At 35.4% G+C, this 135,806-nt stretch overlaps 2 protein-coding genes and 2 long non-coding RNA genes across 17 annotated transcripts; 1 reads left to right on the top strand and 3 right to left on the bottom strand.

The window, feature by feature from the left end:
* Nucleotides 1-13,707: 13,707 nt before the first annotated feature.
* On the bottom strand, nt 13,708-16,335 carry LOC148938136 (uncharacterized). 3 transcript variants are annotated; one of them, XR_016139152.1, is made up of 4 exons: nt 14,835-16,335; nt 14,478-14,602; nt 14,144-14,219; nt 13,708-14,036 (listed from the first exon to the last, which is right to left on the bottom strand). It is a non-coding gene; the product is annotated as an uncharacterized LOC148938136 (long non-coding RNA). The 3 variants fall into 3 exon arrangements; XR_016139153.1 differs by lacking the exon at nt 14,835-16,335 and having other exon boundaries at nt 14,144-14,198; nt 14,478-14,748; XR_016139151.1 differs by lacking the exon at nt 14,835-16,335 and having other exon boundaries at nt 14,478-14,748.
* A 4,787-nt stretch (nt 16,336-21,122) lies between these two features.
* LOC148938137 (uncharacterized) lies at nt 21,123-27,993 on the bottom strand. 2 transcript variants are annotated; one of them, XR_016139696.1, is made up of 2 exons: nt 24,907-27,993; nt 21,123-21,631 (listed from the first exon to the last, which is right to left on the bottom strand). It is a non-coding gene; the product is annotated as an uncharacterized LOC148938137 (long non-coding RNA). The 2 variants fall into 2 exon arrangements; XR_016139697.1 differs by lacking the exon at nt 24,907-27,993 and adding an exon at nt 21,885-24,183.
* A 33,876-nt stretch (nt 27,994-61,869) lies between these two features.
* Ankle2 (ankyrin repeat and LEM domain-containing protein 2) lies at nt 61,870-115,331 on the top strand. Of its 5 annotated transcripts, none has more exons than XM_089085266.1 (11): nt 61,870-61,973; nt 62,132-62,468; nt 68,591-68,910; nt 76,709-77,020; nt 78,532-78,684; nt 78,791-79,005; nt 98,382-98,535; nt 98,608-98,779; nt 114,421-114,526; nt 114,619-114,747; nt 114,864-115,331. In XM_089085266.1, exons 2-11 carry the CDS (start codon nt 62,276-62,278, stop codon nt 114,910-114,912), a joined length of 1,803 nt encoding a protein of 600 aa, XP_088941392.1. In that variant the 5' UTR covers nt 61,870-61,973; nt 62,132-62,275; the 3' UTR covers nt 114,913-115,331. The 5 variants fall into 5 exon arrangements, with proteins under 5 accessions (XP_088941392.1, XP_088941393.1, XP_088941394.1 ...); XM_089085267.1 differs by having other exon boundaries at nt 61,872-61,973; nt 62,201-62,468; XM_089085268.1 differs by having other exon boundaries at nt 61,962-62,087; nt 62,201-62,468.
* Clc (clathrin light chain) lies at nt 115,264-120,540 on the bottom strand. 7 transcript variants are annotated; one of them, XM_089085272.1, is made up of 7 exons: nt 120,418-120,538; nt 119,733-119,886; nt 118,477-118,599; nt 118,239-118,319; nt 118,031-118,142; nt 116,486-116,497; nt 115,264-115,832 (listed from the first exon to the last, which is right to left on the bottom strand). In XM_089085272.1, exons 1-7 carry the CDS (start codon nt 120,421-120,423, stop codon nt 115,652-115,654), a joined length of 669 nt encoding a protein of 222 aa, XP_088941398.1. In that variant the 5' UTR covers nt 120,424-120,538; the 3' UTR covers nt 115,264-115,651. The 7 variants fall into 7 exon arrangements, with proteins under 7 accessions (XP_088941398.1, XP_088941401.1, XP_088941402.1 ...); XM_089085275.1 differs by lacking the exon at nt 120,418-120,538 and adding an exon at nt 120,254-120,401; XM_089085276.1 differs by lacking the exon at nt 120,418-120,538 and adding an exon at nt 120,218-120,330.
* Between the last annotated feature and the right edge of the window lie 15,266 nt (nt 120,541-135,806).

Raw genomic sequence — 135,806 nt, forward strand, 5'->3', positions numbered from 1 at the left:
AATTACTTCCGCGAGATAGGTATCAACGAGCTACCTGGCGCTATCGATCGGATAATTTAGAGTAATTGATCGTCACGCGCACTTTGTTTTGTGTCACGCATTTAGGCGCGATTTATTTATAGCAATTTCGAACATTAATTAAATTTATCAGTCTTATAGTTCATGTTGTAAGAAAGATAAAAAAAAGGAAGTAGGAGTAAATAGCATCCCCTAACGGATAGTGACTGGGGATCAAACCCGGGCTTTCGCAAGTTTGACACATTGCCACTCTACCAATGTAGAATTCCGTTGACCACCATTTCGATTCTGATATTTCTAATGTACGCATGATTGAAATAGTTAATAAAACGTGCGGATACAGATATTTGCGAAAAGGACTATATTTTATTATTACATACATAATTTATTATATAATTCATTCTCTTATTTACTGTCGCATATTAAAATTATTTCTGATAAATTTATTTCTCGAAATCGGCCGCTGTAATATAGGATCGATGTGAAGCGCGCACACACACACACACATACACGCACGCACGCACGCACGCACGCACGCACGCACGCACACATATGTATACTGGAAGAATATGCAATGTTAAAATCTACTAATCAACGCAAAATCTACTAATATTATATATATGTTTGTACTAGATATCGTAGACAATTAGTCAATAGCAATAATATAAATAATTCCATATCTTTTTATAGATATAGCGAACGTCGCGAAAAACGACTACTGCATTGACAATACATGTATACAATATATACAATATATATGTGTTTTCATTTATTTAGTAAAAAGATAAAAATTAATATAAGAGTAAACGAAATTAGTCATGTCGATAATATAGACTTTTTAAATTGTCGATTATTACCGACATTTCTTTAATTCCGTTTAGATGACATTAACAAAAGGCCGTCGAAGTTTGTCTTTCGCTTTAGGATCCTCTTAAATTACAAAAAAATAATATATTGAATTTATAGATAGACATGGTATGCCTTCATCATTCGTATGTCTCTGTTCTTAACAAGTTATAATATTTGTTTTTGACCTCTTTTATGTTTTTAATTATTTTATTCAAATTTAATAACCTTTTTATTATGTTTATCGTACTCACACATTGTCTGACTGTCTTTTGACTACACTTGTTAAAATTTATCAGCCTTTTAAAATTTATTTGACGATTTAACTTTTTGAACTTATACGTTATTACCATGTACGGCTTAATTCTAAATGTGACATTAATTGTTTGAATCTACTAAAATATCGTTGGTATAATTGTTACGTTCGGGGGACTTCACGAATTCTTCTCTTTTGGAAAAAAATAATGGTTGCTAATCGGAAATCAAAGCGCCTCAAACGATTTAGAAAGACCCTAAATAAATATACAAAAATTTTTCTCGCCATACGTCTCGCTATCAAAAAATAATTCTTTGCAAAAGACAGCTTTGTCGGCGCCGAAAGATTTATAACATACTGATAAAATTCAAAATATTAAAAATCAAATTCTTGACGGATGAGAAACGCGTCGGATCGTTCGAGGGTAACATCTCCCAAACCAGTGGGGAAACTAAGGAAACGCCAATCAAGAAGAAGCGAGCCGTTGGCGCGCACATCAATGAGTAATTGAGGGTGTAGAATGGCGGATGAAATTTTCACTAACAAATTCCGTCATTCGCTAGGAAATCCGATAAAGACAACTACAATTCACAGAACACCGCTCCCCTCCTTCCCCTATACTCGCGATTTTTCTAAACTATCATTCGACAAGCCAACGCGGAAATTCATTACGCCCTCAGATATTCCCATCCTTCCAGAATCCTTTAAACCGCGACTTGGAGCGGATCGCTCTCTCTTCTGTTCGCTCCACATCTTCGAGGACGCGACCATTCGAAGCTGTTACCGAAAAATTCCCAGTTAGAATCTGTGCGTGAACTTCAATTTTCATGTGATTCACGATTCAGCCAAGGCACCATAGCTCTCGTCCATCACCTGCGCCCCGCCACAGCAAAAGTAAGTCCATCTTTATCATTCTTTTCCGCGGTTAACTGGCTGTTTGGTTCGCGATTTTGACTTAATTGTTTCCTTAAATCACTTCAACATTCCAAATTGGCAAGCCGCCGATTGCCTCGGTGAAGCTGCCTCCCCCGATTCCTCAACATTCCAAACTGGCAAGCTGCCGATTGATTTGGTGAAGCTGCCCTCCCACGATTCCTCAATTCTTTTACTTCTCTCAACTCACTCACTCTCTCTCTAACTCTTATATTTATATAGTGAACCAAACGAAATGAAGCCATCCCGAACAAACGAAGCAAGCATTGCGACACCGTCAGGAAAAGCAAAACAAACGGATTCGTCGCGAAACCGAACACGCCGAGGAATTCGCGGAGCAGTTAATCGAGATAGAACCGAGACTCGCTAACATCTCTTTGCAAGATACGCCACCGCCCTCCGCCCCGCGGCTGAATTCAATGCACTCCAGAGAACTTCGACCTGGAGAAGTTCTATCATCTCGTCTGTCAATTTCCTCGCTCTCTCACTCATCCATTACCGGGAACCTTTTACATAAAAAGAAAATTTAAGCCCGACAATCAGTTTTGGGAGCAAATCTCAAAACATCAACTTCACGATTTTATCCCGATGTACATTTCCCGCGATCCTCTTCCCTATCTCATCCCTGTGAAAGCTTTCACCCTACTCCTCCCCCACACCTTCAACCCGATCCCGTCGACATGATCGCAATAACCAACCTTTTTGTCCCAATTAGAGCAATTGGGAATTTAGAGACCGGATTTTCAATTATATAAAGTTTTGTGTATGAAAATTTTGTGAACAATAATTTTCCATATTCAAATGTAGAGAGCGGATTTTCAATTATATAAAGTTTTGTGTATGAAAGTTTTGTAAACAATGATTTTCTATATTCAAATGTAGAGAGCGGATTTTCAATTATATAAAGTTTTGCGTATGAAAGTTTTGTAAACAATGATTTTCCATATTCAAATGTAGAGAGCGGATTTTCAATTATATAAAGTTTTGTGTATGAAAGTTTTGTGAACAATAATTTTCCATATTCAAATGTAGAGAGCGGATTTTCAATTATATACAGTTTTGTGTATGAAAGTTTTGTAAACAATGATTTTCTATATTCAAATGTAGAGAGCGGATTTTCAATTATATAAAGTTTTGCGTATGAAAGTTTTGTAAACAATGATTTTCCATATTCAAATGTAGAGAGCGGATTTTCAATTATATAAAGTTTTGTGTATGAAAGTTTTGTGAACAATAATTTTCCATATTCAAATGTAGAGAGCGGATTTTCAATTATATACAGTTTTGTGTATGAAAGTTTTGTAAACAATGATTTTCCATATTCAAATGTAGAGAGCGGATTTTTAATTATATAAAGTTTTGTGTATGAAAGTTTTGTAAACAATAATTTTCCATATTTAAATGTAGAGAGCGGATTTTCAATTATATAAAGTTTTGTGTATGAAAGTTTTGTAAACAATGATTGTCCATGTTCAAATGTAGAGAGCAGATTTTTATTTATATAAAGTTTGTGTATGAAAGTTTTGTAAACAATAATTTTCCATATTCAAATGTACACTCTAACATTTGTGTTACTTCGTACGAGCGTAGAGTTAAGATGTTGTATTTCCTTTTTTTATTATTAAATCGTAGTTAACCCGAATTGCGTTTCTATTTATTTACTTAAAGAAAAATCTTTATCCCGAACCATTCACGGCTCCCTGAAGATCGTACGAAGTCCATTCTTGGTTAAAGAGATTCGGTTCTCTGACCTAAAACGGACCACCGCGCTAGCGCAAATAAGGGGTTATAGCGTCACCAACGTTGACTCAGTTCCTGTGCTTTTAAGGCGCATTCGACTCGCGGATCGATCCCCACGACGTCGATCCGGGAAAGCAAAGACAGTTCTGTGCGTCCACTCTAGTTCCCCCTCCTGATCAAAAAATATTATTTCTCCTCTCGAACTTCGGACGTAACAAAATCAATTATATTGTGTGTTATCTCATTAGAGACAAGATTAAAATGTTTCCCTCACATGACATGGCAACAATTTATCTTGCCACATAATTTATCATGCCACATTACAGTTATTTATCTTTTCACTGAAGATAGCTCAATATTGGAACCGAAACATTTGAAGGATTGATTTTTAATAAAGAAAAATTATAAATCCAATTACACACTGCTTACCGCACGTTTCTCATTGCCCTTTGATCAAATTTGAGTTATCGACAAACTCATATCACTAATAATGACAATGACGACGTTTCTTAAAAGTAAATTTCTAAGTATCGGACTTTGGATCGTAATATCTCTGCTCGTATGACGAAGAGGAAACCTAAAAACACTTCCGTTATATAACTTGAACCTAAGCTATCGAATGCGCCTATTCAGAAATTTATTGGTTCAGTCGTTACTAAGATTCGATAATGTTGATGATTCGCAACTCGTCGGCTCGCATAAAGAGACACGGTCGGTCTCGTGCTCGTGAAGCGCTGGCGTCCACACTTGGCGACCAGCCACGACGTGTCTCTCGCAAATATTGCATCAAAAATCAAGATTGTTACATGTATAGATTTTGCATGTATAATAAAGGATTGTAAAACTATTAATTGGATAGCGTATTTTGATCAACAATACTATCCTTATGGAGGATCTTAAATTTCAAAACTAGCACAACTTGCAAACTGTTGTCATCGCACCGCGAGATCAATTAGTGAATGGAAAAAGATATTGTGCTAGTAGTGAACAGTGAGAGCGTTAAGCTACATTTCGTAGATTCGTTTAAGTTTCTCAATACTAGTCTAGAGAAATTAGCTTCGTATCTATATCGGGAAAAATTGAGGATCGCGCGATTCGAATTCTCCGATCTCGTCGCGGAGGATTTCGAGTTGCTCACGCGCAAGGGTGTATTTCCATATCGACAATGTTGATAAATTATTAGAGACCGAGTTACCGCCGATGGAAGCCTTTCACAGTTTTTAACTGGTAAAACTGTAAGCGCTAGCGATTACGAGCACGCGCGAAGAGTATGGGAGCGTTTTCGCGTGAGCTCTCGGCAAGTACAGCGATCTATACTTGAAAATGGATGTGCTTCTCTTGACCGATGTTTTTGAAAATTTTCGGGTAGAGTTACGGATTGGATCCAGCACATTTCGCGTTACCGAAATACATGTGGGATGCTATGTTGAAATACACTAACATTCAATTCGATCTGCTTACCGATATCGATATTGTTACCGCGTAGAGCGCGGTATACGCGGCAATTTGAGTCAATGCTCGAATAGATCGTATTGATTGTTAGCTCGCACGAGCTAACAACCAATACGAATCGTCATACGACTCATCTCGACTGTCATCGTATCTCATGTACTACGACGTGAACAATCTCTACGACTGGGCCATGTGCGAGCCTTTACCGTATTTTGCCGAATTTCGGTGGGTCGAGGACGTCGAGAGTCTCGACATTATGTCCGTGCCACTTGACCCCGATATCGATTATATTCTAGAGGTCAATTTCGAGTATTCGCGATATGTTCACGGCCATGCAAATCTTCCGTTCTGTCCGACGCGCGAGAAATCGTCGAGAAAGCGAAACGAAAAGCTACTCGCCACGCTCTACGACAAGTTGCGTTACATGATGTACTATTGCAATCTTCAGCAGTGCGTGCGACAGTTTACGCGCGAAAGTCTATCGCGCGTTGCAGTTCGCGCAGTTTCCTTGGCTGCGCGCGTACATCAAGCTCAATATGGAACGGAGAACTCGTGCGAGCAACGAGTTCGAAAGGAATCTGCTGATGAACAACGCGGTTTTCGGCAAGACTATGGAGAATGTGTGATCACATAGACGTGAGACTTGTGACGGTTGGGGCGGAAGATACGGCGCGGAGACGCTGATTGCGAACTTCCACAACAGGAGCGTCTTCGACGAGAATCTCATGGCTGTCGAGTTGCACAAACTCGAAGTTAAGTTTAACAAACTGAGCTACGTCGGTATGTGCATTCTAGAGATATCCAAGACGCATTTGTACGAATTTCATTACGATTATATGATCCCGCTTTATCGCTCGAAATGCAAAATCATGTGCACGGATACCGATAGCTTGATATATTTTTTTGGAATGCCAGAACGTTTACGAAAATATGAAACGGGATATCGCGAGAATCGACACTAGCGATTATTCCGACAACAACGCGTACGATATACCACGCGCGAACAAGAAGGTTCTCGATTTGATGAAGGACGAGAACAAGCGATCATGATAGAATTCATAGGGCTCAAGGCGAAGATGTACGCTCTGAGAATTCTGGGAAAAAGCGATACGAAGAGAATAAAGGGCGTCAAGAGGAGTATTGTCGCGAAAACGATAATATTCGAGGATTTTGCGCGTTGCTTGAACGAATCGTCGCAGCAATCAAGATGTCAGGCGTGCGTACGCTCGATACTACATGAGGTTTACACGAGGTGTCCGAACTAAAGCTAGCCTTGAGTCCTTATCGACGACAAGCGATACGTAATACTCGACTCCACCGATACATTACTGTGAGATCATTATAAGATATCGTTATCAGATACCAATGTAGAACAAGTAATCGTTTCACGTAAGATATCTTTGTATTCTTTATTCATTACAATACAGCCGTTTTATGTATCCACGAATTATATGTATAGTCCATTCCTAACCATTTGACGAAAACTCTATCGTCCTTCCTACGTAGTATTTTCTCTGCGAGATAGATATCAGGATTGGAAACTCGCAGTAACTCGTGTTCGTAGAATCCTCCAGCCACTGGCTCTTCGCATATAGTCTTTCAGCAGATACGTCACGGAACTCATGCGTTGCACCTTCGTGATTCGTAAAATCTCTCGTCCAGTTAGATATATATCCCTTTTCGAAAATCGTTTTGAACTTGCTGACGTACTGGATCGTTTATTTTGAACCCTCGCGGGGGCTTCTTCAAGTGATTGTATACCGTGGAGAGGAGTCTCTTGGCAATGACGGAAGTTACGTCTGTCGGTCGCATTCTGATCATTCGATGCACGCGGTTGTTATACTCCGAGATTAAACGCGGTAGAGCGTCGAGCCATCTGTACGATCCGTTGAACATGAAGAGTTTCCACATGTCATTCTTGAGCGTGCGATTAAATCGCTCTTTCGCCGAGTACGTCGAATAGTGACATAAATCGTACCTGTCCGTAGTCGCTTTTACGGAGGTGTTGTAGAACTCCTTGCCCTTATCCGTTTGTAGATTTCGCGGATGTCGAGCGTTGTCGTGAAATATCTTGGACAACGCCGCGGCTACCTCGCTTTCACTCTTGCTTTTCAGCGGCACCACTCACGCGTATCTGCTCAACACGTTGATAACCGTTATTACGTAGTTGTAACCTTTGTTTTGTCGCACGTACGGACGCATCTCGACGACATCGACCTGCCATAGATCAACCGCGCACAACGATGCGACGACGCGAGAAGTTTCTTCACGCGGGTACGTGAAGCTCCTCGACAAGTCTCCTCTTCTCGACACTCATCGTTGATTTAGGCGGAGTCTAGTTTTATTCGTGCTCGTCGCTTCCGCTCTTGTTCCTCGTTCCTTGTTCCAAACGTTAATCACGTGTTTCATGGTATTCGGGATATCCGTTTTTAGCGCGATTAGTAATTCGTCTATTGTTTCCCTAGTCACCATTTTATTCACGTTCAACGAGGCCAGCGTCTTGTCCAGCGTCTTTCTCGTTACCGCTTTGTTCGTCAGTTCTCTCGCGATTCTCGTCAAATCTATCATGCTACGCGTGAGATTCTCCCTGTCCGTCGAGATCCTTTCGCGGCTCATCGATGACGCGTCGAGCTCGTTTCACAGGGATTACTCTAGATTTCACAATGGAAATTCCTCTAGGTTCCACGTTCGTTTCTCTTGAGCGTCGTCGAGCGTCTCGACGATTCTTTGGATCTCGCTTAAGTCTCTATCTCGCAGTTCGTCCTGTTTCTCGAGCGCTCATTCCGTCGCGTCTCTCATCTCTTCTATTTATTTATCGAGATCGACGAATGAGGCCTCCCTCCTCTCCTCGATATGTCGCAACGCGTCGAGTTTTTTTCGCAGGGATTCTTCTAGATTTCGCATCCATTTCTCCTGCGCGTCGACGACCTTTTAGATCTCACTTAGATCTCTCTTTCGCAATTCGTCCCGCTTCTCGAGCGCTCATTCCATCGCGTCTCTCGTCTCCCCTATTCATTTGTCATGATCAACGAGCGAGGCCTCCCTCTTCTTTTCGAAGTGTCGCAGAACGTCCACTTCGGTTCTTACGTCGTAATACTGTAGGAAAATATTCCGAATTCGCTTGTTCATATCTTCCAGTTGTTTTCGTAGCTCGTTCGTTAGAACTTTCGATTCCTCGCTTCTTACACGAAGCGCGTCGTCGACGTAATAACCTTTGGTCGGCGCAACCAGATGTCGTATCTTGCGTCTGTTGACATCGTCCGGATTCAGGCAGAGCGCGTTGCGACGCACGTACGTAGAAACACGATTGTCGGATGATCGTCGACATCGCGCTGCTTCTCCAGAGACTTTCCGAATTTATTCATGGACATCAAACCTTCGCGAGTGATGAATCTACCACGCGCGATAATCTGTTCCTAATCTCGGCGATCTGCATATCGTACTTTAGAAATAATCTGACTACACGCGCCATAGATTCCTCCAATTCGACTTAGTCGTCCTCTCGTTCGTTTCCGACAGCAATGCTCGCCGAGAGTTCGTTCGCGTAGCTTCTCGTCTCGGAGATCCTCGAAACGCGCTATCCATGTAGCTCTTCTTCGCGGCGTCGTTATCAATTCTCGGTACGGCTAAACGCCGTATTCTGTTTCTCGCGTCGTAGTAATCATCGCTCAGACAGAACGCGTTGTTACGCACGTAACGACGTAGGAACTCGATCGACGGTCGCGAGCGTATCCTGTCGCCTCCGCCGAATGACTTCAATGATCTTCCGAACTTGTTCACTAACATAACGGGAATACCGGCCGCCGCGAGCGCACGCCGCGTTTTACTCGATCGCGTCGATTTCGCGAAGCTCCTCGATTATCAACAGAATCTCGTTATTGTGAGCGTTGTTGCCCGCTCGTCGAGAGGCGTCGAGCAATCGAAGACAGTCGACTAACTCGTTGGGATCGTCTCAGTGAACGTATTCTTTAGTCTCTCATCCGCATAGCGGATGGAATAGAGTCGATCCTTCTTTTTCTCGCCTTACCAGCGCCAATTTTGTCTCTATCAAGCAAAAGCGGCGCGATGATGTGCTTGTACTTGAAACTTTTGTTCCCTAGAACGGGCATAAGCGCGTTATGACCAGGGATGCCATTTCATGTACGATTGCAGCCACGCTGCAGCACGTAGAGGGGATAGACTGGCACACACCTAGACTAGCGCGAGCGCTCGTCCGTGTACGCTCCGCGCTTCGGCCAGCTTCGAGCGGTAGAGAAGGAGTACTGACAACTGTCTTCTTCTTTCTCGAGAAACGTTATACCGCTGATTTGAAGCTGGCGTCTCATGACATGACACGAATTAACCATGCGAGGCGCGATGCCATTGTCGATTATTTTTACACTTTTATACATTTATTTTATTAAGTTAATAACATTATTACAATATATTTTTTTCGTACATAAATAAAATTTAAAATTTGTAAATACAAAAATCCACTCTTTGCCAATATATATGCTTTTTATTTGAAAAAAGTAATTATTACATTAAAAAAAATTTATTGTCTTCTAAAGATCTTTAGATATAACTATTAAAAACTGAATAAATATATAAATAAATATATAAATATATAAATAAACAATATATTATATATATTTATATTATATATATATATATATATATATATATATATATATATATATACAAATAAATATATAAAATAAATATTAGATTTATTATTATATAAAAGGGAGTTGCTGAATATAAAAAGGCTATACAGCTTTTATGATAATAATAAATAGTAGATAATAATAAAACTAATAACTGATATGAATATATAAATCGCAAAAAGAAATTCAAATTATGTTAACACTCTTATCTTTTCATTATTGTTATTAGTTTTTAAATGTTTAATGCTTCTTTGATAAATTTTTATTACAAGAAGTATTAATTATTCGTTTTAGTAATAATTTATTAAAGAAACATTAAACATTTAACAACAAATAACAATAATGAAAAGATAAGAGTGCTGACATAATCCACTTAAATTTATTTTTGCGATTGATATATTCTTTTTCATATCAACTATTAGTTTTATTATTATTAATTATATTTATTAAATAAATTTAATAATATTAATATATTCTTTATAATTGTGAATATATATATATATATATATATATATATATATATTGTGAATATATATATATATATATATATATATTGTGTGTGTGTGTGTGTGTGTGTGTGTGTGTGTGTGTGTGTGTGTGTACGTATAATTATATTTTATATATATATATATAAAATATAATCACACACACACACACACACACACACACACACACGCACGCACGCACGCACGCACGCACGCACGTACACACGTACACACGTACACACACACACACACACACACACACACACATATATATACGAAGGGAGTCTGAAAAGTTTTGAGCCTTAACATGAAGATGACGTTACTCGTCAAAACCATTCTAGTATTACAATAGTATATGCTTTGAAAGACTTTTGTGAAAATTTCAGCCATTTTGGACGCTCAGTTGTTGTTTGACAATCGTTTGTGTCAGTCGATGTCAGTGTTTTTGTAAAAATGGAAAAAATTGGAATGCCGTGATTAAATTTTTACATTCGAAAGACAATACGCCTGCGCAAATTAAAATCGAGTTGGACGCTTTACGGGGGCTCTGTCCCATCATTTGCTACCGTAAAAAGATGGGCAGCTGAATTTAAACGTGGTCGTACCAGCTTGGCTGATGATGAGCGTTCGGGACGGCCAAAAACTGCGACCACCACTGATAACATCGAAAATGTTCACCAAATGGTACTGGACGACCATCGAATCAAGGTTAGAAAGATAGCAGAGGCTATGGGCATATCGAAAGAACGCGTTTGTCATATATTGACTGAAGAATTGGATATGCGCAAGCTATCCGCGCGTTGGATGCCGCGCTTGCTCACTTTGGACCAAAAACGAATTCGAATGAACATTTCCAAGGCCCTGTTGGAACAGTTCAAGCGAAACGAGTCAGATTTTTTGCGTCATAATGATTCATAACTGTAGATGAAACTTGGATCCACCACTACACTCCAGACACAAAAGAACAGTCAAAAGTGGACTGCAAAGGATGAACCTGCACCGAAAAAGGTGAAAACGGTTTCATCAGCTGGGAAGGTAATGGCGACTGTTTTTTGGGATAGTCACGGAATTGTGTGTATCGACTATCTTGAAAAAGGTAAAACAATAACGGGAGCGTATTACGTATCATTACTTGATAAGCTGAAGACAGAAATTGCAAAAAAAACGGCCGCATCAAGACAACGCATCTGCTCACACTTCGGCGGTCGCCATGGCCAAAATTCACAAACTGCACTTCGAATTGGTTGACCACCCACCGTATTCACCAGATCTGGCCCCCAGCGACTTTTTCCTGTTTCATAAGCTTAAAGTTTCACTTGGAGGACAGAGATTTTCATCGAACGAGGAGGTCATCGCATACGTAAACGCCTATTTTGCAAGACGCCAATTACTATTTGGAGGGGTTAAAGAGGTTAGAGTATCGATGGAAAAAATGTATCGACTTAAAAGGAGATTATGTTGAAAAATAAAACTATATTTGACCGAAAAAATACTTGTTTCTATGTTAGGCTCAAAACTTTTCAGACTACCCTCGTATATATTCACAATAAAAAAATATAAAATTAAATATTATATATTAAATATAATTAATTAGAGGAACTTGTTGTGTAAATTGATAATCCACGATAGGATGAACCTGTTTATAAATTTATACTACTGTGATCAAATATAAACGAGATTTTTAAATTTAAACTGCGCGGGTTCATCGATTCTGACAAATATTTTTTTGATTAAGTTGGTAGTACTGTCTTTGACATCTGTGTGAAATTTCATGTCATTCTCTTCATTTGTTTAATAGTGAACGCTCATTTTGTGAATATCCAAAAGTATTTTTTTCGATTTTTACGATGTATGATTCTGTTGGGCAAAGAAATTGTATTTTATTTTGTTTACGGAATGAAATTTCTGCTACTGAAACGTTCAGAATGTTGCAGAAGGCTTTTGGTGACCAGGCTCTATCAAGACCAAGAGTATTTGACTGGTATATAATAGTATAAAATGTTAAAAGATAGTCGAGAAAGCGTAGAAAACGAATCACATCAAAGACGACCAAAAACATTAACTGATGAACAACACGTGAAGTAAATCAAGGATTTGGTGCTCCAAAATCGTCGATTGACAATTAGAGAAACTTGCCGATATTGTAAACATTTCATTTGGATCAGTCCAGACCAAAAGGCCAGATTTATGGACAGACAACTCATGGTTTTTGCACCACGATAATGCGCCATCTCACACTGCACTGGTTCTTCGTGATCATTTCGCCAAAAACTCGACCCATATCGTTCCACAACCACCGTATTCGCCTGATTTAGCACCGTGTGACTTCTGGCTATTCAGTAAACTCAAAAGACCGCTCCGGGGACACCGTTTTGAATCGATTGAGGAGATACAAGCCGAAACGAAGAAGGTATTGAAGGCCATTCCAGAAGAAGAGTTTTCAGAGTGTTTCGAGGATTGGAAAAAGTGTTGACATAAGTGTATTGCATTGGGAGGGGATTATTTTGAAGGCGACGAATTTGATTTTGAAGAATAAATAAAGATTTTTCACTCTATAACAAAAATCTCGTTTATATTTGATCACAGTAGTATATTGTTGTTTTAAAATTATATTATTAGATTAATAATTAAAAAATTTTTGATATTAAATTTGAATCAAAATGTAAAAATTCAAATCAAAATGTAGTTTGGACAGGGTTTAAAATGAGTTACAGTTTAGTAGATTATTCGAATATTAATTTTTAATAATTAATTGAGGAAGAATTTAATTGTAAATTTAATATAATTTTATTAATTGATAATAGATTTATAATGTGTACAAATTCCGTCATTCTCATTAATACATGAATGAGAGAAGTCGTAACATAGTAAATATATTGGAAAATGTATTTAGATAAAATTTCATTTAAGGAATTTATTGGAATAATACTGTTAAATTTAAGAAAAACTTAGTTTTAATTCTAAATTTAAAAATTAATTATTTTGAGGATAATGTAATTTATTTATTGGTAAATAAAATTATATTTGTTTGGAAATTAGTTATAGTAATAAATGAAGAAATAATTTTTTGTAATTATAAAGTTAAGTAATGTAAATAAAAAAGTTTTAATGTAAGGAAGATAATTTTATTTATTTTACCTTTTGTATCAGGGATTAATAAATTATATTTTTATTATTTATAAAAATATTTTCGAATTTAGAAAAACTAGGAAGGATAAAATAGTTAATGTAAAATAATTATTATTAATAACTTTTTAGAGAAGAGATTTTAGTCAATTTTAAAGATATCTAGTTCTTTTTGAATAAATTTAATTTTTATTTGGTTGTATAAATATGGGACAATAAATTTTAATTGTGTTGTGGAATAAAATAAATTTTAATTAATTTATTTTATTAAGTTTTTACGATTTTAATGAACTGTTTAATAAACTGTAAATTATTTTAAATAATAAAATGTTTGTATTTTTATATTTTTTATTTAAAATAATAATATTTTTTTATAATTATATTTTTTTCTGTATTTTTTCTCCGGTCTCTTCCTTCTCCATTTTCTTCCGGGCCTCTTTCTCCTCTCCGGCCCCCCCTTCAACTATATCGCATAAACCCTCCTCGTTGCCCATTTTGCACGGGAGCGCCCACCATCATTTCATCTATAAAGCACTGAAAATAATTAAATGTCAAAATATTAATATGTTTACATATATATGTATTATACATGACATATATGTGTGTATTTATATATATATAATTATTTCAATAAATAATACCATTATCTTGCTGCTGCTGCTGCTGTTGCTGCTGCTGCTGTTGCGGTTGTTGTTTCTGCTGTTGCGGTTGTTGTTTCTGTATAAAAAAACTTTTGTTGAAAAATCTAAAAATTACAAATTAATCAGATACAGATCTGGAAATAATTTTATTGGACCATCAATATTATTATGTAAGACACTTAAATATAATAATGTTCACAAATTTCTGATCTAGCAACCGATTTGAATATAACAGATTTCACAGATAATCATTTTAAAGATCCAATAAAATTATTTACATATCAGTATCTGTCCAAATTTTTATATTTGTCAGCAAAAGCGTTCTTTCTCTTACCAGCAAGTTTACTTGCTCCCGCAGCTGTTGCAATTGCAGCTCATGCTGCTCTCTTAATTGCTGCATCTGCAGCTTATGCTGTTTCTGCTGCTGTTGCAGCATATCAGCAAACTTTTTCTTTTGCTCTGTAAAATACATAAACTATATAATAGTAACATTATTATACTACTGATTATACTACTGATATCAGATAATGATAAAATTTTAATACACGCGTACACACATACACGCGTACGCACGCACGCACGCACACACACGCACGCACGCACGCAGGCACACGCATATGATAATGAAGCATATTAAATTAGATTGAAAATGTGATTTATATTTCTTAAATAATAATAAATTGTAACTAACCTGTCATTTCACAAACGGCGTCGTCGAGTATGCTCGCTGTGTTGCCGAATAAGAAAGAAACAACGATCTCGATTTTCCATTGTTTATCTCATGATGCGCGACAATTTCATTTGTCTTTCAGTGACTTCGTGTACCGTCTTTCGATCACATCGTGTGTCGTGTTCTATACATCTTGACTTTTTAATATTGAAGAATATTTTCGAGATTAAAAGATCTAGCTTTCCATATACACATTTACACACACGCGCGCGCGCGCACACACACACACACACACACACACACACACACACACACATATTTTATATATATATATATATATATACATATACGTATACGGAGAGAGATGATTTAGGATCGTAAAATATTTTGACAAATAACAGAATCCTGATTTCTTTCCGTGACACACGCATACATATAATTTTCATATTATATTTCTATTTCTCTTTTTATCTTTTTTCGATTTTTTTGTCCTTTTATAATTGATATGAAAATGTGTGACGAATCAATCAAAAAATGTAAACAAAGCTTTATAAAAGCTTGGCTTACTGATAATAGATCAATCATGGATACGCGAAGTACCAAGTAATAATAGTCAGTATCATTATAGCATTTGCAATAAAAATTTTTCATGTAGTTCATTAATTTCTCGCCATGCAGATTCTGCATGTCATAAAAATAATCTTAAAAAAGGATCATCATTACCTAACAATGATGAAAAATAAAAAAAAATATCAACTAGTTTTTCAACAGAAATGGTTAAATATCGAAGAATTTAAATGTTGGTTACGAAAAGTACCTAACAATGCAAATTTATCTTTTTGTTCCATTTGCAATAAAATTATTATTGGTGGTTTAGCACAAATATATCGTCACGCAGAATCCAAAGGACATTTAGATAAATATAAAAGTTTCATTGAGATAAATAAATCAAATCAAAATTTGCAAACGGAAGATAATGAATCACTTTTGTCGTTTGATGAGCGTAAAAAGTTAGCAGAAATTAGATATGCCGCATTAATTGCCGATAAAAATATTTCTCATCAAACTGCAAAAGAGATTCTTCATTTTTTTCAACATATAGGAAAAGATCCTAATATATTAAAAAGCATGAGCATGGGTCGTACAAAATGTAAAAATATTATTACAAACGTTTTATGCCCAATTGAAACCGAACGTGTCGTTAACAAAATTCAGAACACAAAATTTTCACTATTTATTGACGAAACATCTGATATTTGTAATACTAAATGGATGGCTTTTATGTACGATACGTTGACCCGGAGACATTAGATGTTCGTTCACAATTAGTTAAATTAATTAATATTGATGCTAAAAATTCCAGCGCAGAAAAATTGTTTCAAGCATTTAAATGTGAAATATGGAAAATGAAAATACCATTTTTAAATATTATAGCCCTATCATGCGACAATGCATCTATCATGATAGGAAAATTTTCATCATTTAAAAAAAAGTTAGAAGAAGTATGTCCACATTTATTAACATTTACATATCCTTGCCATTCAGCCGCATTAATAGCGCATGCTGCATGTAATAAAATATCAGAATTTTGCGAAGAATTTTTACGAAAAACTTCTAATTTTATTAACAATAGCCCCAAACAATTATCTGTTTACAATGAATTTTCTGAGTGTTTCCAAGAAACAAATCACAAATTGTTAAAATTATGTGATACACGCTGGCTTTCTCATTACTTATATGTAGAAAGACTTCTGGAATCTTGGGAAACAATTAAATATTTTTTTATCGAAATGATTGTAAGTGAAAAAACACAACATGGAGAACATCTGTTGTCTATAATGGATAATATTGAAACAAAAACCTATTTTCTTTTTTTAAAATACGTTTTAAATTTCTTTAACGCATTCAATGCATTTTTTCAAGCATCAGAAACACGAATTCATTTATTGCAGCCAAAATCTTTACAATTTCTTTTTCAAATTTGCCGAAACTTTTTAAAAGATGAATATTTAAAACCTTTTTCTGTAAACACAGTTTTCTCTTTATCAGAGAATCACAAAATTCTTCATAAAATTAATTTAGGTACAGAATGCGAAGAATATTTTTACAAATTACTGATGCAAGGAACACGAAGACGCAGTTACAACTGTTCGAAAAAATTGCTTGATGTTTTATGTAACTGCTGCAGAAGAAATTCGTAAAAGATTACCGATAAATAATAAATTTTTATTAAAATTACAAGTTTTTAGATCTTTTGTAAGCTTATTCAATACTGATAGAGAAACTTCATTTAATGATGTTTCTTTTATAGCTAAAACTATAGGTAGTGTTGATGAAGATGCTTTAAAGAAAGAATGGATTGCCATTAGATTTTACAATGGAAGAGAAGTAAAATCTTTCCAAATTAAATTTTGATAATATGTGGAAGGAAATTTTACATCCAAAACATCCAAATAATATTACTAAGTATCCAAATTTAACAAATGTTCTGAATGCTGTTCGATCACTTCTAAATTCAAATGCCGACTCAAAGAGAATGTTTTTCTCTTTAAGTAATTTAAAAATAAAAAATCAAAATAGATTATCGTCGGCTTCCATTAATGCCACGTGCGTTTTAAAATCAGGATTAAGAGCGAGAGGAGAAACATGTTTAAACATGATGATTGAAGAAAAGTATTTGTCTCTTATGTCAACAGATAAATTATATGCTAATATTGCTAAAAAAAACGCAGTACTTTAAGGCTACATGCTGTGAATGACAATGAAATTGCTGGTTCCTCGTGGGCAGGTTAAAAATGTTAAATATTAGGTTATTAGAATCTTGTCCATAGCAGACATTACGCTTAAAGAGAATAAGCGTGTAAAAAATCTTGTTTGCGGAAGATATTATGAGAAAAAAAAGCGAATTTTTATCAGTAATATGTATGCGTATAGTCATACATAAACACACACACACACACACACACACACACACACACACACACACACACACACACACACACACACACACACACACACATACACAGGGAAATGTAAAAAATCAATTTTGCAATATTAAAAAATTAATTTTTAATATTACAATAATTAAATTATTTAAATTGTTTTTTATTAATAATTTAAATAAATAATTTTTTACACTTCCCTCCTGACGGAAGAGACCATCACCTTCCATCGAGCAACAATATATACGTTTTATATTTATAGAAAATAAATACAATAAAAGTAAAAGGAATACAATATACAAACGCTAAGTTTTTAATAATTATATCTAAATATCTTTATAAGACCACAATAAATTTTTTTTAATATAATTACTTTTTGCAAATAAAAAGCATATATATTGACAAAGAGTGGATTTTTGTATTTACAAATTTTAATTTTTATTTATGTATGAAAAAAATATATTGTAATAATGTTATTAACTTAATAAAATAAATGTATAAAAGTGTAAAAATAATCGACAATGGCATCGCGCCTTGCATGGTTAATTCGTGTCATGTCATGAGACGCCAGCTTCAAATCAGCGGTATAGCGTTTCTCGAGAAAGAAGAAAACAATTGTCGGTACTCTTTCTCTACCGCTCGAAGCTGGCCGAAGCATGGAGCGTATACGGACGAGCGCTCGCGCTAGTGTGTGTGCCAGCCTTTCCCCTCTATGTGCTGCAGCGTGGCTGCAATCGTACATGAAATGGCATCCCTGGTTATGACCACGCCGATGGGCATTCGTAGTCAACAGTATACTCTTGTACGTTTGCTTGTCGTTCTCCGCGTACACGACGTCGGGGAGTCTCTTGAAAATCAAGTCGTATAAGCCTGGAGTACCCGGATATCGCGCGTCGCCCACGATCACACTGTCGTCGACGACCATGTCGAATCGCTTGTCGCCGAGCATCGAGCCGCCCTCGTCGAAGTACATTCCGTAAATGTGGTCGATCTTGCTCTGTTTGGCCCCGCTTGAAACGCGCCCATATATTTGCAACCTTATGGTTCCCATTAACGGTTCCCATTTTCGAGATCGATTCCTTCAATTCACTTCTAGTCGCGGGACTATCCGTCGCGATCGAGGTCGATCTCGTCGCGTCTCTTCGTTGATCTCGACGGCGGTTTGTCATCGGTCTCGCGTTTCCTCTTAGCGCCGATGAATGTAATCGGGTCGATTCCCTCGGTCGACTCATCTCGCGCAGTATTCTCGGCAATTCGTTTCAACGGCTAAATGATCGGTTTGAGTCGCTTCTCCAACACATCTCCTCCTCTATCTCACCGGTCTTTAACGCTTTGTGCTTTTTACGTATAGAGTCCTGAGTCTTCGCGATCTCATGTGCCATCTTTTTTCGTCGAGCGACGTCCATACTCGCCGTAGCGTCGACGTCCATACTCGCCGCAATGTCGACGTTCATCCTCGTCGCACAGCTGATCGCTCTACACGACAGCAAAATCGTTAAATCTTCGTCTGTATTTACCGTTCCTTAACGCGATATCCTTATCGATGACTACGAAATCGTAATTACGTTTTCAACACGCGCGACACAAGGCACAAAAATCGGATATTCTGCCATGTAAATTGTATTGTCTACGAACAATACGAGATGGCCCGAGGGTCGTCGTTACGCGCCCGCCAAACACGTAAAATTATTGGGAAGGAAACGCAGATAGTCCGTCAGTAACAACGATAAGATTTTTCATTTATGCTAACCGACCGATAAGTGGCGTCGATACGTACATTCTGTCTTCTAACACTAACACCGCGTCGACGCGTCGCAACGCGCACAGATCCACGTTCATCGAGCCGTCTGTCGTGCGTCGCGATCGTGATCGTCGCTACGGTCGTCATCGTTGGTATCAATCTCGAGACTTCGTTCTTATTCTTTAAACCGTATAAATTCTGAATGGCGAGAAAATCTGCCTCACTCAAACACACGGGAAAAGTCTTAGAGGGAACGAAGACATACATTATCAAATTCTTCTGAGGACTGTGATATAATCCTAAAGCATGACCGATCTCGTGCGTCAACATATACAGTAGATGAACCGTATTGTTAGGATTAGAGGTCAGCTCGATGTGCCACTTCTCCGAGTTATCTACCTGCACCTCCGACACTTTGGACGATGATAAAAATGCGTGAGCTAGCACATTACCGGGTCCGTCCAGCAACGACGGACATATTCGGCTACCGCGATGTCGAGAATCTACGAACGTGTGAAAGCCCTCCTGAAACGATAGCACGATATCGGGATTCATCGAATCGCGCCCGAACATCAACGACGAATTTCCGTCCACATCTCGAACACGATCTCAGTGACTCGTAGACATCTCGAACGCTCTCGCTCGCCAGATGAAAGTTCTAAGTAAGGTGCGTCTTCGCCCATTTCCTCGGAAACTTGTCCAAGACGGAATTCGATATATCTCTGACGCCACATCGCGATTTACGATTTATCTGTTTCAATGTAGCGTCGTTAAAAACTCCATTACCAGGTATACGGTAATACTCCTGAAAAAGCGCGATCGCGTGTCTTAGAGCCAACATCGCGTTATCAAACGATATCGTTTGCACGTTGTCGCTGTCCAAGTATCCCTAGGTTTGCAAAAACCGAATCGCCTCCTCGTTGCTATCGGCGGCGGAGTCGCGAATCGTTGCGATAACGGCTATCGTGTATGCGACTACGGCGATCTCGCGCGCGGACGTCATCACGCGAAACGGAATTTGAATTGACACTGCGCGTTGCCGATCGAAAGATACGCGAGCCGCTCGATCAATGTCGCCATCGGTACGCGAGAGATCGCGAGAGATCCGGAATCTGACGCGAACCGCGATAAGAGAGAGACGCGCTACTACTGCTAATGTTTCATTGATCTCGCGTTTTTTTAAATATCTTATCATTTAAAAAATCTTATTTTTATTAATTTTCATTTTGATCGCGCTTCTATCTCTAACAACGACTTGTTGGAAGTTCAACTGTAACTTAAACGGTTCGATTTTTACCCCTCTCGCGTTATCGAAAAAAACAAAGAAGCGAAACTCTACGTGAAGTCTTATTTTTAGCTTTCGTTTGATCGCGCACTTCTATCTTTAACGACTCGCCGGAAATCCAACCGCAACAAAGATAGCTCGATTTCTTACTCTTCTCGCGCTTTATTCACATTATAAAAAGAAGAAACGCATCTGTCGCCACAACGAAACTCTACACATGCGAATCGAAAATTTCAACCGCGATTACGATAAGATTTTTTTAGTTTCTATTCTCTATTCTTTTTTACTAAGAAAAAACGATTTAAGGAAAAGGTTCTATTGCTCGTAAAAATCGACACAAATATTGTTTCACATTATTTATTCTCTTTACAATATAAACGTATAGACGTGAAAGATATAAAATATATAAGATATACGATATATTATAAATGTATACAATATAATATAAACTACAAAATATAAAATATAGAATATAAAATATAGAATATAAAATATATATTATAAAATATGTATTATAAAATATATATTATAAAATATGTATTATAAAATATGTATTATAAACGTGTAAATATACATGTGTAAATATATAAATGTAATTTTTCCCTTAATCCCAATGCTTCCGTTCCATATCCATATTCATATCCATATTGAAAAGGGATCTCAGATTGAATAGATCCCCATCTAACAAATCGATATCGTAGATATTGTTTCCATCCTTGTCCTCATATCAGATATCGCATAAGTGTTGACGAAGTCACCGTCTCTTCAGTTGAGTCCATCTCATATGTTAGATATGTATATATTCTTTAATATTTACGTCATCGCCCCACACGAAGCTACCCTGTGCTGACTGAAACAAAAAATATACATTACAAAAATATATTTTTGCTCCTCTTTTTATTAGAGTGTTAAATACATTAGCTTGTCCGATTCGTTCTCCGAGTTTACGTTATCTTGTCCGATTCGTTCTCCGAGTTTTCGGAATTGCTCGAGGAGAGTTACTTTGCTATTGCGTACGTTTATTGTACTCGTCGATTCGAAAAAAAATGAGGAAAAAATCTTTTTTGCACGTTGGTGTATCTATTTGACACTAATATACTCACAAAATTATCCTCTTCACCTCTTTACTCCAAAAATTCATATTTTATGCAACCGCGTAAGACTGATGGTACCGGCAGCAATTGGTGTTTTACGATCCATTATAAAGAAATGTAGTACATAAAATATTTGCATAATCGTGTACAAAATATTTGTTATTTATATAAAATATTTGTTATTTATATAAAATATTTATTGAGATATACTCACTCGTAACTTGTTTCACTTTAACGTTAGATAGAAGGTAGTCTGAAAAGCCTAACAAGTTTTAAGCTTAACAAGTATTTTTTCGGTCAAATATAGCTTTATTTATCAACATAATCTTCTTTTAAATCGATACACTTTTCCCATCGATACTCTAACCTCTTTAACCCCTCCAAATAGTAGTTGGCGTCTTGCTCCGCAAAAAATAGGCATTTACGTATGTGATGACCTCCTCATTCGATGAAAATCTCTGTCCTCCAAGCGAAACTTTAAGCTTAGGAAACAGGAAAATGTCGCTGGGAGCCAGATCTGGTGAATACAGTGGGTGATCAACCAATTCGAAGTGCAGTTCGTGAATTTGGGCCATGGCGACCGCCGAAGTGTGAGCAGATGCGTTGTCTTGATGGAACATCACTTTCTTCTTCTTCAAATGCGGCCGTTTTTTTGCAATTTCTGCCTTCAGCTTATCAAGTATGAGTAATGATACGTAATACGCTCCCGTTATTGTTTTACCTTTTTCAAGATAATCGATACACACAATTCCGTGACTATTCTAAAAAAACAGTCGCCCTTATTTTCCCAGCTGATGGAACTGTCTTCACCTTTTTCGGAGCAGGTTCACCCTTTGCAGTCCACTGTTTTTATTGTTCTTTTGTCTCTGGAGTGTAGTGGTAGATCCAAGTGGTAGATTTCATTTACAGTTATAAATCGACGCAAAAAATCTGACTCGTTTCGCTTGAACCGCTCCAACAGGGCCTTGGAAATGTTCATTCGAATTCGTTTTTGGTCCAAAGTGAGCAAGCGCGGCACCCAACGCACGGATAACTTGTGCATATCCAATTCTTCAGTCAATATATGACAAACGCGTTCTTTCGATATGCCCATAGCCTCTGCTATCTTTCTAATCTTGATTTGACAGTCGTCCAGTATCATTTGGAACATTTTCGATATTATCAGCAGTCGCAATTTTTGGCCGTCCCAAACGCTCATCATTAGTCAAGCTGGTACGACCACGTTTAAATTCAATTGCTCATCTTTTTACGGTGGCAAATGATGGGGCAGAGTCCTCGTAAACAGCGTCCAACTCGATTTTAATTTGCGCAGGCGTATTGCCTTTCAAATGTAAGAATTTAATCACAACACGATATTCAATTTTTTCCATTTTTACAAAAACACTGACATCGACTGACACAAACGATTGTCAAACAACAACTGAGCGTCCAAAATGGCTGAAATTTTCACAAAAGTCTTTCAAAGCATATACTATTGTAGTACTAGAATGGTTTTGACGAGTAACGTCATTTTCATATTAAGGCTCAAAACTTTTCAGACCCTCGTAAAACATAGTATTAATTTTTAAATCTCAAACAGGCGCCGTATGCCTATTCGCTACGATTATCCTAAAAACAATAAATATGAAGTTGTTAAAAAACTGTATTTTTAAATTCTAATTGTTTAAATAATTTAACACTTATTCCGTTTAGTGCATATTGTATGGTACACACTTTCACCTCCCCGTCGTTCATTGAGATAAAACGTCTAAAGAAGTTCATCGTGACACCACGTCTAAAGGAAAACTGACGAGTATATTTTTCTAACGCGTTAATCGACGGATACGCGTAAATGATAACGAACACTTATCTTGCGGATTGAGAAAAAAAAACGTGCGATCTCGAAAAAAAATTTTTTTTCCTCATTTTTTTCGAATCGACGAGTACAATAAGCGTACGCAATAGCAAGGTCACTCTCATCGAGCAATTCCGAAAACTCGGAGAACGAATCGGACAAGATAACATATTTAACACTCTAATAAAAAGAAGAGCAAAAATATATTATAGAAAAAAATTATATTATTTAAAATTATATTATTAAAAATTATATTATATAATTAGAAAAAAAGATATTAAGACGATAGAGTATACGACGAATCTTCTATCGTAATTGTGATCAAACTTTCGGCGAGCCGCGCGTAACGAGTAGCGTACTCGCACCTCGTTGCGGCGATAACGAACTGAACAAGAAAAACTTTCCGACGAAATACGAGATGCAAAAAGATGAGATCTCTCGTTGCGCGATAGCGAGATCATTCTCATCGATCCCGAAAGATAAGATTTCTCGTCGCGCGATTAAAAAACCAATGAACGACGATCTCGCTAAAGATCTCATACGCAATTAAGAGAATAAATAATAGAGAAAAGTAAAAGTAAAAAGTAAAAAGTAAAAGTAAAAAAGTAAAAGAATAAAAACGATAGAATAAAAGCGATAGAATAGAAAAAAATAAAGAATGAAATAAACTCCGATGACGATGATAAAATCTCCTATCGCCGTTGCGGTCGGACTTCCGGTAGCCGTGCATAGCAAACGCGGAAAAGACGCGTCGCGAAATCATCTAAATATTCTTTTTTTCCTCGTCACTCTTTACCTCTTTTCTCTTTTTATTCCTCCTATTATTAACGCTCCTAGAACGATTTTTTTCCTCGCGCGACTCTACCTCTCGCCTCTCATACGTTCCTGATAACATCCTCGGTATTGCTAATTGAAAACTTCCGGCAAATCGCTGACCCGCCTCTCGTTTCTAAGATATGTAAACGAACGAAGAAGGGAAAGGGAATATATAAAAAGGGAAGTGATATATATATATATATATATATATATATTTTATGGCGGTCAACTATGTGGTGGTTTAGTATCTGCAATGTGGTAGTCGGCAATATTGCGGTGGTCATTGCCAATACGGGTTGTTGTATATATATATATATATATATATATATATATATATATATATATATATATTTATATATATACAAAGTATCAGATTCTTACCTTTAGCTCATCCTACGTACTGCAAAAATCTCTTTCCATTACCGTAGGATCAAGCATATTCCCTTCAAATGTTCATCATTCTTTTTATCGCAGACGCTATTTTGTCGGATCCCAAGCGGTCCCGGAAACAAATTTTAATAGTCTCGTTAACTATTAGATCTGGAGAAACATTTCGTCTTAAGAAAAACGTGATTTATCTCATATATATAAAGAATTAGTTTCCTTCCTTCGAGCTAAGCTGTGTATCATACTATAAAATTCGCATTCCATTCTCGTCAGTATTTTCCCTTCAGACGCCTATCATCTTCGCAATCGTCGTTTTATCAGACCTCGAGCCCCCGGAACAAATTTTTAATGGTTTCGCTAGCTATTAGACTTCGAGAATCCTCTTGAGAAAAACCCGATTTATTTCTTATATACAAAGAACCAATTTCCTTTTTTCGTCCCATCCTGTCTACCATACCATAAAAATCGCATTTCATTCTCGTCAGAACAAGTATATTCTCCTCAGATGTCCACTATCTTCGCACACGCCATTTTGTCGGACCCCGAACGGCCCCACTTTCTCCCCCTTTCCCTACTTTTTCGTCTAGCATTTCGACAACCAATCACACGCCCGATAGTTTGGGACCATTCAATCACGCGCCGGGCAACTATGGGAGAATCCAATCAGAACGCCCCCACTAATTACCTAATTATCACTGGCTTCGCCCCTCAACCAATTAGAACGCTTCATTTTCATGTGGAGGTCTAATTTTGACAGCTGGAGGCCACGTCCCTAGCGTCAGTGGAAAAGTGGTGAGGATTTGTATTGACGCCTCATGCTACCCCACTTACTATTTGATTGTCGGAAAAGTCATGACGTATTTTTTCTATGTTTTTCAAAGGTCATTTATTTATATAAAAAACCAAGATCAATCAATGATATATTGTTCGTTTTGTTCGATAACCTTTTGCCATCTTTCAGTTTCATAATTCCTCGTTCATAGAAAGACTTGTCTTTATCGGCGAAAAACTAAACAAGGTGCTGATTTACAGCCTCATCTGAATTAAACATTATACCATGCAAGGAATTTTGAAGAGAGCGAAACAAGTGGAAATCTGACGGCGCAAAATCAGGCGAGTATGGTGAGTGTAGCAACATATCCCATCCAAACTCCAATAATTTTTAACGGGTGATCAAACTTGTGTGTGGTCTCGCGTTGTCGGAACACAACTCTTTTACGATTAACGAGCACTGGATGATGGATTCGTTGAATTCGTTCAAGCTATCCAATTGCCGACAGTACACATTCGAATTGATTGTTTAGTTCTTTGATAGGTGCTCGAAAAACACGACACCTTTAAAATCCCACCACACTGAGAGCACAACCTTTCTCTGATGAATGTTTGCTTTTGATGTCGTTTGAGGCGAATCATCACGTCGGGACCAAGACTGTTTGCGCACCACATTGTTGTAAACACTCCACTTCTCATCATTAGTTATCACCAGTCTTCAAAAAAGGATCGTTTTTCTCACGTTTAATGAGCATATTGCAGATGTTTATACGCGCCGTCAAATGAACTTCTTTGAGTTCATGAGGAACCCGAATATCAAGCTTGCTTACGTATCCCAGCTTCTTCAGGTGGTCGTGAACGCTTGAATGATAGATGTTCAATGTTTATGTAATTTCTCGTATCGTGTAACGTGGGTTTAACTGGCTCAATGCCTTTATTTTGTCGTCATTAATCTCAGTAGGTCTCCTTGATCGAGGAGCGTCGTTGAGGTCAAAATTACCAACACGGAATTTCGTGAACCATTGTATCATTGTATTGTTGACGTGTTATTCTAAATACGTTATTTGCGATAAATATTATCACATGCCTCGCCCAAATAAGAAGGGAGGATGTGCGTCACGACGGGGCCCGACCACGAATCAGTCGTGAAAACTCGTAATTATTTTTGCGAAAAAATACCACTTCAGCCAGGACTCGAACCTGGATCTCTTGCTTACCGGGCAGGCATCTTATCCTTTCGACTACCGAGGCATGTGATGATATTTATTGCAATAATGTGTTTAGAACAACAAGTCAACAATACAATGACATACACACATATATTACAATATACACATATATATATATATATATATATATATATATATATATGTATATTTTCTCGAATCCCCACGACCGGTACTCCAGAGAGATAATGGTCCTATTCTCTCGATGGATGCAGGTCGGACTGCAGCGGCGACACCCTCCAACGCCATTGGCAAATATACAAATAATCCTCCTGGAGCACGACAGGAGAGATTGCATCAAGCATGGCTCGAGTTCCCAAATAAGAAGGGAAGGTGTGCGTCACGACGGGGCCCGACCATGAACCAGTCATGAAAACTCGTAATTATTTTGCGAAAAAATACCACCTCAGCCAGGAATCGAACCTGGATCTCCTGCTTACCGGGCAGGCATCTTATCCCTTCGATTACCGAGGCATGTGATAATATTTATCGCAAATAACGTATTTAGAATAACACGTCAACAATACAATGATACACATATATATATATATATATATATATACATGTATTCTTTCGAATTCCCACGACCGATACTCCAGAGAGATGATGGTCCTATTCTCTCGATGGATGCAAGTCGGACTGCAGCGGCGACACCCTCCAACGCTATTGGCAAATATACAAATAATCCTCCTGAAGCACGACAGGAGAGATTACATCAAGCATGGCTCGAGCCCCCGAATAAGAAGGGAGGGTGTGCGTCGAAGGAATAAGATGCCTGCCCGATAAGCAGAAGATCCAGGTTCGATTCTTGGCTGAGGTGATATTTTTTCGCAAAATAATTACGAGTTTTCACGACTGGTTCGTGATCGGGCCCAACCGTGACGCACACCCTCCCTTCTTATTTGGGATTTATTATAATAACTGTTAATAATTTTATGTATAAAAATTGTAAATATAATGAAAATATATATAAAATTATTTTACAATATATCTTTCAAAATTCTCTTAAAAATTTAAAGTTTCCTATCTTTTGAGTAATTATTTACAAATTCTTGTTTATTATATACTTGTATTGTAGCGTATATTTTCGCTTGCAAGTAAAAAAAAGAGAGAAGAAGCAAGATGTAAAATTGATTATTTCATTTTCATATTTCATTAAGTAAATGCGACAAATTTGTCGAATTTATAACTAATTACTCAAAACGTAGCAAACTTTGAATTTTTAAGAGAATAATGGAAAATATATTATAAAATAATTTCATATATATTCTCATTATTACATTATTTAAAATTTTAAACATTAAATAAATAAAATTATAGAATAGTTTATTATAATGAATATTATATGTAAAGTATAATGATCATATATAACAATTGTCATTTTTGTTCACATTATCAATACGCTTATTATTTTCAGTATATGTCAACAATAGTGAACGGTAATCAAGGAACGTTTAGAGACATTTGATCATTGCGTCGAGCGCGAGAGAGTAGTACGATAGTATCTCTGTTCTCCTTGCGCAGCGCTTGGAGCGTGAGAGAGTAGAATAGTATTCCTATCCCTATTCTTTCTCTTCTACCATCCGAGGATAATCGAAATTGACACTATGCAACATACACGGATATAGGCTCATATCGGTTCAGTATATGCTGACACACACACACACACACACACACACACACACACACAGAGAGAGAAACATGAGCCCATGTTCGTGTACGCTGCATAGCCCAACGCTGCGTAAACATGATGGCCTGCCGGACTAGCCGAGTCAGGCATTAGCTTTGAGTAGAAGAGGAAAGGTAAAAAAAGGATGTCAAATATAATAAGATCCTATTTAAACCTAAGTGTTATTACAATCTTATTAAATTCAAATAATATCTAATATAATATCTAATATTCAATCCTATATGTATACATTCATTTTGTACTATTATCTCTTTAATTCTTTGTAATTAAATTTTCCATTCGATTCAAATATACATGTATTTGAAAATTCTTTACAGAAGGATATGCGGATTATGTATAATATATATTTTATATATATATATATATATATATATATATATATATATATTGAGATAGAATGATATATTATATCATTCAATATATATATATATATATATTGAGATAGAATGAAAGCTACTACCATTTATGTTAGATACATATCATTTGAGTTAAATTAGGTTAAACGCAATTTTATGATTATATCATTTTGAAAAAAATTAAAGCTACTATCATTGGATTTTAGAATAAAAAGACTTCAATGAGAATACGGATCATTGATTGATTTACATTTTTTAAAAGCAATTCTACATTTAACTTTCGAAGTAATGAGACTATAACTTGGCGCCACTTTTTTGATATCAAATCTTTTATATAGGTGATATATTAGATGTACAAAAAAGTTCTGAGCTTTAGATTTCATACAATCGAAATAACAATTTAAATTTTTATATCTTCCCGCTCTTTTGCGATTTTAAAGTGTTGACATTTGGCCTTCTAAAATGCCATACGGTTTGGCGTTTGATGCACATAATCTCAAAAATCAGTAGTGTTCACGATGGCAATAACAAAAGAGCATATTCGATTTTCCATCCACTTCGCGTTTCATCTGAAGAAAAATGCTGCTGAAGCCACTGCAATGATGTGCTGCATATGGAGAAAACGCTATAAGTCATATTACATGTAAGAGATGGTATCAAAAATTTCGCCAAGGAGATTTCAGTGTTGAAGATGAACCGCATGCTGGACGCTCTCAAAAGATTGAAATGGACGAATTGCAAGCACTGCTGGATATAAACTCTGCGCAAACTGAAAAGGAGCTTGCAGAACAGCTTGGCGTTACGCAGCAAACCATTTCCGTACGTTTACATACGATGGGAAAGGTTCAGAAGGAAGGCAGATGGATTCCGCATGAATTGTCCGAAGACAACAAAAATCGTCGGCGTGATACTGCACTCACTTTGCTTTCAAAGTTCCGAAAAAAAGATTTTCTGTACAAAATCATTACAGGCGATGAAAAATGGATTCTTTATGATAACCCTAAACGTAGAAAATCATGGGTTGATCTTGGTCAACCTTCGACATCGACGCCAAAGTCCAATATCCACGCCAAGAAGGTTTTGCTCTGTACCTGGTGGGGTTGGAAAAGTGTGTTGTATTACGAGTTGTTACAACCGGGTGAAACAATCACGGCAGACCGTTACCAACAACAATTGACCAATTTGAGCGATGCATTAGAAGAAAAGAGCGATGCATTAGAAGAAAAGAGCTATTTACTGGCCAAGGACGTCGTAAAGTGTTCTTGCTTCATGACAATGCTCAATCACATGTTGCGAAAGCAACTCAGGACCATATCTTTGCGTTAGGCTGGGAACTTCTCCCGCACGCGGCGTATAGCCCAGACATGGCGCCTTCCGATTACTACCTATTCCGGTCGCTGCAGCATCATTTGGCTGATACACATTTCGTGAGATTTGAAGAGATACGAAAATGCATTGATGACTTTATCGCTTCGAAGCCGATGAGCTTCTGTCGTCAAGGAATTCGCAAGCTATCCGAAATATGGCAAAAGGTCGTTGATGCAAACGGGGAATATTTCGCTGATTAATATTTTTTTGTTTGTTTTTGAATAAAGATTGAATTTTACAAAAAAAAGCTCAGAACTTTTTTGTACACCTAATACATATTAATCAAATTAAATGCAATTTTGATATTATTATTTTTTAAAAAGAATTAGAGCTATCACTTGGGTTTTAGAATAAGAAGATTTTAATAGAAATACAAAGATACGAATCATTGATTAATTTACATTTTTTAAAAGCAATTGTACATTTAACTTTCAAGGTAATAAGACTAACTAACTCGGCGCCACATTTTTTATATCAAATCTTTTATATAAATGATATACACATTAGGATTAAATATTAGATACTATTTGAATTTAATAAGATTGTGATATAACACTTAGGACCTTTAAATAGGATCTTATTGTACTTGACACTTTTTTTTTACCTTTTTGTAAAAAGGTAATTTTATAGTGATATCAGACATTTTATAGTATTGATCATCTTTCTATACTCGAAAAGCGCATCTTGATATTTTTATATTATAATGTAACATGAAATAATACTTTTACGTCTAGAAATAATACTTTATATAATTACATTATTGCAAATTTTAAATTTACAACATAACACTTATTTCAAAAATATTTATTTTGATTTTTGCTTTTTTATTTACTTATAACTTTTTATTATTATTGAATATAATCTTCCTTATTTTTTAATAATTTCGCGAATTTATCATTTTTTTAAATAATTTTTAATATTGGCTGCTTGAAATAGCTGTAAGACAGTCAATATTCGCAATGATAGTTATAATTTTACACGTAACTTTTTTTAAAACATATAATAAAAAAATTATTACGGGATAATTAAATAATTAATAATCATATTTAAATAATCAATTAAATAAATAAATAATCATTGAATAATCAATAATTAATCAGAACGAGAGGGAAAGAAAGAAAAGCGCGACGTATAGAGACACCGCGATCTCTCACTCGCACTAGCGTCGAGTGTATGAAACAACAATAAGACACCGAAATTCGGTATCACGTCCGATTATGCTTTGATCTCTTGATCGCGCATCTTACATTAAGGATGTAGCATCGAATTGCCCCACTATTTTTTCCCTCCGCTCCGCGATTTCCTTCGCGTTCCGCGGAGACACAACGTACGCGCTTCGTGTGTATGTGTAGCGGCTGCGCGCCGAGCGCACAGACACCATTCCCGCCGGTGCGTGTACATTGGACAGTGGCACCTCTATGACAGAAATTGCAATAAGTAGATGAGAAGCGGCCGACGACGATAATGACGTTTCTTAAAGTAAAAATTTCTAAATCGGACTTTGCGTAGCAATATCTCTGCTTGTGGAGCACGTAGCAGAAAAATAAAAATACTTTTATTATGCAAGTTGAACTCAAGCTATCAATCAAGCCTATTTAGAAGTTGATCGGTTTAGCCATTATTCAGATCCAATAATTTCGGATGTTCGCATCTCGTCGACTCGTGTAAAGTCACACGGTAGTGTTGACACCCGAGACACTACCGTGTCTTCTGATATACGATCTGTTTCTGTTTTCTCTCTCGAGTTTGTAGCAAAACTAGCAATATGATGTTGAATCTTAAGTTGCCAAATTGACGACGCACGAATTATTATGAATCTATTTTCTAAGCTTTTATATATTTCTGTAAAATTATTATGACATATATTTTGTACAAATATGTAAATATAAAAAAAATTCACTGTTGATTAATGTTTATTTTTTAATTTAAAAGGTGTCTCTTATATTAAAACAAACAATTTCTTTTAATAATATTTAGATATTAACTACAAAAATTATTAATAATTGTAGGTCTTTTATTTTTCTTTTTATAACAAATATTAACAGACTTTCTCAAACAATAGGTTAACAAAGAAATTATTAGTATTTTAATAACTAAATAATTCAGAATTAATATACAATGCTATTATAATAAATATTTTAGTCTTATTAACAATAAGAACAAAATAATATGAAATATATCGCAGAATTTGATCGCGCGGTTTTTTCGTTTCTTGTAAACCGTTTCTTCGAAAATCATAATTTTCAATTTTTTTTTTGATTCAACAAATGACAAAATACTTCAAAAAGTTTAATTTAATTAAAACTACATAACTAATAACAAATCATTAATATTCTAATATCAACTTGTAACGACACCCCCCCTCAATGTTAATAATAATATTAAGGCCCCGACCGATCAACCATCGGGGCATCGACACGGCGATCCTTACGCGATCCCACCGTCGTAAAAATCACGTCGAATACCGGACACAGCAAAAAGGAGATCACACGGTTTCGCGTGCGCGGTGCGTGGATAAACACCGGTTAGGCCACCGCCGCCGGTCCCGCTACCGACCGCGCCACCGAACATCTTCGCGAAATGATCGAGCGCGTTCGGTGAATTATTGCGAAGATTCCGGCAAGAGCATCCCCCGGACTACTCCCGACCGACGGCCGACTCGGGTATATTAAGCGACTCCGGTGAATGATCGAGACCTATCACCGGCGAGATAGTAAGACGTCCAGTACTGCTCTCGATACTTCCAGTCCTATCCAACACGAAGCGATCTAGGTTGCTCCCTATCGCGCCAGGAGCTTCTGGCCGATCGCTCCTTTCGTCCACAAGCGCACAAGCTTTTCACAGATTGAGGAGCTTCTCAATCTGGGCTCTGAAAGCAAGCCCTTGTACGCACCTCCCACCGCTGACGGTCAAGAAGCAGAGCTTCCTGCATTCCAAAGACCACAGCACAAACCTCTGACAGACCGTACGCCCGACGAAACAGCTGATCCGTCACAACAAGCGCGCCAAAGACTCCTCGCACAGGCGCCCGCACCGCGCCTAACGTGAACGCGCCGAATTCATGGAACCGACCGCGAGCCGAATCGATTGTACGATTCACGGAACCCGCGCCACTTTTCACAGAACCAAAGGCGAAATTCCAGAAAAGCTACTTGTAAATATTGTACATAACAAAAAACTCAGTCAGTAAAACTGTAAATAGACCTTGATATATAAGACAAAAAGGCTCGCGATATTTTATTTCTCGTTAACAATCCTGATCATCCGACCGACGTTATCCCGCGAAACACGACATACCCGAGTTAGAGACGTTTTAAACTTTTACAGATTCGATATTTTTTTAAAAAGGGATGCAATAATTTTATAAAATAAATACACGTAACATTTTAAATTACATTTTATTTGCTTTTATACTCCACGATAAAATATAAAACTATTGATTTTGAAAATTTTACCACATTAAAGAGTTGTTTAATTAAAACAATGATTTAACATTATTCTGATTATAAGTATCCCAAAAAAATCGCTGTACACATAGTTTTAAGAAAAATGTTTGACAAATATCATCACAGAGAAGCAAAATTAACATTGATGCTGTGACAAAATTATAAAACTATATAATTTTTTTGAAACTTTTTCACGTATTATATGTCGTATTTATTGTTTTTTAATTATAGCATGTAGAAGCAAACTTAACAAATATAGAAAAGAAAGATATAACTGATGAAATGCATCAATTAATCAAAGATAATTGATATCTTTTCAGTACTTTTTTTTATGTCTCATGTCACATTGCTCAGGATGTTTTAAATAATAATAATAATAATAATTGAGGAAGTGGATGCAAGAGGATACGCTCGAATTTCACGAGATAAGTATTGTTTACGGGACTAATTTTGGCATCGTTTAAATTTCAATTTTGATGATTGATACTTGTAAAGAATATCATAGCGCGTCTTTTTTGTATTAAAACAAATTTGTAATTTTTTTTGTTTTTAAATTATTAGCGGAAAATATAATTTGTAAGATGAAAAAGTTCAATACATTTTTGTGTTTAACTTGCTACATCTCACAATCAGTCAAATAGATTTCTTTTTTTGAATTTTTCACAATATAATCTTTAAAATATATCTTGAAATATAGGGCACATAAAAAATTCTAGAAATATTTCACAGCTGAATACTGAATTTTTCAAAATATTTCTCCAAAATCGTAGTTCTATTCTTTCGATCGCAAAAGTTATTGTATGAATTTTCGAATTGTCAACTTTTGTCTATATTACAAATTTATTTATTAGTTAAGTAAGTTTTTTAGAAAGTTTAGGTCTTTAAACATTAAGATTGTAAAGTAATGACAATTTATACATAATTGCTTTTAAGAAACAAAATGTACATTTTTCAACAAACAGGAAAGAAATGATCTATTCTTTTGTCTACGATTCAAAAAAGAAAAAAACAAATAAAGATACAGAAATTTATTTAATAAACAGAGTATCAGAGAAACAGCATTGCTGTCTTCATTTCGTAGCGAATGGTCCGGACTTTCGCGCGCTACGTAATCGCATCGATGTATAAACCATGATTACTTTACAATCTTATTATTTAAAGATCTAAAACTCTCCTCAAAATTTCTTTAATTAATAAACAAAATTGTAATGTAGATAAAAATTTATAATTCGAAAATTCGTACGATAACTTTTGCGATCGAAGGAATAAAATTACGAATTCGGAGAAATATTTTGAAAAATTCGGCTGTGAAATGTTTGAAGAACTTCTTATATACGCCCTATATTTTAAAATATATTTTGAAGATTATACTGTGAAAGTTTCAAAAAAAGAAATATTCATATTTGACTGAGATATGACGAGTTAAACACAAAAATGCATTAAATTTTTTTTATCTTACAAATTACTTTTTGTTAATAATTTCGAAAACAAAAAAGTTACAAATTTGGTTTAAATACAAAAAGACGCGCTACAAAATTCTCTACAAGTATCAATCCTCAAAATCAAAATTTGAGCAATGTCTAAACTTAGCCAATGGACAATGCTTATCCCTCGAAATCCATGTATCCTTTCATTATATCCAGCCTCTCAATTAAGCTACACATTGTGAGATCAACCTAGAATCCGGGTAATACACCTAACACTGTTTTCCGTCCGATGCATTTCATCAATTCTACCTTTTTCATATTCAATACATTAATGTAGTCCGAGTGTATGTTAATAACAACAGAGAGAGTAATAGTTAATTCCTTGGCAAGCAGGATCTTGATTGCTAAATTTCTAGATGAAATAAATTCAATTAATTATATTACCAACTACGTGCCACTATTTTTAGCAATCTTACAACGTGGTTCTATAATAATTCAATGATCAAATATTTTTTATATCGATTACAATCCCTTTTATTGTCCTCCAGGTTTCAAGTTCGATCCTTAGCTGAGGTAATATTTTTCCCATGGAGAGAATAATAAAAGGGATTTTAATCAATATAAAAAATATTTGATTATCGAATTATTATAGAACCGCTACGTTGTAAGACTGCTAAAAGTAGTGACACGTTGACAATATAATTAATTGAATTTATTTCATATTAAGAAATTTAACAAATCCTGCTTATCAAAGAATTAGCTACTATTCTTTCTGTTGTTATTTTTCATATTTGTTAGCTTCTACGTACTATAAGTAGAAAACAATAAATACAAAATATAGTGTGAAAAAGTATCAAAAATATTACATGGTTTTATAATTTTGTCATGGCATCAAAGGTAATTTTGCTTATCTGTGATTATATTTGTTGAACATTTTTCTTTAAATTTTTTTGCATAGCAACTTTTTTGCAAAACTGTGAATTATAGTTTAATTAAACGACTTTCTATTATGGCAAGATTTCCAAATCGATAATAATTTTATAAAATAATAAAAGTAAATGTAGCTTTCGAGATTATAAAATAATATATAAGACCAATGATTGTCAAAACTGTTGTATCGTGTAAAAATAAATTTTATATATTTAAATGTGTTGAAGAATTAAGGACAATTCTTTAGCATTGATCAAAATTAATACAGTCATCGACAACACGAATTTAGCAAGTATTATAATTAGAAATTAGAGAAGCGCGCTTGTTTTTGCCTTGCATAGATATTTTTTGCAACACATTTTATTTTATTTACTCCTTCTCGACATCCCTTCTATTTATAGTTTTGATGCGTTTCAGATGTGTTCTTTAAATATCGTAAAACCAATCGTTGTTGACGACGTTCGATCAAAGTTGTTCTATTGTTTATCGTTCTCCGTATCTCGTTTTATGAAGTTTGTAATTGAGACAGAATTTCTATGGAAAATTATTAATTGGTGCTGATGATATACTGAGATGCTCTTCGGAGCTGTGGCGGCTTGCTTAAAGCTGGTACGCTTTCTTGAGCTAGTATGCTCTTCGGAGTTAGTACGCTTTTCGAAGCTAGTTCGCTCTTCGAAGGTATAAATTAAATATTTCCTTTAAAACGGATCGCTTTTTCGTCGGTTTGTGTTCCGAAATAATATGTTAAATACGCGGATACGCTCTTCGGTTTGTTCGGGTTCAGGATGAAAAAGCGGCAAGACGAATAAGTTTCCTTAATACTACTATATTTATTTAGCCAGGAATGTTGGATGACAGATTGATATAATAACTCGTGATGATGACAATCGCAGCGCGTTTTACAATGATTTAATCAGCGGCGCAATTGTTGTCCAATGAAGGGGACGCGATTATGTACAGCGGAGATAAGTAATTACTGGCGGCGCGGATGCGGATATTTATAGCGATGTGAATATGTACAGCGGACACGGTTGAAAGTCGGAACGGCGCGGACGCGGATATTTACAGCGGCGCGGATCGCGGGTAGACACTCGGAGGCGAGGGTGGCGGCGGCGGTTCACAGCGGCGGGTGCCGGCGTATTCGGCCGCAGGGCGCAACAGCCAGAAACCTGGCGTAGCGAGTTCGCCGTTGCGTTTATTATTCGGAAGTCAGAGGAGATGCTTAGCCAGCGCCAGTAACTCCTGGCTGGGGCAGCGAACACGCTACCTCGAGCGTTCCTGGCAAGCGGATTCGGTGAATCGACTAGGAAACGGAGAACCGGCTCTGGCCAGTAACTCCTAGCTGGAGCGGCGTACTCGCAACCTCTGCTTGGCGAATTCTCTGTTCGGAGTCGGTTTCGCTAAGCGAGCCCGGATGATTCCGAGAATCTATGTTTTCTACCGTCGGATCGGGCGTTTTATACCCCGCGGATCGATAATTCGGTGAAATTCGGCGAATCTTCGGATCGATCCGCGGGTATTATTTTGCCGATCTAATTGACAATAATAAAATAACTTTGTTCGTTGCTTCTTGTCTTTTAAACGGCGCGTTCGGGTTTTTCCGAGCGCGTTCGGATATCTCCGTCGCGTCGCGCTAAGTGGCGCAGATTTCCCGCACGGTTCATAGGCCATGATAATTATTACGATAATTCGAAGCGTTTATCGGTGCTTTGCGTCTTTAAGCCGACAGGTCAGTCGGCTTTTTGTCCATAGGCTGACGGATCGAACGGAACGATGCGGCGGAGGTGCATCGTTACATCTTCAACAGCAATTAGAATAGAAGATATAATTTTTTTGTGTTATTTTCGTTAAATCACTTCAATATTTTTCTTCACGAACTTGTATAGCTGTTTTTTAACATCTTTTTCTCGACCAACATCACTTGAGAACGAATCCTGTCCTTTTCCATCACCTCATTTGGACTTGACCGCAAAAATTAGATATTTACTAAATTTTATCAATTTTTATCACTTATTTCACAACAAAATGCCCGTTGATTAACATTACTCAAATCATAATTATAATTGTTTTTGAATGTTTTGGTTCATTTTTTAATCATTTTCAACGAAGATATAAGTTAACGTATAAAAATATTACATTAAATTATTAGAAGCAGCTATAATAAATGATGTGTGGTCTCATAATTTTGTCATGAAGTGTATTAAAATAAAAAGTTAAAAAAATAAAAAGAATGTTTATTAATTATAATTAATTAAGGTATTATTATCCAGGGCCTATTAATTATACAATATTATATACATATAAAAATCAGTTTTCAACTAATTTTTATTCATTATTTTTAATAATAGTATTATTATATATTATATAAATTAATATAATGAACAAAGAACTAATCGGAGTCAGCACAGTCAGATCAGAGCACAAGTTAAGTTTAAATAAAATAAATCTTTATTTCCTTACAGAAATATATTATTTTATTTTATTTTCCTTTATTTTATTTCATTTTTATCCCTTTGTTAACTTTATTTTAATTATACGGAGTTCTTAAATTGTATTGTTTTTAAGTATTATTATGTTTCTTTCTTATTTAATATAATTTTGACATTTATAAATATAATATATAATTTATATAGTTATTTTTTTAACCTAAATCTATTTTTATTTTCGTGTAAAATATTATTACTTTATTAATTTTTATATTATTTACTGTTGCCGTGCAAATTCCCTAACACTAATAACATTTTGGGATAAGAAAATCAAAATGTATTCACTGTGAGTTTAATAATATTTTATCGATACGTTTCTCATTTTGTTTCTTACTCTGGCCGCAACTTTTCTAAGAGGGCATTAGCATACAGCGAATTTTTCCTGCCCCGCTAACTCCCGTAATTATCGGTCTTTAATAATATCTTATCGGTGATTATGCAGAAGTGTATGCTGCGACCCTAACTACGGTTGTTACCAAATTGGATTAATATTATAAATGTAATATATGCTCATGGTGTAAAGAAACAAGGTATGCTCTTGCGCATGAAAATAAGGATAAATTAATAAGGATAGTAGAACAAGTAGTCGACCATATTAATATATCAGCCAATCAGCATTTTTCTTGCGATATTCAAAATGTAGTATAAATAAGGAAAGGACAATTAATGAATTTATTTAATTGAGAACTACTATTGTGACTTTTATTATTAATAATTATTATTAATAAATTCTCTATTATCAAATCACATGTCATGTAGTCATCACATTTGTTTATTTTACTATTATTTTTCAATATGAAAGGCGATTTGTTCATAGACATATATAATAGACTTAGCATTAGCTCTATATATATATATATATATATATATCAATCCTTGGCAAAACGGTGCGAGAGGCAAAATATAGGGGAAGTTCTCTCTTTCTCTCTGCGCAAATAAAATGCGCGATGAGTCTATTGACAGATTATATGACAGTCGTGATGAACAGTTATATTGTTCTTTATAACTTTACTCTATTAAAACTTTCTTTCTCGTATTCAATAAACTTAAAAATATATTATTTCATTTTAAATACAAGTATTGCTACGGATATCAGATGATCCTCGAGTAGGCCATTTTTATTTGTCAATAATATGCGCGCAGTAAAGGACAGATATTCCCTGATATTTTGCCTCTCTCACTGTTCTGCCAAACCTACTGGTATAGAAGAGTATATGCGGGGTCTATATTATATATCTATGGATTTGTTCCAACGCTATATCTGCGCAGATCGAATCTAAATTGGGTCTATCTAATGAGTGACACCCCGTGACCACGTCCCGATTGACCACTAGCCACTCACAGTGCTTGAACAATGGAAAAATTCTAGACGCTGGCCCCTGTGAGTAGCTAGTGGTCAATCGGAACGTGGTCAAACGGATGTCACCCCTATCTAACGAGCACACTTTGGGATCGACATGTAATTTTTCCCCTAGGGCGGAAACGTGAAAAGTGAAAAGTTTCACGTGAACTTACGATCATGTACGATTTTGCGGGATCATATAACTCTCTCAAACGTGAAAATGTGAAATTTTTCACCATGTACCTTGGTGGCAGAAAAGTGGAAATCTAAGAAAATTAATATTCTTTAGAATTAGAGAAGATTAGAGAGTTAGGATTAAGTGTACGTAGTGAAAAGTTTCACATGATATGTCAAGGAGGTCAATCATGTAAGTAGTAATACTAGGCGGGTTCTAACCCAGAAGCGTTGAGGGGGGTGCGGGTGTGCGGGGGGAACTGTGCGCAACCGAGGAGCTCCGGGGAGGGGGGAGGGGGGGACGGCGCGTGTTGGGCGATCCAGTGCCATTGAATGTAAACAGCGTCGATGATTGATGCCTTCAGAGCACCGTGATAAATAATTACCAAAAGATAAATAACGAAGATGATATAAAAAATTGGACGCGTGGACATGACGTCAGAGGGGGGAGGGGGCCGCCGCCGCCGCCGCCGCCGCCGCGCCCGCCACCGCCGCCACCGCCGCCGAGTAAAAAATAAAAAAAGAAAAAAATTAAAAAAAGACTCACCAGGTTGAGGTAGAAAGTCACTTAAAAAAAAGTACAAAAGTCAGTACGAAAGTCACTTAAAAAGTACAAAAAAGAAATGTCCAAGAAAAAAATGTCGTAAAAAATACACACAAAAAAAATGTTTAACAAATCCAAGAAAAAAAAGCACTCGGTCACTGTAACAAAATACACACAAAATACACACAAAAAAGAAAAAATGTTAATAATCTATGAAATAATTTTACTCCCTCCGGATTATTCGCAGGAGGGAGACTTCATTCACATATCGCGAGATTAACCCGCGGGGGGGACTTCTAAATAATTATTCTCCTCCTCTTCCTCCTCTTCCTCCTCTTCCTCCTCTTCCTCCTCTTCCTCCTCTTCCTCCTCTTCCTCCTCTTCCTCCTCTTCCTCCTCTTCTTGTGCCAAAGCCAATGCACGAATATGTTCGTACAAGTGTATTAGCCATGGCAATTGCGTGGCACCAATGAGAGGGTTATTATCAATGTAATAAATACGTTGTTCCTCCACAAATACTACAAAGTTACCATGGTACTCTACTCCGTTGAATCTTGCGCGGAGAATGACGCGTGGTAATTCCATTGCGTTGCACTCAAAGTTCTTCACGCAAAAAGCAATTGTTTTTTTTCACGCACCAGTGCTTCTTTGCGCACAAAAATTATTATGGAGGCCACGTTTCAATGCCTCCACAAGACTCATTGCATGAAACTGAACACGGCGTGTCAAGAGAAGCGCCGATACTCCGGCTGCTATAAACAAATCGGGGAGACCTATGATGGCTTTTTTTCGTAGAAATCGACGTACGTGTCGCGGCGAGTCAAGAGAAGCACCGATACTCCGACTGCTATAAACAAATCGGGGAGACCTATGATGATGATGATGTTCCGATTTAAACAAAGAAATTGTCGATGATATATAATGGGTCATGGGGTGTGCAGGATCACAGTAGATGGAAGTCTAATGTGAGAGAGAGAGAAAAGCGTGCATACAAAAAAACGCAAAAGTATCGCGTAGTGTCTAACGAGAAGAAATGGCAAGTGAAAAGACATCACAGGAATTCGATTATTTGGCGTATATTAGAGATTTGTTAAAAATTACTTATCCAACTGAAGCAGTAAGTATATTTATTCACATGTATCTTTCTAATGTTTAAAAATATTATTAAACTCAATATTGTAAAAAATATTAAACTCAATATTTTTGTAATTTGACAGACATTATATCTCGATGGTATCTCAGTCGTGGAAACTGTGCAAGTACGGAATCTTATAAAACTTCAAATACGCCACCCGAATGGAGTACGTAACTTTTTCTCCTTTTTTTCTTTTTCTCTCTTTTGTCTTTTTTCCTTTATTTGATATGTAATGAATTGTGTGAAATTGAGATTTTTTTATTATTTTTTGCAGTACTTATGCATATATGATATCAAGATTAATGGCTTTATGAATATTAATCATCGGCGATGGATACGGTATCAGCGTCGTCAACACAAGGAGTATTTATACTTTCTATGGGAAGAAATTACTCGCGAGGACGTATTTGATCTGCAGAGACTCTTTGGTTTACGTCCATATGAAGAGGATGAAGAAGTGTGGTGAACAGTGTCTACAGGATATTCTCATTATTTTATAATAATTACATAATTGAATAATTACATAAGTAATAAAGATCCACAAATATATATATATACAATACAATACAATATATATACAATAAATATTATAGTATAAACAATAAATAAAAGTGTATGAGTTATTCTTTTGCATTAAATAAATATTAAAAAAATTTTTCACTTTTTTAAATCGTGATTCAATTTTTTCTTTGTCATGTCCATGCCCGACACCCTGACCTACATTCCTGCTCGACGCGCGCGAGTCATCCCGGCAAAATAAACTTCTCGGCGTTATATGATAAGAAGCGGTACGTCGATCGTTAGAATTATCAACGCATGGAAAAGAAATAAAAAACGTAATTCGTATATCATATTTATTTTATTCATGGTTATCTGACCACCAATTAAATAATTTGAATACATTTTGTAATGCGCAATTAGTATAGTGATATCCGCATCGCATAGTATTATCAGCGTCCAGATTGTTTGGAGAATCTGCGTTTTCGTAATCAGCATCCAGAGTCTCGATGTACACGCGCTCATCGTCCAGAAGCAAATTCCACAGCCATTGTCGTTTTTCGTGTCCCTTGACATATACGACAGCATCGCTGTCATCGTCGTCGTCGTCGTCGTCGTCGGCGTCGTCGTCTTCTTCCGTTCCATGCACAGCCTTTGTAATCAAACTCTTAGCTTTGCTGTATGGAATCGTTCCGTCGTCCCATCGTAGTCTATGGTGATGACGTATCACCCAACGTGCGCGAGACTTGTCGGCACTTGCGAGGAAATGCCATGGTATAGGGCTTGCGAAAATATAGTGAGAGAGAACGGTCCGTTTTCTGAGAGCGGCAAACTCCTTTACAACAAACTGTCCTCCAACGAGAAAACCTTGCAGGTCTACGAACGTTGGCACGACCATGACGAGCAATTTTTCGAGACTGCGGTCGATTTCGATGTATCGTAGATTTTATTGTCTCTCTCTCATGTGCCAGCGATGCTCTTAGGTGATCTTGCGTACAACATTGGTCAACGGATTGTAGTGAACCACGCGATCGTGTATAATGAGGCAGTACGCGGTGGTATTCATCGGTACGTTCTCCTTAGTCTCAAATTCCAATCTCACGTCCACGGTTGCGCTCTTGACCGATTCGTTTTGTCGAGAACAATCGATGATTACGAATGGACCGTGTAGAAAAGACGTGACGGTGAGACTCGGCTCGAGATACTCGTATCCGTAGTAACCCTTGCAGAAACGCGCGTACGTTTCATACAATACGGACCATCTGTTTTTGTCGAAATCAAGATGCATATCGTCGTACGGATAACATTCCGAGTTCAGATAGAGTTTCACGTTGGTTAAGTTGCAGTCGTCGAATCGGCTCGTGTCCTCAGCCATGACATTTTTGCGACCTGTTTGCAGAGCAAAGATGACGTATCGCGGTTTCTCGAGCTGAGTAGCGGTTTTGATGGCCCACGAATGCTTGGTTGTAGTACGCTGTAACAGCGGAAACTCGTATAGATCCCACGAACGAAAAGCCATGCAAGTATCGTCCGCTCTCCAAAGTGCGCAGCATCGATAGTTTTTTTATCTCGCTCAATAACACGTGCGGCATTCGCCATTGTATCTTGAATAAGTCGATCACGGGATCCAACGCCGAATTTCCCATCAGGCAATTGTTGTCGTTACGAGATCGTATCAAGATCAATTCGTGACGAGCGTTGATTATCACGCGTCTGTAATCCTCGCAAAATCCTAACAGTGCGTAGAGAAGTACGCAAAAGTTAAAATATCCATCCGCGCTGGTATGCGCATCCCAACCGGCATTCCTCAGAATCACGCTTCTGTCGGATGATGTCGTTACGTAACGTTTGAGCGTGCTGGTTACGCCCACGTTTCTGTTACGATCAATCTCCACACCATCAAGTATCGAATCTCATCGAACAGGAACGCGACAAAATTATTTCCCAGCACCACATCAGATCCCTCGACAACTCTGTTCTTCGTTAGTTTTCCCTCGATATATAGAAAGCTTTCGTACGGCAATGTGTACAGATCCTGTTGCTGTATAGGTATTCTTATCTCATCGCTGTACCCGAACGTCGTATTGGCAAACGGGTTGTACGCATGAGTCTCAATCTTGACGATGCGATCGTCGAAGATTGGCTCGTCTTCGATGTTTAGGATATCAGTCATTTCACAAGTTGCGCACCGCGAATCCTAAAGCTTGTAAAAATTTAACGTTCGACGCGTTAAGTTTCTTCCTCTTCTTGACGCAGCCGGATGAGCGAATATTGTCGATCGATGTTTTCTTTGTAAAAGATGCGTTATCTCTCTGCATATGCTTCGCTTCGTTCAACACGAGCATCTCAAAATGTCACGCTCGCGTTATCGCTGTCGCCGTCGTACGTGCAATCTGACGGTGATCTCTTCTCCTCTGAAATCGAGCAATCGTCCGTTCTGGTCAACAATGCGTATCGTTAGCTCCGTAATGCTCCGTACGGTGACTGGCAGATAAATGATCTGCATCGGCCTTTCCGATATCTTATATCCTGGCGGCACGCTCGGTGAAAATTCGTGTATCGTGTGCACACTTTTGTCGTTGCTGTATGCGCCCGCGGTCACGTTGCACTCTACACGGATAATGTTTACGTTCATTATGTCGATCGACACGTCCGATTCGTGCCACCTTCGCGGTTGCAGTATACGCCTCGAGAAACCCAGCAGCGATCCAATGTTACGAGGCTTGTTAAAGTTTATTCTGTAGGCGCATTTAATCTCACACCTCATCGTGTTGTAATTTGCGCGGAGCACTATCGGGTATTCTCCAATCTTGTCATCGCCGCGCGCGGTGTCACCAGCGTTACCCTCGGGCGCGTCGCGTCGCGGACGTTTCCGTAAAATCTCACGTTTCAAAAATTCATTTATGGCATGCAGTTCAGACGACCCCTCGGGAATCGTAATTTCTGCATCGTCTTTGCCAAAATAAAATGTATTGTTCGAAGCGTTTACATTCGGTATCGTGTAATAAGTCTCCAAAATTGTTAGACCAAGCTCGTAGTCATCGTCGCTCAAATCTATGGCTGGAGAGTAATTTGTCGCGAGAACGCTGCTCTTCCCACTCAGCGTAAGCGTCAGCGACATGATGGAAAAAGCGTTCGACGAATACTGAGACGCCGCGACATTTTGTCGGACTTTATAAATTCACGCGCGTCGACCGTTTTGGAGAAGAAACCACAAGCACAGCTGTCCGCAGACGCTCTGATCGTACGTCTGATAGGACGTTCGATGCGGCGTCTCAGTATTCGTCGAACGCTTTTTCCATCATGTCGCTGACGCTTACGCTGAGCGGGAAGAGCAGCGTTCTCGCGACAAATTACTCTCCAGCCATAGATTTGAGCGACGATGACTACGAGCTTGGTCTAACAATTTTGGAGACTATTACACGATACCGAATGTAAACGCTTCGAACAATACATTTTATTTTGGCACGATGCAGAAATTACGATTCCCGAGGGGTCGTCTGAACTGCATGCCATAAATGAATTTTTGAACGTGAGATTTTACGGAAACGTCCGCGACGCGACGCGCCCGAGGGTAACGCTGGTGACACCGCGCGCGGCGATGACGAGATTGGAGAATACCCGATAGTGCTCCGCGCAAATTACAACACGATGAGGTGTGAGATTAAATGCGCATACAGAATAAACTTTAACAAGCCTCGTAACATTGGATCGCTGCTGGGTTTCTCGAGGCGTATACTGCAACCGCGAAGGTGGCACGAATCGGACGTGTCGATCAACATAATGAACGTAAACATTATCCGTGTAGAGTGCAACGTGACCGCGGGCGCATACAGCAACGACAAAAGTGTGCACACGATACACGAATTTTTGTACTCTATCGTAGCATCGTCTCCGAAATATCGTATCAGTTCCTTGGGCGGTCGAAGATTACCAAAACTGTCAAAGTACACAACGCGATTGTTTCTCTTTACGTACGCTACCCAATGAGTACCGGGGCCCGTCGTGTCGTCCAGATTTACGATACCATTTTCATTTCGACGCGCGCCGCTAATCGGTAATGCGTCACGCATGAAAACACCTCTAAAGTACGGTACGCGCATACGCTTCGCCAGCTGGTCCAATTGTACATTGGTGGTTACACCCGTAGGTATTTTTATCGTCTCTTTGGCGTTTTTTTTTCTTTTTTTCTTTTTTTCGCTGTTACGCCTCGTCCGCCTTTGTACGGGGCGAGATACAGTCCTCGTCCGTACTTGTACGGAGCGAGATACAGTCCCTGTCCGCGCGTTTCCATCGCGCGACGTTGCAGTTCCTCGAGTGGACGTTGCGCGACTTTCCTGTCGTTTATCGCTTTCGCCACACTGGCCGCTCCGCCGATTAAGGACCCGAGAGCGCCCAAAATTGGCAAAATCGGTAACACACCACCTCGTTTCGCCGTTGGAAGTATTCGTTTCTTTTTTTGCCGGTTTTTTCCTCGCCTTCATACCCATGCCGATCTTGGTCTTGGCTTTCATCGCTGCCCAAACGGCTGCAGCTGCAGCTTTCTCGCTCAGAGCCGAATCTCTTGCGATGACGCGTCCTAAGGATTTATCGGCGAGTACCTTGTCCGCCGCGTGTCTGTCGGTGAGATCGTTGCTCTGAGAATACGCAATGTCGTGTTCACGGCACGCCGCGTCCAGTGGATTTATGCCCGTTTCACCTCTGGCTAATCGCTTCTTCAGCCGAGTACCCGGACCGTAAAACTGATAGCCGGGGATATGTAGTTCGAAAGGAAGCGCGTTTATCACTCGATTGAGCAGACCTCCAATGTAGCCTTCGTTTGACGCTGCTGCTGGCATAGGCCACAATCCTTTATCTTCGGTGCAGGACCGTCTATATGATCTCGATCCCTCGATTGATTATAATGCTCGACGCAGCGACGATAGGTTTGAACCTCCAAATCCGCCTTTATATACTCCGGAAGCTTGTCCCACACGTGATCGATATAATTACCGCACACGAGTAACAGTACGACCTTCGGTATATATTGCAACTGCTCAGCGCTCAAATCCCGAATATCGGAGGGATGCGACAGCGCGAAATACATTTTTGCTACTGAGCGATTCGTGGTTTCGCGCGCCTATAAATAGGCGTTCGATCGAAGCCTAGATAACGCAGTGCGAACATGAAATTTGTACGGCAGCCGCTGACGATACGCGTCGCGAACTGTGACGAGAGAGCGCGAATGATGGGAGACATCGCGACGGAGCGCAAGCACGGTGAAATGTTACCGAGTACTATACGCGCCATCATTTGCGGGCCGTCGAATTGTGGTAAAACCAACGTTCTCATAAGCTTGCTCGAGAGTCCGCACGGTGTACGTTTCGAGAACGTGTACGTATACTCGAAATCGCTGCAACAACCGAAATATCGATACTTGGAAAATTTACTAACATCGATAGAAGAAATCGGCTACTTTACGTTCTCCAACAACAGTGACGTCATTCCACCGAGCGAGGCACGTCCCAATTCGATCTTCGTCTTCGACGACGTTGCGTGCGATAAGCAAGATGCTGTGAGAGAATACTTTTCGATGGGTCGCCACTCGAACGTCGATTGCTTCTATCTCTGTCAGACGTACGCGAGGATACCTAAACATCTGATACGCGACAATGCGAACCTGCTGATTCTGTTCAAACAGGATGGTACCAACTTGAAACATGTTTACAACGATCACGTGAATACCGACATGTCATACGATGAATTCTGTGCGTTATGCCGCGATTGTTGGCAGCGCGAGTATGGATTTCTAGTGATAGATAAGGACAGTCCGCTTATCAATGGGCGATACAGAAAGGAATTTAATACGTTCGCGGTACCGTAACGTAGTTAATCGATGTCGATACATGGAGCAGGCAAAATGGATAACACCAAAGATCGCGAGAAAATAGCGAAACAGATTGCGAAAACGAGCGATTCGATTTGCAAAAAATATCGCGCTTTAAAAATTGGTAAAATAGCTGAAGATACAGCGTTGGAGAAACGCTTCAAGCCCATCGTCGAACCTCTAAAACAGATTGTTGAAAAAACCGAGGAATCTCAATCGATTGAAAGAGAAGTAAAGGATCTCGGTATTAAGAAAAAACAAAAACGTGAAGACAGCGATGACGACAACGATAACGATATTACTACTACTACTACTACTGACAAGGATTCATATTGGACGGATGTTGGATGGTTGAAATTAACGCCGCAGTCTAAAAAACAACGTACAACGAAAGAATTGAAAGCCGCGTCAGATTCACTCGTGTTCGAGTCTACACCGATACAACCATCGAAAGACCCACCGAAAGAACCACCGCTGTTCCTGCAAAAGGAAGATGTTTTCGAAACAAAAGACGCCAGTGAACCGTCATTCGAAACAACCATCAAACAGAGTCTGCAAACGCAACAAGGTCGAGAAGCGTTGCATAATCAGCTGGGACCATTAGGGCAGAAGTACGTAAGCCCTCTTCTCGATGATAATGGAAAAAACGATACATTTGATCGCGTATACGGTGTTTATTTCGATAAAAACAGTGGTGCGATGCTTGGTGACAAGAAATTTGACGTTGACAAAAATGACTCCATAATCATAGACAATGTGAGATACAATGGTACACCAGGATTGTACGAATTGATCTTCAAGAGACTTCCCGATGACGCGGTTTTTACCGAGGATGATAAACAAAAGTATAAAAGTATATTGTTAACAACAAATGCTCATAGACGTGGTCACAGCGCCCATAATCCCATCAAGGGCAATAGAGGATCCAAGTATATTAACATCATCGCTCCGCTCGTATCTACGTATGGAAGTAGCGAGCGTAAAAAGGGTGCAGGCGTGAGCAATATACCAGCCGCCATGAAGTTAAACGACAACAAGATCGATTACGTGCATTGGGACGATCCCAACGAACTGGTGGATCAACTCCGATTGCTCGACGCTTCGCACCGAGCTGGTAACAACGCTCACGACAACGAGATGCTGTCGATCATCGAGGAACTTCGCGAAGCCGGCATTATTATAAATTAATCGCGTATCGACGAAACGAGCCAGTCGATTAACGTCAGTGAGGAAAAAAACAATTTTAAATTGTATATCTTATCTTTACTATTAAACATCGTTGAAACATGCGATCCGATGGACGTGAAAAAAATGTTAGCTCCGAGAGGCGACGACTCGTTGAGGAATTGCACGCTCCGGCGAGGAGAAATTTTCCACGAAGACGTGTCATAATTCGGGGATACGACGATCTGTGGCAGGCTGACATCGTCGAGATGCGTCCGTACTCGAGTTTCAACAGAGGTCATCACTACATACTCACCGTCATCGATGCGTTGAGCAAGTACGCCTGGGCCGTACCGCTCAAGAGCAAGGTCGGAAGTGAGACGGCTAACGCTATCGCTAAGATAATTCGAGAGAGCGGAAGATGCCCGAGAAACTTGCAAACGGATATGGGAAAGGAATTTTACAATGCCGATGTGCAACAACTCTTGAAAAAACACAACGTTAATCATTATTCCACGTATACGGTGTTGAAGGCATCGATCGTCGAGCGATTCAATCGCACGCTTAAGAACATGTGGAAGATGTTTACGCTCAACGGCACTTACAGTGGGTCGACGCGCTACCGCGTCTCGTGTCAGATTACAACGCGCGCAAGCATCGCACTATCGGCATGCGACCCGTTGACGTAACTCCCGCGATCGCCAAAAGACTCTTGGATACGGTATACAGCGCGATAAAGATCGCAGGTCCAGCAAAATTCAAAGTAGGCGAATCGGTACGCGTGAGCAAGTACAAGACACTTTTCGAAAAAGGTTACACGCCAAATTGGACCACCGAGGTGTTTAAGATCGTTAAAGTGCAACGTACTAATCCCGTAACTTATCTGTTCGAGGATTATCGCGGAAAATCGGTCGCGGGCGCGTTCTACGAGCACGAATTGCATCGCGCGACTCATCCGGACGTGTATCTCGTGGAGAAAGTACTACGCAGGAAGGGAGACAAGGTTTACGTCAAGTGGCTGGGATTCGATAGATCGCATAACTCATGGATAAACAAAAGCAGTGTGATTTAATTCATTTTTTTCTTATTTTTATAATGTATTTAAAAAAATACATATACATTGTATACATGTATACAAAGAGTTTTTATTATTTTTTTTCTCCCATTACATTTTTTAAACTATACATGTATGTAACTTACGAGAACACATGTAAAACTACATGTATTATAAATAATATATGTATTAAGCCGAGTATAAATTAAATAAATCGAAGAGAGAATTAAAGCTAATTCCTCAGCAAGCAGGATCTTGGTTGCTATTATAAAGTATATATAAAATAAATTTGAACAACTAAATTTTATTGTAAAAACTACATATAAAAACTACAAAAAATACATATATCTATATTACATATAAAACAGTATCGTATAAAACAGTATTGTATAAAATTACAAGAAATTACATACGTTCATACATACATACATAGATATGATACATAGGTACGTACATACATACATACATACATACATACATACATACATACATACATACATACATACATACATACATACATACATACATACATACATACATACATACATACATACATACATACATACATACATACATACATACATACATACATACATACATACATACATACATACATACATACATACATACATACATACATACATACATACATACATACATACATACATACATACATACATACATACATACATACATACATACATACATACATACATACATACATACATACATACATACATACATACATACATACATACATACATACATACATACATACATACATACATACATACATACATACATACATACATACATACATACATACATACATACATACATACATACATACATACATACATACATACATACATACATACATACATACATACATACATACATACATACATACATACATACATACATACATACATACATACATACATACATACATACATACATACATACATACATACATACATACATACATACATACATACATACATACATACATACATACATACATACATACATACATACATACATACATACATACATACATACATACATACATACATACATACATACATACATACATACATACATACATACATACATACATACATACATACATACATACATACATACATACATACATACATACATACATACATACATACATACATACATACATACATACATACATACATACATACATACATACATACATACATACATACATACATACATACATACATACATACATACATACATACATACATACATACATACATACATACATACATACATACATACATACATACATACGTGCATATATGCATCATATAAACTATATAAAAAATATAAAAATATATGTACATTGTATAAACATGTATATATTACAATGTATATATTACAATGGAATCCGCCAATGTCCCCACGGTAACGTCTCCGTCGAATCCGGTACGATGTATCGTTTGTCGTCGTACGGACTCAGAACGATTTTCGACTCGGACACCGTGTATACTTGGTGTAGCTTGGATCTTATACACGACTGGCGACGAGTCATTTCGATCTCTTCGTTCAAGCACCGCGTATAATCGTCGAATGTTATTGTTCGCGTTACGACGTTATTCTTTACACCTTTCGCCTTTTTAATGTCTTTTCTGCCGTCCACCCTCACCGCGTACATCTTCGCTCTGAGTCCGACGAATTCCGTCATTATCGCACCGTTATTCTCATCCTTCATTAGACCGGGTACTTTTTTATTCGCGAGAGGCATCCCGTACGCGTTGTCCGTCGGATAATCGCTCGTATCGAATCTAGCGATATCGCGTTTCATCGCCTCGTACACATCATCGCACTCGATGTGGTATACGAGACTGTCCGTGTCGGTGTACATGATCTTACATTTCTCGCGATACAGCGGTGACATGTATTCGTGGTGAAATTCGTACAAGCAGATTTTCGATATGTCGAGTATACACATACCCACGTAAATCGGCTTGTTGAATTTTACCTCGAGTTTACGCAGTTCGACGGCGATTAAGTTTTCCGCAAAGACGCTGCGGCTGTGGAAATTTGGTTTCGCGATCATTGCCTCCGCGCCATACCGTCCGTCCCATTTGGTCAAAAGTTTAACGTCGACGTGATTGCGCACATTTTCCATTGTTTTACCGAATACCGCGTTGTTCATTAATTTGTACAAATTTTTCCTTGATACTGTAGACGTTGATTGAGATGTCGTTGAGATGTTCGAACTTCTTAATTTGGTTCAACGTCATCGGAAACGTAATGTCTTGCAAATTTAACACTGTCGTATAATGCGGGTACGACAATTCCCGATTTGTATGTTTTTTGGCCGGATGCAGAGCCGCGACCACCGACCACGCGAAACACGCATTGTCATTGGATCGTACATTGATCACCTCTCGCTTTAACATAATTTCCCGCGGTAATTCGATGTAACATCCCGCGTGCATTGGATTATATTTGTTCATGTTTATAGTCAAATTTAGAATTCGCGACAACGCCCATCCACTGTCGCGTTCTTGGAATTCTTCGAGCGACGCCAACGTAGGTTCGATGACGTGCTGCTCGTACCACTCGTCCACATTTGACACTCGAAAGAGTTCACTATTTTTAGTGTTTATACTTTTGTTTGCGCGTTTATCGCCCGTTACAAACTCGCCGTTAAATGCAGTGTTCACTTTCACACTATCGTGTCTGTGTATAATGTCTCGCACTCGCTCGAGCACTACACCACCAGCGTCTTCTAAAAATTGTCGCGGCTCGATATAGTCCACATTGATCACCGCACCAGTCAATATACGGCTTTCAAATGCCGTATCGATTTCTCGCCAAACGAGAGATCCATTGTCTCTACTGGTGCTCGCGTACTCACCAACGTGTATTTCCGCCATGTCCGGAGATTGATGGGAATAGAACAACCATATATGATTATCGCTTCTTGGAATTATCTCTGCTACTTTTTGCCGCGAGAGAGGTAGTAATATATTGTATGCGTGTCCTCTATAATGATAATATGTGCACGCTTCCAGAATTATTTCCGCTCTCTCAGAAGGAGCGGAGAAGCAGAGAGTCGAATTGTAGCGTCCCTTAACTCTTGGACGAGAAATCGGGAAATGGGGAGTTGAGGTATAGTGTCTCTTTATAAAATACACCGCCTCGTTCACTGGTAGATGAGAGATTGAATCCCATAACGGAGAACTTGTTAACTCTTCCAATGACCTTTCCATATTGTTTTTATATCACACTCTTCCACTTGCATATGCCTCGTTCACAATGTTGTCTTTTTTCAATTTGTGCAAATTGGGCACATGTTGCATGGCATTATCATACAGACGGACTGTTGGCAATTGGAGCAAAATCGGCTGTTTAGCGCATTGAGAGTATCTATCTCGTGCTTCCTAACGGCATACAATACTCCAATGTCAGTGTCCGCCAGACGAACCATGCATTCGGCACACAGAGTTAGTGCACCACCCGTTGAATAATAAAATTGTATTGAACAATACTTTTTATTATTATTCAACGCAAGGAGTTCCGAACGGGTGACAATTTTTTCTGCATAATCCGTAAGGTCATCACTTTGATCACTTACGTAATTGCTATCGTCAGACAATGCGTGCTCTTCGTCTTCAATATCAATATCAATATTGTCAATCTCTATTTCTTCTTCATTTTCAAACACTTCGTCCACTATATCCACAAAGTCTTCCTCATCCATATTAAACACATTTTCTATATTCAACACATTATCCATTTTTACCGTCACCTATTTTTTTCACACACATTAGACTTCCATCTACTGTGATCCTGCACACCCCATGACCCATTATATATCATCGACAATTTCTTTGTTTAAATCGGAACATCATCATCATAGGTCTCCCTAATTTGTTTATAGCAGCCGGAGTATCGGCGCTTCTCTTGACACGCCGCGACACGTACGCCGATTTCGGCGAAAAAAACCATCATAAGTCTCTTTGATTTGTTTATAGTAACCGGAGTATCGACGCTTCTCTTGACACGCCGCGACACGTCGATTTCTACGAAGAGCTATCTTTTCACGGGCTCTTCCTAGAAAACAAAATTTGAACGTCATCGCGCTTCTTTGCGAACATGTCGCTACATGTTTGATTGCAACAATGAAATTCTTAGAAAAAAGGGGGAGGGGAAAGGTGGGAGGATTAACGGTTTGCCATGTCAAAAAAATTTATGCGATCAGTCCTCCTCCATCGAACGATCTGCACGACAAAAACGGTACTCCGCTCCTCCATCATTCGAACAACACGCAATGTATTCCGTCAAAGGAAGCAGCGCACCGTACAATGGCGAAAAACAAAAGAAGGAATGTAACGCGTAAGTTTCACCTGCATTTTTTTTATTTTTTTCTCTTTTTTCCAATATTGTGCAATATTATATATTTAATTTCCACAGTATTTCGGTGGAGCGTCGCGCAGTGCGCTTACTGAGCAGACGTTACACTCTGACGGCTACGGGTTACAAATTTCTGGAAATTGGAATCAACGTTGGTCCACCGAGCTATGTGGAGATCGCTCTGGGAGATCATCGGGGACAGGAATTGATACTGTCTCTCGAAACGTGGAAGGGACTCTACGAGCAGCGATGGAATATCTATAAATTGCTGCTAAACGATTACAAAGACAATTTTATAAGCGTCGGACCGTTAACCGTCAGAATTTGTCTGATGAACGACGTTACACTCGTACGTCTTGAATCTTTGAACGTACGCGTAACGATGATCGAATCGACGTTACGTCGAATGTTTGCTCTGAACGAATGTATCGATGTGACGTTCGATCGACTCGTCAGATTCATCGATACGATCGATATCAAGTATACGCAATTCTCCAACATCGCGTCTGTTGTAACAGATCCCGAGGAAGTGCCGAACGCGATACGCGATTGCGATATCTTCGATAGACGTCAACTCGTCGATTGCGAGCTGTTAGCTTTAGTTTTTAGTGTATAAGAAAAACACATGTGAATAAAAAAATTTCACACTTAAAAATGTATTCAATTTGTTTAAAAATATAAACATATATAATATGCAAAAAACATGTATTTCTTTCATTTCTTTCTCCCCCACCATAAAATAATTAGAAAAATAACATTCTCCATAAGAGAGAGAGCCGCAACGGAAGAGATAATAGATATATACGAGAGAGAGAGATATTTATTTTTTACTCGGCGGCGGCGGCGGCGGCCCCCTCCCCCCTCTGACGTCATGTCCACGCGTCCAATTTTTTATATCATCTTCGTTATTTATCTTTTGGTAATTATTTATCACGGTGCTCTGAAGGCATCAATCGTCGACGCTGTTTACATTCAATGGCACTGAGTCGCCCAACACGCGCCGTCCCCCCCTCCCCCCTCCCCGGAGCTTCTCGGTTGCGCACAGTTCCCCCGCACACCCGCACCCCCCTCAACGCTTCTGGGTTAGAACCCGCCTAGTATACCTACTCATGTAACTTTATGTGAAATTTTTCACTTTTCATTTTTCACTTTTTACTTTTCATTTTTCACGTGACATTTCACGTGAAACTTGTACAGTGATTATGTATGTAGCTTGGATGCATGGAAAGTGAAATCATGAAACATAATTTCATAGGTTTTATAGCTAATGAAAATTATTTTATTGATACAGTATTATATACATCTTTTAATAACTAATTGTATATGTACTACATATACTTAATCCTAACGCAGTCCTAATCTTCTCTAATTCCGAAGCATATTTATCAATTCCCTAGATTTCCGCTTTTCCGTCACCAAGGTACATGGCGAAAAAGTTCATGTGAAAAATTTCACATTTTCACATGAGAGAGTTATATAATCCCACAAAATCGTACATGATCGTAAGTTCACATGAAACTTTTCACTTTTCACGTTTCCGCCCTAAAGGAAAAGTTACATGATCGACTTCAAGGTGTGAAAAATGAAAAGTAAAAAGTGAAAAATGAAAAGTGAAAAATTTACGTAAAGTTAGATGATTGACCCCCTGATCTCCTATAGACATAGTATACCTAGACTGAATGTTGAGTGTATAGTGATGTCTATGTAGAAAAGGATATATTTTATTTTGTACCTTCGCGTTCTCTCTCGTTCGCATGTGCGTATACATCTGTAAGTGGGGATCATAAGTAGAGGCGTATATTTTGTACGCACACGTGAACGAGAGAGAGAGAGAGAGAGAGAGAGAGAGAGAGAGAACGCGACACACAAAACAGAATATATCCTTTTTTACGTAGATATCTACCCCCACTCCTCGAATAAAGGCAAACGCTCTGTCTAGGTATATCTGTCTATAATCTCCTTATCACAGTATATACAGTAGCGCAATTCTCCCGATATTAGTGTGTACAAAATTGAACTGCACATACGAGCTGAGTAGATAATCAATCGCGTAACTAATTTTTTGTCACATTTCTCTCGGGTTTTTTTTATAGCATTCTCTGTCATTTAAATGCTCTATCATTTAAATGTTTAACAAACTGGCGAGAACAAATGTCTGACATATAGGAATGAAATCGTAAAGAGTTACTCTGTTTAGGCGTGTTAAAGAAAATAAATAGAAATGTTCAGTGTTAAGTGAATATTGAATATTGATTAATAATAGTTTAGTGTTCAGTGAATAATGATTAATGAGAGAAAATAAAGTGAACTAAGAACGAAGAGTTATCTCTTTGAAAAATAGTTAATTTGTATAAAGATTTATACAGATTTTTTATTATAAATTTAGAATATTGAAAATTTAAAAAAATGTTATTTCCTTTAAAATTTATTATTTGTTCTTATTCTAAAAATAAATAAACATTATATTTAACATAATTGTAATTGCATATATGTATAAGTATGTAACGGAGCGCATCCCTCCGCTCCATTCCTCCTCCGAATTTCCCCCGACCGACCATCCGTCGGGGACCGCCGAACACCAGGCGGAATGCGGCAGTGGCCGCAAAGAGGCAGTAATGCCTCCTTTTTAATCCAACAATACGCGAACTCCGAAGCGTCGGAGAATATCACGAAAACATGTATGTTTTCGTGGTATTTCCCCGCACCGCGCCAAGCGTCGCGCCAACAAGCGCGAACGCACTCCGCACCGCGCCACGCACCGTACCACTGAGCGTGAACGCGTCCCGCGCCGCACCGACGCCGCGCCACGCAACCGAGCGAGCGTCCCGCACCGCGCCACGACCGCGGCCACAAGCGTGTAATCACCCCCGCACCGCGCCGTTACCTTCCCGAATTCCTTCCCTACCAAAAAAACCAATCATCCCCCGATCCTTTTTTTCCGTTCCTGGGGAGAGGGATGCTAACCCCGAGATCGACCAATCCGACCGATCCGACCGAAAATACCGAGGTCGATCTCGGGTATAAAAAGGCATCTCTCTCCACAGGAACTCACTCCTCGTTTACTCCTGTTCCTAGCTCGTTTTCCGAGAGCCCGTCTCAAGGAAGCGAGCATCCGAAACCGGTAGCAAGCCTGAGATTTGTTGGGGCTCTCCCCAACGCGCCAAGTTCGCTTGGCCTGGCCGAAAGCCGTCTTCGTATCTCGTACGGCAAGCCGCGAGTTGCTGGGGTCTTTCCAGCGCGTCGAGTTCGCTCGACCCGACTCAGCCGTTCCCGAGATTTCACCACTGAGTATCGGGATTCTCTCCGATACCACCTCTCCGAGCGCCAGGGTACACCCTGGTCGGCCGAGTACACTCGGCACCGCCACTTTCTTCTCCACACACAGCTGGGGCCCTCCCCGGCTGGCCGAGTTCACTCGGCATTCACGCAAACAGACGAGGGGCACACCCCCCGAGCCTCAGCCGAGCCCTCTCGGCAGGGAACGGGCACACTCGTTTTCTGATCTAAACGATCCGACGACCTCGCGAAATATCCACTCTCGCGACAACACCCATGACACGCGTGCACGTTTAAATCCACGCCGATTTAAAGGCCCGCGACGAACACGTGCGACACCGCCGCCGCTGCGCGCGCCCCGCGTCACCAAACTGCGCGCCGCGATCAGTATCGCGCCGACCGCCCGAGCGATATTTTATTTTATATTCACGCGCTATCTGCGCGCCGATCGCCGTCTCGCCCGTCCACGGCCACGAATTAACGCGAAGATTCGGTGCATTCCATCGCACCACTATTAGTTAAATAAAGCATCATTATTTGTTATAATTATCGCCTAACAATTTAATAACAACTTTCTGTCTCCAACGTCCTCGCTTCCCCTCCTGGCAACCGACTGACCGCTCTCCGCGCGGGAAAGCGAGACCGTTTTAAGCATATTTAATATATAAGTATATTTAATACTTTTAAAATAATTTGTTCTTTCTCTATACAAAAATATTTTTTATTATTGTATACCTACATTTCTATTTATTCATTAAATTTTGTATTATTTTTAAATTTTATAAATATAATTGTATTTGTTAAATCTTATAAATTTAAAAAATATATATTTGCATTTATCTTTTTAAAGTAATAATATTATTTAAATACATATGTTTATTTTATATACTATTTTCTTAGGTTAAATATTTTTTTCATATTTTATGCAATTTTTTTACCAAAGTTAATAATAAATATAATATAGTTTTTTTTATTAATCAATATTTACATATTTTTACGTATATTTTTTAAATTATTTTCTTACTTTTATATTTCATATTTGATATTTATATTTTATATTGTCTATAGAATATTTTTCATTATTAGTTACGTATTTATCTTATTTTTCACACGTATTTATATTATTTTTATTTAATTTATATTTTGAATATGATGCTAGCATATAAATAATAAGTTAGAAAAAGAGAGGAAATGTATATACATTCAATATACTTAAAACGAAATAGATATATATTTATAATTTGGTGAAAGCGAAATAGAACATTTTAGTGCAATCTAATAGAGCACCGAAGAGCAGATCTATGATTGGTTACTTATTTAGTTCGCGCATATGCAGTTCAATTTCGTACACGCTACATCAAAGGTGCCGACAGGGAGTTGCGCTACTGTATGTACTGTGTCCTTACATCATGATTAAATTGTTCCAATATTCATTGCCATATTGAAAATATAGTTTATGTCACATATATTATAGATTTTCAGTGCTGGCAATGAATATCAGTACGCAGTCTATAGGCCTGTTCTTTTTGGCTGAACTGGTTATACTAGTTCACAGTTTATCTTTCTTTCTTACACTGGAAGAAGAAAGAGAAAATCTGAACTAATGTAGCCTATTCAATTAAAAAGAATAGATCCCCCCATAGCTGCATTTAGCAGAGAAAGCAACTTTGGAACTGTTGTAAAACTTTGATAATTGACTTTTGCTCTTAGTTCCTCATGGATCTAAACGTATAAACCAATCAAATTAAAGAATCTTACAACAGTTTTCGACTCCCATCATCTCTCTGGAGTATCGGTTGTGGGATCGAGAGAATACATGTATATATGTATATTGTAATTACGTATATGTGTATCATTGTATTGTGACGTGTTATTCTAAACACGTTATTTGTGATAAATATCATCATATGCCTCGGTAATCGAAGGGATAAGATGCCTGCCCGGCAGGAAATCCATTCGATTCCTGATTGAGGTGGTATTTTTTCGCAAAATAATTACGAGTTTTCACAACTGGTTCGTGGTCGGACCCCGCCGTGACGCACACCCTCCCTTCTTAGTTAGGTCTATATTCATAGGCTGCGTTCAGCAGAGAAAGCAGATCAGTGAGCGTTTAGTGATTCTTTATTATGATTGGTTTCTACACCTACATTCAACGAAGATCTAAAAACAAGGACCAATCATATTGAAAAATCACTGAGTGCTCACTGATCTGCTTTCTCGGCTGAACGCAGCCATAATCAATTTTTATATTTAAGATCACTTTAAGATAACTTCGGCTGAGTTCGGGGAGCGCGCTATTAGAACTATCGCATTAGAGACACTATAATCAGAGACCGACTACGAAAAAGCAATTTTTGATTGGTCCGCCATCTTTTGGCTATTTCCACTTATTTTCAAATACATTAATCTTTCAATTACATTAATCTTAAATTGTAATATTATAAAAACATAAGCGTTTTAAAGATAATAAAATATGTATGCCTTTTTTTATAAAACTTTATTTTATATAATTATATTACCAATTTATTAATATATTCTTTAATGTTTAATGTTAACAATTTTAAATTTATTTATTTATTTATTTTTTCGCTATTTATCTTTTTCAACACAAGAACAAAAATTAATATAATACTATTATACTACCATTACACTATAATATTTTTAATTTTTTGATACACAATTGTCAAAACGATCCTCTGTGAAATCAATACAATAACAGCTATTCACAAAGTTAGCGCAGCGAGAGAACCCATCGCGAAAAAACGTTAACAATAAATTTCGAAGAAATTTCAAGAGATGCAAGTATCGATATCATGCCTTTTTTAGAAAGGATTATTATACATATTTATTATTATTATAAACAAACTTTATTACAATATAAAATAAAATTTAAGTAAAAAAATGAACATTCACCCATTTTTTATATTGATTTATCATAATTAATTAATTTATGACTATATTTTGCAATTTTAGTGTCTCTATTATTTAATAATATATTATCATGCTTTCCTTTGTGCTTAATACACATGCACAATACACTTCTCAAATCAATGCACATGCAAAGTAAAAAATATCACTATTGATTAGAATGAGATGGTGTATATTTCTTTCACTCTAATCAAAATACGTTATTGATTGGAGTGAGATAGTATATTTCTTTCTTGTAAGATTTCGCCAAAACATGGCGGATCAAAGTCTCTGATTAGCGGATCAAAATCATGGCCAGTCTCTGATTGTAGTATCTCTATGGCTGCGTTCCGATATTCACTACCAGTATTAAAAATTTATAATAAACGTGATCTAAACTATATATCTTCAGTACTGGTAGTGAATATCGAAATGCAGCCTATATCGCATCATTCCTTAATTTACATATAATGAGCAATAAAGATGAAATGATATGATAGTGCTAATAGCGCGCTCCCTGAAGCAATCTTCAACCAATAGGATAGTTATATGAGCTTACTTAAGTGTCGGTTCACAATAGGTGATTTAAGCTTTAAGAAGTAAGAAATTGACTAATTATAATCGAATATGAAAAGAATACTCGACTATGATTAGTCAATTTCTTACGGCTTAAAGATTAAATACTTATTGTGGATCGACACTAAGGCGTGGTTGTAAAGCACCTACTTAAATGAATTATTTTCATTTCTTATGCTTAACAATCTTACGTCACAGTATACAGCACAGTTATACTGTGACGTAAGATTGTAAGCATAAGAAATAAAAATAATTCATTTAAGTAGGTTCTTATAAACATGCCTTATAATCTTATAGCCTTATGTTATATCATTGTAGACTAGACTTAAGAACTGACTGAATACCGGCCCTAAAGCTGTTTTCTTTGTTAAACGCAGCTTATGTTGATTTGTTGATTCTATCCGATTTCTGTTTTTATATAAATGTGTGTATATATATATATATATATATATATATATATATATATATATATACACACACACACACACACACACACACACACACATTTTCCATTGAAAAATTGAAAAATACTGCTCAGGTGAGAGGTTATTGCTGAGTGATATTCTTTTAATTTTTTCAAAGAAATTGTGTGGGTTCGTCCAAAGAAGAATTATCGCAATTTGTTTAATTCAACAATTCACAATTCACTAGTTGAGACATTTTGCCGTAACACATCCATCTGTAAACACGTGATTGATATAGAAAGTGATAGGTTATTGCAATATCATGATGCCAATATCTCGTGAATGCGCTATTAGTTCGTTAAGTGATAGTACTGAAGAAAACGAAACTCTGGTGAACGAAGGCGAAAACATGGGAACACAACTTGTATGTAATGCGCATTCTAACCTTTCGAATAAAACGGTTTATCACGCTGTGTACATACCGTTAGAACACAGGGATCTATCAGATGGACAAGGTAAACAATTAGGCTGCGTTCCGATTTACACTCACAGCGCTCGTGAGCACTATTTGTCTTGAGCACTATTGTTTAACATTTGTAGGTAAACAATAAGAATGAAATAATTCCATGAATCCTATAAATGTAAATCGGAACGCAAGCATTGAATCTTAAGCATTATTTTATTAATTTTAATTGGACGCTTGCCTAATAAAATATATAAAATATATAAAAATATATAAAAATATATAAAATATATAAAAATATATAAAATATATAAAAATATATAAAATATATTAAATAAATCTATTTAATAATATTAATTCTAAGAAAGAATTTATTTGCGGAATTAGGACTATCCATATGTTTCTTTTCTTCATTACTTGATAAACAGTAAATATTTTTTTCAATATAATTGAAATTGAATTGAATACAACATTGATGCTTTTTTTAAATAAGCACTATTTACAAGCACAACTTTGCTCTTAATTTTTTATAAAATTTGTTTTTAAATTGAATAATTATAATCTATTTTTAAAGAAGATTAGATAAGATTCGATTATAGAAGATTAGATTATAGAAATCGATTTAATATAAAACTCAAGAAAGATGAAATAATATAATTTTACACAAGAATATTTTGTGTGCTAAATTTGTGATGTTTGATATTTAACAGAATCGTCAGTTGTATTGGTTAATTCTAAGAAGATTCTAGGAAGATTCTAGTATCAATTAATCAAAAGTTTCAAATGATAATTTTAAGTTTCATTTTTAACTTAATAGACTGGTTTGCTTAAATTTTACTACTTATGTTTTTCTATATGTCACTAGTTTCATAGTCAATTTTTTCTTTTGTCTTGTTGCTTAAAGTCTACAATCAAATTTATGTTTCTTTGTATTCTTGCGTATTCTTACGTATCTTTGTATTCTCTTTCTTCTAACAAAGTGAATACTGACCAAAACAGTAGATCAATGTCTTTGATTATTAAGATCGATATCATTATGAATATGAAGATTCGAGAAAATTCTAGTAATGCGAGCATAAACTTTTGAGTTTGTAGCATTAATTACTTTTCTTTTATTTTGTTACACTTGTTTTTATTGTGTCGAATTATAAAAAATTATATAAATTGATTCCCAATCTTTTTAATTTATTATTAAATGTTTTTTGTACAATATTAATTTTCTTTTACACTGTTATATTGTTTTTTCATAAATTTGTATATTGTATAGATTTCTATTCCACGATTCAAATTTTAGAATTTAAGAGTCGTACAGTTCGAAAACTTTTGTACAGTATTTGTACAATTGCAAATGTATTTGTCATTTTGGTTCATGAAACTAAAACTTTGATTCATGAAGTGAAAACCATATATAATCCCTTTTTGATATATCTTAAATTCTGAAAGTATACAGCTTATGACATAGGAAACGTATTTTTTAAAAAACTGATAAAATATAATGAAATTATAATAATATAAATTAAATTATATTATAATTTCATCATATTTTATCAATTTTTAAAAAATACATTGTTTCCTGTTATTTTATCAGTTATTCTATCAGTTTTTTAATAAATTATGATATTAAAAGTAATATATAATTTACATTTTAATTATTTTTATATGTATCTTTCTCTATAATCTATTAATAACACATCTTTAAAATCTGTATAACATCTATATAACATTTCTTGTTTTTACATACAGAATGTTATTATTTAAATCTTTTTCAGTTCTTGCAATAAATTTTTTTGATACAAAGGAGGAAGTCTAAAAATAACTAATTTTGGCTGAACAGACATCTTTAAAATCTATGCATTTTGAAAGACTACACATTCATGAAAGAAAGCTTATTTACTCAAAAAAGCTTGAGAAATTTTCCAAAAACGATAAAATAAATTAAATGTTTTGCAAAAAAAATTTTGTGCATGCGTGCGTGCGTGTGTGCATAAATATGTATATGTAAGCGGGCGGGCGTGATTTTTACAATGGTATCGAAAATGAAACCAATCAGACTACTTATGCCCTCCTCAATACTTTTTTCTGGAACATTTTTCGATTTATTACTGAGATTTTTGAATGATTAAAACAACTCACTTTTATATGTGCCCATACAGGATTTGCCTTTAAAATGGCAAATCCTCTATGGGCACATATAAAAGTGAGTTGTTTTAATCGACGCATTGATTTTTTTAAAATCTAAGGAAATTTATATTGAAAAATGTTTTGTTAAAAGGTTTTATGATTTCGAAGATGATATAAGAGAGTAATAACGCGCGCGCGCATCCACCCACACACATACACACGCCCCTCCCCCACACACATTTATAAATTTTAATAGTATTCTGGTAGTGTATTTTTACAGTATTTGATGTGTTAACATGTATTAAATATAAACATCTTAATTTTAAAATTTATTAACTTTTATTGGAAGCAAAATATGTTGTTTTGCAAATCGTTCACATAGCTTATTTTTTTATTTTGTATTTTCCAAACTTTCTTAGTGAACGAGCTTTCTTTCATGAATGTATGATAATCAAAATGATAACTGCATAGATTTTAAAGGTTTCCGTTCATGGCCAAAATTGACGTTTTAAACTGTCTTTCTTACTTGTATATACTTTGTAAAAATTTGAAAATTATTATTTAAATCTTGTGTTAATATTGCAAAAAATGTTTAATAATTGGTAAAAATTAGTAAAATTAAACATTTCGAAGATCACTGGATACATAATCTTTTATTTGATTAGTAATAGTAGTAATTCTTTCTTTCAGTCGTTTCTTCTTGTCTGAGGGTCTTGATCCGTTTCCAGATGATTTGTTATTTCCCTCCACTGATTGCGATCCTCAGCTTTTCTCAGATTCGCCTGGAACCCCTTCATCGTGACTCTCTGCATCTGATCAGTCCAGCGTGTAGGCGAGCGACTCCTGGCTTTGCGGCCCTCTATATTTATCCGGACACTATTAGCCGCTCTAAGTTGTCCCCATCACGTCGTACAATGTCGTCCAAAAAACTGCAGTTTTCTTCAAACATTCTGTAGCTATTCTGATTTTTAATTCGCGGAGTATGGATTCATTTGTTCTGCGAGCCGTGAGATGCGGAATATGCGCCACCAGCATCACATCTTAAATGCGTCTATTTTTCTTCTTTTTGAGGATCTTATTATCCACGTCTCGGCTGTATAGTCGAAGATAGTAAACACAAGTGTGCGCACAAGTCTCACCTTTGTCTCCATAGAGATAATTCGGCTCTTCCATGTTCTGTTTAAACGAACCGCCGCACTTTTGGTCATAGCGATTTTTCTTTTAATTTCACCGTCATTAGTACCACCATTCCACCATAATGAGCGAATCCAAGTACACGAACTTCTCAACGTTCTCATGGTCATCCAGCACACTCGTCGAATGAAAATGATCGATTATCATGATTTTGGTTTTCTGCTTGTTAATATCGAGCCTATATTTCTTATCTTCCATTTCCACTTGGTGCAGCAATTGTATCGTTTTTTGCTCTGACGCCGCGATTAGTGTGATGTCATCTGCGTACCTTAGATTTGATATTTTCCTGTCCGCAATCATTATTCCTCTATCCTATCCATCCAGTGCTGCTCTCATTATATGTTCTCCATAGGTGTTAAACAGCCTAGGAGACAAAACGCATCTCTGGCGCACTCCTCTCTCGATTTTAAAGGTGGAGAAGTCTACTGACTCAATGCGTACCCTCGCGGAATTCTTATAGAGATTTTTAGGAGCATAAAATGTTTTGGAATTCCCATCTCGACCAGGACTTTCCAACAGCATCCACACAATCAAATGCCTTTTGATAGTCCAGGAAGCATATTACCATTAGGATTCCAAACTCTCGTCCCTCAATAAGTTTGCATACGTTAAGAATTTGCTTCTTTGTCTCTTTACCTTTGACAAAATCCGCTTGCTCCTGAGGAATCTATCGATCAAGGTAAGGTTGAATACGATGTTGGAGTATTCTTAATCGAATTTTGCTAGGGTGCGAAATTAGAGACCGTGTTGCTACATTTCGTGGTTGGATCTTCCTTATGAATTGGGATTACTATAGACGTCGCCCAATCCGCCGGCCACCTTCTAGCTTTCTATATATTGTTGCACAGTCATCACCTGGTTCCCTCATTTCCCAATCTCTGCTGCAATGCTATAACAGTGGTACTTTTTTTTCTCCCTCACAGCTTTAATTGCCTTCTCGATCTCTGACAGCATGATATCGAGTTCCAGCTCAGCATCCGCGAGATCTGCCCCTTCATCTTCACCTCATCTTGGTTCCTTTACAGTTATACATTGAGCAATAATTTTTCCATACCTCTAATATTTTCCCTAATCCGTTTCCACGTGACCGTCACTTTCTATCATTCTTCGGCTTAAATTCTCTTGACAGGAGCTTGATTTTATTGAAGAAATCTCTAGTTTGGTTTCGATGTTTATGACTTTCAATGTCCTGACAAATGTGCTATATCTGCTATATATTTTTTCTTGTCCTTGCGACATCGCTGAATCTCTCTGAACAATTGTTCATATAACCTTAGTTCACATTTACACAGTTCAGATTTAGGTTTGCTCGTTTTCCTTTGTTCAATTGTTTTCTATGTGTCCTTACTTATCCATGGCTTACGGATGGCCTGACTGACGACATTGAATAGCAGTGTTTATTATTGTGGATTTTATTTTTCCCCATGCTGTATCTATACTTTCTCTAGGATCGACAGTCTCTCCGGTCGGCATAGCAGTCCCTATGCTTTCCCTAAACTTCTCCAATTCTGTCTTGGTCATTCTGGATAATCTCAAGATACGCTTATGTATTCTTTTAAACCGGAGTCTAAAATCCATTGTCAGTAGTTAATAGTCGCTTCCGCAATCTGCCCCCGGATGTGTTTTGGCATTCAATACAGATGATTTCCATCTTATGCTCACTAAAAGGAAGTTGATCTGATTTCTGCAACGGTCCCTTGGTGACTTCCATGTATATAATCTCCGAGGATGCTGTCGAAAGTATGTTTATTATGGAGAACTTTTTTATTTATGGAGAGCTTTTGTTGTAGACAAAAATCTAAGTTTCTCTCCTCTTTTATTCCTCTCTCCAATACTGAAACTTTCAACAATCTGTCTTAGGAGATCTGAGTTTGCTGACTCAATTTTGGCATTAAATTTGGCACCCAGGATCACCACCATCTCTCGACCTAGTGTAGCGCGAAGCTCTTCTTCTAGTTTTCTGAAAAATACATTGATCTCTTCCTCCCCTTTTGCCGCCGTCGGCGCGTAAATCTGGATCAGATTTATCACATTTGAAACAGCTTGCAACTTGACCTGAATAATTCTATCACTTATAGTGTTAAATTCGCGTACAGAGTCCTGCAGCTTTTCCGAACAATTATCACCACACCGTTCTTTCGTTGTCATGACCAGAAAAATATAAATATGGTGTTATCTAATCTACTGATAAAGTATCCTTTACCCTTCCAGTGAGTCTCCACCATACCCCAATATCACGATATCTTTCCATTTCTCTCTCTATTATTCGCAATTTGCCAGGGTGCTATACTAATCCCTGTACGTTCCAAGTCGTGAATCTGCTTCGCCTCCAAAAAACTCGCCTCCTGACATCAGGCATTCCAATCGCCCATTTCGCATGTATAACCCGATTTCTCATTCCCACATGCCCGGTAGTCCATTTCACACCGCCCAATCCGGAACTGGGTTGGCGCTGATTGTCAGTCGGATCGCTTGACTGATCACATCTCTCATTTCCATCTCATTTTCGGTTAGATTTTTTGGAGAATTTAATGTAGTGGTTTTCCGTTGCCTTCTACACTGTTGTACAGAAGCCCTTAGTATTCCAGTGTTCCTTTGTTTTTGACGACAGATTCACGGTCTATACTGGGTAACTAGCTATCATCACCCAGTGCCAATTTTGGTTCATCCTGGGTATTTCATTTTTCCGGTACCACCTTTTAAGAAGCGTTTCCCGATCCCGGGGAGACGGTCAATGGGGGGTAACCCCAACACGAATAGTACTAACAACATATATCTCAAAAAATAAATTTAATTGTATATTAATTAACTTTTTTCGTTATTATTATACATTATACATTATGTGATTTTTTCTTGCAGAAATTCTTCATGTTTATCTAGAGATGCAGACTGCTTTAAAAGTAATTAACACATATAAGAAAGGCCGTTTAAAAAGTTTTAAAAATTATTCTGATGCTGTAGCGTATGCAAAGACTGGATATAAACAATGTTCTTGCAATCATTCCACAACAACTGCAATGATACAAGAACAATCAAATAATTTTAGGGCACCAAAAACACAAGAATTTATAGCTTTTAAAAGATTGATCGAGGATGGAGATTTAGAAGCTGTGAAGAATATTGTATGGGAAAATCCGAGATATTTAATCAGTAGTGCAGATACACCTGCTATTTTGCAGGTAAATATATAATACAATTATATTTCTCTAAATTTTACTCTAAGATGGCTTCCTGGCTGGAGTGATATTTTTTGTAATAAAATAATTTTGTAATAAAATAATTTTCAGTAGTCGGGGATTAATTGATTTCAAATTTGATTATCGATTTAATAGGGAAAGGATGAATTAACGATACGTAGTTTGCGATAAGCATTGTCTTGAAATTCAGAAAAATAAAAATAATTCGACACGAAGATCTAGTCTGCCGATGAAAGCCATCTATTGTCTAATTGTTTGAAACATATATCGGCTGTAATTATTATTGTTAAATTTTATTCTATTTTATATATAAAATATAATAATATATATTTGCCAAAAATATGTATTTTATTTGTATGCTAAATGTATGTAAATTAAATAATTGTTTTAACTATAATCAATATTTATATTTATTAATATTAATATTAATATTTATATCAAAATTCTAATATAAAACCATATATATATGCAGTTATGCATAAAAATATATATAAAGTATCTCACGAGTCATCTTTTGTAAAAAAGACGAGTGTTAAACACTCAAGAAAGGTATTCAAATGTTCTCAAATTTTAATAAACTTAATGTATAACTAACATAATATGAATTAAAACATATTGTAATATAAACAAAAATAAAAAATACTATCCAATTGAAGCAAATTGAAGCAAATTGAAGAGGTAAAATATTTCTTTAAAAAAAAAATCAGCTCTTTTTTCTGAGGAAATATCGTCGAAATGATAAGAGAAATGATATAAAAACAATATTTTAAATAGAATTTTATGGCCTCAAATATATTTTAACAGTATATTTGAATTTTTCAAAAATATTGAATTTTTTAAGATACTTCTAGCTTTAATTGTTGAAAATTTCGTAATTTTTATAAGATTATGAATTAATGAGAATTTAATATAAAATACAATCATGTTTCTACAAGATGCTTCCGAAATCATGCTAATTGAAAGAGATGATTTTTCATGTAAAAGTAAATCGAAAATATAGAATCAAATTTTTTCATATAGAGCTCTTTCCGAGAAAATCAAATTTAAATATTCGTTAGATGTGCATTTTACTGTGCTATAATTTGCTTGATTTACCCAATGTGATTTATCACTATTTCTATATCAGTCTGTACTTAATATAGTTTAAAATACAATAAATTTTAATAATATATTTATTTTATTAATGGAGAAATTATTGAATATGTTGTTCTTTATGTCACAAAAAATTTCTTGTTTGATAAAGACGCATGAACTAATGATAATGTATTTACAAATATAATTAGAAATATCAGTGAATAGTTAGATTAGGTGACCAAGCAGATGATGGCTAACTAAGCACGCGTACTTGACGAATATTCAAACTCAATTTTCTTGAAAACAGTCCGAAAAATTTTATTGTATATTTTTTATTTATTTTTTCATGAAAAGTCGCTTTCTTTCATTACGATTATTTCGAAAACACTAAATAATAAAACTACTTCAAAAAACACATATTTGAAAAATAAATTAGAAATATTGTAAATATATATCTGCATGTCATGCACTATGAAATAAATGTTACATTTTATATTCAGAATGAAGGCCAAAAATAACATTTTTATAACGTAATATAATAATACGTTCAAAATAAATATAAAAATGTTTAAACATTAAAATGTTATAAATTTTTTAAAATAAATTGTAAACAAAATAAAAGCTCACTTCAATTTTATTAAAAATTGTTTACTTTTACTATAAAATAAGTAATTATATAACAAGGAGAATATCAAAATTGTCCTCTCGAATTAGCCTGAGATATGTTGCGACATATTTTTACTAACATAACAAAACTATTCAATGTAATCCTTAAATATTCACGAGAAAATTTAGTTTAAAGTTTCTTATAATTTATATATTATGATTTCATCACATCTTCCGAGCTTAACGGTGTAAAACTGTTTATGTAAACATGTATAAAACTTGATTTATATGACGAGAACATTCTTCATTTTTATATCTTATTTCTTCAAATTTTTCTTTTAATTTGAACGTACAAATTATTGTAGTATAAAAAAATGTGAATATTTTTTTATATTTATATTTTTTATATTTTTTATTAAATATATTTTAAACGTCTAATAAAAATCTATACTTTTAAATGTTAATGAAATGTGTTCCCAAATTTCCATATTAAAAGAATTATGTATTTTTTATATAATTTATGAAAAAAGAATTGGACTTCTTCAATGTTTCAATTGTAGAGAAATATGTTTTACAATACTTGTAGAGAAATATTTAATAAATATATAGAAAAATGGAGCCCAACGACCATGACATATTTAGAGCACTACTCTGAATGACCTTGAGAAGATTTTTTTAGATGGCGGTCACTGTTCCTTGAAAAGTTATTGAGGATAAAGTGACTAATTTATTCATCAATAATTTATCAATCAAATCATAAACGAATGATACTGGTTAATTTCGCGTATTTTAAATGCTATAAAAATTTTGCGGAAAAATTTTTGCACGACATTTTATCTTTCACATTAAAAGAAGCATATACAAAAATTCGGAAAGGCGAAATTCATGACAGATTTATTTATTTAAATTATAAGATAATTTTATTAACCATAATTAATAAATTAATTAAATTATACGTTATAAAATATTTGTAACATTTTTTTCAATTTATAGGAATTTAGAGGGCAACGATATAACCGTGTGTATAGTTACAATGTATATTTTAAAGAAATGTTAGATTTAAATGTCAATCCATGTAAAAAAAGTATGTAAAGTTTAAATACCAAACTATTTTTTGTTTTAAAAACACAAATTCTCTGCTTTAAACCATAAATTTCCTGCTTTAAAATACAAATTCTTAGTTTTAAAAGTAATTGATAATCTATATGCGATTAGTGATGAATAGTCGATAGTGAATAGTCGCTAGTCGATAATCGATGGTCGATAATCGATAGTCGATATGCAATTAGTCGATAGTCGATAATTGACACACTTTAAAACATAAATTCTCTGTTTTAAAATACAAATCTCCTATTTTATATAAGAAAATGATTTTTGTTTTTAAAGCAGAGAATTTGTGTTTTTGTTCAAAGTACATATACGCGCAACACACGCAACAGGTTTCTTAAATGTATTGGTACATTTTTTAATATCATGGCTCGTTTCTATTTATCATATCGTGATTAATAATGCATTTATTTAATAATAATATTATAAAATAACTAATTGTATGTTACTGATGAATAAATTGTTCATTTTATCCTTTTTTTTTTTGTTAATTAAATAACTTTAACGAATAGTGATCGCCATTTAAAATCTTTTCAAGGTCACTCAGGATAGTGATAGCAACATATGTCAAGGTCATGAAACTCCGTTTTCTATATTTACCAAATAAGATTCCTATATTGAGCCACTCGGAAATGGCGTAAAACTGTAGATCGTATATATATATATATATATATTAATGACACGCACACCATGGATATATAGTGAGCTTCAATATAAAGTTAACACTTAAAATTTTCAACTTTTCTTTAAAATAATTTAAAAAGTATGAAAGAAAACAGGAAAACGATGCATAATATTGAAAGTTCAATCTATCTTTTATAAAAAAATATATATTTTTTTAATAATAAGTTAACAGTAATCAAACTTGTAACGTAAAAAACAAAAAAGTCCCTTTTTCTTGAGTCAATATAAGTTAACACCCTTGTTTTCATGTAAATAATTATAACTATTGCAACCATTTTTGATTATGTTGGCATCACAATTCAATAATATGATCTCGGGAAATCCCCGTTACATGTTGTTTCCTTATGAAAATAACAGAACGAGATATTATTTATGTAATTTTGAAATGGGTAAGCAAACGGTTGAAGAGCATCAAATAATAATCGAAATGCATAAAAATAAACAATCTTTAAGCGAAATTGCTAAAGTTGTAAAAAGAAGCTGTATGATACTATAAAAAAAAGTCATTGACAAATACAATAACCTTTTGATTGTTACGCAATATTGATCATAAATGATGACCAAAAAAATGAGAATGAGAATGATGTGAGACAGATTTGCAAAAAAGTAAAGCAAAATCCTTTTTCGAGTGCTATAAAAATAGTGGAAGATCTGAGTAATCTCAAAAGAAAAACGATTAATGCAAATACAATCCATAGAACACTGCAAGAATAGAGCAGGATTATTTGGAAAAGTTCCGAGAAAGAAGCCACTGATTTCTGAGATGAATAGAAAGAAACGGTTGCCAGTATGCCAAAAACCACTTGAAATATGATGAATCTTTCTGGAATGATATTCTCTTTACTGATGAGAGTAAATTTGAAATTTATAATGATATTATCAAGACAGAAAACCGCCGAAACTATGAAGAAGTAAAAATAGTGCTTTGAAAGAACAGAACTTGATCCATATTGTTAAACAGGGAGGGGGATCTATGATCTGGGAAGGTCTGGGAATGTATGGTTGCTTCCGGGGTTGGAAGTCTTGTGTTCATTGAGGATACAATGAAAAAGGATTACGTTGAAATATTGCGGAGAAACTTAGAGTTTAGCATTAAGAAATTGAATTTATCGAGAATGGATTTTTCAAAATGATAACGATCCGAAGCATACATTACGCATAGCAAAAAATGACTTCTTTACACTACGCTAAAACAAAACATCCTTCGCAATCCCCAGACCTTAATCTCATAGAAAATCTATGGGATTATCTGGATCGAAGAATAAGGAAAATAAAAATTGTGTCAAAAGAAAGTATTAAGAAAGCCCTTTTAGAAAAATGGAACCAAATTCCTGCAAATTATGCAGGTTGGTACCTGGCCTCCTTGTTGATCAAACCTATGAAAAATAGATTGATCGAAGTTATAAAAAACAAGGGAAGTTTAACAAAATATTAATTATACAAAAAAAAGGAGAAATAATTATTATTACTTATAGATATTAATTTTATATTGACTCAAGAAAAAAGAACTTTTTTATTCTTTGCGTTATAAGTTTGTTTATTATTAACTTATTAAAAAATATATATGTTTTTTATAAAAACAGGTTGAGCTTTTAATATTATGTGCCATTTTTTTGTTGCCTTTTATACTTTTTAAATTATTTCAAAGAAAAGTTGAAAATTTTAAGTGTTAATTTTATATTGACGCTCACTGTATATACGAATACCCGGAAAACGACGCAGCGACCAAAAAAATGATTATATATGCGTGGCTGGATGTATGTATGTGGGAGTGAGTGTGGCCGTGCGTGCATGCTGCGTGGATGTGCGTGCGTGCGTGCGTGCGTGCGTGCGTACGTGCGTGCGTGCGTGCGTACGTGCGTGCGTGCGTGCGTGCGTGCGTGCGTGCGTGCGTGCGTGCGTGCGTGCGTGCGTGCGTGCGTGCGTGCGTGCGTGCGTGCGTGCGTGCGTGCGTGCGTGCGTGCGTGCGTGCGTGCGTGCGTGCGTGCGTGCGTGCGTGCGTGCGTGCGTGCGTGCGTGCGTGCGTGCGTGCGTGCGTGCGTGCGTGCGTGCGTGCGTGCGTGCGTGCGTGCGTGCGTGCGTGCGTGCGTGCGTGCGTGCGTGCGTGCGTGCGTGCGTGCGTGCGTGCGTGCGTGCGTGCGTGCGTGCGTGCGGGCGGGCGGGCGGGCGTGCGTGCGGGCGGGCGGACGTGCGTGCGGGCGGGCGGGCGGGCGTGCGTGCGGACGTGCGAGCGTGCGGGCGGGCGCGCCATATACAAACTCAAAGATTTTGAAGAGTCTGAGGATGCATAATATAATGTACAAAGATATTTCTTGTAGAAGCAGACATAATTTTCGTCTTATTTTTAACTCAGGATATCTCTCACTCAGGAATATGTCGTAAAAAGTTCTCGCAAGTTGTGGGACACTTTGTATATGAAATATATTGTAACAAATATGAAAATCATATATATGTATACCCGTTTTATTAATTTCTTTTTATTAATTTTTTTTTATTCTTTTTGGTTTTTTAATTATTGAATGCATTTAATGATATGTATATGCGTGCATGCATGTGTGCATTTATATAAGGCTGATGGAAATCGTTTACTTATTCACAAAATGTTACATAATAATCTACATTTAAATTAAAATAAATTTACAAAAAATAAGAGTCAAACCCGCATGCAATATTTCTGTAGTATTTCTGTAATAATCATCAAGCATCTTTTAAACATTCAGTTCCATTGAGCTCGTAAGATGTTAGAAAATCATGATATATAAACTTAATACTCGGAACTTTATACTTTATTTTTTTAGAAATGCTTGAAGATTGCATTGAATGACTTTATTATTAATGGGTATATAGTACAACATATTTCAAGCTTAATAAAATTCAAAAGAACTATCTCTAATATTCTTGTAAAAAAATTTATTATCCTTATTGCAATAAGTAAAAGTTTTGTTAACAATAACTTTCGTATGTTCATTTCCAGAATATGATCTAATTTTTATTTTAAACATTAAAAAATTATTATGCATATGATATTACGTCATAATATATTCTTAATCTTAAAAAATGTTCAATGATTTTTTTATAAGTTATAATATTTATGATTTATAACTATTAAAAAATAATGACTAGAAAAAATGTTGTATGTATAAAGAGATTTGTTAAAAGATACACAGAGATGTGTAAAATTTCAAGATGATTTCCTTAATATTGTCATTCAATAATCTCCAGAAGATTTAACACTCTGATGTTTATTAAAAAGTTATTAACAAATCAAATTTTATATAAAGTAAGATTTTGATAATTATTTAGAGACTTTCCGTCCTTCGATCTGAATAATTTTGAGATATATTATCATAATCATCACCGTGACTACAATATTCTGAAGATTTCAGGTGGCAGTAATTATTTATTAACATAAGAAGGTTGCAAAATTTATATTAGTGTTATATATGTAACTTGCTAATATGCATATAGATATAATATAAGCGTGAGTTTACTCTTCCCTCTACTTCTCCACTTAAGAAAAACTTGCTCTAACCAATCCGATTTGATCTGTAAGCAGGGGAAGAACAATATAGATTTCTGCTTTGCATGAAGACTCAAAAAGATCTATAATTGTATTATTCTACATGAGTTCCGATCTTCTCCGATTTCTGCGTATATTATGTCTGTACACGTATTAACAAATATATTCTTCAGCACTAATATAAATTGTTATGTTTAAACTTCTTTTATTAACAACTTTTTAAATATTGAACAACAATTAAAGCTTTCCAGAGATTATTCAGGAGAGTGCTTTTGACAGCATAGTCAAGGTTATTGAAATTGATAAAGAAGTTTTACTAGAAATTTTTACGCAAATACTCAATTGCAAATATTGTTTGCTGATTTTGAATAATTTTTGAAACAAAAATCTACTGGCGTTTTAGATTTTTGTGGTCTAGTTTCTACATAACCACTTTTAAACAATAGCATATTTAAATAAATTTACAAATCTTGATGAAAAAAATTAAAAATGACTTAATATAATACGTAAATTAATATAATAAATAATCATAATTTTGAAATATTATTTCTCAAGTTCAGTTTTATATCAAAATCTAAAATGATAGTATATGAACAATTTTTAATAAAATCTCTATTAAACCTATATATTTGTTACAGCATATTTAATAATTGTGTATATGTATACGCGCCACATATACACACAATTAATTATTAATATTAAAATTTAATATTAGAACTACTGTATAATTATTTATACAGTAGACCTCACACATATTTTCTTATGGGAAACAACTATATTATATTTTAGATGGGCTATCGATACAACGCTTTACATATAGCAGCAAAAAATGATAAGCCGGAAATATGCGAATTCATATTGAATACCGTTGGAGACTCCAAATTTATGCAGTTGTATTATGGAGAAGATAAATGTAAAACTTATTTAAATTTTGCGCAAATGATGCAAAATTTTTATTTAAATACACCAGATAAAGGACTCAATGAGACACCGTTGCATTTTGCTGTTAAATTCGGTTTTAAGGACGTTGTTCGGGTTCTTGTCTCCTATTCTCAATGTATTAAAATCTCACCAAATAAGTATAATCTTCTGCCTGTAGATGTACGTTTTGAATTCTTTATTTAGTATTATTTTATAAGTTTACTATGAATGTTATCTAATTGTTTTTTTTTTTCGTTTTTTTTTTGTGTGATGTGCAAAGACAATATACTTTCAAAAAAGATCTTTTTTAAATAGAAATAATAGGAGAAGCAAAATGCAGTAAAAATGTCCTATTGTGTTAAAAATATATTCAGTTAAATAAATATTATAACAGAGTTTCAATATAATTGTTTTCTTTTACACGGATTTTATTTGGCCACAAAAGTGATTGATGCATTTTTTATATTAATATGTCTACAGTAATAATGTTGTTTGCAGCTATATTGGAAATTCACAATTTTTTCAAGATTTTTGTATGAATATATTTTTGTAGATATACGTACCTTGTTCTAAAATTTAATAGTAAAAAATTTATTTATTTATTTATGTTAATCGAAGAGATTATATAAATGAAATATGAATATAAATATTGAATTATATTTTATTTTATATTTATCTTTATTTATAAGATATACATTTTTGATATATATTCTACATATTATGTATTTTAATATTTTATGGGATATTTTTACTTTGTTTTCTCTTTCATATCACTTTCATTAAGAATATTGTTTTTTTTTTTTTTTTTTTTTTTTTTTTCCCAAAGATATTTTATGTAGAATGGTCCACTTAAATCGAATATCTTGAACATATTTCACTCAACATATTTCACTTTTTAATGATACGAAATGTTTCAGAACATGAAAGGGTTTCGAGAAGGCCATTGTTTTTTTTTCCTTTTTCTTCTTTTTTTCGAAATTAAACATACCAAAAAGATATGGTCACTTTCACTTATTTAAATGGAATTATATGAGTTTTTTACATAATATGATTCCTCTAATTATTTTACATATAGAAGTGTTAAGGTAGAATTATTGAAAAATTAATAATTTACAAGATATTATAAAATATCTCATAAAACATTCATTTTTTGATAAATCTATCTTAATATTTTTATATATAGAATAATGAGACAAATCAATTGATGTAAGGAATAGTTACTTAAAAAGTAGTTACTTAAAAAAAAAGATTATATGTAAGTACTTTTTTTAAGACAACTATATGATTTCTTTACATTTTATTTGCCTCATTATGCTAAGCATAAAAGTATTAGGTACCATTATTAAAAAATTAATAATTTACAAAATATTTTATGTTACATGTTGAAATATACCAGAATAAAATATAAAATATCTTGTAAAATATTAATGTTTTGATAATTCTATCTTAATACTTTTATACGCAGAATAATTACACAGAGAAATAATATTATATAAAAAAATCAGTCAAATTCCATTTTAAAAAGTTGAGATAACTTTCATATTTTTTTTGGGCCTCTCCACTTAAAAAAAAATAATATGATCAAAATATCCCCCTCGAAACCGTTTCACTTTCATCTGAAACATTTTTTCAAAAATAAAATATTCAAGATGTTTAATTTAACACCACCCTGCATATATTCTTAATTTTAGATAATATGCAGCAGAAAGTGCCAAGAAAATGAAACTCTGAAACATGAGATACGTATGTTGCTAGAAGATCAATTCTATGTACCTGTATTACGAGCAGAAGGTAATGCATGTCCAGCTATCATTGGGGAACCATTCTCACCAACTAGTCCACTTGTAAGTGTACTTTGTATAAACAAAATTGTTAAAAAAGCATAAATGATATATTTATATTTGAATGATCAATTTTATAAAAGGTGGAATATATTTGTATCATTTTTAGAATTTAAACAGAGATCCTATCAGTCCACGTATAGAAGTAAGAGCATTTGCTGGTCCAATGACTAAAACGCAGGCAGTAGAATTTCGAAAAAAATGGAAAACACCACCACGTATTACCCCTAAAAAAGGACAAAGCGATGTATTCAATATTATGAATAGTCCTGGTATAACTTTGAGATTACAAGATACAGAAAAAGGATTGGAATACGTTGGAAGGTACATATTTGTATGTGCATGCTGTTGCGTGCACGTATACACATATATGCATGCATATGTGCTTGGATATTCAAATCAGAGTTTATTTTACTTATATATATATATATATATATATATATATATATATATATATATATATTGTAAATGCAATGTATGTACACACACACACACACACACACACACACACACACACACACACACACACAAGTGTATAAAAATATATCGAGACGGCAAAATATCTCGAAAATTAAGCATTTTAGGAAAGTGTTTCAGTTAAAAGTTGTAGGATTTCGAAAGATCTATTTACTGGTGCTATCAGTTTTACTTTGGGTGACATCGCCAAGGTCAAGATAAAATTACCTTGAATTTTTTAAATAGGACTCCCTATTTTTTATTGCATATTTTTGTCGCTGATCTGAAGAGCTCTTCAAACCATTATAATAAATTATTTTTTTAGCGAGTATTTTCTGAGTTATAAGGATTGAATTTGATATGCAATTTGACATAAAATATCAAATATCTCATAAATTTCATTTTTTGGCAACTATATCTTAATACTTTTGCGCGCAGAATAATGAAATGAATCAATTGTAAAGAAAATACATGGTTGCTGTTAAAAAAAAATGGAGATTTGCAATATGCAACGTATCCTTTTTGAAAAACAATTATGTATTTTCTTTACATCAACTCAAGACCTTGCCCTGACTTTGGCGACGTCATCCGAGGTTAAACTCATAGCGCTAGTAAATAGATCTTTTGAAATCCTACAACTTTTATCTGAAACACTTTCTTAAAATGCTTAGTTTTTGAGATATTTCGCCGTCCCTTTTTACACACTCGTATACTACTGTGATGAAAAAGTATCAGAACTTGCTCATTTAAACCGCATTTCGAATGAAGATCGTTCTGGAAAATCTTCCACTTCAACAAATGGGCAATATCAAATCACATCAAGGATTTAATGCTTAGTGATCAACGATTGATAATTCGAGCTGATTCAGCAGTTCTTCATCTTCGACGCGTTCTCTGTCGTCTTTGAGCATTTTATACCATTCGAAAATCCTTATCCTTGATATGCACTCACCGAAACATATCCACTATTTCTGCACACAAATTTCGAAGACAAAATTTTATGTAAATTCTTTGCTCAATAAAATTTGACATGTTAAAAATCGCTGAAAATACTTTTTTTTCAGTCATAAAACAAACATTTATTTGTAGACTATGGAAAATAATGACGTGAAATTTTACGCAGAAGTTAGAAACAGTCCAACTAATCTAAAAAAAAATAATTTTTCGATATGTTTGATATTTGTTCGAAATGCACAGTTTAAATGAGCTGATTCTAATATTTTTTTATCACAATAGTACGCATACACATGTGTGCACGCGCGCACACCCTCCCCACACACTCGCGCGTGCATATGTATGTATGTATGTTAGATATTTTAAAGAGTTTAGAAATTATCATTATTATAATAATTGATACAATTAATTATTATATCAATACTTATTACTCAATAATAAATTTTCAAAGAATGAATATTTTCAAACTGTTTCTTATATCATAATCAGAAATGAATAATGCTAATTCAGAGCTGATATAAATTATTAACATGTATAAATATATATTAATAACAAAATTAACAGAAATTCTAAAGTAAACATTTTTTAAACCAAGATTTAGACCATCCTCAATACAATATTATAAATCAAATAGCATTAAATATTATAAAGTCTTGAAGTCTTAAAACTTGACACTTACATTATTAATTCACGCTACTTAAAAGATGCATCAATGTAATAGCCTTTCTTTTTTCAGTTTTATCAATATAAATTTTTCTAACATTGTTAAACTGTTAAGACTTGGATTAATCTTAGATGTTTTGAGAATCACATCTAAGATTAAATTTTTAAGAACTTATAAATTAAGTGGCCTTTGTCTCCATTTGATTTCTAATGAATGAAATAGTTTTCTAATTTAAATTTTCATCGTTGTAATTATAAACAATGCACTAATAATAATATAAATAAATTGTCAAATAAATTACTTAAAATTATTGGATGCATTTAAACATTAAAGATATATATTAACTATGAATTATATATATTATATATATATATATATATATATATATAAAACTGTGACTTATATCATCTTACAGTTCTTGTTAACAATTTATCTATAAAGATGTGTAATATATTTCTCTACTCAATATTTCTCTTAAACATATACAGCGAGTGCGTGCGTGCGTGCGTGCGTGCGTGCGTGCGTGCGTGCGTGCGTGCGTGCGTGCGTGCGTGCGTGCGTGCGTGCGTGCGTGCGTGCGTGCGTGCGTGCGTGCGTGCGTGCGTGCGTGCGTGCGTAAGATCTAGCGCAGTATAGTGTTACGTTCGATAACATTATTTACAATGGTAGACACTAAAGGCTCGCAGAAGCGGAGTGGCGATCGGTAATTATAAAGATAGAGAAAGAAATACCAAGTTCACAGAAGTAGCGATATTTACAGAGATAGCGAGAGATACAAAGCTTGCAGGAATGGAATAGCGATAATTATGGAGATAGCGAGAGATGCACAACTCGCAAGAACGGAGTAGCTTTAAATTATGGATTTTTTTTTTTATGGTTTTTATTTATGGTTGACTTTTTTTCAAAAAATAAGACATCAAGCCATTATTTCTTACAACTTTGTAATTTTTTAATATATTTAAAACCTTTGTAGTTAGACGCCTTTCAATTAAATCGGTATCTGGCAGAATCGGAAGGTCGAAAAATGATCGTTATACAGCGCAAGAGAGAGAGAGAGAGAGAGAGAGAGAGAGAGAGAGAGAGAGAGAGAGAGACTTACAAGCTAACCATGTACACTATATACAAGCCCCAAGCGAGGGTTATCGCGCGCGCGCGCTCAAGCACGTTACCAACACCGGGAGCTCCTGGCTTCGGAGAGATAGCACCTTTTTCCGCGGTAGCGTCAGGAAGTCGAGAAGACCAATGTCGGTAGCACTCTGGCTTCGGAGAGATAGCCCTTCTCCGTGGTCTCGTCAGGATAGAAAGGCTGGGAAGGAAGTCTCGGTCGAGACTCGGAAGCACACTGACGGGAACTGATCTGATGCCAACTCATCAGTTGAGCCCGCTTTTATACCGCTTCCTTACCTCTTATACTTCCCTTACCTCTACGAATCTCCGTGGTGGAAGTAGATCCCCATGATGAGGAATTATACGGGTAGTAGCGCTCAAGGGGTGCCGGGCGGATAGCCGGCCCTAAACTAGTGATGGCACTATCATGTGTCGTTACAAATTATATTTTCATCGTTATATTATTCATTCGTACCGATTTTTATATCTATATAAACATATATTTCGTAATGTGTGTGCTTCGAATTATAAATTATGCTAAGTAATCTTCTCGTGGAGTATTCTTCTCGTACAATTACTTGCAATCATAATTCATGAACTTATAAATGTTTCTAAATTATTATTAATATATCCCTTTTGATAAGCGCATATTTATCATTAATCTTATCGATCTGGCGGATCATTAGACCGATAAGTCAGGGTCACTGTAGGATCCAGCGAATCATTGGCGGGCAGAGTACAATATGTCTCGAATGAAAAATTGAGAAATGTATCTCCAATTACAATCTCTGCTTCTTATGTCATGATTCAGATTGACTGATTATTAATAAAAGGTCTCTATCGAGTTCAAGATTCCGCAGTCTTTGCAGTGATGTGTATGCAGAGTAAGAACGAGAGTAAGAAAGTGAAAAACGAAAGAATAAGCGAGATAGTATGTTTGCTCTTTTTCCGCACGTCCGATTGGTGGTCAACGATGTTGAGTTTCGCGGCGAATTTGACAGTTCGTGATAATTTATTTCGGAGTGTAAGTGATTCATGTTTATGTTGCAGGTAAGTTCTAATAAGAAGCAATATAAATAGTGTCATTTTATATTTTTTACATATCTCCAGTTATCAAAGCTACAAGTGTTCAGATACTATGATTGTGCAACTCTTGATATTATTATATTCTTTAAATTTTTAAATAGTTTTAAAAACATCACATACTAATATTTGTCTGTGCTAAGTATATATATATATATATATATATATATATATATATATATATCTTCATAACTTATAACTTATAATATCTATCTTTATAACTTTATAACTTTCCTATAAAGATATATTCACATATTTTTTACAATTTTCTTCAAATATTGTTATTATCTACATATATTGTAAATTATTCACTATCATATTGTAAATTATTAACTAAAGTTTTAAAATAAAAATAAATTCTATATTGCTTAAATTTAATATATTTGTTATTTATTCTTTAATCTTTAATATTTTATACGAATTACACATTTAAAGATATTAAATTCTCACAGATTTAAAATATAATGTATAAATATTTAGATTTAACACATTATAATGTTCATATCTTAACTAATACTAGATATTAATACTAGATATACAAATAAATTTTATTCAAATAACAATTTAGTTCAATTTAAAAACCTTTTATAATCCTTTATAAAATAAAACTTTATATTCTTTTAATTATTTTCTTATTTCTATTATATCATAAACTACTTTAAGCATACCTCTACTTTAAGCATACCTTTCTTACAACACTTGACATAAAATATTGTCGCATTCACGGCGGATTCACTCGCGAATCGCGTTATACGGGTAAGTCATGCACGAAATGACAACTCTCTTCTTAATAAAAACTGAGAACTTTATTAACGAAGCAATTACAACACCGCGGACATACATCCGTCCGCCTCAAGTCTCCGCGTAACAACAACTACGCTTGACAACCGCTTAATGACCGCGTCGGCAAGGAACGATCTTCAAATTAGTAATCGATGTGAGGGCAGCAGAACACCGCTCGGTCGTAATATTACTCCCCCTCCTCTTCGAAATTATCGTCCCGACAATTCCAGGGAACTCTCTCGCAGAAAAGTCAGTTTCTTCTTCCATGGTGAAGTTCTCAGGGAATCTGTCGGCTTCCTGCTCTGCCCCGAGCTGCTGCTGCGAGTTATCGAGCGCCGAACCAGTCCCAAACTTCACGGAAGTTTCATGCCGCTGCGAGGTCATTTTCCCTCTTCTTTTTTCTTTCCTGATCCTTCATCTTGTGCTTGTGTCTTGCATATTTCTCTCTTGAATCTTCGGACAAGGGGGAGAGATAGATAGTATGTTTTATCCGAAGGGGGAGGGGCAGAACATATTAATTCCACGTATACAGTTTTCAGTGCAAAACAAGGTTCCACTAATGGATTTACCATTTTCACAAAAGATGGGAGAGGGATTGAATTAGATCTTTCGGTAGTAGAGCCTCCCGTAAAGGAGGCAGAACATACTGATTTCACGCACTACACTTTTCAGTGGTGGAGATATAGAGGAAGTATCTTCATCTACGTATGTACTGTATCTAAATATACATTAGCAAATTATGCCTTCAGCACTAATATAAATTATTATATTGTTGAAACTTCTTTTGTTAATAATTTTTTAACAAAGGGCGAGCAACGGCTAAAACTTTTTGTAAGTCACTCAGGATCATGACCTTGTCAAAATCAAAGTTATCGAAGCTGACTCCCCTAAAGGAGAGTTTTCCCTCAACATGCATGCCTGCATTTTGTCATATATATTGCTAGTTTTTGATAATAATATTTTTCTTTGTCGATTATATTGTTACGACCGAGCGGTGTTCCGCTCGGCGCTGCCTTCACATCGATTACTAATTTGAAGATCGTTCCTTGCTGACGCGGTCGTCAAGCGATTGTCAAGCATGATGGTGTTATGCGAAGACTTAAGGCGGACGAACGTGTATCCGCGGTGTTGTAATTGTTTCGTTATTAATTAAAGTTCTCAAATTTTTATTAATTAGAGAGTTGTCATTTCGCGCGCGGCTTACTCATATATAAGGCGATTCGCAAGTGAATCCGCCGTGAACGCGTCATTTTTGGGGGCTCGTCCGAGATCGAACGATTCGATCGGACAAATCCTTAATATGGCGACCAGCGACGGCAGGGACCAACAGCATGATGAAGCGACGAGCGATTCTTGCAGGAAAGAGAAGCTGCGGATCGACTCTGAATGGAAAATTGTTCTTTCAGCGGAGGAACAGGTTAAATGGCGACTGGAGCGTTAAATGCCAGGCCAGTCATTAATTAATTAATTTCTTCTCATTTTTATAAAATAAATTCCGTTTTTTTTTTTAAATTCGCATTTGCGCGGTATTGTAAAAGAAAATGCTTTTACGTTGATTTTTTTTTTTAGCACGGTTTGATTTGTCGAACGGATATGTTTTTCAAGTTTGGCACCAATATCTCGATTTTAGACAGGAGGGAAATCAAATAAATAGAGGGTTAAATAATCTTCATTTTTTTTTGAGTGTCTGTTAGGTAGGACTCGTTTAGATGTGTAAATTCTGTTTCAGAAAGGTTCTAGATTGGATCGTAGTTTTCATCGGAGCCTGTGGGAATGATTGATTGTTCTTTCCGTCCGAAGAAGGAAAAATAATAAGTTTGTAGATATTTTAAAATGTTTTGAAAGAAGTAGATATTCGTTTTCGTTTTCATTTTTGTTTAAGTTTGCTGTTGAATTGGCGTCTATGGCGGGAGATCTTCTTTTCTGAAGTCCAAATATTTGGCTGAAGAATAATTTTAAAAAGTCTGCCTCGCCCTCGGTTTTTTTGAACCGATGATGATTTTTCCGAGGGACTTAGAGCGAATGCCGAGACGGGGACTTGGGGTGACTGTAAAGATGAGAGGTATCCCTACTATCAAAAGATCTAACTGGGAGCGGAACATATTGATTCCACGCATACACATTTCAGTGCAAAAACGAAGTTCTACATGGTTTCTACATTATCATTTTCAACACGAAAGATGGGAGAAGGATTGGATTAGATTAGATCTTTTGGTAGTAGAGCCCCCCCCCCCCGTAGGGAGGACGGAACATACTGATTTCACGCATACACTTTTCAACGTGTAGGCAATGTATTAAGTGTACAAAAAAGTTCTGAACTTTTTTTTGTAAAATTCAATCTTTATTCAAAAACAAACAAAAAAATATTAATCAGCGAAATATTCCCCATTTGCATCAACGACCTTTTTCCATCTTTCGGGTAGCTTGCGAATTCCTTGACGATAGAAGCTCACCGGCTTCGAAGCGATAAAGTCATCAATTTGAATTTTCGTATCTCTTCAAATCTTACGAAATGTGTATCAGCCAAATGATGCTGCAGCGACCAGAATAGATAGTAATCGGAAGGCGCCATGTCTGGGCTATACGCCGCGTGCGGGAGAAGTTCCCAGCCTAACGCAAAGATATGGTCCTGAGTCGCTTTCGCAACATGTAGTCGAGCATTGTCATGAAGCACGATCACTTTACGACGTCCTTGGCCAGTAAATGGCCTCTTTTCTTCTAATGCATCGCTCAAATTGGTCAATTGTTGTTGGTAGCGGTCTGCCGTGATTGTTTCACCCGGTTGTAACAACTCGTAATACAACACACCTTTCTAATCCCACTCAGATACAGAGCAAAACCTTCTTGGTGTGGATATTGGGCTTTGGCGTCGATGTCGAAAGTTGACCAGGGTCAACTTCAATTGTCCGAAGACAACAAAAATCGTCGGCGTGATACTGCACTCACTTTGCTTTCAAAATTCCGGAAAAAAGATTTTCTGCACAAAATCATTACAGGCGATGAAAAGTGGATTCTTTATGATAACCCTAAACATAGAAAATCATAGGTCCCCTATGATTTTCTATGTTTAGGGTTATCATAAAGAATCCACTTTTCATCGCCTGTAATGATTTTGTGCAGAAAATCTTTTTTCCGGAACTTTGAAAGCAAAGTGAGTGCAGTATCACGCCGACGATTTTTGTTGTCTTCGGACAATTCATGCGGAACCCATCTGCCTTCCTTCTGAACCTTTCCCATCGTATGTAAACGTACGGAAATGGTTTGCTGCGTAATGCCAAGCTGTTTTGCAAGCTCCTTTTCAGTTTGCGCAGAGTTTATATCCAGCAGTGCTTGCAATTCGTCCGTTTCAATCTTTTGAGGGCGTCCAGCACGCGGTTCATCTTCAAGACTGAAATCTCCTTGGCGAAATTTTTGATACCATCTTTTACATGTAGTATGACTTACAGCGTTCTCTCCATATGCAGCATAAATCATTGCAGTGGCTTCAGCAGCATTTTTCTTCAGATGAAACGCGAAGTGGATGGAAAATCGAATATGCTCTTTTGTTATTGCCATCGTGAACACTACTGATTTTTGAGGTTATGTGCATCAAACGCTAAACCGTATGGCATTTTAAAAGGCCAAATGTCAACGCTTTAAAACCGCAAAAGGGCGGGAAGATATATAAAATTTAAATTGTTATTTCGGTTATATGAAATCTAAAGCTCAGAACTTTTTTGTACATCTAATATATGTATAGAAGATTTTACCCGATATAGAATAGTAATATATATTGCTATATGTGTATGTTTACATTTATCGCATACTGAAGTTTACACTTCTGTTTTCATTTCTAAGATCAAATACATTCAGAATTCTCACCTGTTTCTAGTGTCATATCAATATATCATAATTGTGTCAGATATGGAATTTTTTGAGTGAGAAGAACGTCGCAATAAAATAAAATGTCCAAGGTGTCAAAATTTATTAGTTCTAATGAATAGTTCCGAAAATCATTTATTTCATTGCATAAAAAATTATTATAAAATTATTAAAAATCGAAAACAACGAAGGGTTGTGTGCAATTTCAAAATTAGTGCGTTTCATGGTACCTAGTTCGAATAAATACATATGGATCTATACAAAGTTTGTCGCTTTATTGTCTACTTTCTAATGCTGCAGCTACCACGATACAAAATCTTGAAAACAGAATTAGAATTAAATGATAAAGCTGTAGTTGATTGGGCAAATTTTTGTCGAAAAGTAAGTAATATATTATTAATATATTTATTTTTTTTTATTCGTAAGTAATGTTATGCGTTTGTTCTTTAAATAAACTCCAGTTACTTCAACAATGGATTGAAAATAAACAAAAGCCAATTGGTGGAATGGGTAAAATTGTTGAATTAGATGAAACAAATAGAAGAGAAAATACAATACTGGACGCATAATTCGAAGACAGTGAGTTTTTGGTGGCATTGAGCGCAGCAAAGAAGTCTTCATTTTACCTGTATCAAATCGATCTACTAAGATATTTTCATCAATTATATTCTTCCTGGGCCCATTATCTATACAGACAAATGGCGAACATATGACACTTTATCTAATAAATAAAAATTATACACATAAATAAAAATTATACACATCAAACGGTGAACCATTCGACAAATTTTGTAGATCCAGAAACTGTACACACACAAAACATTGAAAGATAGTGGAGAGATATGCGGACACATATTTCTCATTATGATACACGTGATTACCGTTTAATAATTATTTAGCAGAATTTTTATTTAAAAGAAGATACAATTATGATGACCGAATTGAAGCTTTTTTTAAAATAATGAGTTTAATATACCCATTAGACCATTTAAATATTGAATAAAACTTTGTTCACACATCAATTATTTTTTTTATTATAATCCTCCATGCAATTCCTAAGTTGAAATTAAAATTTGAGTAGGATGGATCACTGAGTGGGGTGGACCGGAGATTTGTACACGTGAAAATTACCAAGAAATTATCTCCAAATGTGGAGTTGAACATATTTTTATTTTGTCAACTTTTTATGATTATAACTTTTTAGAGAAGAGCGAGCGACGACTAAAACTTTTTGAAGATCACTCAAGATCATGACCTTGACATGAACATATGTCAAGGTCAAGGTCATCGGAGCTGACTTCCCTAAAGGGGTTTTATTATAGTATTTTACATTGTTTGAAAAAAATATTAATCCTATAAAATATATATGACAAAATTAAAACGGTCAAATCACATGGTGTCTACATAAATTTATGTGCCATAATCTGTTATTTTGCAGGTAAATTCTAAGAAGCAATATAAATATTGTCATTTTGATATTGTCCTTTTTTTACATAGGCGTTTATGCTTTTTTTCAAAAATCAAAGCTAGACGTATTCAGGTACTATAGTCTGTGCAGATTGTTGTGCAACTCTTGACCATATTATGATATATTTGTTTAAACAATATATCAAAAAGATAAATTTAATAACTATTAAATAACTAATAAAACTGAATTATCTTTTCAATGAAATTGTATTAATAAAAGTATAAAAAAAACATATTGCACTTGTACTAAAATTACATGTATCATACATTTTCAGGATATTAAAAAAAAAAATTGTAAAGCAACACCTGAAATACTTCAACAAATCTTAAGTAAATTAAGAAAAAATAATAAACATTAGAAAAAGCACAAACATATACATACGTAAAAATACAATACAATGAAAAATATATTTATTCAAAATGACAGTATTCATGCTTAAAACTTATTTATATAAGATATCTATTATCTTATATATTACTTATATAAGATAGTAGATTATGTCACACAAACATCACTTACACTCCGAAACGAACTATCAGCAATTATCAAATTCGCTGCGAAACTCAACGACATTGTCGACCGCCAATCGGACGCGTGGAAAAAGAGAAATATGCTATCTCTCACTCGTTCTCTATTCTATTTACTCTCGTTATGCTTATTATAGAAAAAAAACGTCAAGTATAAAAGTGTCAAGATATGTTTTTCGAATATAGAAAGATGATTAATATTACAAAATGTCTGATATCATATCTATAAAATTACCATTCTGTAAAAATGTCTATCACTATAAAATTATCTTTTTACAAAAAGGTAAAAAAAGGATGTCAAGTATAGTAAGATTTATCTAAATCGCATTTATTTAAGTATTCAAGATCATAAAAAAATAGAAATAAAATCTAAGTATATTTTTAAGTATATTACATCTAAGTATATTTTTAAGAGTTTTCCTATTTAAACCTAAGTGTTTTATTATAATCTTATTAAATTCAAATAGTATTTAATACTCAAACCTAATATTTATATCATTTATATAAAAGATTTGAATATTAAAAATGTGGCGCCAAGTTATAATCTTATTATCTCGAAAGTTAAATGTACAATTGCTTTTAAGAAATGTAAATTAATGATTCGTATCTTCGTATTCTCATTGAAATCTTCTTATTCTAAAACCCAAGTGATAGTAGCTTTAAATCTTTTTCAAAATTATAAAAATATAAAATTGCATTTAACCTAATTTAATTCAAATGATATACATATGATATAAATACATATATATTTGAATCGAATGGAAAATTTAATTACAAAGAATTAAAGCGGTAACATTAAAGTAATAAGAATACAATTTCTTGCACATAATATACGTTATCATATTACTTTATAACAAATAAACTTAATCTTATATCAATCTTATATTAAACTTATATTGCTCGAACAATATACACATAGTGGTCATTCTTAGTGCTGTCGCAATGTTCCTTAAATCTTGTCATTATTTTTTTAAATAAAAATTTCTCATTTTTACTTTGTTATTATTTCAATCAAGGTCTAGCAGCGTCAAGTTTTTTTTACATAATTTTTTTATTTAAATTAAATTTTCCATTCGATTCAAATATACATGTATTTAAAAATTCTTTACAGAAGGATACGCCGGAATATTATATGTACATATTATATGTTTGTACATATTATATTGAGATAGAATGAAAATTACTATCACTTGTGTTAGATACATATCATTTGAGTTAAATTAGGTTAAATGCAATTTTATGATATCATAATTTTGAAAAAGAATTAAAGTTACTGTGTTTTAAAATAAGAAGATTTCAATGAGAATACAAAGATACGAATCATTGATTGATTTACATTTTTTAAAAGCAATTGTACATTTAACTTTCGAGGTAATGGGACTATAACTTAGCGCCACTTTTTTTATATCAAATTTTTTATGTAAATAATATATAATACATATTAGTTAAGTTAAACGCAATTTTATGATATCATTATTCTTTAAAAAGAAATAAAACTACTATCACTTGGGTTTTAGAATAAGAAGATTTCAATGGGAATACAAAGATACGAATCATTGATTTACATTCTTAAAAGCAATTGTACAACTTTCGAGGTAATAAGACTATAACTTTGCGCCACTTTTTGGCGTACTTTGTTTCGTGATATTCCAGATAGCAAAATGCTAGCAGTATACCAGCAATATGTAAGCAATATAAACTTGATCATAACTTCGCAGTAAATTCCAAGCTGCTTTTCCATTAAGCTTAATTTTTTGCGGCATAACTTGCCAATATAAAATGACGATAAAAATGTAACAAAAATCGAACATTGCTATCTCATTGTAATAACAAATATGTACAAATATTAGGCAAAGTCTGCCATATCAAACTGATAGCAAAAACATATCAAAAATCGAGCACAATGTGCCATCACAATGTGACGGTAAAATTGCGGCAGATCATATAGGGCACGATCTGCTTTATTAGCTGTTGTAGACAAAAAACGCAACAGAAATCAAGTGGGATCTGTTGATATAACCTGCTGGCAAATTAGCAATAGAAATTGAACAAATTCTGCTATTTTATAAATATTTAAATTGTTATTATTAAACATTGCATTACTAAAAAATTTTGAAAAGTAATGCTTCTATTACTTTTTCTATCTCTTATTTTAAAAGAATAATTTTAATTATTAATGATGAAATTAATATATTGTATATAGCATAAATAAATTATGGAAGTTTTTTAAAAATATAAGGTATATCATGTCTTTTGATTTTTGTATAATGTATCAAATATTACATTGTATTTTATCTAATTTTTCTATTACTACACTTATTAACTTCTTTGTTGTAAAAGGACAATTATGTTTTGCATCATGTGTATATACGAAAAATAATAGCATAAAAAATGCAGATATAAATAATAAATGCATATTTCAATTTTGATTTCGCTTATAAAAAGATAATTTAATAAATTTTATATGCGAGAAATGGACGCAATTTGGACGCAGTAGTTTTGCAAATATTGTGTTTAATGACAACACAGAGTTTTGTTCGATTTTTGTTATTGATTTGCCGACAGATTATGTCAACAGGTCCTATTCGATTTCTGTCACAATTCTGCCGTGACAGCACACTGTTAATTTTTGCTGCGTTTTTATCTACAACAGCTAATAAAGCAGATTGTGCTTTACATCTGTCGTAACTTCGCCGTCACGTCATAAGCACACACTATGCTTGATTTTTGTTGCCAGATTTTTTATTACATTTTTACAATATCTTGGCAGCATGTCATGCTTAATTCTGAAATATTTTCTGTTTATATGTTGTGCCAACACAGATTGCTGCAATTCTGTTTTCTTTATGATGACAAATTGTTCAATCTTTACAGCATTTTTCTAGTATGTTATGACGCAAAGTTTCCTCAATATTTGTTAGGGTGAGGTATTCAAAGACGATATCCGTGTTACGAAAAACAGAATATATATATTATAAAAGAAAAGATTTACATGCGTGGCGCACTCGAATGACTCACAAGTTAGAGAGGGAAGAGTCTCAAGACAAAAAAGAACTTAAAGTGTATAAACAGTACCATCATTAGAAAAACAAAGATTCCGGATTATAATAAAAGTATTGTCAACTTCTACACTTCCCCTTAAGCAGGAATTTAATTACCGTTAAATGTATTCTTTGATTCTTAGACTATTTAGACATTTGAAATGCTTCACTTTACATAAACCTTTGGTCAATACATCTGCTTCCATTTGCTCGGAAGGCAGATACTCTAATATAAGTTATAAGATATAAGTCCTCTTTTAATTGCGAACAAAATGATAACGAATGTCTATATGCTTTGTTCTTGCATGATACACAGGATTCCTGCTCAGTTTTAAAGTTTTCTGATTGTCATTATATAACTTTACAGAATTTTCAATTCCCAATTCTTCAATAAATTCCCATAAGTAATTCCTTCTTTTATTGCTTCATTTAGGCCCATATACTCGGTACTTGAGAGAACTACGGTATATTGTTTTCTGGAGGCCCAGTTTACGGTATTGCTCCCTAATTTAAATGAATATCCTGTAAAGAAACGTTGATCCTCTACACAATTGCCTCAGTCTGCATCCACAAAGCCCATGAGCCCTTTCCACTTTTCGTGAATATCAGCTTATAATTGATCGTTCCTTTAGATACCTCAAAATCCGCTTTGCGGCTGTCTGCATGTCATCATACCAGACTAAATAAAAAGGGAAGGTGTGCGTCACGGCGGGGCCTGACCACGAACCAGTCGTGAAAAACTCGTAATCATTTTGCGAAAAAATACCACTTCAGCCAGGAATCGAACCTGGATCTCCTGCTTATCGGGTAGGCATCTTATCCTTTCGATTACAGAGACATATGATGATATTTATCGCAAATAACGTGTTTAGAGTAACATGTCAATAATACAATGATACACACACACACACACACACACACACACACACACACACACACACACACACACACACACACACACACACACACATATATCACAATATATATAAATGTATATGTATATCTTTCTCGAATCCCCACGACCGGTACTCCAAAGCGGTACTCCAATGTTGGTCTCTCTCATTGAATTGACTCAGGAATGCAACGGAGATCTGGTCTCTTACTCACTGCAAGATACATTAAACATCTAATCAATTCTTTATAAGAGTATTTTTTTCATCATCTGTACCGATAGTTCCTCTGGTTTTCTTAATTTTTTGCTACAGTCGAATAGCATGGACACTGTATTTGAGTTGTTCATTCCAAATCGCTTCAATGTTTCTTCGATATATTGTTGTTGTAATATATTGTTTTGATCTCTCCCTTGTTCTGCTCAAATTGGATTCCCAGACAACAGCGTACTTTTCCAATGTCTTGTATCTCAAAAACTTTCATCAACTTCTGTTTAATTTCATTAATCCAACATAAACTCTGACGCAATTAAAACATCTACATATAGTACGACTAGCATTATACAATCTCTTCATTTGGCAATATATATATATACAAGGATCTGTGTTCAAAGACTTCAGTCCAACTTCACGTAGTATTATCGAATTTTACATTCCATTATCGGCTGGTTTATTTCAGCCCGTACAATGCCTTTTTTAATTTACACACTTGATTTCTTCTTTTAATTCTTTGGAGCATTTCTGATGTTCTTTCACGCATTTTATTTTTTTCATCTAAGTTTCCATTCGAAATCATGTCTTTCAAGGTTTCTTCAAATAAATTAGGTATATTTCTCTAGATATATTTCTTCATTTATGTCACCATTCAGGAACGCGGTAGCCACATCCAATTGGTGCACCTGCATCATGTCGAAGCACATATGTAAGAAACAATCACTGTCAAGACACCAATTTGTACTTCCTTCACTGCAGTTTGTGTCGAGTCCTACGTGCACTGTCTTTTCCTGTCCTTGAACAAAAAACATATTCTCTCTGCTAGTTTTAGCCGTTTGTTTTCTTTCTCTTTGCATTCATACGATTTGTGTCCCAGTCGATTACATGGAGTCTAGAGACGATTTATCAATTCTGCTGTACTTCAGAATAAGATTTTGGAATTTGTTGAGTCAATAAAGAAAGAAGAATCAAATGCGTTGATGATTTATAAAAATTATCACAGGAAACTCAAGAAAAGAGACGACAACAGAAAAAGTCATAATTCAGGTGATATCGATTACATCGGTAACATGTAACGCCCTGTTGAGGCTACTATTCCAGAAATTATTGATAAAATCCATGATATGATAATGGATGAAGAATCAAGGTGCGTGAGATTGCCAGTGCTGTGAACATCTCAAGTGAACATAATATTTTGCATCAACATTATGAAAAAGTTATCTGCAAATGGGTGCCGCGATTGCTCACAATTGACCAAAAACCAATCATGAAGTGTTCCAAATCACCATCAAGAAAAAAAAAAAAAAAAAAAAAAAGAATACATGTATATATGTATATTGTAATATATATATATATATATATATATATATATATATATATATATATGTGTGTGTGTGTGTGTGTCATTGTATTGTTGACGTGTTATTCTAAACACGTTATTTGCGAATAAATATCATCACATGCCTCCCTTCGCCGCACACCCTCCCTTCTCATTTGAAATCATGAAGTGTTCCAAGCTGCATGTTTGCAGCTGTTCCAGCGGAATTTACAGGATTTTAGGCGTTGTTTCGTCACTGTGGACGAAACATGGATACACCATTACACGCCTGATACCAAAGAACAATCCAAACAATGGGTGGCCAACGGGGAATCTGCACCAAAGAAAGCGAAGACCATTTCTTTGGCCGGGAAGATTATGGCGACTGTCTTTTGGGATTCACAAGGAATAATATTCATCAACTATATAGAAAAGGATAAAACTATTAGAAGTGAATATTATTCATTGTTATTGGACTGTTTGAAAACCGAGTTGCAAGAAAAACGTCCACGATCGAATCACAACAAAGTCCTCTTCTATCATGACAACGCACCAGCTCACTCTTCCGGAGTTGTGACCGCAAAATTGATGCAGTTACAATTCCAACATCCCCCCTATTCTCCAGATTTGGCTCCCTCGGATTATTACTTCCCCAATGCGAAGAAATGGCTAGCGGGAAGGAGATTTCATTCAAACGAGGAGATGATTGCGGAAACGAATGCCTATTTTGCACAGTTGGACCAATCATATTTTTTGGAAGGGATCAACAAACTGAAGCAGCGTTGGACGAAGTGTATAAGCCTAAAAGAAGACTACGTTGAAAAATAAAAAAGGTTTATCCCGAAAAATTAAGTAGTTTTCATTTTTGCACGGACTTTTCAAACCACTCTCTTATGTGTATAAAACGAAATCCAGTCTATAAAGTGATCTCAGATTTGAAATTAATGTTAAAGAAATGGAAATAATAATGAAAGTTAGTTTCTAATGCAATCCATAATATATAAACTTAATGCTTAATAATAAACTTAATCCATAATAATAAACTTAATGCTTCTAATATAATATTCCTATGAACATACCTAAAATATACAAACCGGGTAACCTACTACATATCGTAATTTCCTCTATGGGAAGCCTCCCCTATAACTTAACTGTGTACTTAAGGCTATAGCACACAAAAAAATGTAAGCAGTAAAATTTAAGCAGTAAGCGAATCAGCCAATTACAATCGAAAATGTAAAGCAGTAATCCACAACATTTCTTTACTGTTTAAGTTTTACTGCTTAAGTTTTTTTGTGTGCCTCGGCCCTTATATATCATTCATGCTAGTCTGTTAGATAATTTCAGAATAGTTTTCATTTAATTAAAAAATTATGAAATTTAAAAATTCTATATGATAACATTCTCATTTCCCTGGATGTTGATTTTATTATTTACAAATGTATTGGTAAAATAGTACTTATTGAATGTTTTGATAGATGAATATCATATAAAAAATACAAGTTTTAAAATGGAAATTCTCCCTAAAGCAGAATTTGAGTGCAGTTAGGCTTGTACTTAATTTCATTTTTTTTTTTCTTTCAACAGACTAAGTAGATTTTCTTGTTAATTTGATAATAACTGATTTAGACCTACAAGACTTAGACTCACTTAGACTCTATTAGCATCCTTTCTTTTATGCCTGCGCTTTAAATACATAGATGATGTAGTAATCTCAGCACATGTGTCACAGACCAATATATTGCTCAATATTTTCAATTCTTACCATCCAAAATTAAAGTTTACGTTAGAAATTGGAAGATAAACATTGAATTTTCTTTATGTCAAGCTAATTAAAAAACAAAACTTTCATTCACAATTAATAGCAAAAACCTTATTATTATTCTATTAATATTACTCTCATTTTTTCTTGCAGAAAATACAATAATTAGCTTAATTGATAGGGTCCTCATATTCTTATATGCTCCATAAAAAGTTTTAATAGATTTATTAACATTTTATTAATTAACAAATATCCTTTGGACATCATTTTTAATAATATTAAAAAGGATTACATAACAAATTAATATATTATATAACAAATTAGAATAGTTTAATAATATGAATGTTAATGTACATACATAATAAACAAGATGAGAAGAGATTTTTTTATTATACCTAGATTTTTTACTATTCCGTTCATTAATAGGATATCTGAAACTCAAAAACTTCTTCGAGTATTCTACAATACGCGTAACAGGTTTGAATAAATTAAGATTCATCAATATAGAAAAATAAATTTCCGAAAAGTTCATATTTCAAATAATATACAAAATTAACTGCAATGAATATGATGCATCATATATAGAACAGATTAGTAGACTATTGAAAACCAGATTTAGTGAGCATAAGAATCATATAAATAGAAATACTAATCAACTATATATGTTGTTATGTATACTTGTAAAATTAATTTAGAAGAAACGAAGAATTAATGTAGAAAAAGTAATCTTAGTTATTCTGAAACATAGAATCAATAGATCGTATAAATTTGGAATGGAGTAGAAATTTTAGAAAAATAAAAGACTGATTTTGAAAATATATATCTGTAAACAAAAGCAAGTTCTCGATTTACAAATAAATCGTTCTTGAGCTATTACCAAACTATTTACAAAAAAAAAAGAATGACATTTCTTATTACAATTACTTATGTTTAAACACTTCTTACTTTTCAATTGTTTTGAAAGATTTTGAAAGAAGAACATTTAGAATTATTCATATCAGATCTATTATATTGTGTGTATGTGTACGTGTGTACAAGTTTATAGTATTTCATACTTTTTAAATTGTAAATTTAACATTTGACATTAGAAATTATTAATATATAATTCTTTATTTATATGATAGAGATTAGAGATAGAGAGTACTGAAACTATTTCAGCCTAAGCTTATTTAACACAAGACAAAATGTTAATCATCTGACATTTAATTTAATTTCAGAAATACTTAAGAGAAACGTTATTTGCATTAATATATTTTTTTACGATTAATAAAATGAATAAAATGATTCTAAATGTCAAGTCTTAAGACTTTATAATATACAGTGTTATTTGATTTATAATATTGTATTGAGGATAATCCGAATCTTGGAATCGAAACATTTACTTTGCAATTTCTGTTAATTTTGTTATTAATATATGCTTATATAGCTAATAACTTGCGTCAGCTCTGAATTGACATCTGTTTCGATTTAATTCTTTGAGCCTAATTCTTGTTTATTTCATTTTTATATCATATTTATTACAATAAAAATAATAAAATATTGTGGCTTTTTTTAATACTTGATATTTTTCTAGAGATCTTGCTAAAGAATATCAAGTACCTTGGAAGGAATATTGGTCGTTTTTAAAAGATTTCGTTGATTTTCGAACTGATGAAGGATTAACAAAGTTTGAAAAATATTTAGAACAAAGATTTAAGGATAAACAGGAACAATTATTTTATTCTATGGTACAAAATACATCAAATAATGCATTTTTAACGTTTAAATATTCAATTCTTATAATATCTAATTTCTTTTAGAGAAACTTAATTACTAATGCGAATATATCAACATATGATGAAGATAAATCAACAAATTGCCAACAAATATCAAAAGAGATAAATGCCAGTAACGATATACAATATTTATGTGATAAATTCGTATGTATGCGCTCATTAACTGCTGAGCTTGACAATATTGACGGAGATACAGGTATTTGTATATACTTGTGTTGTGCGTATATATGAGTATATATATATATGTGTATGTTTATATTTGTATGTACGTATGTGCGTATGTATATGCGTACATGCATGCGTAAGCAAACGTGCACGAACATACATATATGTGTATTTTCTTATATTTTATAAAAAATAATTTATATAAGAACGTTTTCTGTTCAAAATATTTAAATTAAATGAGACATCTTATATGCATGCATGGGGTTTGTTTTTTATTAAGGCCGCATTAAGGCTGCACTAGAACTGAACTGAATTAGTGCAAGCCAGAACTGACGAGCAGTTAAGAAATAGAAAATGATTTAGTGCAAGAAAGAAATGGCGTCCCATATTATCTGTGGAAATATTAGATTCGTCTTCTGATGAAAACAAATCACTCATTAAAAATTACTTATTAATTATTTATTCAATAAAGTATGATTTTTATGTTATTTTATGCTCTATATTGAAATGTAAATATTAAAGTCTTTTAGGTTTTAAGAGAAATTTTTATTTTCACATAGTTATTGTTTAAATATGACTTAGTTATGACTGTAAATACTAAATTTAGATGGACAATCTTAATACCTTCGGAGATATGTAACGTATCCATTTTAATTTACGAGAATATTTCCTGCGCTGTCTCTTTTTATAATTGCTATTTCTTTATTGTTTGTCATTTCTATTTTTTCTTCCTCTAATTATTTTCTTCATATACATTTTGGGTAATATATATAGTAATGCCAGACAGAGGCGAAAGGAATATTGTGCAAAAGTCCGATTTATCAAAATGTCTTTTAAAAATTTTCTTTTATTCGTGATTTAAGAACATGTCTAAGTACACGTTGGTGTCCGTCGGTCGAATGTCCCGTCCGTTATTCCATATCAATTCTCTTCCCTATACTTTTCTCCTTCGAGATTATTCTTAAATAATAAGTATTTTAATTCTTACAAACAAATACAGTTTCGAAGGAAAACCTGTTTGCTATTGTTTGTCTATTGTCTGGATCGTTAAACGTTTTGAATTATATTTTTCAACCCGCAGGAATTCGGTATTACAAAGACTTGAAAATAACGATCATAGAATATACAAGGTGTCCCAGAATTGAGGTATGAACCGTAGAGGGAATGTAGAAAAAATCAAGGGAAATAAAAAAGTCTAATATCATTTTGTGATATTCGTTCTAATTTTCGAGTTATAAAATAAAATATCTAAACCAATGAGTGATGACGCCGCGCTATAGTACGGCCTACTACTCCTAGCTTACGGGCGCGCGGCGCGCGGTGAGAAGGAGGGAGAGAGGTAAGACCGTCCGCTGTTCAGGCGGCGACACGTCACCTCCCTTTTACCGCGCGCCGCGCGCCCGTAAGCTAGGAGCAGTAGGCCGTACTATAGCGCGGCATCACCACTCATTGGTTCGGATATTTTATTTTACAATTCGAAAATTAGAGCGAACAAAATGGTATTAGACTTTTTTGTTCCCCTTGATTTCTTTTACATTCCCACTGCGGCTCGCTCCCCAGTTCTGGGACACCCTGTACGAGGGTAGTCTGAAAAGTTTTGAGCCTTAACATGAAGATGACGTTACTCGTCAAAACCATTCTAGTACTACAATAGTATATGCTTTGAAAGATTTTTGTGAAAATTTCAGCTATTTTGAACGCTCAGTTGTTGTTTGACAGTCATTTGTATCAGTCGATGTCAGTGTTTTTGTAAAAATGGAAAAAATTGAATATCGTGCCGTGATTAAATTCTTACATTTGAAAGGCAATACGCCTGCGCAAATTAAAATCGAGTTGGACGCTGTTTACGAGGACTCTGCCCCATCATTTGCCACCGTAAAAAGATGGGCAGCTGAATTTAAACGTGCTAGCTTGGCTGATGAGCGTTCGGGACGGCCAAAAACTGCGACCACCGCTGATAACATCGAAAATGTTCACCAAATGACTGGACGACCGTCGAATCAAGGTTAGAGAGATAGCAGAGGCTATGGGCATATCGAAAGAACGCGTTTGTCATATATTGACTGAAGAATTGGATATGCGCAAGCTATCCGTGCGTTGGGTGCCACGCTTGTTCACTGGACCAAAAACGAATTCGAATGAACATTTTCAAAGCCCTGTTGGAGCGGTCAAGCGAAACGAGTCAGATTTTTTGCGTCGATTCATAACTGTAGATGAAATTTCCACCACTCTAGAGACAAAAGAACAGTCAAAACAGTGAACTGCAAAGGGTGAATCTGCTCCGAAAAAGCAGACGGTTCCATCAGCTGGGAAGGTAATGGCGACTATTTTTTGGGATAGTCACGGAATTGTGTGTATCGATTATCTTGAAAAAGGTAAAACAATAACGAGAGCGTATTACGCATTATTACTTGATAAGCTGAAGGCAGAAATTGCAAAAAACAGCCGCATTTGAAGAAGAAGAAAGTGCTGTTCCATCAAGACAACGCACCTGCTCACACTTCGGCGGTCGCCATGGCCAAAATTCACGAACTGCACTTCGAATTGGTTGACCACCCACCGTATTCACCAGATCTGGCCCCCAGCGACTTTTTCCTGTTTCCTAAGCTTAAAGTTTCGCTTGGAGGACAAAGATTTTCATTGAACGAGATCATCGCATACGTAAACGCCTATTTTGCGGAACAAGACGCCAACTACTATTTGGAGGAGTTAAAGAGGTTAGAGGGGAAAAGTGTATTGACTTAAAAGGAGATTATATTGAAAAATAAAACTATATTTGACCGAAAAAATACTTATTTCTATGTTAGGCTCAAAACTTTTCAGACTACCATCGTATATCTAGTTCCGAACAATACAAAAAGAAATTATTACAAGAGAATATAGAAAATAAATCTATTCAATTGAGCTGATATCGGATATGAATACATGCAACGTCTTCGTATTTGCGTGCGATTCTCTGAGAATAAATAATTCGGCGAAATCTAAGTACTGCCGCATGAAAAAATGTGGCCGTGAGAGTTATGACGAATAATCGCCACAACATAAATCAAATTTTAATATCAAATCTTTGTAATAAAAAAGAATAATTTCAAAAAAATTTTCAAGCATTTGTAAGACATTAAACAGTGAGTCTAAATTTAAAAACGGATATGTAATATTTATATATAATATTATTAATTATTATGCATTAGCGTCCGAATTTCTAATCTACAAATTTAATATTTAATGAATATTTTTTTGAACAGTGAATGCCGATAATTTTAACTTGCATATCTCAAGTACTATGTATTAAAATATATAAACAATATCAATGAGATACTGAAATTTATACTCTAAGAAAGTTTCTACTTTCATATTTACTGATTAATCTTATGATGTTCAAAATTACCGCTACTGATTGAATTTCGTTTATTCTGCACTGCTTGCACCGACTCTAAACCTATTGCTGCCAGTTCAGTGAACTCGTACACTGAGTTCTGTTACACTGTATAACGGTATGTCCCTGCGCGTTTGGTTTATTCTACGGTACGGACGCGGGGACGTGCGCTCGGAGTATGCTCGTCGGATGCCGGGTTTGTGAGAAGATTGCAGTGGCCGGATTTTAACTGTTTTATAATGATTTCGTTATAAATATAAATGATACGAGAGACGACAACGAGTGACCGCGCCTCTTGCAGTGCGGTCACTCGTTGTCTCTCGCTCGTCGCTTTGCGATGTTCGTAACGCGATTGGATTGATGATGCGACGGATGACGGCGGTCTAATCGTGGTCGTATCGGTGATGCGTTGCTAGGCAACCGGGCCTGCGCGTGGCTGAGTGTTCGGACGCGTGGGTTGCTAGGCAACAGTCGATGCTAGCCGTGACACGCGTGGTGGCGGATGTCGCTGGAAAGTCTGAGAATGCTCCAACTTTCGAATACGCCGGAGTACTGAAATCGCGCGCGCCCGATATTCCGTAAGAAAGTCCGAGAACACTCCGACTTTCTGGATGGGATGAAACGGAAATACTGAGAACGCTCGGTATTGTCGTGGGGAGAAAAATCCGAGAACACTCCGATTTTTCGAGAAGGAAAGAATAAGAATACGGAGAACGCTCGGTATTCTTTGTGAGAATCTTTCGCTGTTCTGGTTGGATCGGTGTTTCGGAACGAACAGATCGGATGAGCGGACAGGTCTCGCTTTTTTACGCGAAATTCGTTGGGTATTTATACCCATTTTCACGCCACGTGTCAACGTTTAATTTGTTATTCGTTGTCAAGTAAAACAGCTGATCGGTCACGTCGTCGACGCGTGACAGCTCAGAAGCGCACGTGTATTGTTCGGTCGCAGTCGAGGGTGTTCGGGCGGCCTCGGATGATGCGGGCCGCATAGCGCGCGCTAGCAACAGAGCATCCGAAAGATGCTCCGTTACATCTCCCCCTTTGTTAAGAGAAGTGTCCCTATTTCGGACATCACACCTCTCGCTTATAATGGCAATCACTCTTGCCGTTAAATCGGAGTATACATTTCCGTGCTCCTACCCGTGCCTTGTATAAGCGTGAGATGTGAGCCGCGAAATAGGGCACTTTTACAGTCATCCCGTCGGCTACATTCACCTCGACCGGCGGCGATCCTGCCGGTCCGAACGTTTGGCATCGTCGGTCGGGCGGTAGTGATGCCTCGGCAGGGACGGACGGAACGCCGCCGTTCTCGGCGTGGTCGCGGTGATGTATTTCGGCCGGATGCGGGCAGAATAACTGGCCGGTATGGTGTGGCGATCCCGCGTGGCGGTCGTAGCGTGGGATACGGTCGGTGTCGAGCGGGCGGTGGAGCGGTAGTCCCGCGCTGCGACTGTGACGGTAGATACGGTCGGTGTTGCTGCGACAATCTCGACGGCTGGCCGAGCCGAAGGAAGCTCGTTTTCCTTGTCAGACAGGCTGCCGAAGAGTTCGGCTAATCTCGTCGCACAACGGCTGGCTGGAAAGATGGTATATTGTTTACCTCTTCTAGGCGGTGGCGGTGACAGTGTCTGTAGCAGGCCTTCGAATTTTTTTCTGTTGCTCGCGGTTGCACTCTCGTACCCACGGCCGGAACTACTCGGATGCTCCGCACGGTTGGTTTGGCGGAGACGGGTGCCTTGACCGTCGTGGTGGCTGGTCGGTAGCGGGGTCCGGACTTCTCGGCGGTGGTCGCGAGCCGTTCCCATAGGACCTCAAATTCGGGATCGTAGCGTTGAGTCGTGCTTTCTATCTTCCATGGCTGCTGGTCGATACGGGCTTTTTCCCAGATCGGAAATCTCGCGTATTTCTATCATACTGAGGATATAAAAACTCTACCCCGCTCGGGGTAGAGTCGGAGCGATTCGTGGCTTCGCGTGATTCGTCATATTTTCAATTTGTCTGCTAAACTTGCTTTGTTTAAAACGGTTGTTCGGTCTCAGTTGTTGTCGGTTTCGTCGGTTTTGTTTATGTCGTTGTCCGGTGCCGGCTTTAAATCGTGTATGTGTATATGCCGATGCCACTTTCCCCAGTCGTCGCGCAAATCGAAAATTACCGGAGATATTATTTTTCGTATGGTCCGGTGTACGTAGACGCTAATTTTGCCGCGACGACTTCGTTTTTATTTGACAGGATGTGCACGCGCCTCCACACCTTGTCTCCGACGATGGGCTTCCAAGCGCGGTGTCGCATATTATAATGTTTCGCTTGCTTCTGAAACGCCTGTACGAGGTTGGCGCGGACGACCTCATATGCTTCCCAGAGGATGCGGCAATTTGTTTCGGGCGGCGGTACGGTGACGTCGCGTTGATCCGCGGGAAGAGGGCTGTTTAATTCTCGCCCATGATTTAAGAACGTCGGGCTATACCCGGTGGCCTCATGCCACGCGGCATGTTATAGGTGAACTGCAACGCCCTAATGCTGCGATCCCAGCGGCGATGATCGCGGTCCACATATTGGCGGATCATCATTTTGATGGTCTTGTTTGTCCATTCCACCGGATTGCATTGAGGCGTGTACGCGGGGGAGGTGCGGTGCACAATATTAGAGATTTCTAATACTTTTCTAAATTGTCCGGAGATGAATTGTCGCCCGTTGTCAGAGACGAGGGTGCGTGGACATCCGTGTCGGTATATAATGTGAACTTTCGATGGCTTGCGCGACGGCACGACGGAGTGGTTGTAACTCCACCCACTTTGTAAAACGGTCCTGCATCACTAGCAGCCACGAATGCCCATTCGCCGAGCAGGGTAACGGTCCTATCAGGTCGATCGTAATTTGTTCCCACGGATATGACACGGGGGCTGTGTGTAAAAAGCCGGCAGGTCGGTTTTGCAGGGATTTATGCGCAAGGCAATTTTGGCAATTTCGAACGTACCGGGCGGTGTCAGAAAACATGCCAGGCCAGTAGTATAATCGCGCAGCATGAGCGATCGTTTTGACGATACCAAGGTAGCCGGCTGTCGGTTCATCATGCAACCGCCGCAGTATTTCGGTACCTTTTTCTCGCGGCACGCATTCCTTGTTCGTCAGCCGGGACCTCACGAAAGTCGGTAGAATACAAGAAAGGGCGACATAGCTTCCCGTTCTCGATCCGATATTCGGGGAAATCGGCTTTCCCTTCACCCGTTGAAACTGCCGCTTATACCAAGGGCATTGGATTTCCTGGCGAGTGGAATGCATGTGGATATTTGTCGGGAAAGCGTATCGGCCACGCGATTCAGCTGTCCCCTCCGATATTTGACATCGAACGTGTATTGCTGGAGCTCGAGTGTCCAGCAGCCTAATCGTCCCGTCGGGGATTCTAGGCGTTGCAGCCATCGGAGGGCCTGGTGATCGGTTATCACTGTAAACTCATATCCCTCCAGATAGCCGCGCAGATACCGAATTCCCCACACGACCGCTAGACATTCGAGCTCGGTCGCGCTGTAATTCCGCTCGGCCCCGTTGAGTATTCGACTAGCGTATGCGACTACGCGTTCGCCCTCCTCCAGGTGTTGCGTCAAGACCGTCCCGAGTCCGTGAGTGCTTGCATCGGTCTGTAGTATGAACCGACGATAAAATCCAAGCAAAGACCGGGGTAGTAGTGAGTGCCTTTTTCAGTTCGCGGAATGATTTTTCTTCCTCCGATCCCCATTGCCACCTGACGCCCTTTTTAGTTAATTTGGTCAATGGGGCGGCAGTGGTGGAAAAGTTCGCTATGAACCTCCTGTACCAAGCCACTTCCACGAATTGTCGAATCTGTTTGACACTGGTGGGTGCGGGCCATTGGGCGATGGCTTTAACTTTGTTGGGATCGGTCTGGATGTCACGGCGATTAATTATGTGGCCGAGGTATTTAAGCTCGGTAAGGCAGAAATGGCACTTTTCGGGATTTAGGTGGAGGCGGGCGTCGCGCAGTCGGCGGAAAACTTCCACGAGATGTGTTAGATGTGATTCGAAAGACAGGCTGGCGACGATGATGTCATCCAGATATACGAAAACGTGCGGTTCGAGTTCGGAACCGAGTATGCCGAGGAGGCGTTGAAACGTGGCCGGTGCAGAATATAGCCCGAACGGCATGACTCTAAATTGCATCAGCCCTCGTCCGGGTACTGTGAACGCGGTTACTGGTCAGCTTTCGGGGGCGAGGGGTACCTGCCAATATCCCTGTTTTAGATCGAGGGTAGACAAATAGCGCGCGCCGCGGAGTTTGTCTAATGTAGCGGCAATGTGCGGCAGCGGATACGTGTCTCGTTCGGTCACGTTGTTCACCTTACGGAAATCGATGCAAAACCGTCGTTTGCCGTCTTTTTTTCGGACGATCACGACGGGGGAACTCCACGCGCTGAAGGAGGGCTCGATGATGCCTTCGTCCTCCATCTGTTGCACTTCTTCTATAATCTTTTCCGCATCGCGGGATTTCGGGGGCGATACTGCTGTTAGATCGGTACGGGGGTGTTTACTCGGATGACATGTGTAATGCGGTCGGTGGGCCCTTTCCCGTCCTCGAATTTAGCCAGTTTGACATTCAGGAAGGTCGTTAATTCGTGTTCTTCTCGGAGCGTGCGGCGCGTTAAGCTGGCGGTGATGGCATAGGAGGGGTGACGTTGTTCGGTGATTGTTGATGGAGCAGATGGAGGGAGCAGTGTCAGGCGGAGGTGGGTCCATGAATCTATGCCGATTAGGATCGTACTGTCTAGAGTCGGTAGGATCTGGAAGGTGTGCTTGATGTCTTTTTGGTGGGTGGTTAAAGGCAGAGTGATCTTTCCGCTAATATTGGCGAGTGCCCCATCGGCTAAGTGGATCTGGCTTTCGACGGAGGTGACTTCGTAACCGATTTCTTGGGCGTAGCGCGCGGTCTCGGAATTTATCATCGAGATTTTGGATCCCGTATCTAGGAGTACGGAGAAGTTGCGAGTGCCGATTCGGACGCGGATGTGTGGACGGGGTGTATATTCTACGGCGAGTTTCCCGGCCGGGGTGCATTGTTGGCGACCCCGACCGTTGTGGCGTTTCCCGGACGGAGGTGGCATTCTTTTATAAACACCCCGTCCTTGCCATTGCGAGCAAAATTTCTGGGGGGGGGGGTCGTTTGTACGAGAACCGATCGTGACCTCGTTGCTTGCACCTCCAGCACGTATTATGGTGATCATATGGGATTGGTTGCGATGAGGCCGTATTCACGCGTCGACATTCCTTCTTTATTTTCTATTTCGCGAGCTTTTTGTATTTCTTCGTATTCGGCGGCTTGGTCGTGCAACGTGGTCCTTTCGTTAATCCGGACAAACATTTTATACTCGGCTCTCATATTCTCGTAGAGTCGGTCTATTTTCTCTAGTGTCGAGTGATTTCTCGCGCGGCGCATTAACGTGAGCATATGTGTGACATACTGCGAGAAGGTTTCGCCGGGGTGTTGCTTCCGATCGCGAATTTCTTGTGCTAGTTTTATCTGATAACGACGCGATAGAAAGTAACGGCGGAAATCGGTTAAGAAGTCTTCCCAGCCTGACCATTCGTTCTCATTGTTGCGATACCATGACAGGACATTGCCCTTAAGCAATTCAGGCAGTCTTTCCACCATAATTTCATTGGAATATCGATATTGTCTCTGCAATGTAAGTCTTTTCAGAAAGAAGAGAGGATCACGGCCGTCGAATGGCACGCCCATTTTCGGATTTGATTCATGGCCTTTACATGACCCAGTTCAGCAGGGGGTAAGCCGGGAAACGGTGGGGTGATCATGGATGATTCGGTGTCGGTGTCGGATGTTCCGGCTTTTACGATAGGCATAATGTGCGGATGAGTGTTAGCGTACGTTCGTAATCGGCGGCGGAGGTCTTCGAGAGTCGCGGTTGTGTCGAGACCGAATGACTGTGCTACACGAAGGGCGTCTTGTTTTGAAAGAGTTTGTACCCAGGCTGGCATCTGCGAGCCCCTTTTTATTTTTTCCTTAAAACGGGTTCCTGTTCGGGCGTCATGTAACGGTACGTCCCTGCGCGTTTGGTTTATTCTACAATACGGACGCGGGGACGTGTGCTCAGAGTATGCTCGTCGGATGCCGGGTTTGTGAGAGGATTACAGTCGCCGGGTTTTAACTGTTTTATAATGATTTCATTATAAATATAAATGACGCCTCTTGCAGCGCGGTCGCTCGTTGTCGTCTCTCGCTCGTCGCTTTGCGATGTTCGTAACGCAGTTGGATTAATGATGCGACGGATGACAGCGGTCTGATCGTGGTCGTATCGGTGATGCGTTGCTAGGCAACCGGGCCCGCGCGTGGCTGAGTGTTCGGACGCGTGGATTGCTAGGCAACAGTCGATGCTTGCCGTGACACGCGTGGTGACGGATGTCGCTGGAAAGTCTGAGACTGCTCCAACTTTCGAATACGCCGGAGTACTGAAATCGCGCCCGATATTCCGTAAGAAAGTCCGAGAACACTCCGACTTTCTGGATGGGATGAAAACGGAAATACTGAGAACGCTCGGTATTGTCGTGAGGAGAAAAATCCGAGAACACTCCGATTTTTCGAGAAGGAAAGAACGAGAATATGGAGAACGGTATTTTTTGTGAGAATCTTATCTCGCTTCTGATCGGATCGGTGTTTCGGAACGGACAGGTCGGATGAGCAGACAGGTCTCGCTCTTTTACGCGAAATTCGTTGTGTATTTATACCCATTTTCACGCCACGTGTTAATGTTTAATTTGTTATTCGTTGTCGTAGTAAAACAGCTGATCGGTCACGTCGTCGACAGCTCAGAGGCGCGCGTGTATTGTTCGGTCGTGGTCGGGGGTTCGGGCGGTCTCGGATGGTGCGAACCGCATAGCGCGCGCTAGCAACGGAGCATCCGAAAGATGCTCCGTTACAACTGAAATAACGAACAGTCTCGTTGATGTCATTTCGGAAATAGAAAACGCTTTAGTATACACTTCTTGCACTAGTTTAGGAAGTTCAGGAATAAAAAACAAACCTATGATTGGCTGCTCAGGTACTGAACCTCAAGCAATGTAAGGAGGATGATAAGTAGATTCACTGAATTCTGTACTATACTGAAATGCTAATGTCATGTAAAGAAGTTAGGATATTCTAAGATAAAGGTAGATAGCATAAGTCTTATTTCTTTCTCTAGTAATGTCTAGAGTGATTTCTAACTTAACGATTTTTTTATTAATCTTTTCTATTCAAATAGTGCGAAAAAAAAGGATACCGATGGAATGTTTTTCTGTCTCTTTTCGTTTATTTCCTTTTACGGCATCTAATATACCAATATAATATAATATAAAGTTCAGTTATGTTATTTCAATAATTTTGCCAAAAGGGCATCAAATTTTGAACAGTGCTTGTAAGAATTATGTACAAATTATTATAAATTATATTATTATATTATTATAAATATTATTATAAATTATAAGAATTTAGCAATTATTTAGAAGTTATTTTATATTTTATTCTGAGAAAAAGAAAGGATCTATGATCGCGGTATGAGCAAGATTGAAGGAATAAAGGTATCTTTTTAAAAAAATTTTAAATAATTAAAAGAAACAATGGAATGTTTTGTCTATAGCAATTATAAGTCTTCATAAATCAAATTAACTTTAAATTATAAATAATTACATAATGAAAAATGATGTCAATTAGTAATAAAAGTTAAACCAACATAAATAAAATCTCGGAAGAAATGGAGATATGCGAAAAAAAATCGAACAAGAGATAAATCCAAAGTCAAAGAATATTGTAAAATTTCTTTATAATAAATTAAATATTAAAACTATAAAATATACCAAAGAGTCAAAAGTTATAATAAGACTATTATAACTAATTTTTCATTCGATATCGAAAAAATGTTAAATTTAAGTACTAAATTTTGATCCAGTTAAGTTGTCAAAAATGTCGTAAAAGTAAGTAATGATATTTGTATTGTATTTGAATATGTATTTGATTTAATCGTAAAGAAAGTGGGTCTATAATTGTATACAAATAATAAATTATATCAATAAAAATATGGAAATAGAAAGATTAATTAAAAATTTTTAAACTTGTCGAAATAAGATTGATACTATAGAATAAAGCAAAAATATAGATCTGGCAATTTGTATTTGTTAGTATATCTTACGTCTTATAAAATTACGTCTTATAAATTAGCGGACCAAAGTGAGCAGAACCAATTCTAACATTTTTATTTGTTGTTTAATTGTTGTTAAAAAGTTACTAAAAAAAAATGTGTTGCTCTGTAATTTTTTTTCAATGTTTCGCTAAAGAAATATATTAAGTTAGTGAGACAATATATATGTAATAATAAATATGAGAAATATTGTAATAAAAAAAGCAGAAGAATTTGTTGTTTATTTATTATTCTCAAAATATTCATGTCTCAAACTTCTTTCTCGCGAAATAAGTATAAACAATAGAGAGAAATCACTCAGCGTGCAAGCACAAGAGTAAATTATCAGAAAAAAATGTGTTGCTTAATTTTGGCACTGAAACGTTGAATGAATTTGTTGCTCTCGAGATATTCATGTTCCAAACTTCTTTCTCGCGAAATAAGTATAACAGATAGGAACCATTCAGCGTACAGTCAGAAGAGTGAACTGTCAGAAAGAATGTGTTGCTCACTTAATTTAAAATTTCTTGCTTACGAAATAAATGTAAAAAATATACAGCGAAAAATTTTAACATACGGGAAGTTAGAAGAAATCAATCGTTTATCTTTATTGGTTCTTCTCTATTTTTATACTTATTTCGTGAGAAAGAAGTTCGGAACATTAATATCTCAAGAACAACAAATAAGTAACAAATTCTTCTGCTATTTTATTTTTATTACAATATTTCTAATACTTATTATTACATGTACATTGTCCCGCTAACTTAATCTTTCTTTAGCAGAATATCATTTTTTTTAAATTATAGCGCAACCAATTTTTTGGCAACTTTTTAGCAACAATTAAGCAACAAATAAAAATATTAGAATTGGTTTTGCTCACTTTGATCCTAACTTATAAGATGTTCACATCTTGTATTCGAATAAGAGAAAAATATTTTCTAAGACAATAAGTAAACAAATCACAATGTGTCACATGTCAGTAAAAAATATATATATTAAAATGAGTCATCAAATAATTTAATGTTTTTATTTAAATTGATTCCATTTTTTTTTTAAGGATTTTCATATATTTTCGATCAAAAGTATGACATAGATTTAAAATATGATTTGAGATGACCGAATTTTCAACAATCTTAACTTTATGTTATTCATATTCTGTTCTTTAAATTTTCTTTTTGAATTATTTTGTCTATTATTAAGATATTTTTTTAGTTTATATTGATTTCTTTGAATATTAAGATTCAACTCTCTCGCAGCACAATATGGATTATGTAACGTCAGAGGCGAGAAATAACAAATACAAAAAATTTCTTCGTCATATAATTTTATTTTGTACTTTTTTCATAAAAACGTGATGTTTTTATATTCTTAAAAGTTGTAAAAAATACCAAAAAGTAAATATTCCAATAAATCACGTAAAAGTGTAAAATAATTCTTGAAATAATGATCACTACTCTATCTATAACTATCTATAATTATCAGAAACAACTAGTGATTTGGTTTCTAATAGCTGAGCAGTGTATCATTATTATTGTATTATTATTTAAGAATTATTTTATATTTTTACGTGATCTATTAGACAGATATTTTACTTTCTAATATTTTTTATAAGTTTTTAAGAATATGAAAATATCATATTTTTAAGATAAAAATACACAATAAACATACTAACTATATGACTCAAGAAACTTTTTGCATATCATTTCTCGCTTCTGGGGATCGATCATGTAACTTTTCTCCTAAGGCGGAAACGTGAAAAGTGAAAAGTTTCACGTGAACTTACGATCATGTACGATTTTGCAAGATCATGTAACTCTCTCAAACGTGAAAATGTGAAATTTTTCACGTGAACTTTTTCACCATGTACCTTGATGGCGGAAAGGTGGAAATCTAGGGAATTAATAAATATTCTTCGAAATTAGAGAAGATTAGGACTGCGTTAGGATTACGTGTACGTAGTACACTTATACAATTGGTTATTAAAAGATGTATATAATATTGTACCAATAAAATAATTTTCATTAACTATAAAATCGATGAAACTATGTTTCATGATTTCCACGCATCCAAGCTACATACATAATCGCTGTACATGACAAATTTTACATAAAATGTCAAGGTGTGAAAAATGAAAAGTAAAAAGTGAAAAATTTCACGTAAAGTTACATGATTGACCTCTTGATGTTATAATTCAATATGGTTGCAGCGAGAAAGTCTTAAAAGGATATGCTACAGGTTTAAAAAAACTGCTATTTTTACCATTTTTTTCTAAATAATTAAAAGCCTTAGAAAAAATACGAATTAATCTTATTTCTGTAAGTTTAAAAAAAATCTTTTTGTCTAATCCTTTTTATTTTCATATTTTTATTATAATTTATTTTTTGTTTTACCTCTAATTATAGAGCCGGTTTTCTTTAGAATTAAATTGAATATACTTAAATCGTAGTTACTTTTACATCGCTGTTATTTTTACGTTATTGATAATTTAATTGAATCATATTTTACTACTTTGAACTTAACATTTTTTCATCATTGAGATAAAGAATTAATTATAATAGCTTATTTTAATCTTTTATTATTTTATGATAAATAATTAATTGTAAAGAAGTTTTGTAATATTTCTTAATATTAGATTTGCTTATTGATTGATTTTTTCTTTTCATATATCTTCATTTTTTTTCAAGATTGTTATTTGTATTTGTATTTAACTTTTATTATTAATTGAGATCGTTTTTCATGTATTATGTAATTATTTATTACTTATTATTTGCAGCTAATTGGGTAATTTGATAAAGACTTATAATCGAAACGTTCCACTGTTTTTTTTATTTAAATTTAAATTATTTACAACTTTTGAAATCATTCATTTATCACAATTGTTAATCTTTTCTTTTTACTTTGCATTTTATCCTATTTCTTAATTTATTCTAATATATTGTAACATAAAAAATGAAATACTTCGTAAAATATTTGTCTATCGAATATCTTATTTTAATATACGATGTTTTTAATGCTTTACATGAATATAAATGAATATAAATCGATCGAGGTAAAGAAAGCACATAATTGCTTAAAAAAATATGTAATTTTATATTGTAAGTGCTTATTATGTGTTTATATACAAAACCCATTTTAATGAAGAAAAATAATTATATTTTCTAAACTTGATATTGATAAAAAATAATTTCAAATAAAATTTTAATGTTTTAAAAAATTTATGATAATGCTATTAGTTTTACATTGGACTGTTTATAGTTTGCATGATGATTAGTACCATTTTTTAATGGAATTATGATTCATTTTAAATAATTATTTTGGTTATTCTAAAAATATTAAGGTAAAATGATCAGATAATTAATAGTTTACGTAGTATTTAACAGTTTATTCTGGCATTTTTTATATAAAATATAAAATATCTTCTAAATTATATATCATAGTGTCCTAGATTGATTATATCATCTGTTAATGGCAAAACAAATAAGATTATTGTAAGACAAAAATCTTTATACTAAAATTTTGAGGTTATAATTTCTAAATAAAAAATATTTAAAGTTAATCAATTATATTATTCAACATTTATGCGTTGACATATTGTACAGTGAAAATATTCATATTGATGTCAATTTGCTTTCAAATTAACACTATAGTTATAAATCTACCACTTTTTAACTTTCATTTATCTACACTCGTTAATAGTATTAGCAGTAAAAAAATATTATTTTGCAGAAGATTTTAGAAGATGTTTATTGTTGTATGAATTATATTAAAAGCAAATTATCCGTCGAATAACATCCGTACTTAAACGTGCAAATTTTGTATAATCTGATTGATTAACTTTAAATGCTTCCTATTTAAAATTATTAGGAAAATATCTATGATCAGATACGGTTAATCTCAGTTATTTAATCAATAGTTGTATTTAATAAATTAGAAATTATGATCAATCAGTCCAATAATATCTATATTTTCTTTCTTCTCTATAAAGTTATGATACCTTAATTATATACTAATATAATTAATAATTATATTTATATTAATCATCATTTTATCACACACTTAACAGAATTAATCTTTTATTATAATAATAGCATTAACTATTTAATTTTTATTTTGCAGATAGTTCAGAATTTTTTACACCTCCATCTTCACCAGAACTTATTCGAGATAATTTTGATGATGATATGCAGAATGCTGAAGAAGGTCCTCCAATGTTTATCGAAGAGTAAATAAATTTCTTTTATTATTATTCTTTTATTATACAAAGATTATATGTAATATTCATTTAACACTTTATATGATTATTAATATTTTTAGATCTTTTCCAACAAAATTAGATTATGCTGTTTATAATGCGCTTTCATCTGTAATTTGTTCCGAAACATATCCTTACATTTATCGTTGGCGACACGATATGCGGTTAGCTATGAAACGTGATCCATACAGGTATTGTTATACTGTGTCTTCAGTTCATTTATTTTTTGAATTATATTTCATCTCATGTTAGTAATATAAACATCTCAACTTTATGTTAATACATAATCTTTTTTTCTAATTTACAGATTTAATAACAAAAATTCTCTCAGAAGAAAATTATTTACAAATAAATAAATAACAAATAATTATAAGTTATGTATATAAGAACCAAGTATATATTAACATTTGAACTTTAATATTGATAACTATGGGCAAACTTTGGATTAACACTCGAGCTGTTTTTTTTTTTATAGATTATAATCTTATAACATAAAGAAAAATTAACTCATCTGAATTTTAACTGAAATTTAAAATTGATGTATAACTGGTTCAAAAGTTAACTATGTTAATGTCGCATAAAATGTATGAACTTTTGTTGCATAATATTGTTAGATAGATCCTAAGTATATTTGAAATAAGATAATATATTTTGTGATATTTTTACAAGATTTGTAACTAGAAACGTTCATGCTCAAACAATTCAAATTATTAGTGTGCATAGCTTTTTTTATTATTTACCATTTATAATTACAATAAATATTCATTACTGGAAATTACACTTGCTGATTTTCGCAAATTTCGTCTCCATCGTATTTTACAGCATATATTAGAAGCAAAATGTATATATTAGAGAGTAAATATAATTATATTATTATATTACTCACATGTTTTTTGTAATGCATTTATTATCAATATAACTTTTATTATATATAATGTTACTTTTTATTTAACAGAAAATTTGTGAATTTTCTTTTGTTAATATCATCGTGATTACGTGCATTATTTTGTTTCATCTGGAATTTCTTTCATTTATTATTATCATGATTCATATGCTCTCAGTGCCCAGTTCCACTCAAAGATAATTTTAATTTAATCAAGCGTTAATGGGAGTAGGCGGTGTCTGCTTCAATTGCAAAATAATTGAACGCATTCGGGAAACATCCTTGGAAGTGCGAGACGATTTTGGGTTAAATTCACAAAGTTTGGCGATGCGTTCCCACTCGGTACCTGGTTCGACCTCATCTGCTTCTGCGACAAATTGCTTCTCTGCATTCCTATTCATGAAAAAATGCGCATTATGTATGTATGTATGTATGTATGTATGTACGTAAGTATGTGTGCGCACGCGCATGCGTGCGTGTTTTTAAATTATTATGTGTGTACAAATATCAATGTAATGTGCAGCTATTAAATTTAATGCCAAGTCAATTATATTTTTATAACATTCATATTATACATAAGCGAGTAATTTATTAACTTTATTAATAAATGTTTTTCAGTTTATATAAAATTTTTAATATGATATAAATAGAAATAGTAACACAATATTTATTACAGAAATAGTAATTAATTATCAATAACTTTCAATTATATTAATAAGTGTATTTAGATATAAGAATATATATTGCTTGTATATATTAAGAAAAGCTAATTTTGAGAATATTTTCATCAAACAATGTCGAATAATGCAGTGTCATAGCAATTTAAAAAATAATAACTGCAATAATTGAAAAAAAGAAAGAAAATACAAGAAAGAGAAAAAAAACGAAATAGAATGAAAAAAACGAATAGAATGAATAGCAAACTGCACTTTTATATTCTTAATTCACATTCTAGGCAAACTTAGTTTCAGAATTTTTAAAGCAAACTATGATGCATACTATATTATGATGCATACTTTCATGCAGAAAAAAATATTTTAACTTACTTGGCTGATTCCCTAAGAAGTAAAATGGAAACAACACAATTATATAACATGGTAATATATAATAAATAAATAAATACATATATATATATATATATATATATATATATATATATATATATATATTATATATAGGGTGTCCCAAAACTCCCGCATTTGGAGTATACTACGCGATTTTTACATTTGTCGATGGCCAAGTTAATACATGAATTTTTTTGACAGCTATCACATAGTACAATATGTTATTATTGAATAGATATTTTGCAACATTATGTTGCGATATTAATTGTGTAATTTATTTATAGGTTTATAAGTTCCGAAACAGAAATAATTTTTTAATAAAAATGTCATTGTATATTCTGTGGTATTCTCGATATTGTAAGAGGATCTTCATGATGGAATCTTTACTACTTGTCACCATGTCTGGCCTACATTCAGAAACATTACCTAAGTGATTTTGATGTATCATCTTATCTTATTATTCCTCGAATGTTAAATAAAGATAAAATGATACACAAGGGCATTTAATAATTCCTGCGAAGTGCGCGAAATATCAACTCTGTGATTAGCGAACTTTAATCGCCAATAATTTAAGAGTTATTATAGCCTCGACATTTTCATATTAGCATTTTCGTTTTAGAATGTTCCAAAAAATTTGCTCGTAAAAGGAAATGCGGTAGTTTTGAGATATCCTGTATATATATATATATATATATATATATATAAAAGATTTAAAATATTTATATATAGCATATTGATTTAATTGTCCATATTAATTAAATACTTTATTTTAAATAATTTAACATTTATTTTACAGTTTTTAACTACATTTCAATATTTATTTAATTTTCATATGTTTAATACTCGGTTGTCTTTCTGCAGTCATATTGAATTGTGATGTCAGAGACGAGAAATGACATGTAAAAAGTTTCTTGCGTCGTATAATTTTATCTTATATTTTTCTCTTAAAAACGATATTTTTATCTTGTACTTTTCTCTTCAAAATGATATTTTTGTATTCTTAAAACTTGTAAAAAATACCAGAAAGTAAAAAATGTCTGTCCAATAAATCACGTAAAAGTGTAAAATAATTTTTTAAATAATGGTCACTGTTCAGCTATCAGAAACCACTAGTGATCTGATGAATTCTGATAGCTGAGCAGTGATCATTATTTCCAGAATTATTTTACATTTCTATGTGATTTTACACTTTCTGTGTGATTTATTGGACAGATCTTATTTCCTGATATTTTTTACAAGTTTTAAGAATACGAAAATATCATGTTTTTAAGGAAAAAATACAAGATAAAGATGCACGACACAAGAAACTTTTTACATGTCATTTCTTGTCTCTGACATCACACAACCCATGTCGTGCCGCGAGAGAACAGAGTCTTAAGTATAAATATTACTAGTATCAGATACAGGCTCTATTAGATATAATGGACAATCATAAAAGTTTCTTAGCAATCACAATTTAATGTTCAATTTTGTCAACTCTTTCACAGAATAGACAGGGAAAAAATAAAAGATGATTAATAAAATTACCTGTTTGTAGATTTTGTTTTATTAATGGCTTCAGCATGATGCTTATACCATTCTTCTAACTCTTTCTTTGCAGCTTCTCTCCATTCTTCTTTCTTTTTTTCTTCTTCTGCATCTATACAATTTGAATATTACGTTACTTATATTATTCTTATATATAAATATATTTTAACAATTTGTTTAACAATATATTTTGATCATAATTTAATACCTTTTTCTTCAAGACGTGTTTTCTGTTCTTCCCTCCACTTTTTTATCTTTTCTGGTTCTTCTTTAATCGGAGGAACTGATTCTAAATATATATACATACATACATATACATATATATAATATATATATATATATATATATATATATATATAAAAGTTCATAATATAATATTCATGTCTTTATAATATTAACTTTTCAAGAATAAAATAATAAGACTAAATATTAAAATAATTTCATACCTGATGCTGTTGGTGGAATTTGTGCCTCTGTAGATTGACTAATAGTATCTATGATTTCAAAACTACCTTCAGCATCCCCTCCTGGGCCAACTTTTAGATTTCCAAATTTTCCAGATAAGTCATCTATGAGACATTGTTTAAATCAGTGCTATTCAGGATTTGTAACTTTTGGTTTGCGATTAATATGTATCAGTATATATATATAGACCAATTATCTTTTTTATTCCTCACTTCCTAATTATCTTTTATAGTATGTGACAATGAAGTTTGAGATTAGTCTGAGATTATTAGATATTTCTGACAGTGAATATTGCAAAAGCATAGTCAAAATTAAAAATGTTGTACAATAAATAAATTAAATTCGGTTAACAAAAATAAAATAAAAACATGTCTTAACTGTTTCATGTTAAAAATTAAAAAGCAATATTTCACATTTAATTTCATCTTTGTGCCTTTTATTAGGATAATTGATGATATCATCGAGTATCTCCTACATCAGCTGTGGAACTATTTTCAGGACAGAAGCTCTCGATGTGTTGCATTATTGCGCTTATCGGTGCGAATCTGTTAAGTTTTTGACTAACACATCGCATGTAACTCAGAATTTAGAGACAATATCTACTGAAAATGATCCGAAAATGGATCGAAATGTATGGATTGGATTCAATAAAACCTAAAATATAGAAGTATTTTAATGGACTTTTTATTTGTGTTCTTTCACTGCGCTTGACTTCTAATGCCCTTGCTCTTCATTGTTTATTTATTATTATATATTGTTTATATATATATATATATATATATATATATATATATATATATACAAATAAGTGTAAAATATAGATATATCTTATCATGTGTCCACTGTGTTTAATCTTTATTTTGAATTTTTATTTTCAAAATTTAATATTTATTTCTATTGTGCATAGAGCCTATAGCATCTAATAATAATAATAATGTTTTTAAATAGGACTGATGCATATAAAAAACTTTTAATAATCTCAGACTAATCTCTTCCCTAATATCTAATACCTAATTGCTGCAAAAAAAGCAGCTATAAAAAGAAAGTTACAAAGTGAAGAATAGAAAGGAAAGGTAATTAATTTAAATATTAATACATATCGATTTCAAGCTTAAAGTTACAAATCTTGAATCTAGCAACAAATCTAAGTTTTTTGATATTTGTAAAATACAAATAAACAATTACAATTAAATATTATGAATATTTTCTTATTTATATTATATAAATTTCTATTTACCTTCGTTATGACCTGCTGCTGCAGCCAGAGTTACAGCCATTGGTGTAATGTCATCTTCTAAACCAGCTAACTGATCTTGCTCCCTTGCTAGAAATTCTGCTGCTGGATCTACATCAGGTTCATTGACAAAATTGTCACCAAATGCATCCATTATCTAAAAAGAAATTGAAAAAATATATTGATGTACATACATCTGTAAAAAATAAAGTATACTCTCAAAATTATTTTGTCTATATTAAGATGGAATAAAATAATAAACATTGTGTGAATAATATAAAAGTAATATATAATATACTAAATTGTCTTGAAAAATGAAATTAAATGTCAGTAACATTTTGAGCAACATCTATTAAGGTTAATCAAATCTTTCGCTAATCGAAATACTAAGTTTAATATTTATTTATTACACGACAAATTTTTTTACTTGTGTGTACTTGCACGGAGTAAAAATATAATCCACGTATAAAAGAAACTATGAAATATACGTTCTTATCCAAGAGAAACACCTCCAACAATTGCACCTTTAATCAGAGAAGAGCATGAGAGCGACCATTCCGGCCTTTTTCGTGACACCGTTGAAAATCGCAAGTACGCAAGCGCTACCAATGTCTATGACCAGGGAGTCGATCATGTAACTTTTCTAGGACGGAAAACGTGAAAAGTGAAAAGTTTCACGTGAACTTACGATCATGTATGATTTTGTAGGATCATGTAACTCTCTCAAACATGAAAATGTGAAATTTTTCACGTGAACTTTTTCACCATGTACCTTGATGGCGGAAAGACAGAAATCTAGAGAATTGATAAATATGGATATTCGGAATTAGAGAAGATTAGAGAAGAAGGGCTGCGTTAGTGTCGGTCCACAATAAATGATTTAAGCTTTAAGAAGTAAGAAATTGACCAATTATAATCGAATATGAAAAGAATAATCGACTATGATTGGTCAATTTCTTACGACTTAAAGCTTAAATCACCTATTGTGGACCGACACTTAGGATTAAGTGTACGTAGTATACAATACATATTAAAAGATGTATAAAATACTGTACCAATAAAATAATTTTCATTAGCTATAAAACCTATGAAACTCTGTTTCATGATTTCACTTTCCATGCTACATACATAATTGCTGTACGTGAAAAGTTTCACGTAAAGTTACATGATTGACCCTCTGGGCATCGATCATGTAAGTTTTCCCTTAGAACAAATCAGTAAGAAGTGACAATCTCTGTGGATTTCATCATTTTGTGAGAGTGCGTCGCCATGGACAAAAAAATAGCGGAACAAAGAACGGAGAATAGTCAATACAGTACATACAGTAGCGCAACTCTCTGTCGGCACCTTTGATGTAGTATGTATGAAGTTGAATTGCACATGCGCGAGCTAAGTAGATAACCAATCCTAGATCTGCGATGCTGTAGACTGCACTAAAATGTTCTATCTCGCTTTCATCAAGTTTTAAATATATATCTATTTTATTTAAATATATATCTATTTTAAGTACATTAATGTATATACACTACTTCCTCTTTTTCTAACTTATTATTTATATGTTAGCATCATATTTAAGATATAAATTAAATAAAAATAATATAAATATGATATAAATACATAGCTAATAATGAAAAATACTCTATAGACAATATAAAATATAAATATCAAATATCAAATATAAAAGTCAAAAAATAATTTTAAAAATATATAAATATTGATTAATAAAAAGGAAAATTATATTATATTATTAACTTTGAAAAAATTGCATAAAATATAAAAAAAATATTCAACATAAGGAAATAGTATATAAAATAAAAGTATGTATTTAATTAATATTATTACTTTAAAATAAAAACAAATGTATATATATATATATATTTCTTAAATTTATAAGATTTAAAAAATACAATTATTTAAAATTTAAAATTATTAAAATTATTAAAATTATTAAAATTTAAAAATAATACAAAATTTAATGAATAAATAGAAATACAATACAATACAAAAATATTTTTATATAAAAAAACAATTTATTTTAAAAGTATTATAAATATTGTTGTAGCCAGGTCTACAACCAATAATAAAATAATAACCAATAATAAAAGTAGTCCGCATGGCAACAAAATTAGGTCGCATGAATCTCGAAAAGTCTTTCGAAAGATGACACAAATGTGTCACCGCCGAAAATTGCGACCAGTCTTTCGAAAGACCGCAGAAATGCATTGCGAGAACATTGCAAAAAAGCTGATCAAATGCCTAAATTTGATGATCAAATCGAGCGTAATATTGATTAATCAATATCACGCAACCGATCGACGCAATCGATCAGAATGCTGATCGGGCATCGATCAGACTATATAACCGGTTACACAAGGCGGAATCAGCGGAGTCAATCAAGCATAACGTGTCGTTCGGAATCGTTATTATAATTATCGCGCAAGATATTACACGAGCACAGCGAAGTTCACGCGAGCCGTACTATCAGCGTCTCAGGTGACATATTCGGTCGACGGCCGCCAGAGTAACGCGATACGCGCCCGCCGACGTCTAATCGTGTGTGCAAGAAATAAAATAAGTAATACTAAATCCAAGAAATTGTGCAATTGTTAAATAAACCAAGTAACATAAAGAAAGTGTGTTAGTGATTTCAAGAAGACTTCCATTCTTTTGATCCTGCTCGGAGTCCCAACTCCTTAGGCTTAACGAATCCGACTATCTCTAATATTATCGTTGTAGCCCATCCGGGGTACAACAATATACTTATATATATATACAATTACAATTATGTTAAATAGTTCATTTACTTTTAAAATAAGAACAAATAATTTTCAAAGGAAATAACGTTTTTTTAAATTTTCAATATTTTAAATTTATAATAAAAAAAATTTAATAAAAAAAAATCTTAAATCTCTAATAAAAAAAAATCTATAATAAAAAAAATGGAAAATAATTAATCTGTATAAATCTTTATAGAAATTAACTATTCTCCAAAGAGAAAACAACTCTTCGTTCTTAGTTTTATTTTCTCTCATTAATCACTATTCACTGAACACTAAACTATTCATTAATCAATATTCAATATTCAATACTCAATACTCAATACTGAACACCTTATTTATTTTCTTATTTATTTTCTTATTTATTTTCTTTAACACGCTTTAACAGAATAAATTCTTTATGATTTCACTTTATATGTCAGATGTTTGTTCCCGCTAGTATGTTGAATATTTAAATGACGGAGAACGCTACAAAAAAACCCATAGACATTTATACTATATAAAAAACCCATAGACATTTACACTAGATCACTAACTTCTCTATTTATTGGGGATCAATCATATAACTTTACATGAAATTTTCATTTTTCACTTTTCATTTTTCACTTTTTACTTTTCATTTTTCACACCTTGATATTTCACGTGAAACTTTTCATATACAGCGATTATGTATGTAGCTTGGATGCGTGGAAAGTGAAATTATGAAACATAGTTTCATAGGTTTTATAGCTAATGAAAATTATTTTATTGGTACAGTATTATATACATCTTTTAATAATCAATTGTATATGTACATTTAATCCTAACGCAGCCCTAATCTTCACTAATTCCGAAGCATATTTATTAGTTCCTTAGATTTCCGCCTTTCCGCCATCAAGGTACATGGCGAAAAAATTCACGTGAAAAATTTCACATTTTCATGTTTGAGAGAGTTACATGATCTCGCAAAATTGTACATGATCGTAAGTCCACGTGAAACTTTTCATTTTTCACGTTTCCGCCCTAGAAGAAAAATTACATGATCGACCTCCTGAGCTTGAAACTTGACCCCAAAACGTATTACATAATGTGACGTAAGGAGGACAAATAATGTCACGTGATCAAAACGTGGTCACGCGAATGTAATATAGTTGATGCACTACAAGCATAGATATTTTTATTAAATAAATTTATAGATATTTTTATTAAAAATCTTAAATATTTACATTCTTCAAATTCTGCTCTAGAAATTTTTTTCATTTTATATTAAATAAATTTCTTTACCTAAATCTGATTATATATATATATATATATATATATAAAATATATATATATATAAAATATATATACCTATTTCACATGACCAAATACCTTGTAATATATACATATATATTTCTAAAAGACGTAACAACTTTTTGTTAAAGAAACTTTTTTCTTCAAGAAATAAATAAAAGTTATAACAATTATCAAAAAGAATAAAAAAACATTACATATTTGTTATTCAAATATATATAAAATTCGTGTGCGATATATATAACATATATAGGATTTTCATGCGCATGCGTGCCCCCTTATTTCATACGCATGCGCATGTGTTTTTGTACATGCTTTTCAGGGCCATGTATTTGAGGCAAGTTAGCAATCTAGTAAATATAAATGTCTATGGAAAAACCCGAGAAGAAATGTGACAGAAAATTAGTTACGTGATTGGTTACCTACTTAGCTCGTGCATGTGCAGTTTAATTTTATACACGTTAAAATCGGGAGAGTTGTGCTATTGTATACTGTGGAATAATAACGGAAAGGAAACATGGTAAAGGCTAACCAATCAGAATGATTCCGTTCCGTTTTTTCATGGCCGGGTTCTCCATGGCAAACATTTAACAAAACGAATTTAGTGACACCCGTTTCATCACGTCCCGATTGACCACTAGCCACTCATAGCGCTTGAACAGTGGAAACATTCTAGACGCCGGCCCCTGTAAGTGGCTAGTGATCAATCGGGACTTGCTCAAACGGGTGTTACCCGAACGGATTTATTACGGAATACGTAAATTTAATCTGTTATCAGATACATCGTTGGACGGCTGGACGTAAAACCACTTTAATCGTTCTCTTCACCCGAGAAGACATCCAAAAAAAAAACAATTTTCGCACAATATGATATACAATATTTTAATATATATGATAATATTAAATATAGACGCTACGGCAGAAAATAAAGTGGATGAATTGCGACAAATATTGAGACAGACGGTGCGTAACGAGCAGCCGGGAGTGAATGTGGAAGACGAATTGGCGGATACCGTAGCGAAAATCGACAAACAGACCGAACGTACAGAATCGAGAGATCAAGATGGAATATATAAGTCAATTGAACTTCAAAATTGAAGGATAACTGAGAGAAATTCGTGGAGCGGATTGACTTATACTTCGAGACAAACGCCATAGCGGAAAAGAAAAAACGAACTACTGACGAAAATAGATGCAGAAGCGTACAAAGTGATGCGAAAAGTGTGTGCTCCGGTCAAACCGAAGGACGTTTTCCTCAAGGAAAAAGTGACCAATTACATTAAACCGAAGATCAACAAGACAGTGCTGAGAGCGGGAGAAGAATTCTGGGAGAGGAAGCAAAAAGAGGAAGAAACGGTCACGCAATATGTAGCCGCGTTACGCAGTTTGGCGACGGAATGTGATTTCGCGGACGAAGAAGAAGCCACAAGAGATCAATTGTTGAGCGGAATTCGGAGCAAAACGATTAAAATTGCGCTGTTCAAAGTTAACAATCTGATTCTGGACGTCGCGATAAAAACAGCCGCGGCGATTGAAGAGGCAAACAAGGCTATCGAGGAATTCGAAACGGGGACACAAAACGAGAAGAAGATTGCCGAAGCCGACACCGAGGTCTATCGAGTTCGGACTTGGCGTCAAAATAAAAGGAATGGACAACGGAATATGAGACAGCGGCCAAGGAAACAGAGCGCGGCGAACGACGGGTCAACCGGAGACGCGGGTAAAACGCACGTGTTGTGGAAAAGAAAATCATCAGAAGAATCGCTGTTGGCGTACAAAACATTGCGATGACTGTGGTCGTCGCACCTGCGGGTGGTATGCAGAGCGAAACCACAATGAACATGAAAAACATTCAACGAGTCAATAAGGAAACGAGCGCCACGGACTCTGAATCAGAAAGCAAATGATACGATAAGATTACGTTTACAGATAGATAGCGAAATAAAATCGTATAATCTTTTAAAAATAAAATTAGGAGTTAAAGTCGAAGGCAGGCCGGTAAAAATGGAAATAGATGGAGGTTCCGAGGTATCGCTGATCAATGAACGAGACTGTAGTACATTGTTTTCAAATAAAAAAATTGAATCGGCAAACATTAAATTGATTTATTTCAGCGAAGAAAGACGAAACGCAGTGGGGATAATCCAAGACGTAATGATCAAGTACGGTCGCGTAACGACAACAGGCGAACTATATTGTAGTAGGTAAACACGGGAAGCCACTAATCGGCAGAGAATGGCTACATAAGCTACAGTTTTGACCACTGGGTATAAACCAAGCGACAGACACGAACAGGCGTGGAGCAACGCAAACGATAAGGCGACGGCGACGATAAGAACAACAGAAAAAGAAAACGAAAATCTCGATAGTATACGGAAGAAATTTCTAGCAAAGTGCGAGCACCTATTCTCAGCGGGATTAGGAATGTACAATAAAACTGATTTCATACATGCAAACGAACACAGTTCCGATATATTGTAAGTCGCGAACGCTCCGTTCGCGATGAAGGATAAAGTGGGCGCAGAAATAGACAGACTAGTAAAAGAAGGAGCGTGGTCACCGCTAGAGGTAGGGAAATGGGGTACACCAATTGTACCAATAATCAAACCCGACAGATCTCTAAGACTGTGCGGAAACTACAAACTCACCGTTAATAGAACAATCATTATTGATAGACATCCGATCCCGAGAATCGAACATTTAATAGCGAATTTATACGATGCCGTCTATTTTTCGAAAATCGAGCTGAAAGAGACATACACGCAAGTGCCAGTGAGCGCAGATTCGAAGCGGTAACACTGAGCACACATAAAGGGTTATATCAGCCGAACAAACTGCCATATGGTGTCGCGTCCTGGTTTTTTTTAAAGGCAAATGGAGCAAATTCTCGCAAGTATGCCAAACGTGAACATATTTTTAGACGATAATAATAAAGGGCAAACAATTCACGAGAATCTACAAAACACGGCGGAAGTGCTAGATAAACTAAAAAAATGCGGATTAAAAATAAAAAAATCAAAATGCATGTTATTAACGACTAAGATTAATTATCTGGAGCTAGAAATAGACAAAAATGGAATTCACACATTGCCAGAGCGAGTAGAGGCGATCGATAAAATTCCGACTCCGAAAAATGTGAAAGAATTACAAGCATTCCTGGGAATGATAAACTATTATATTAAATTCATAGAGAATCGAGCGGAAAAGTTGCACCCACTGTACGAGTTGTTAAAGAAAAAAAAAAATTCAAATGATCAAGAGAATGCCAAGAAGCATTCGAAAGAACAAAAAAAACCTGAAATCAGCGGAAGTGTTCACAAATTACGATCCAGACAGACAGTTAATATTAATGTATGATGCATCGGATTATGGGATCTCAGCAATTCTTTCACAGCCGTAAAGAAAAATAGACGGCCATTTCTTTCTTAACGGAAGGAGAACGATCCATCGCGTATGCATCAAAAACATTGGCGGCAAGCGAACGTAAATACGCCGCGATAGATAAGGAAGCGCGAGCGATAGTATTCGGAGTCATCAAGTATTATGATTATTTGTACGGAAGAAACTTTATTCTGAAAACTGATCATCAGCCGTTGATTCGAATTTTCGTGCCGAAAAAAGGAATTTCGATAATGGCTACGAGGCGCTTGCAGCGTTACGCAAACTTTTTAAGCGCTTTTCAATATCAAATCATGTACGTCAAATTCGCGAGAAACAGCGCAGACGCGTTATCGCAGTTACCGATACCAAAAGGAAGCGAACACACGAAATCAGAATATATTTGAATTATATTGCACAAGAGGTACAAGTTTGTTTGGACGACAGATTTATAGCGCGCGAAAGTAGGACGAATAAGACATTAGCAGAAGTTAGAAGATATCTAGAACTCGGATGACCAAACAGAAAAACGTTGTCAAGCAGTTTGTTGCCGTTCGAAACGAGAAAAGATGAGTTAGCGATAAAGCAAGATTGCGTGATGTGGGGATATCGAATCATAATACCGAATAAATTACAGGAAGTCGTACTAAACTAACTACACGAAAATCATGCAGGTAAAGATGAAAACGATAGCGAGATCGTTTTTTTGGTGGCCACAAATAGATAAGCAAATAGAGGAACTAGCGAGAAGTTGTCGCGACTGCGCAGAATTCCGTGACAATTCGCTCGCAGCGCAGCTACACCCGTGGAACTGGCCAGAGAAACCGTGGGAAAGAGTGCACACCGACTTCTTGGGACCGTACAAAGATCATAATTTTCTGTTAGTAAATGCGAGGACAAAATGACCCGAGATTTTTGTAATAAAGTCGATAATCGCGAAAAAAACCATAAATGTATTCCGGCAGACATTTGCGAGACACAGAACTCCGATTCAAATAGTCAGCGACAACGGATCGCAATTTACGAGCGATGACTTCCAAAAGTTCTTAAGTAATCTAGTTTGACGTTAAAAATGAGCGTCGAGCGTCAGCATAAAAAGTCAGTCTTACGTTTTGATTTTTTATGCAAAATTCAATATGGCTGCTCATTGAGTTTTGTTTTAAATGACAGTGTGATATTAGTGCTAAAAATGCCAGTTTGTTGCGTTCAAAATTGCAAGAGTCGGACCGGTCGTAGTAACAAGGAAAATTACAATTATGTATTGTATTATTTTTCCAAAGAGCATGGACTACGAAAACAATAACCCAAAGCGTGTCAACGCTTAAGGAAAAGGAATGGAAAAGGATGTAAAACTCAGCTATGCCCTAATAGCACGCGTACATTCTGAATATGTTCTGAAAAGATCGCAATGCATATATTGCGATCATTTCAGAATATTCTCATACGTACCGCGATCGACTAAGTACGTTCCTATGTCCGAGGTAACACCTTCTATGGAATTTCGCCGCGAATATTCGCAGCGAATGATGATAGTATTAGGAAAGGATGAAAACGGGAAGTTTTCAGTAGATTATGATTGCATTCCGATATTGATTGCTAACACTGAAAATCTATAATATACGTGACACCTACAGAAAATAAGTGAAAAAAATGAAAAAATTAAAAAAAAATAATTGAAAATGATGATCTTTTATTTCGGTACCACCGCATGTTTCTAAAACGACGACCCATCCTACTTGGATCCTGACTCAATGCTGTTTCACTTCTATGTTGAGATAAAACCTGTTACAGAAATAATGATATAAGTGAATTTTGACATAAAGACTTTTGGCATAAAATATGACAGATCTAGTTAATGAATATTATTATTGTCGTATAAACAGTCGAATGTTAATATTGTTGTATAAATCAGTATCAATTTTAAAATCTCGATTGCATATGTACATTTTTGTAGATAATTTAACATATATAAAACCGTGAATATATTATGTTTAATGAAATTTATTTTTCTTATGAAAATTGTTACATATTTTTTGTTTATTTGTTTATGAATTTGTTAATAATTGTATTAAATATGTGAAATATTTTTTTATTTATATATTATATATTATAGTTAGTAATATATTATATTGTGGCGGTCACCGCCACTCTGGCCCATCGACAAGCGCGCCGGCGCGCGCTGCCGCGCGCCGACATGGTGGGCCCGCGCATGGGAGTGATCCACGCGATGGCCAACCGCCATTTGATCATCCACTCGTGCGCGGAATCCGTCTTTGGCGCTATATAAGAGCGGCCAGCGCTTAGCACTACCACCTCAGTGCGCACTGGAGCCCTCGCACGGCTTAAGCTAACACTGAGGACTGACCGCTTGCGGCCCTTACGGCCTATACGGCCCTTTTTACAAGGCCGACCACTATTGGTCGTATTCCCCCTCAGTGGCCGCGCACGCCATCGAGGATTTCCTCTACCCTTCGACGCGGCCGCGTACGCCGTGCCTCCTCTCGCCTAAGTTCTCTTCAGCGGCCGTACATGCCGTTGGACGTGACTCTTGGCACACCCGCCGAGAGGCAACCGATCGCGCCGCTTTCTCCGCCACCGGAGGAGCGCAACATCGCAGAGACGCCACCGAAGTACGCCGCCCCGGGACCAGGACTTCGCCATCACGTCGGGACCGCCTCTTCACCGCCGCCGACCTCGTAGCCGCATTCACCCGTGCCCGAGCAACCTGCTGGCAGCCATCATCGCGGGGAGACCTACCCCCGCTGCCGTCAGGACCAGCGCCGAGCGGACTTCTCACCGGCTAGGAGAACAGCGAGACACCCCGGTATCAACTCATCCCGGATCATCGGTGACTTCGCGCCGGCCAGAGCCTGCGGTCTCCTGCAGTAAGGGGCAACCAACCCCCGGCCTCCAGGGAAGAGCAGTTGGTGGAATTATTCGGCGTCCTCTCGACATCATCTTCCTCAGCGGACAGTCACGCGTCAGGGCCAGCGTCGCGGACACTGCCGCGCCCGAGCTCAGCTCCATGGACCTGCCCGCCTACACCGGGCCGTTCCATAAGCTTCTCGGCCCGTAGGGGCCCGCTCAGCGAGCCGTCAACACCACTGCGGACGAGGATCTCACCGCATATTGCGGCGCATCATCGCCCGCCTACTCCAAGCTTTTCGCTGGGGCAGCGTCCAGAGGACTCCAGGTATCCGTGGCGCCTCATCCCACTCGACCTCGGGAGCATCGTCACAGGGACGCCCCGACGGGACCACCGACCGGCCTCCTACAACGTCGCCTCACAGACGGAGGCCCCGCAGCACGCTGGAGGCTTGCTGACGACTCGCGCCAGGACCACGCACCACGGCGGGGCTGATGCTCGCGAAAGGCGAGCACAGCGCTTCCGCGAACAGCCGCGCGATTCTGTCACACCAGGCCGCACGCCAATCACACGGGGCACGCAAATCCCCACGTCACGCCCGTCATATATCCATTCTCTTTTTTGTAGTTATACGTAGAAAATATATAATGAGTATTTAAAGATCGCCTCATTTAAATCTTGGGAACCTGCACGACAACCTTCCATTCCCCTCTCGAACCTGCCGCTATTTTCCGCTTCGCCCGAGCGTGGACTGACGGGGGCGTGCAAAGAGGTACAACGAGTTGGTTTCGTCAAATCCGTTCAGACATCACAACTACCATCACAACAACCCGCATTGGCGACATTCCCACAATATATTATAGTTAATTAGTTAAAAAAGATTATTAGTTAAAAAAGATAATAATTAATAATGTTATTTTATTATTTATTTATTAAAAATGGCTTAAAAATAACGATTAAATGATGATATATTTATGACGATAATATTTCGTGACAAATGTTGTATACGCGCGCGATAGAAAGGCGTACATATCATTTCTGTACCTTTGAGTATAACTTGAGAATATATTTGTGCGATGAAAAAACGTATGTACCGCTGCGTAAATCCTGAGAATATACGCGCGCGAGAGAAAACTGAATGATACTGTCAGTGATGTTCTAGCATGCATCAGTACGTTACAAATAATCACAGTACAAGCAGTATGAAAATGGGATGATTCGCAGTATGTTGGGGTGGTAAGTTTATATTCCGAACGCTTATAAATATAATCTTTTCTTTTTCGTATTGTATATGTCACAAATAGGTATGATGTAGTGATACATTCTTGTAAAACCAAAATCATATTTCTTATTAATTATCTTTTATTTTAATACACATTTGTAATATAAATGTACATCATATATAAAGTGAGGTCCAATCGGACACATTGCCGATTGGTCGATTAAATAAAAAAATTTTTGATAGGTGGCTCACTAAAAAATTCTTAGGCATCGGTTGATGTAAGTGGTGTGTCCGATTGAAAATGTGCGCATCTGGGATGGTCCCCATACATATAATACTTATACATTATAAAACAATAAAATTGAAGGTCGAAAACAACAACAATTTGTTAACAGAATACCCTAATAGCACTCGTCTCTATTCTGAGAACGTTCCACGGGATATCATACAAGTATATGGATGACACCCGTTTGATCACGTCTCGATTGACTACTAGCCACTCACAGCGCTTGAACAGTGGAAAAATTCTAGACCCTTGTGAGTGGCTAGCGGTCAATCGGGACGCGGTCAAACGGGTGTCACTCAAGTATATTCGAGATATTCTCCGAACGGATGGCGCCCGATTGCCCACATTGCCGATTGACCAATTTAAAATAAAATTATTTGATTGATTGATCTAGTAGAAAATTTCCGGCATCAGTCGTTGTAAGTAGCTGTGTCCAATTGCAATGTAGTCAAGCGGTACGCTCCCTCTCCGAACATTCGAAATACGTACTGCGATATACTGTGGAATGTATTCAGTTCCTTACTACCGCTCACTAATCCCTACCTAATCCTTAGTAAGTACTGGAAAATATCCCGTAATATGGCCATAGGATGAAAATGGTTTAAAAACGGTATATCATGTAGGGCATGCATAAGGATATCCCAGACAGCCATATAGACTATGAAAATCTAAACATACGTGACATCTCTTATGGAAAATAAGTGAAAAAAATGAAAAAAAATTAGAGAAAGTAATGAAGTATTTTTTATCTTGTATCATTGTATGTTTTTAAAACGGTCACCCATCCTACTTGGGATCCTGCTCGATGCTGCTTAACTTTTATAATGGGATGAAACCTGCAACTGAAATGATGATATAAGTGAACACGGAATTTTGATATTAAATATGATAGATCCGGTTAATAAATGTTAGTATATTGTCATATAAATAATCTTAATTTTAAAATCTCGGTTGCGTATGTAATTCTTGTGGATAATTTAATTACATATACAGATCCGTGAATCTATTATGTTTAATGAGAATCATTTTTATTATGAAAATTGTTTATAAATTGTTGATATTGTGTTGATGTTGATATTGTTTATAAATTGTTTATATTTTGTTTATTTGTTTATGAATTTGTCAATAATTGTATTAAATATGGAAAATATTTTTCTTATTTATATATTATAGTTAATTAAAAAAGATAGTAATTAATAATGTTATTTTATTTATTCATTAAAAATGACTTAAAAATGACTTAAAAACGATTAAATGACAATATATTTATGATAAGATTTCGTAACAAATATTACGTTTATTTTACGTCGTTTTTTAGTACACTGACAAAAAATGACCTTAAATCATCGTCATAATGTCATTTTGCTACTTGGGATACGATAAATGATACTCTATACAGATTTTATACGAATAATCTTAATATATTTGTATATGATCACAGTACATTCAGTATAAATATCGAATATTCGTATGATATCATGTGCTGCTAGGATATATTCGGTATATATTGAAGATGAGCTTAAGAATATACGAGAAATGATATACCATTAAAATGTCATATGAATGTTCTCTGGTATAATAGTACGTATGACCACAGTACTTTCAGTACGAGTGTAGAATATTCGAATGATATTATGTGCTATTAGGATATTTATTATAGATAAGTATTAAAATTTTTGTTTAAGCGAATGATTGTTTAATAATTTTTATTTACATTAATTATCGAATATTATTTACAATTTTATCTATCTATCAAAATACCTACAACACAAAAAGAATATTAGGTTAAAGAACACACACTATTTTCTGAGCATTAAATTATAGTTGGCACTTCTGCGGGTTAACCGTCAATTAACTTAACCGAAGATTGATGAAAGAGGCCCTAAAAGGGTCACATCTTTTTCTGACTGATGAAATAACCGTCATAACAACTAAAACTATTTTTATCCTAACTTTTTTGTTTATACACGTTTATACACGGTTTATTGAGGGCCGCAATCAGTAATAATAACAATAAAAAATAATAATTATTATAAGAATTATTATAATAAAAATTATTATAATAATTTGATTTTGGATAGTACTAAAGCTCTTACCATTAAAAGTTCGGAAGTAGTTTATTTTATTACTAATAGATGTCTTATGGCGCTAGTTTATCACATGGTCTATAGATGTTGCACGAACAAGTGTAAGACAATCATTAGTTTAAAAAAAAAATGCCACTTGTTGTACCTGGTACACTCGCTTATAGCGATGTAAATAGTTTTTAGCAGCAGCGCGCGTGGTACTCCAGGTAGCTGAAGCAGAGCACATTTTCGGAGCATTCGGTGTTCCAAGTCGTCGCCCGTTCTCCGAACAGTTAGCATGTATTGAAATCGTTACTCCGGAATAGCAGCTCGATCCGTGAATTGTCGATAGCGCCTCGCATCGATTAAGTCCGTCCGCCTCTCGAACATTCATAGTGGTAATTTTAGTGAGAAATAAAACTCTATGATTTGTGTACTTGACAATTTTCGAATTTATTTTAACTGCCTTCCTGATAATTCCAGACTATCTTTACACAAGGTTTCCTATATTACCGATAGATAGTTTCTCGCGAACCCAACAGATCAAATCCCTGAATCAAATTTGATTTCACCTTAAACTTAATAGTCGACAGGAGAGACTCCGATAGAGACCTCTATCGGAGATGAATTCCTTTTCTTCCATATTACGGCCAAAATACTGCGAGAAAAGATATATAATTACGATATTTATAATTAGAATATTTGCCTGATGAAAGCTACAGAGCGATTTTTGTAAGAAAATGTAAATAAATTCATTCATGCGTAACTAGATTTACACTATAGGGCAATAAGGTGCAAATATTTTCATCTATTGTAAATTTTTTTTCAAGAGACAAATTGCAAAATCCGGTGCTGTAGCAAGAGTCATAATTTTATAAAAAATACGTAGAAAAAGGCTCATAGTAGAATATTGCTTCTACGAGCTGATATATGTGTACTCATATAGGTGTACTCAAATATAGGGTGATTCAGAACAATCCCGTGTCCTTGCAAAGACGTACTCCTGAATTAATTCTGAGACAATTTTTCCTCTACGAAAATTTTGTCCGACGCTTACATTTTAAATTATAAAAGAAAAAAGTTAGCGAATAACGAGATGCGTACGGAAGGTAGGCAGGGACGACACAACTCACCGTCCGACGCAGGCGATTACTGCAGAGCGTTCGCTGCGACGTGTTTACTATACGCGATAGTATGCACCTATGCGATTTCTCACTTACTTTTTCTCTCTCTCTCTCTCTTTCATTCACTTACTTTGTAGAGATCTCTATGATATCTTTATACCGTTGTAGCTTGACGGATGAATTTTATCGTGAATGAACGATGCCCTATGTGACAGATTTACACACACACACACACACACACACACACACACACACACACACACACACACACACACACAAACACACACACACACACACACACACACACACACACACACACACACACACACACAGAGTAATAAGCCAGGAACTATTTTCTTTAATAAATTGTATCGCGTATCAATACTTTCACAGTCTTTCACTGATTTGATTTCACTTGATACTCACACACTTGATTGATAGAATGACTTATTAACGAACGAATTTATTAGTTTGTTATTATCAATCACTATCGATTAATTATTCGGTGATTAAAAATGACTTGAAAGAAAGAAATACACATTACATGTAATCATTACAGTAATCTATTAGAAGTTCTTTTTTATAAATTGTCAACATGTTCACGGATTTACTTACGCACTTGATCGATAAAATAATTTATGAACAAATCTATCGGGTCTCTACTATTAATCACCACTGGTTAATTATCCCGTCAATTGAAAATTATTATAAAAAACGCGTTACATACACAGCGCACGTAACCCGTCGCGGACTCTGCTCGATGACAACAATCAGACAGATTATGTTCTTAGTGCAGTAAAGTGCATTAATTCGCCAAGTGATAATAACGATCTAACTTATCGACCTAATGTAATGTAAATCAGATCGATAAGTCAGCCTATTATCATGATGCAGCGCGTTAATGACCGATAGTGAAACGCTTCGAACGCTTCGTAATACCAAAAAAAAAATCAACAAAAAATGAAATCTATTATGTTCGACAGGTGGACATTACCTACCGACATTATCTATCGAACTTATCTATTATTACTTAGTATTACGATTTACATTACATTAGGTCGATTCTGATTTACATTACATTAGGTC

This window comes from Pogonomyrmex barbatus, unplaced genomic scaffold, assembly GCF_055798465.1.
Source record: "Pogonomyrmex barbatus isolate J1 unplaced genomic scaffold, ASM5579846v1 scaffold1, whole genome shotgun sequence".
Taxonomy (NCBI): Eukaryota; Metazoa; Arthropoda; class Insecta; order Hymenoptera; family Formicidae; genus Pogonomyrmex; species Pogonomyrmex barbatus.

Coding starts and splice junctions, on each gene's coding strand:
- Clc (XM_089085272.1), bottom strand. Junction 118,600..119,732: donor AGCAGCAGGTCATAACGAAG/GTAAATAGAAAT, acceptor AATGTCTCATAG/ATGACTTATCTGGAAAATTT. Junction 118,143..118,238: donor AACACGTCTTGAAGAAAAAG/GTATTAAATTAT, acceptor CAAATTGTATAG/ATGCAGAAGAAGAAAAAAAG.
- Ankle2 (XM_089085266.1), top strand. CDS start 62,276: ATGATGCCAATATCTCGTGAATGCGCTATTAGTTCGTTAAGTGATAGT. Junction 114,527..114,618: donor CCTCCAATGTTTATCGAAGA/GTAAATAAATTT, acceptor TAATATTTTTAG/ATCTTTTCCAACAAAATTAG. Junction 114,748..114,863: donor ATGAAACGTGATCCATACAG/GTATTGTTATAC, acceptor TCTAATTTACAG/ATTTAATAACAAAAATTCTC.